Below are 144179 nucleotides of genomic sequence, written 5' to 3' on the forward strand. Positions count from 1 at the left end.
AGAGGGCGGTCAACAGCAAGGCCTCAGCATCAGACAGCGAAATTCCAGCCTGGTTTAGGAATTTCCCGAGTCTGTTACTCCACCGGAACTTGGGTCTTCCTCTTGGACATTTACAGCCACTACTGAAAGGTTCAAAGTCAAACCTGGGCCGGAGTGTCGGCTGGCAGTCGCAAAAGATGTTCGAACCAGCGAAGTGTACGCTGGGCAATCTGGTATGACTAGAGCGAATGGGAATTCATACTTCGTAGGCGGTCATTGCTGACAAAGTTTGTCCATTGGATTCCCTCAATTGGCCGAAGCCACTTAGATTGAAGAGTTTCGGGACCAGTGGCGCAATTTTGTCAAAATCCTGGGGAGGGGGGCAAAGTTTGGGCCAATTTACCCAAATCAAGTGAAAATGACAGTGGAAACTAAAATATTAGTCATATATTACCATCAAGGCAAAAACATTCTACAAAAAAATTGACCTGTTTCTCTGGATACTTTGCAGACTTATCTTAATTTTGGCAATTTTTTTATATAGAAACTAAATTTCAGCTAGTGGAGGGGGGCAGACTGAGGTCCAGGGGGCACACTTGGGTCTAGAGGGAGCAGTTTCCCCTGCCCATAGCAAATTACGCCCCTGGTCGGGGCGGTGCTGGACAGCTACAGTTGCAGGCAAAACTTCAGCTCTGTACAGCATGATCAAACAGAGCAAGGCTCCAGGGATATTCATTTTGGTGGCTCGTTTGATCAATAGCCTATTCCAAATATAGCTCAGTCTACTTAAGACGGCAGAGGCCTTGGCTGCACGGGCAACAACTTCATCGTCGATGCAGCCGTTCGATGATATGATAGAACCAAGGTAAGTAATGTCATCATGTACAAGATGATACAAAACATGTATCTTTTGACAACGGCATGATATCATACAAGGGCGGATCCAGGATTTTTTTTTAGGGGAGGGGGGCGTAAAATAGGTTGATCCGATAAACTTGCATTAGGATCAAGTTTAATTAACGCAATCTTGCATTAATTAATTAAATTACACTACTTTAGACTACGTTAGGGGGGAGGGGGCACGCGCCCTCTCGGCCCCCCTGGATCCGCCACTGGTATCATAATTGATCTGTTCTGTTATCTAAGTACCTCAAATATTGTCATTTGCAAATTCTTAAATAACGTCATATAGAATAAATTATGTGATTTCAAAATTTAAATCATGATATAAAATGTTGCTTTAACGAATGGCTTGAGTAAAAGTGATAGTACTAAAATAAGATACAGTATTTGACAAAAAGTGCATTTTTTTGGAAGTAGAACCAGTATTCACAAAACAGTTCGTTCTTCATTAGATTCTGGCTATTAACAGAAACAAATCTGTGGTACATTAAACATGACCCCCTAATAGTCATTTTTTATAAGATACGCGAGTCGTGTAGATCTGACAGTTTAATGAAACTGACCAAATCAGTGCTTAAACCTTCCAAAACACCAAAACCACTCTGTACCGCTATCAGAATACCCATATAAAACATCGCAAGAAGCTGAACCCTCGACTTCGTGACAATCTTGCGTTGTATCGTGCGGCGTCGCATTAGCTGCATCATACTCAATAGCGAAACAGGTCTGACCTTGTGAAGTGAATTCCTCTCAGTAGTGTCAATTCATAAAAATTTATGGGGGGGAGTATTTTTTTCAAAATCTAAGGGAGGGGATATTTTTTACTGGAAATACCCAAAACAGTCCTTTTTTTTAATAAATATATATGCAAAAAAGATGTTTTTTTTAAATCTAGAGGCGGATCAAATGATCTCCTCCAGATTGAAGCCACTGATTCATATATGTTGGTAAGGTTCAGTGTTATGTCTGATTTCAGATGAAGGAATATGCAACCTGGGAGCGAAATCATTCTATTCTGTACTTTTGCATAATTTTTCTGCTCTTTTGAATCGTCTATGTAAGAATTTTGTACAATGTTCTGTTTCTTAACAATAGAAAATAGAGTTTTATCGTAATCGCCAGATTACGATTTATCGTTATCGCCAGAACATATCATAAGATCGAAATCTTCCTATCCTGCGTATTTGTTTAAACAATTATCAACTACCAAAAAAAAAAAAAAAAAAAAAAAAAAAAAAAAAAAATGATGGAATTTATACAATTACCAACCAAGTCGGGTGTTGAAATGGTCAAAATTACATGAGCCCTTTAGGACAAATAAAAAATGTTCAATTCACAATATTTCGAATACACGATTTCGGTACACGAATATGTGATTCGGTATTTTCAATATTTCAGTATGAGCTAGATTCAAAAACACTGGTCTCACGCACAATGTGGTATAAATATGAGAAGCACAAGAAAAGAAGTGAGGCAGGGAGAAACAAGAAAAAGATTAATTATTTATGGTAGCCTCTTTTTTAGTACGTTTATATACTATGTGCTAACAAATAAATGAAATATTAACTATGATTAGTCGCTGACTAAATTACTAAGGTATCAACTAGACCTGGACTTACTATTAATGATTAAAATATATTACAGTAATATTAATTATTAATGTTATAGTATCATAATTTATAATAATATAATTGTATTATTATAATATTAAAATTTTAATATCATAGTTTAAGCTATAATAATATAACATTATTTTACATTAAAAAAATAATGATGATATTATAATGCAATGTTACAATTTACAATGTTACAATATTCATCATATTCTAAGATAATACTGTTTAATATATTTAATATTAAATTACTGTATATTACGATAATACTATTTATAACGTTGTTATAGAATATCATGATTTAAAATATAGTAATTAATGATATCTTAACCAAATTACAATATTAAATTTTCAAATAGTATTAAACCGTTAATGGTATTATGGAGCGTTCACAAAGGAATGTTCAAAATCTCTGACTGCGTTTTTCTCCGAACTGAGTTTTGGAATCGACAAACAATTTCGTTCTCAAGCCGCAAAAACCTGCATAAACAGCTCAAATTCTTTGTGCTATATCTAACGCATGTGCAGAGACGAAGATTATATCAATTTGTCATACAATTCTATTATAAAAACAAAATTACAAGAGTATATAGAAGAAAAAACGAATGAACAGAAGGGCCTATTTATAAGACTTAAAGCTGCCAACATCACGGAACATCGCTCATTTTTGAATTTGTTTTATCGCCGAAAAGACCTAAAAACATCATAGAGAAATATTTCTTTAATTTCTAATAAACAGATATTACAATAAACAAATAAATTTTTCTTTAAATGTAAATTTTCTAGTAAACAAATAAATTAAGTGTAAGACGTGATACAGTTTTTGGGCTTCACCTTGCCCCCAAACAGACAACAATCAGAATTTGGATCAATTTGTATTTGGGCATAGAACCCAAACATCCTACTTCTGCACGCGGTGTTCAGTGATTGTTTGAATTATATACGCATTATGCCACTATTCCTAATATCTATAATTGAAGACCTCAAAATATAATTTTTTTTTATTTAAGATATTTAGAATATATTCATAGTGAGATACTTAAAAAAAGAAAACATGGAAAAAAAGACTACGGAAAAATGGTAAATTTCCCGAATAACTGCATATTGAGATAGCTAAGAAATTAGACATATAGAGTAAAAACTGCATTCAGAATCAAAATAAAACATTCCTTTGCCTTGCAAATTAACTTAAGCCCCTCCCCCCCCCCCGCCCTAAATGGTCAAATGTATAGCCTGAATTGTACATATGCACCGGATTTTCCATTGTATTGGTAAACCATTAAATTAATTTGAAATTACTGCGACGCAAATGGATATTATATTTGGATTCAGGATGCAATTCTGATACTATAAGTATGTCTATTATTTTTTAGCAATCTCAATAAGCAGTTAATCGAGAAATTTACCAAACAAATGAATTCAAAAAAGAAAATTCGAAAAAGAGGAATCTTTTAGAATACTCATTTCTTCTTATCAAGGTAAGGTTTAGCAAACAATTTCTATTATCCTTCACATTTTTATCTTTATTACACATTAGAAAAACCTACAAGAATATACTATAGAAGTATGCCTACTTATTACATATTTATAACTTATTTATCAGATGTGTATGAAAAGAACGATGAGAACAAAATATCGGTATAGGCTACAAAAACACAAATATAAATCAAATTAAAATTCCTAGTCTAACATAACTGTTTTTTTTTGTTTTGTTTTTTTTTGCTACAAATTAAACTGAAAACAGCTACAAACGACCAATCTAAATACGAACAATAGAACCATATATGAAATAGTATAATAAGTTGATCAAATTCAGCTTGTATCTAAAAGGGGCAACTGTTTGAACACTAAATACGCTAACTAAATATGATACTCAATTAATCCAATTATATGGGTTTAAATAATAATACAAATTTAAAAGCCCCATAATAATAATAAACATCCCATTTAAAAAAAATGGTATTTATACTACAACAAATTTTCAAAGCAGTATTAATAGGTGAATTCCATACAAATCTAGTTAGAACTATTCCCCCCGCCGGCCTTAGATTTCGAAAATACATTTCTTTGGTTATTTTCATTTAAGTTTGAAAGTTTTAAATTCAAGTGAAAAAAAAATATATATATATCGTGTAATAATGGTTAAAATTCAGCTGTTTTGTTCAACTCAATTAAGCTTTAAAAAATGACTTCAATTTATCGAAACAATCCGAGTTTCTTCCCTTTTTTTCATTGCTTTTGTATGTGTTTTTCTCATCTTTTTTATGTTATTTTCTAGTATATGTCAATTGTTTCATCGAGTTTTCTTCCTTTCCATTTTTCCTGTTGATGCGTTGGCTTCCTGCTGTGAAACGAAAATATTCGAAGTTTAAAAATATATATATATATATATATGTATATACAAAACAATTATCAATGTTCACTATCTTAAATTAGGTTTCACCGCGTATTTTACTTTCATTGTATTTTTATTATAAATGAAATTCAGTGTGCTCTAGAAAAAAACGCAATGTTTAAGCTCATCCAATCTCACTATACTGCTAGACGACCTGGCCAAAAATTGCTTTATTAAAATGCCCATGTTTTACAAATTTAAAAATACTGCCTTTTCTGTGAAAAAGCCAGCTTATTGTTTACACGGGTATGATTTTGATAATTTACATGATTATGATTTACACGGGAAAATCATAATCAATTATGATTATGATTCACACGGGTATGATTTTGATACGGGTATGAAAATATTACATCTGTTTATCTAGAACTCAAAGAATTCAAGAAAAGAATTCAAAAACTGCTCCGCACAAACACTGATCCCCTCCCCCATACTATAGAGGAATTATTCATATGCCATTTACATATACTATTTGGGTTTCGTACACAATTACCTGAAGCCGGATATATGGTATACCGGACAAAGGAAGGAACAAAAAAAAATTGAAAACCAAAATTTGTAAACAGTTGGGAAAACTGAGCATTGAAAAATAGACAGGAAAAGATTTTTATTAGTATACCCACACCCCCATAGAACCAGTGGCGGATCCAGGGGGAACCCCCCCCCCCCTAGAATAGTCTAAAGTAGTGCAATTTACTTAATTAACCTAAGTTTGTGTTAATTAAACTTGCTTTTAACGCAAGTTTATCGGATCCACCTATTTGCACCCCCCCCCCCTAAGATTTTTTTTATCAGATCAACCTATTTTGCCCCCCCCCCTAAAAAGAATGGATCCGCCCCTGCTTAAACCATACTGCTTCTTAGCACCTCCTCAATAAATTCCAGGCAAAAATATAGATTCGCTACTCACTATTAAAAGTGTATGAAAGAATTTTGAAAAATCTTGGAAAACTAGAAATCGAAATTTTAAAAAGTCTGTCAAAAAGAAAATTATCCTGATGGAGCCAGTTTCACGTTTTTTAACTAGTTTTAACCTACTTTTAGAACTATTCTGACACTGATAGAATACTTAATATTGTAAGTACACTAAGCAATTTTGAAAAACAGGGAGGTACAAATTTGAAGTACAAAATTCTTCAAAAGTGGTTCGAGAATGAGGTCTTCCTATTGAAGTATAATTTTTTTTACTAGTTTTATAGATGGAGGGGGGGGGGTATGTCACCATTTACCAGTTAGAAACATTCTGGTTATTGTCACCTTCTTAGGAAAATTCAGGCTACCATTAAGATAGGCTATTTAGAACTGGAAGTGCATCAAACAGTTTTGAAAAACAACACAAATCTAACTTATGCTTACAAGATACGTTTTAAAAGTAAAAAAAGACAGCAACTGAATCTTCTATTGTTCTGCAACTAGGTCACTTCCAGAAGAATGTACTTCCCTAGGTTTGGAAGAATAATATTTCAACCAAGGGCATAATTTTTTATTAAAGTTGAGTTTGAATAACCAGTAAATCTTACAATAATTCCATCAAAAGAACATTTCTTATTCCACTTTCAAGTCAGAATCACCAGCTATTCATTTTGAATCACCAGAGTCACCAGAGTCACCGTACTCCACTAACTTCCGTCTTTTAGAGCCATTGACATTACAATTTTCATTCGTTTTTCTTTTTTCAATTTCCACAGGATCTTCTAACTTCAGAACAGCACCAGAAACCATTTTAGGTTCCGTGTCAACTGAATTCATTGGACTAAGGGTTGGCATACTGCCCTCTTCCTCAGATACGTCACTACTAGGTTCTACGCGGGTTATTTTGAAATTCGGATCAGTGGCTACCAGTCTGTCTAATTGTTCATCCTTTATCGCACCCTCTTCACCATTATGCTCATTATTCTCTTTAAAATCTTCTTCAGAGTCAACCTCAACCTCACCACCAATTTCTGCCACTTCTACCTTATGAGGATCGTCCTCTTCTGGCTCCCAAATTTCCTGGTCAGCAACATCCTCTGAGGGGTTAAATCCTTCTTCTGTAGATTCATTTCTCCAAGCTGGTGTAATTACATCAAATGGCTGTGTCTGGGCGCTATCGTCACTATAATATTCCTCCTCGTGATCATCATATTCATCACTTAATTCTTCCTCCTCCTCTTCATCGTAGTATTCTTCATCTAGATGAACAAGCTCTCCGTCGATTGTAGGAAACCTAAAATTGTCAATTATGAATTATAAACTAATATAAGCCTGTTCAGTATTTTCATACGCCTTAATTCATACTTGTCCAGGTTTCCCACACCGTTATCATCAGGGGCGTAATTTGCTATGGAGCAGGGGGAAGGGGGCAACTGCCCCCTCCCGAATTTCAGCTTTGTCCCCTCAGCCAAAACTTAATTTCTTCAAAACTTTTATCAAAATTAAGATAAGCCTGCATAGTTCAAGCATCCACAGAAAGGGGTCAGTTTTCTTTTGTATATCTTTGCCTTTATGGTACTATATGGCTCATTTTCAATTTTCACTGTTATTTTCATTTGGCTTGGGAAAATTGGCTCCAACTTTGCCCCCCCCCCTCCCTTCCCAGGATTTTGACAAAATTACACCACTGGTTATTATTAGTTGCAAGACTTCATTTTTTTTTTTAAATAACTCCATTTGCAGCTTGCATATACTTCATAAGCTTGAAATAATCCGGCTATGGAGTTAAAACTTAATAAGCATAAAATGAAAGAAAATTTTGAATCAAGTAAACCATAAACCATATAGTTTAAACCGTAAACCATACAGTACCAAGGACAGTGAAAATGCAATATAACTGAATTGGCTAAGAGGAAACTCACATTGTCTTATTATATCTTTAAAAATCGGTATTTTAAAAAATCGGGACTTTAAAAATCTCAGATTGAATTTACAGTAAAAAAAAAAACATATACAGTTATGCAATTTTTTATACTGGCCGGAGCAAACTTAAAAAAAAAGAAGAACGCGAGTGAAAAACCACTAACAAATAAATGAAAACATATAATGCTAAATAAGTTAGGAAGGAGAAACTTTCCTTGAGGTTGTAACTGTCTCGGGTAAAATATACAACAAAAAATACCCTAGTTAAAGAATAGAACAAGCCCTCAATTAGTGATAAGAAAAGTGTTAAAGTGAGATAAGCAAAATATTCTGAAAATATTGATAAAGTTACAGGAAATGATATAAGACAGAACGAATAAGTTTATGACAATTTAAAAGTGAAGGCAGATTTATTTTACAAGGAAGAGTTGGAGACAGTATTGAAAGGACTAAAAAATATCAATTCCCCCAGAAATTTGGCCTTTTTAACATTAATTTTTCAGCCAAAATTTGCACTGTAAATCCAGAAAATCGCCGGAAATTCATTCATTTTCTTAACATTTTTATCTAGGCCATTCAAACCATCCGCGAAACTGGTAAGACAGTTTTACCTTACCATCTAATACCCTGTATATTCTTCACAAAAAAGGTAAGCGTGAGAGCTGGGGAGCAAAAGAACCTAACACTCATCGTCAAAACACGTTCAAACTAGCAAATTAAAAGTATATAAATTAGCGGTGAGATGACTAATTGTCATCTCATTACTTTTAAAGGCATTAGTCAGAAATATAGTCGCTGAGATAACATAATGATAAAAATCAGAAATATCGAACGATTTTATCTTATTGCAAAACGACAATTTAAAATTAACTTTATAGTGTAGTAAAAGTAATAAATTGGGGAGAGAAAAAATAGTTTTCTTAAATTTTAATAGATTGGCACTTAAATGAGGTTTTAACCTTACCTACCCGTCTAAACACAGAGGATAAACAGTATCAACAAACAGTATCAAACAACATATAAACAATCAACCAATAAGAAGTATACAAAGACATACGAGAATATAGTTAGTAAGTATAAGCCATCATAAACTAAAATAAAGAGCAAAAATCTATATTATTTGCTAAGATAGCAAATTGACTGAAATATTCCAAATATGCTTTGATCAATTGTCATTTAATCTATTATAAACTGGATTTAGTTTTATTTAATGGCGAAATTGCATTTTTTGTTTATGTCACACAAAACATAAACTTTAATGGCGTTTCGGGTTGGTTTAGATAAAGATGTTCATACTTTCAGATCGTTTAGTAGTAAAAGGCATGGTAGTGTGGTATATGGTCTGACATAGAGTCTGTGGCATATTTTATGTGTGACATATGGTCTGATATTGAGTCTGTGACATTTATATGTGTGGCATTTGGTCTAACATAGAGTCTGTGTTATATTGTATTTGTGTCATATGGTCTGACATAGAGTCTGTGGTGTATTGCATGTGTGGCATATGGTCTGACATAGAGTCTTTGGCATGTTCTATGCGTGGCATATGGTCTGACATTGAGTCTGTGACATGTTGTATTTGTGGTATATGGTCTGACGTATAGCCTCTGGCATATTATATGTGTGGCATTTGGTCTGACATGGTCAGTGGCATATGGTCTGACATACAGTCTGTGGCATGTTATATGTGTGGCATTTGGTCTAACATAGTGTCTGTGGTATATTATATGTGTATCATATAGTCTGACATAGAGTCTGTGGTGTATTGCATGCGTGGCATATGGTCTGACATAGAGTCTGTGGCATGTTCTATGTGTGGCATATGGTCTGACATTGAGTCTGTGACATGTAATATTTGTGGTATATGGTCTGACATAGAGTATGTGGCATATTATATGTGTGCCATTTGGTCTGACATGGTCAGTGGCATATTGTATGTATGGCATATGGTCTGACATAGAGTATGTGGCATATTATATGTGTGCCATTTGGTCTGACAAGGTCAGTGGCATATTGTATGTATGGCATATGGTCTGACAATGAGTCTGTGGCATATTCTATGTGTGGCATATGGTCTGACATGGAGTCGGTGGCATATTCTACGTGTGGCATATGGTATGACATAGTCTGTGGCATTTGGTCTAACAGGGTCTGTGGTATATTGTATTTTCATCTTAGGCTTTTATCAATCACAAGCTAGATTGTAAATTCCTCAAATATCGTTCCTTTGATAACCTAGATTATGAAAATGCTGCTTAACTGACAATCAAGACTATGAAATTACCAATCTTTCTATTTTTTACAATTCTTATCAATTTCTACAATTACAATCGAAAGCTCAAAAATCGGTTCTCTCACTTCTTTGTTTCAGTAGTATTTCTTAATCTTGGTTCAAGAATCGAGTCTTTCCGTGGAAATGCCTCTTTATCTCCTTTCAAAAAAAAATTCATATTCAACACAAAAACGGAGATGAATCATTGGTGGGGAAAATACAATTTCAGCATATCTAGCCTAAACAATTATATTGAATAAAGAGAGAAAACTGTTCCCTTACAGTCGTACATTTTCAAATCTTTAAAAAAGCTTGAAGCTGATATCACGTCGTATATTCTGCTACTAAAAAATCTAAAAGCCAGAATTCCTTTATCTCTGTTTACAACAAACGTTTTCTTCGTTTTTCTTAATTAAAGAACCCTAGTTAATGTTCTGAAGTCAAGCCCAATTATTTGGCTATAAATAGTATTTTTTTAAATAAATGAATATACACAAGTTCCCTCCTCGATAACTAGAGCTTGAAAACCTTCAAATTAATAGAATTCTAATATGACCTCATTTTAGTTGCGACATTAAACCCTTTAGACCTATAACATAAAAATAAATAATTTAAAATATAATGTCTAAATAAAAGTATAATATTGTAACAGAACGATAATATAATATAGAGGAGACATACTTGATATCGGGCAGTGAATCAGAAAGTCCTGGGTTCTGTTCTTCCGTTAAATCATGGATTAGGTTCCCTAGGTCTTCTCGTTTGCGAATAACCACCATGGGATCAAACCAGTTTCTCATACTGGGAATTGGTGTTCTGAAGTCATTGAGGGGATTACTCTGAAAAGTTAACATTATTAAAAAAAATATTTTTCATAATTTTCTAATATTAGAAAATCTAATATTAGGATGCCTAAGAAATTGAGATATTCTAATAATAACGCCCTTTTTATGATTTCTTTATATTTTATTTATTTTTACCTTTTTTTCTAATTGTCAATTATTATTTTTTCATATTATTTATTATTCTTTTCATTTCTGTTATTTTTAAAATTTATTATTGTTATAATTAGGCTATTAAATAAAATTATTAGCTACATTAGTTTTTAGATTAGATAATATTATCTGAGTAGAAATTATTGTTAGTTTTTTATTATTATTATAAAATACACCATCCGCCCAAAAATGACAAAGTAGTTTCTCATACGACGTTTCACAATCAAACCAGTCTCATAGAGGGGTTGCCACCCTTAGTGATTTATCACTATTTCTGGTGATTTTTGTATTGCCTAAAAATATCACTAACAAAAAAAGAACAAACAAAAAATATCACTAAATCAGTACAACTAAAAAATCACTAAATCAGTGCACAAATCATTAGATTATTGAAGTAATCACTTATTTTATGACTAAAAAGTGCAGGGTATCAGTCATAGTAATATATGCCCCTATAGAACCGACGGACGGATATTGTAGTAACTCAAATGACTTTTACCTTGTTACAGGAACAGATAGACAGGGTCCCATGTACATAATAAGGATAGATGGTATCCTAGCCTAGGTGAATTTGGTGAAGGTAAAGAAAAAGTGATGGCTACAGACTACTACAATTTTGTACGTATAACAATTTAGTTATAGGCTAACCAATACAATTTTTTGTATTGGACCCATAATTTAACATGGCATCCAAATGCTGATAAGACAGCTAACCTTATTGATTATGTTATTGTAAACCGAAGACTTGCAGGATCAATACAAGATACTAGGAAATTTAGGAATGCTGTTATTGATGTTAAAAAAGTATAGATCACCATCTGGTGGTGTATTGGGTTGCTTTAAAGCTGAAATTTTGGAAGGGTAACTACTTTCCGGGAAGTTTTGATGTTGGTAGACTCCAAAATGAGAATTTGAGAGGAACTTTGCAGGAACAGTTGAATACTAAACCGGAGAGTTTAAAACTTAACGATGAAGAAGATGGATGGAATAATTTTAGGAAAACACTTGTGAAGTTGCTGATAGTTTCTTAGGGAAGAAAGTTAGGGACGCAGCTAGAAATATTAGTGAATATGCCATATGTTTAATAGACAGGAGTAGAGGCTTGTACAATAATTATCTGAATGATAGATCATTTGAAAACCAGAGGAATACAAAGAAAGTGGAGAAAGCATTAAAATATGAACTATGGAGGTGTGAAGTGGAGACCATGGATAAAATTGCTGAGGATCTGGACGATGCAGCTAGACGGCATAATTGTAAAATAACTGGTATATTAACAAATTGAGAGGGAGTAGTCAATCTAAACTTGTCCCAGTTAAAGATATGAACAAGTGATAAGGAAAGAGTTAAAGAGAGATGGATAAAAAATCTTGAGAATGTGCTAAACCGTGATAGAATTAAAGGAAAATATATTGAGGAAAATGAATAAGTCTGTGGCACCTTGGATGTGAAGGAAGATTTATTAATGAGGAAGAATTAGAGACCATACTAAAATGATTAAGAAACAGTAAGGTCCCAGGTGCTGATATGGTGGTAAATGAGGTCTATAAATATGGTGGATACGAGGTTAGAAATAAGTTACTGAAGATTATAATATTTTTGAAAAAGGTGAAGTACCTAGCGATTTTTGGAAAACCCTAATTAAACCCCTCTATAAGAACTTGATAAGAGTAAGTGTGGACTTTGTCGTAAGGAGCACAAGAAAGCCAACGGGAGAACACGGAATCAAATGGGGAAGAAAAACTTTCCTGGACTTAGATTATGCTGACGATTTAAGCATCCTAGATGAAAGTGTCAGCAAAATATATGACATTTTAGAGGTTTTACGAGTTCAAGGTGTTAAACAGGTTTAAAAATTAATGTTAAGAAGACTAAGTTGCTAAGGCTAGGAATAAATGAAGATATAAAGGTGATACTGGGTAACGAAAAGATAGATGAAGTGAATAGCTTCACTAACCTTGGTAGTATTACTAGTAAGACGTTGGGAGCAATGAAGATGTTAAAAGTAGAAAAGCCAAGCCTCAGGGTGTTTTTTCACAGTTGAAAATTTTTTGGAGGATAAAGAAGAAAAGTCTGCGAACCAAGAATAGAATATTGGAAGCTACAATGATGACAGTGGTCAAATATTGTTCTCACTATCTCTGTCTGTCTGTCTCTGTCTCTCTCTCGCTCTCTCTCTCTCTCTCTCTCTCTCTCTCTCTCTCTCTCTCTCTCTCTCTCTCGCTCTCTCTCTCTCTCTCTCTCTCTCTCTCTCTCTCTCTCTCTCTCTCTCTCTCTCTCTCTCTCTCTCTCTCTCTCTCTCTCACTCTCACTATTAGCATGGGTGCTCCAAAAAACGAGAGAACATTAGCTAAATATTTTCCAGAGAAATTGCCTATGGATTGTTTTGAACACCCGGCTGACTGACCGTCAGCCGGGTTATCCCGCTCTCTAGGGCTATAATGAGAGAAAGGTTGAGATATCTGGGGCACGTTCTGCGGATGAAGGATGACAGATTTCTAAGTATTTTCCTTCTTGATCAACCGTCTAGGAGTAAACGTAAAGCAGGTCGTCCGCGGTCGAGATGCGAGGATGTCATAAAGAAAGATTTAAGAGAAGTGAGAACTTCCTGGGAAGGTGTAAAGTGGGAGGCTTTGAATAGAGTATGATGGAGGAGGAGCGTGCGTAGCTGTGTTGACATCAGGCGGCTTGGTGCTGCGGTGAGTTATTAGTAGTAGTAGTATATACAACACACCTATATATTATCTTCTATCTTGAAACGAGCAATAATGTTATATATTTTTTCTTGAAAACGGCCCGATAATTTTTTCTGAAAATTGACACACCCACATTTTTCGGCCTGAATAAACGAGGTCACATTTTTTGGCCTGAATAAAAGCATAGATAGGTCACAACTTTGCGAAGGTTCGTTTTCTTCCCCAGAGGTTATCATACCATAGCCTATTTACTTATCGTATTTACTTCAAATGCTACGACACTGTTAAATTGAACGTTTTTTTTCTCTTTTTGTTGGTGAATATCATTTTTCTAAACTCTGATCATTTAAATTTTTGAAAAATAAGTTTATTACCTATTTTCCATGTGAATAGTTGCTTCTTACGGTTTGAACCGAATCGCACAAATCAGATTAAATTCAAATTTCTAAAAGGAAAAGCCCAACAGTCGTTTATCGGTACATGTGCAACAGGACAAAATAAAAAATTCTTGTTATATTTCAATACAATAGAATTATCAAATGAAAATAAATAAGTTTTTTTTTTCAAATAATACATTTAAGTTCTCTTTTGCGACAGCAACAACTGAATGGACGTGACATCTTTAGGACTTAGACATACTTAGGCAAACTCACTTAAAATAACCAGCTCTATTAGATCCTATAATATAATATAATGTAATATATATTGAAAACCCGTCGTATACAATAAATGTACAATGACAGAGTATACGAAAATGCGAAAAGAGGAAACAAAACGATAATATACTAAAAAAAAACAAAAAAACATAATAACAACAAAAGCAACAACTTCTTAAATAGTATACAAAATAGTACGAAAAGTGGAAACTGAAAGATAACATACTCAAAGATTACAACATAAACAACAACTTCTTGGAAAATAGCAACAAAGACAACAACTTTTGAAAGGAGAAAAAAAAATTAAAAAAAAAAAATAAAAAGGGAAACAAGAGGGAAAATTAAACAAGTAAACTTGCCCACTCGTGCTTTGGAAGTGCTGGTTTTGTTTTTTGCCGGCTAATAAGTGTTTGAACAGCTAGATTTTGGTCCGCTAGGTCGTAGTGCTGAATCAGAAAAATATTTTTTGTCCAAGGTGACAATTTTAGAGCGGATTTTAGACTTTTCACGGTTTGCTAATAAATTCCAGAAAGGGGTCACATATAATATATGTGGCAGAGTGGTAGCGTTGTAAATACTTGCCAGTAGTGGACGGTTAAATCTCAGAGTGGATTTAACGATCAAAGCACAGGAGCTGGATATTCGCCGTTCAAGATGTGAGATCAGGAGGGAACGGGTATGCTGTAATGAGGAACCTATTGGCAGCCCCAGATATACTATTTTATCAACTGGTTTTACTGAGCAATCACCTAGTGTGATATTAGTAGAAGGGTCATTCTTCCAATTATAAAGCAAGACTTCCGACTTTTGGGAGTTAAATCTCAGACCGACTTTCTCGTAGTTGGACTGCAGACATGAGAATATTTCTGAAAGGCGGTTAAGCGTCTGGCTGAGATTCAGCGTGTCATCAGCATAGCATAATAGGGAGATGTCAATGGAACAGAGAAGGCATGATGAAGGACAGCTGTCTTGAGGCTCAATAATGTAGTTGTTGAAGAAATTGGGGGATAAAACTGCCCCCTGACGGGCACCTTTACGGACTGGTATCAAAGCTGACCGTGGGGCTGGCGGAAGACCTTTATCGGGAGGGAGCTTGAGTCGCACGCGAAGGCGAGAATAAAGATTACGGAAAGCCCGGATGATATTTGAGTTCACTCCTCTTTTAGCTGAGTTTAGCAACTTAAGCGCATGAATTAATGAATCAAACACTCTATGCAGGTCTAAACCCCTGATTGTTGGGCTTTCTCCTGATTTGTGTACATCCAGTAGTGCATATGCAACGACATGGAGCGCTTCCGCACAACCAATGCCGCGTTGGAAACCGAATTGTCTTGGTGGACTACAACACAGTTTTTCAAACTCATCTACGAATAAAATTTCTAATAACTTGCAGAGAGAGGTAGCAACCGTGATTGGACGGATAGAGGAGCATTGCATGGTAACTTTTCCTTTTTTAAGAACTGGCGTAAGATCTCAAATTGAGAAAGTGGTTAGGAAAATACCCTGAATGAGGATAATCTGCATAAGGAGAGTTACATGACTAATGAGAGCGGGCCCACCACTTTTTAGATGGAGTGCACCGATCCCGTCAATCCCAAAAGATTGTTGATCCTATCTGTTTTCCTCTCTTTTCTGGTTCGATATACATTTTGAAGGGTCTGTCTTTTTTCTTTTTTTTTTTGCATTAAATGCTCTTTTATTAGCCCAAAAAAATAGTTGGGAAGCTTGCAAGGCCGTATCCAGGGGGGGGAGAGGGTACCCGGTTTGAACCCCCCCCCCCCGAAATTTTTGACCGAGTCGAAAATTAGTCTAAAAAATACCTGTAAAGAAGGGAAAAAATCGGGTAACCCCCCCCCCCTGAACAAAAATCCTGGATCCACTCTTGGAAGCTTGACTTTCTTTTTTGATTAATTGCAACGGTTTTCGGTTTCCAAGTTTTGACGTCGAAATTTTGGTTTGCTACACCTTGATAAATAGACAACAGATAAATACATTATACAAATTTTCAACAGCTTCTGACTGATTAGTTTGAGCACTTTTGTATTATACATATTGGAAAAGTAAAAATTAGAAATTTTCATTGTAAATATTACATTTCAAGATCTCTTTATTTACACTTGGCTTTTCGACTATCCTTTAACATTCAATTTGCACAAACATGACACCTGGCAAACCTGCCAAATTATAAGCAAAGTATCTAACCAGGCCAGTTTTCTCGCATTTGTTTTACAAAATAAACACTTCTAACCGAACAACTGACCAATTCTAACGTGACAGATTTAGTAGATTGAATACTTACTGGTAACAGTTTGAACTATGAATTATTGATAACATTAAAAAAAATGGCAAAATTAATAGATTAACAAATAGTTAACTTAAATGGATAAGATTGTAATAAATCTATGCATGCGGAATGGATGATTATGAAATAACAATTTAGCGGTATATTTTGAATTTTTGAGTCATGTTTTGATTATTTTTATATTTATTATGTCGTATTTTTGTATTCTATGTTCATTATATTTTGGAATATATTTTAAATTAAATGGTTAATCTTAGCTCTATTAGGCCTAATAATGTTATATTTTTGATTAGATTTTTTATGTTATATTATGAGCTATTAGGTTTATTGCTATTTATTATATTTTTACTATAAAGAGGAAACGATCAAAAATGATTTTTTTTTTAAGGCCAAACGAAAATAGTGAAAAAAAAATATTTAAAAATGACAACCACCTCTCTTCAGAGCGAACAAACGAATATTTAAGAAAAATGTCAAAAATGGGATAAAGAAAAAACACAAAACAAACGCGAAAGAGTCAATGTGAAAAAGCAAACCAACAAAAACCAAAATTAAAAGATGAATAAAATTCAATAAAAACAAAATAAGAAGAACTAAAACCAAATGCCTAACAACCAAAAGAGCGAGTCATTCACCAATATTCACGATTTACACAATATCCAAAAACTTTTGAACTGTCGCCGAGGGATACTAGCGAACGACTGACCAATTGAAGGAAAATCCATTCACTCAAACAAACGAAACAGCAATTAAATAGCTTGGAGAACTAGGACATTTAAGTTCTGATTTTAGTAATTGCATTTCACGCACAAACCCTTTGAGAGCTGTGGTGGATCATTTGAGTTCTGATTTTAGTAATTGCATTTCACGCACAAACCCTTTGAGAGCTGAGTGGCGGATCATTTGAGTTCTGATTTTAGTAATTGCATTTCACGCACAAACCATTTGAGAGGTGAGTGGTGGATCATTTGAGTTCTGATTTCAGTAATTGCATTCCACGCACAAACCCTTTGAGAGCTGAGTGGTGGATCATTTGAGTTCTGATTTTAGTAATTTCATTCCATGCATAAACCCTTTGGGAGCTGAGTGGTGGATCATTTGAATTCTGATTTTATTAATTGCATTTCACGCACAAACCCTTTGAGAGCTAAGTGGTGGATCATTTGAGTTCTGATTTTAGTAATTGCATTTCACGCACAAACCCTTTGAGAGCTGAGTGGTGGATCATTTGAGTTCTGATTTTAGTAATTGCATTTCACGCACAAACCCTTTGAGAGCTGAGTGGTGGATCATTTGAGTTCTGATTTTATTAATTGCATTTCACGTACAAACCCTTTGAGAGCTGAGTGGTGAATCATTTGAGTTCTGATTTTAGTAATTTCAGTCCATGCACAAACCCTTTGGGAGCTGAGTGGTGGATCATTTGAGCTCCATTATGTGAATGCGAAGGAGATTCAATGTTTATTTCAGGAATGACTAAAGAAGTGGCTTCTCTTTTCAGAAAACTGAAACATGATTCATTTAATGTTAAATCCTTGGTATCTCTGTTCAAAGCTAGAACTAAATGTTGGTATTTATAATCTCGACAGCCTTTCTGTAGTGCTGGACAATGGGACAATGAACAATAGTTCACGCGGCAAAGGTATTTCGGAAAGTTTAATGCCTTGCAATGAATTATTTACTTACCTGAAAAAAGTTTTCAGCATACTGAAGGAGGAATAGTCCACAGTCATATTTGTTCGGCTGTTGAGGTACTTCTAGCATAACTCCTTTGACATATTCCTCGAATGGCCGATCTTCTTTTTTCTTCTCTTTAAATTCTACCTTCAAATATTCTCTTAAAGTTGCAACTATCTTTCCTCGACTTGGTCCTTCAAGCGAATCGAAAACAAGGATGCAAGGCCTTGAAAAAGGGAAAAAGAGCTTATTAATCCTTTGATTGACAAAGGCCGTATTTAGGCAAATCGAGAACAACGTTGTAAGACTTCGACTACAAAGGCCGTATTCACGCGAATCGAGAACAACGTTGTAAGACTTAGAAAAAGAAACGAGCGATTATTAATCCTTTGACTGACAAAGGCCGTATTCAGGTAAATCGAAAAAAAAACATTGTACGACTTTGACTACAAAGGCCGTATTCACGCGAATCGAGAACAACGTTGTAAAACTTAGAAAAAGAAACGAGGGATTATTAATCCTTTGACTGACAAAGGCCGTATTTAGGCAAATCGAGAACAACGTTGTAAGACTTAGAAAAAGAAACGAGGGATTATTAATCCTTTGACTGACAAAGGCCGTATTCAGGTAAATCGAAAAAAAACATTCTACGACTTTGAGAAAGAACCAAGGACTTATTGGTCCTTTGACTGACAAAGGTCATATTCCGACGAATCGGTTACGACGTTTTAAGGCCTTGAAAAAGAAACGAGGGCTTATTGGATTCAGTCGAATCGAAGACAACGTCATAAGATATTGAAACAAAAACTTAACCCAATTAATCTTTGGTTGACAAAGACAGTATTTCAGGCGAATAAAAACAATGTTGCAAGGCCTAGATAAAAAAAAAGCTCCTTAATCCTTTGATTGACAAAGGTCGTATTTCAGGAAAAATCTGAAACTACATTGTATAAGGCCTTGAAAAAGAAAGAAGTGCCAATTTTAAAATGACCCTGATACTTCTGGATCCCATTCAAACCCTGACCATGTCCTTCCGCCTGTCTCAAAAGCTTCCTGATATTAAAAATGCCCGCCCTGAATTTACATGAACAGATATTTTGAAAACTATATCTGGAAAAATTTACTGGACTTGGTTTAGGGTGAGGAAAAATTTGCTGGTTGGTCCCACCATAGGCGGGCAGTAATAATAATTAAAATTAAACAAAAAAATAATTAATGAAATTATTAATTAATTAATTAATTTAACAATATTAATTATTAATATAATTATATAATTAACTAAATATTAAATAAATATTTAGAAGTATCCTGAACTTACACGAACAACTATTTTCAAAACTATATCTGGAAAATTTTACTGGACTAAGTTTAGGGTGGGGAAAAATTTGCTGGCTGGTCCCATTATAGGCGGGCAGTAATAATAATTAAAATTAAACAAAAAATAATTAATAAAATTATTATTTAATTAATTAATTTAACAATATTAATTATTAATACAATTAAATAATTAACTAAAATTAAATAATCAATTCAATTGTACAATTTAAACTAATAAAAAAGAATTAAAATTAATTTGATGACAATCAAATTCAATTTTTGGTCTACTTGGTTATTTAAATAATAGGTTTCTTCCAGTAAGTGATAACATTAAAGTACGGTAATCTTAAAAATTTAAGCTAATAAAGGTTGAAATTACGGTAATAAAGGTCAGTAAATGATAAATTAAAGGTGACATTAAAGGTTACATACACACGCATTTATTTTTAAATAATTTTTAATCGACTATCAAATTCTATTGTTCGTAAAATTAAGCTTTATGGAGAGGGATAATCGAAGATTCGTGCTGTTTTTCCCCAGGGGTAATTGTCCCGAACCGATGGTCCAAAAAAACACCGAAAAAGGGCTCATTGGAAAGGAAATGATAAGTTCTAGTACTCTTTCTAAGTGGCAAAAAAGATTGTGCCACAGCAAAGTGGCATTTTTTACCTTTTTAAGACGCTGATTCCCTTGAAGGAGGGCAATAATACAAAAGCCCTTGAATTTTTATGTACGAGCCAAGGCCGTGTCCAGAGGGAGGGGGAGGGGTGGTTATGGGGTTTGAACCCCCCGAAATGTTTGTCCTACTCGTAAAAAGGTGACAAAAATGAATATAAACAAATTTTTGATGCGTTTTTAAAGTTTTTTTTTGTAAACCTCCAATGAAAAAATCATTTTTTAACACCCCCCCTCCCCCCGAAAAAATCCCGGACACGACCCTGATATGAGCCTATTCCACATAATGTCAACCTACTTCGGGATATCCTGTATTTCAATAATTGTATGTTATGTCTCTGCAATATACATTCATTTTTATAAAGAAGCATAGTTTCTTTACAAGGATTTGCGAAACTTGGAAGGATTTGCCTGCAGCTACTTTTACTACCAAAAATATCCAGGTCCTCAAACAAATTTAGTCAACTCAAGATTTTCAAACAGATCGTAATAACGAACTGTAAGAAAGGAGTGACTCGGCACAATAATCGCAGAAACTCTGAAAAAAGATTCTAATTTTTTTTTTTTAGCAATTAATACATCAAAAGACATGCCTTTTTATACTTTTAAATAGAAAAAAAAGTTTTTTTTTACTGGAAGTAAGGAGCGACATTAAAACTTAAAACGAACAGAAATTATTCCGCTTTTTAAAACAATAAAAAACTTTAGCGTAAAGAGCGGGGCGTTAAGGAGGCGACAGCCCCTTTCATATATGGAATAATTTCTGTTCGTTTTAAGTTTAATGTCGCTCCTTACTTTCAGTTAAAAAAGAACTTGTTTTTTTTTATTTAATTTCTGAGCATTTTTGAATTAATACATGTTTTGAAGATTGCTCACCGTACATGAATAATTAAAGCGAAATTTGCAAATTAATTTTACTTTTTTTTTACTAATAATAACCTTTTAATAGCCTAAGTTTGATTTTTGTTCCAGTTATTTGGCACTCCCCCTCTATGGAAAATTCCAGATCTAGTGTTTGATCTTATTGGAATATAAGGCAGAATGAGCTTGAATGCAATTGCAACATCACTGATGAATATAGGCCTACTATTTGTAGGCAACAAGGCAAACATTGTTGCACCAGATAGTGAATAACAGACCAGTAAAACCTACTGGAGTACTAAAGGCCCTTTAACTAGAGTAATAAGATATTTTAAAGTTCTAAAAAAAACTTCAGCGTAAAGAGGGAGGTATTAAGGAGGGCGCGAACCCCCCCCCTCCATATACGAAATAATTTCTGTTCGTTTTAAGTTTAGATGTTGTTCCTTACTTTCAGCTGAAATTTTTTTTTATATATATTTAATTTCTGATCGTTTCCATGCAAAATTCCAAAAATGCAAAATTCCACATTTTAACACATAGGAGCTTGACAACTCCACAGTACGGTTCTCTGGTATGCTGAGTCTGTGGTGTGATTTTCATTAAGATTGCTTGATGTTTTGGGGGTGTTTCTCCCCTTTTTCAAAAATTGGCAAATTTTCTCAGGCTCATAACTTTTGATAGGTGCCATTAAATTTGGTGAATTTTACATATTATGAATAAGCATCAAAATTCAATTCTTTTGATGTATCTATCGTTATCTAAACTCTGTTTCTTAGAGTTTCGGTTACTATTGAGCCACATCACTCCTTACTTATAGTTCGTTAACACGAACTGTTTGATCCCAAATGTAAAAAAAAATATTAAGTTTAATCTTACCCATCAAAAACTACGAGCATGAGAAAATTTGCCTGATTTTCGAAAAGGGAGGGCGGACCCCAAAAAGTTAAGTAATCTTAATGAAAACCACAACATCAGATCCAATATATCACAGACTCCTACTGTAGATGTTTCAAGCCCATATCTACAAAAATGCGTAATTTTGTACTTTCTGCCAGAAGACAGATCATGAAAAACGAGTGCCTAGTTTTTGTTATTTTTTTCCAGAGTTGATCGTATCGAACCAAAGGTCCTAGAATGCTGGAAGAGGACACATTCAAACGGAAATAAAAAGTCCTAGTACCCTTTTTTCAGCGAAAAAAGGTTGCAGGGCAACAAGCCCCCTCCCAAGCCCCTTTTTCTCAAAGACATCCGATCAAAATTATGAGATAGCCATTTAATTCAGCAGTATAGTTGAAACGTCAAATAACTATGCCTCTGAGGATGACACGACCTTCCCAAGACCCCTGTGGAGAGGGTTTTAAGTTACGCAATTTGTAAATTGTTTACGTATAATATTCGCTATTGGGAAACATATGGAAATTTTCAGGGGGGGGGGGTGTTCCACAAGGAGAATTTTCTGTGGTGAGGAAAGTTTCCGGAGGAAATTTTTAGGCGAAATTTTACAGGGGGGAGGGTGGAAGGGAGATTTCCTGGCATGATTAAAAAAAATGTTCAAAAATTAAATTAAAAACTAATTTTTTCAACTGAAAGTAAGGAGCAGCATTAAAACTTAAAACGAATAGAAATGATTCCGTATATAAGGGGGGCTGCCCCTTCCTCATCCATCGCTCTTAACGCTAAAGTTTGACTTTTTGTCCCAATCCATTAAGAACGGCTCCTGAAACACAAGGGCCGTTGAATTAGATTAAGAAATATTTTTAAAGAACTTTAAGAATTTAGCGTAAAGAGTAAGCAACGAGGAAGGGACAGCCATATCATATACGAGTAATTTTCATTCGTTTTAAGTTTTAATTTTGATCCTTACTTTCAGTAGAGAAACTTGTTTTCTTTTACATATTATGAGAAAATATTCAGGGTATTTTATATATATGTATCCTGCGATTTTCTGGCCTAAAAAATCCATCTATATAGATCAAAAGTTTGAGAAAATTTCTTAAAAGCCTTAATTTTGAAAAAAAGATTCATGTGAGTGACGTCACATCGATGAATACATTCGAAAAGTATACATACGTCATATTTGCCTATGTAGTGGTTGTATCGTTTTCAGTGTCTATTATTTACAAATTACATTTTATTACTAAAATTACATTATTATCTATTACAATACAAATTACTATCATTCTATTATTATAAAATTTACACAAGAGACAAATGATGGATAGGAAAAATTATACGATTGACATCATATTTATGAGTACATTTCAAGAGAAGAAATTATATCATCCCCCCCCCCCCCAAAGAGTAAACGTATCGATTATATACCTATGACGCATACGACATTACAAAAGGAACATAGCTAAGTATAAAATACCAAGTGAAATTAGTCTATTTACAAAAGACGTCTTAAGTAGTTTCATAATGCCTAGAGTAAGTAGAGCAAGTAAACAGAGTAATTATAATATTATAAATAATATATAAAAAATATTATTTATAATATTTAGAGGACAAATGATGAACCTAGATAATCAAACGTGACAAGACCAATCGATTTGACCAGATCTGACCAGTCCAAACAGCTAAGGTAAAGAGTATTGAAAAAAAGTCTTAAGTAATGATAAACGAAAATGAAGGAGAAAGAAATATAACGCTAGAATACGTGAGTCAGTGAAAATTACGATTAAAAAAAGGGGACGAACAAAGAAATATCCGATTCAAAGATACTCGGAAGCAAGAACTAACACAAGTAATAACAAATGTGAAGAACAAAGAAAAATGCAATTACAATGCATGCGACAACAAGGAGTAGAACGAATTAGAAATGAAAGTGAGGAACGAAGAAATATTAGCTAAAAGATATACCACAGCGAGAACCAATAAATTTGCGGTTAAAAGAAAAGCGACAGTGAGAATTACAAGCGACAGCGGGAATGTGAGTATGACTGGCCACAAAAACGTTCTAAATAGGTCAGGACTTTAAGGAATAATTCGTATTTTTTTCAGGGTGGTTGTATCGAGCCTGCGGGGACATTTTGACATCAAGAAGAGGCTGGCGTTTGTGGCTAGAAGAAAAGTGACAATAATAATTCACATATTCTAACTTGCTGCGTGCTAGGCGACGAAAATTCTCATACCCAAGAAAAAAGTGCTATTCAGTCTCATTTCAGTCCGTCTCGGCTATTCTGACTGTGTTTACGAACCGAGGTATAGGACCACCAGCACGAAAACTAGTTTAGAAAAAAAAAATCTCATTGCCGTGGCCATAAGTCATATTCAATCTCTTTTCAGTCCCTTTCAGGCACTCTGTACTGCGTGACGGTGTGTATGAGCCTAGGTCTAGGACCACTAATACAGGAAATAGTTTGAGTGTTCATTCACACAGGCACGGTACTTTTTTGCATTTTACGGATAGGATTTCGTGTCGTAATTAATTATTACGTGAATTAGAAATCTCTAGTTCTTTGCACAAAAATTATTAAAAAATGTTTTATTTTTTATATCTTCCTGTTTGTTTTACTTGTATTTTTGTTATAATGTCTACATGTTATTTTTCCAGAATGAGATGATTTGCCAGTTATCAGCATCCAAAAACAGGGTTAAAATAAAAACATTTTGACTTACGAACTACTAAAATTGAAGAAAGATATATTCTTGTTAGTGCTTGAAACACTTGAAAGTTGGATATATTCAAATATTAAAGCTATGCGATCTAGCTTTAATTGCTTCAAAGCAGTGGTTTTTAGCAAGCCATCAACCCGCAACTAAAAAATCCAAAAAAACTGACGTTAATGTATCAGTAGCTATGATAAAATGCCACAAAGATGGTGCCGGTGAAATTGTATACCGTCTGTAAAATGCATGTTATCCTATTACAATATCAGGACTTACTGTTTGACGGGTTCACCGTCGACAATGCTGGCATCTATAGTACTGGCTGTGACTTCAACAGTCTTAGGTTCCTCTGGTTCATCCTTTGTTACTTCCTCTGTTGATGCTGTTGAATTTTGACTTGACTGAACATTAGGCTCAATCTTACTTTCAAGATCTCTCTTCTCTATCAGATTCTGTAATAAATAATAAATCTTAATTCCCATAGATTTATAGATTTATACATCTATACAGATGTATACATTTACTCATATACAATAAAAAAAACAATAAAAATAATCAATCTTAATTCCCATAACTAAAAAAACACAGACAGATATATAGATTTACTCATATACAATAAAAAACAATAAAAATGATAAATCTTAATTCCCATAACTAAAAAACACAGACAGATATATAGATTTACTCATATACAATAAAGAACAATAAAAATAATAAATCTTAATTCCCATAGATTTATACATCTATACAGATATATAGATTTACTCATATACAATAAAAAAACACAATAAAAGCCTATACATCATCATATACCCTTCCCACTAAGGCCCCGGATGTGACCTGTCACGACCTGGTCGTAGCAGAGTGGATTGATGCACTGCTTGGCATTACGGGATCCATGGATTGATCCCGCTTCAGCAAGGTTGGGCGACAGGCTTGCTATTTGACACTGTAAAAGAAGACCCAGCAACCAAATCGTTCATTCAACGCCCTTAGTGGCTCTGGATGATCTTTATCCTTTGTTAACCTGCCACAAATAACAGCCAACTCAAACAATACATCTGCACATAGCTATGATTAAGACGCTTCATAAAGCGCATTCTAACGTGCATAGTAGAGTAAAAAATATCCTGTTAAACATTTGGCCGTAAAAATTATCCAGCATTTTCCGAGTTATCAGGTGTAATGTGTTATGCCCCTTATCCATGGCGCTAAAGGACAGAGAAATGGAGAAACTAATTGTTAAAGGCCTTTCAATTTTTTATGAATCCTTTTTTAATTGCTTAAAATTTTACATATGAGAACCAGTGAGGCGGAACTTACTTTGCTGATTCGCTTAAAATTTCATAAAGGACCAATCAGGTTTCACTGAGGCTGGGTTTCCATCCAACAAAACATTAAACAATTTATTTCCATCAATTTTTTTTTGTCCCAAAATATAAAACCAAACCCAATCCACGTTGGTATTTCCAAAATTTGTAAGAGATACAAAATTTGTAAGTTAACGACACGCTACTTGGCTTCAAAACATACTACCAACTAATGTTTTTCCTGTGTATTTGATGAGAAAAAAAAATTGATTCCGTGTTCATGACCAGCTGATTTCCCAATATAAAATTGCTGATTGCCCAATGCAAAATACGTCATTACCTTGCATTATTATTTATAATCGTTGCATAACCCTTTCCATGAAGATGAACGTCTCTACCTTAAAACCAATTCGCCCAAGTATGTGAAACCTAGTCCCTGAATATGAATCAGCTTTACATTTTTCGCTTTCAACTCATTCTTTGTGATAGAAGAAAAATCCCTGAAGAATAAAACCCTGAAACCTGCTAGCACCTGGGATGTTAAAATTCAACGGTCTGAATTGGGTGGAGTAGGTAGACTACCCTTAAGTCATGGTATCACTTTAAAGGGGTAGGTAGGGCTCAGAATGAATGAAAACTATGAAAATCCATTTCTTATATTCCCTTGGCCCAAAATTTCCAGTCTCGTAACCCTACAAGCGGATTGGAGGTAAAAAAAGAACACAACTCTGAAGGTTATAATCATCATGTCCTATTTGGCCAAGGCACTTACCCCATAAATTTTAAGCCAGTCGATGGAAGACAAGACCTCCCTCCCTTTCTGTTGAAAAATTGATGGAAGGAGGCGGCCTTGGACGGGCCAAGAGCCCATTGTTTACTACAGATAGAAAATTCTTGTATGATTCACTTTGGTCTTCCATTCATACAGATTGAACATCCTTGCTTGATTCGAATCAAAACAAGGTACAACATGCATATCGTTCTACTAAAAAGTTGGCATTCCCAGGAGAGAGGAGAGGGTGTTGAAGCGGCCAAGAGCCCAAATTATCCCTCATTCAATACAGATCGAAAATATTTGTGCGATTCCTTTTCAGATGAGCTCCAACATCTCCACTTTGTAAGCCGTAATATACCTACAGTTCTGCTATAAAGTTCATATTGCAAGGGAGGGGAGTTGAAAGGGTTAAAAGCTCAATTTGGGCCTCCTTCAATTGAAAATCTTGCTTTATACCGTTTCCAACGGAGTGTAACATGTTTACTTTTCTGTTAAAAAGTTTGTAGACTAAAGGAAGAGGATGAATGGGAAAATTACGCCGGGATAAGGAGACGGGGTGTTCCATGGCTATCATTTTGCCTCCAATTAAGCTAATTCCTAAATCATCTATGAATCTAGTCCGAACAATGAGCAACATGCCTAAATTCCTGCAAAAAAGCTAGTAGAGACACGGAGTGTTTTTAAAGGGATATGGGCCTAAAAAAAAAAAAAAAAAAAAAAAAAAAAAAAGAACTAAAATAAGGGACGGAGGACTTAATTTTGGTGGAGGATATAGTTCGGGAATTATTTACCCGCTCCAGAATAGAGGGGATGAAACTTTTTCGAAACCTCTCAGTAACGGTCTCTGGATCGGTGAATACGTTTTTAATAAAAAAAAAAAAAAAAAAAAAAAAAAAAAAAAAAAAGCCTTGTTATACAATCTTTGTAATATTTTTAATAAAATGACTGTCTCAAAATTTTTATTCGATATATTTCGGCAAAATACGACGTCTTGAGGGGGGGGGGATAACTGCCTTCTGATTCCTTTGGTTCTTAAAAGGGGCACTAGAAATTCATATTACCAACCAAATGAGTACACTCCGAAGTATATACAACCACCCTTTCTATAAAAACATAATAACTTACAACCCTTGCCCTGAGAGTGGCGGGGGTGGGGGTGTCTTCCTCAAAGACATAGTTTCTGGACTCTTCAACTACAATGAACAAAAATGCTATCTTCAAATTTTGATTGAATGTCTTTGGGGGAATTATGAGTGTGGGGGGGGGGGCTTGTTGCTCTCAAATAATTTTCAACTCTTAAAAAGGGTACTATAACTTTCAATTTAAAATCAAATGAGCCCCATTTGAAGTTTATGCGGCCACCCATTCCATAAAAACTTTTTACGACCCCAGGCCAGTACTTACAACCCTATCCCCAGGGCCCTGGGGGGCTGTGTTCTTTGGACTTTTTGAGCAAATTTCCTATTTAACCATTTTAATCAGATTCGTTTGGCGAAGAGGGGTAGTCGGTGGGGGATAGCTGCCCTCCATCACGTTTCAAACAGTTCGTGGTAACAAACTGTAAGGAGAGAAAATTAAAAAAAAAAAAAAAAAATCATGTAGATGGAACATCTTTACATGATCCCAGTTCAGACAAGGTGCAACATGTCTATCTTTGGTTTGAAAGTTGGTGATGGGAAGGGAAATACGGCACTTCCCTTCGCTTTCTTTGATTCTCAAATCATACCAACGGAAAATGTTTACGTAGTCTTTAATGGCGAAGGGGTCAAAGCCCCACACTTCGCCTCCAGCTTGTTTCGCAACGTTATGGGCAGTATCTACCCATTTTATTTTTCAGTGTACACCAAAACAAAGAACTTGCAATCAAATATACGTTTCTCAGCTCTTCAAGAAGCATTGAACAAACTTTTGAAAGAATTAATTTTCTTCCAAACTAAAAGTCAATTTTCCAGCCGTCGGCCAACTTTCTAATATCACAACCAAGAAAGAAGCAAGGGGAAACCTCAAATTTTCTAACCAATGAGAGCTGGTAATAAAGCTTGAGAGACAGTAACAGGACATTAGAAATTGGGTCTCAAATTTATCTTAATTTAGCAGAAAAGCTTCTCGGACGACAACTTAAAAAAAAAAAGAAATCCACGACTGTCTAAATCTGAAAAAAATCTGAAACTACAAAGTGGATATTACTCATTTGAAGTCCCGGTTACCTTTACTTTAGTGAGTACATAAACTTCCCCCCAACATAAAATTCGAAGTTCCCGTGCACCCCTCCCTGACAAAACTATACATGAAAGCTCCAATTCGATACCCAAGCCATTGTCCAACCCACTCACTTCCTAGTAATATCCACTACAAAGTAAATATCACATATTCGAAGTGCTAGTAGCACTTAGTCTAGAAGAATTGAAGAATTTAGTTTTATCACCTCCCCTTAACATAGAAATTAAGTCTCCATGCACCCCTACCCGACAAAAAATTACCCAAAAATTTCAATTCGATTCCCCAGCGAAAAGAGGTAACACGGAACTTATAAAAACTACGTAAAAAAATCGTCAAAATTTTAGCGGATCCCACTGTATAATGATACAAATAAAGACTCATTTGGCAAAGAATATCTTTAGGTCTCGTCCAAATGATATTAATTGCTTTTAACATAGCTGGAATAACCATAATAGCGAATATAAGATATATATAGATATATTCAGAGATTTACGTTTATAAAGAGATTTGTGTCTTAAATAGTTCTAAATTAACCCCTTATTTTCTTAATATTTCTTAAATTTACTTCCATATATTTGTAAATATATGGATATTTACATCTTTATATGGATAAAGTATGCTTGGAAACAACACTTGAAAACATACTGTACTAAAATAGTTCAGTTTTAAAAGAAAAACGTGTCACTGAAATTGAAAAAAGAATTCTTCAAGACTGTTAATGTGTCTCCAATATTGTGAAGGCTAAATTTTGAGAATCGTAAGAAAGCATAGAGTAAGATAAAAGGAAGCTTAAGAGGCGAAAAAACAATTTAACATTTAAGGAAGACACACCAGCGTCATCTAGCATTATCTAGACTAATGACATAATACGTAAAGTAAATTACCAGTTACCGGTATCTAAAACATGGTTTTGATTTTAAAACAAGATTAGTAGACTTATAACCTATTAAAATTTAAGAAAGATATGCTATTGCTAAGAGCCATTACTTGGCCAATAAATATTTAACAATTTATATATGGACAATAGCTTCGAATAGATTGGGATTGAGGGGGAGTGTTTTCAGCTCTATTGGCCTGTGACAGCTTGTTACTGCAGTGAGTTGTTAGTAGTAGTAGTACATCAACAACATTACCCCTTCATACTTAATTGCACCCAAGTAAAAAGTCCACTCGTTTGATGCCTTCACAAGATTTGTAAGATAATTTTGGTTTCTGGATATTTTTTTCTGTTTTTTTTTAATCCCCCCCCCCTTGCGGTTCACGTCTCTGGGTCAAGTTGGAACTATGTGTTTTATTGTTTACTGCACTTTATTTCGGTTATCGAGAACATTTTTGGTTGGGAGGGGGAGGTTAATTGTTCAGGAGGAGGGGTAAGGGTTTTATCTGCAATTTGAAGACCAATTTGCGAGTCAAAGAACTACTTCCTTTTTAGGATAAACATATTTTTACCAGCCTTTTAACAACCAATTTACCAGTCAGAGAAAATATATTGCAGAAGGGGATTAAAACCCAGTTCCTGAATACACCCATGAGTATCCAGATACTGGATTCTGAATGCACCCCTGAGTCTTATCATCTTTATCAATCCCGCTGTAGAGCCGATCATAAGAAAGTAATAGGACAAATATGAAGTTTCTTTGCCTCTCACCCTCTTTGACAACCCTGAAAGTTTCAAACCGATTACGAAATATTCAATAAGTCAAAAACTCAGATTTGTCATTATTTTTAGTCTGGACATATCTCATCTGTCGATGTCAAACAACAAAATCAAACATCTTCCAACGACACTTAAATAAAGTCGTTTGTGGAACATATTTGTTTGGCGTCTTTGGGTTTAACCATCAGACGCTGAACAATGTCGAATATGCTGGATTAAAAGAGGCATTCCGTTTTATATTACAAAGTGAAGTTTGAACTGTTAGAACTGTAGACCTAAAACATTGCCAGACTGTACACCTCAAAAGACTGTCCTGGCTGTGCAACTTAGCACCCGGAAGGATGTCCAGCACCTACAGGAAATTAATATAAGGAGAATTCAGAGTGATAAATACATTTCCAAAAAAAGAAAATCTTGTTTTTAAGATAAATTTTGAAAATTTTAACCGCGCAAAGACGATGTTTCAGGTTCATTTATTTTTCAATCATATAAACATAACATACTAAATATACAAATATCTGGCCGAGAGATATGCTCGGTTTGCACTGATTTTTTCAACTATAGCTTAGAAATATTTGTTTTGCCCAAAATAATCAAGAAAATTCAACTGTCGAAAAATAGAATCAGGGCTTTTCACGCACACAAAAACCCAAAAAAAAAAATCTAAAATTACCATTTTAAGAAAAAAAAAAAAAAATGTCGACAACATACCTCATCAGAATTGACAGCTGCCTCTTCTAGTTCACTGTCACTCTCAGCTTCATCTCGGTCAGAATCGTCATTTAAGCTGAGGGCGGCTGCCTTTACTTCCTCACTCATTGGAAGTTTAATGGGAATAATTGTTGTAGAGCCTATTTTGAAGGATTTCATACTAGATGCTTCCGAAACTGAAAAAAAACGAATGATTTAGGGAGTTTCCTATTTTTTATAGTACGCTCTACACACTTTTCTGTGGTAATTTTACGGTGGTATTTTGTCTCTGATATAACGTTTGACAAAAAATAAATTAAAAACAACCGAGGAAACGAGGGTAATATAAGTCAGAGGACAGAAAAGAATTGAAAAAATAAAAGGAGATATTTCAGTAAGAACCTCCACCAGTCTTTTCAAGAAAAACTAAACTTTGGAAGTCAAATCTAACAGCGGAGAAGAAACAGTGTTCGAGAGTTCTTTCTGCTCTGTATGAAGTTTACTTCGTAAATTTAGTTTCTCTTATTCGTTTTTTAACACTGAAGACGGTTACGCGCAGGTTCTTGCCGAAATATCTGCTTTTGTCTTTTCCCTTCTTTTCTATCCTCTGGCTTATATTATCCTCGCTTCCTCGGATACTTTTAAATTATATATACATACTTTTTTGTTATCTAACATCATGTATAACCAGTGTGGTCTTAAAATATATTTTGAATGTATTTTGACTATATATTTTGAGTAAAAATGTAGAAGTACATAAGTAACCGGTAAAACTTTTTATCAAGACAGTGAATCGAATTTTATTCAATGGCTTAATTAAAAACTTCACCCACTGTTGCACACTTCTATATTTTGATTTACGTCTATAAATGAAAAAACAGTGCAGCGTAAGAAATTAATAACAGAGCTAAATGTATTTCAGCTAGAAATGATAGATGGATGCACAGGCAGTTACTCATTCTTGTAACAGAGTACAAGCTCCATCAGCTCCCCTTGGTGCTTTGAAGTTGGCAGACTTTGGCCAATTGAATCCATCTTTAGTCATGACAGTGATAATGTGCAGCTACAAGTCCCATCAAGTGAGCTGCCAGGAGGCTCCAGATAAGCCTTGATCATGGCTGGTAAGATTTTGTTGGCCTTCACGGCTTGGCCCGCTGAAAAAGAAGGAGATGACACTCCAGGGCTTCTTCTAAGAGGGCAATGGCACGCAGCTTAATGATTTTTACAAAACATTCTTTTCCGTTGGCAGACGTACCCAAGCCAGATGAGCCAGTTTTCCTTTCTAATATCCACTGCATCGTATTCTTGACATCGTCACTTTCTGATCTCTTTATTTGAGAGCTTAGCAAGTCGGAGACCCAAGATTTTCCGTGAATATTTTGGGTCAAAGGCCCTAAGCACTTCAATTTTTGTTCTGTATAAGAGTTCTAATCTGACCATTCTTTCAAAAATCCAGATTTTAGTACGGCGATATATATTGAGCAAAATTCTGAGAGGTCAAAAACTAGATTGACTCATTTACATCTTTTCTCCAAGTGTGACTGACCCCTGGTCAACGACTTGCAAAATTGGTATCGGCATTACTTCCAAATTATAATCCTTAATTAAAACTGAAAATTCATCTTTTAACAAATGAACAAACGTCAAATACCGCTATGAGGACGAATTCCTATTAGTCCTGCTTGAAATTCCATAATCATTTTTTGTGACATATTTTTGATCTACCATAGATTTTCTAATCTCTATAACCAGTTACAAATTTTCAAAAGCAAATTTTATGTGTAGAGTAAGCCTTAAAGACTTTGTACCTCCTTGCCAAATCCCCCTCCCCCCGCCCTAGAAAAAGACCTCGTATAAGTGCCTAATACCTACTAGACACAAACAAACTAACCATATATAATTTAAATTTTTCCATAAACACCCCAAATACAGGCCAATTGTAATAAAAATATATTCAAAATAGGAAAACTATTTTATAAAGATATTTTCTTAAGACAATTTACCATTTTTTAACATATTTTCATTACAACTGTAGATGGAAAGGTAGTATTGTCCAAGAAATTATTAAACCAAATACAGGCTATACAAAACACAGAAATAAAAAAGTTCATGACGATTATAAAATTACCATTTTTACCGATTATAACATTATAATCGATTATAATTTTATAACATTTTACTTTTTTTTAACATGTTTTCACTACAACTGTAAATGGAAAGCACTGTATAAAGATAATATAACAGTAAGTTCACCACAGATGATTTCTGGCGCTTCATTCTCGGTGCGTACAAACAGCTCCTCCCACTTACTCTTTCATTAGCGGGTTATATGTATTTATCACTCACTTACAAATGGTGTGAAATTTTATCACTCGTAATTGCGAAAGCAGAAAGAAACTTGGTGAGCCGCCGGGGTTGCTTGCGAATGTCCTATCTCACAGGCATGAATCGATTTATATAGAAAATCCTACTTAATCTATTATTTATATACAGTGGACTTAACTGATTGACCTATGTAGGATTTCTAAAAAGGGGGAGGGGGTTGATGGAATATGTGAAGATAAGGGAGTTTATAAGGCTAACTCTTGATCAATGCTGCAACAGAGAAGGACCCGAAATTTCATAGTGGAAAGGGATCCACAAAGTGGCGGGAGCATTTGAAATTTGTCAAAAAATTGTTTAGCAAAAAAGGGCAACCTAACAGTTTTAGCACAGGAAGGGTGTGTAAAAGCTGAGGATGGCTGACCCCAGTTCCCCATTGCAATCAACCCCATTGGGCCCATAATTAGCACCACCGGTAGGGACTATAAAGCCCAGTGCTGCATACTTTGCTTTTTTTTACCATTTAATTCTTCAAAGAAAAAAGAAAAACTAATTTAAAAAAAAAATAGAAAACTAAATTTTATTCTCTTGTAAAATTACTCAAATATGCCTTTCGCATATTTGAAGTGAAATGATTGTATATTTGAAGTGAATTTATCAACCCGACGGCTTGATAAGACAAATTATCGCCAAAGATTACAATATTTAAAGCAATAAGGATATTGTTAACGCAAATTTGAAGTGAAATGCATATATTTATCTGACCAACAAATAAATGAAGCAAATGAAGGGATAATTAAGGTTAATAACAGGACTATATTGCTATTTTAATTGTTAAGGAGCACCAAAGGCACGGCAACGGACCAATTTGACGAAAAGTGGAACCATTGTAAACCATCTACTTTCAGCACTGGCATCATGAATACGAAGTCATAACAAAAAAAAAATATTTAAGGCTAAAGGTCGTCACATTTATTGCATATGGGTATTTTAACAGCATTAGAACGAATTATTTTTATATTATGGCTCAACTTAAGCGTTTAATTTATGCTGAGCGAGTTAAATTTAATAGTTTGAATAAATGAACTCAAACATTATCAATAACATATTTTATGAAATTAACATATTGAACATTATGAACATTAACATAACATATTTTATGAAAAATAGAGGCTTAAAATCTCCAACTTCATTTGAAATGCCACGAGGTTGATTATCCAAACAACCGTTTTTCTTTTACATTCCACGTTCTGCAAATTTTAAAGTATTTGCTAAGAAAAAAAAGGCATTTGCTGCTTAAAAACCATCTTATCAGTCATTGCTGAACACCGAAAAAGCGCTTCAAAAGAAGTCATCCTTAGACGGCTCTCAGATAAATGGCCTTGTACCAAAAAAGTGTAGAAGCAATCTTACCTGGGGTTTTCCTCCTTCTTTTTGGAGTTGAAGGAAGTTCTATTGGAGTATTGTCTTTAGCCAATACGGGACCTTGCAAATACGGGAAACATATAATTGCTAAAAACCAGTGAGACCTGAAAAAAAGAACCAGAAACTGAACAAGAAACTGAAAAAGAACAAAAGAACAAGAAACTGAAAAAAAAAGAAACTGAGAAATCTTTCTTTTTAATAATCCACGAAAGGAACTCATTTGTTCTTATAAAATAAGCGATTACGTCATTTTGAAAAATTTTACAAAGAAAAAACTAAACCTTATTAACAAAGCTCTTGAAAGAAAACATTTAGACTTCCTAAACCAGAAACGGTTGAACTTTTACGTCACTGAAATCATTTTTTTTTTTTATTTATTTACTATCACTAATAATCGAAAACGGTAGATCATTTCTATTGGTTTTCTAGAATTTTCACATTAAAACAACAAAGTTACTTTTAAATTTCCATTTACTTTATTGCTGATTGATTTCATTTGTAGTAATCAAGTACTCATCCAAATTTGGCTAGGCCTATATCCTTTGTTTCTAGGTTGGCTTTAAGTTAAAACCAAATCCCTATTTAGAACAAAGCATTATTGACTAAACCATTATTATAAACTGTCTCAGAGTTATAGGCTACCATTCTTAAAAAATTTTACATTCGTATTATCAAATTCGATTTCCCAATCCATAATCAGGATTTTACCAAGAGGGAGACAAAATTATGGAAAAAGTAGATTGGCCATATTATAGCCGAATTTGCACGATTTTCGGTAATATTTCACGGAGGGAGTAAGCCAGATAATATCTCCCTGTACTGCAATGTTATCTGCATTGACTTGTAATATATTGCTCCCTCTTTGCGCCCTCCAAAGAATTACTAATTTACCTTAAATCTTTCCTTACGACCTCCTCTCACCCGATTCAGGAAAGACCCACTTTTGTTTACTCCCAGATAGTTGACCGATAAGGACAATCTTAAGGATTATCGATAAGGACCGATAAGGACTTTTTCCTTTTCTTTTGAACAATACAATTCAGGAAAGACCCACTTTTTGTTTACTCCCAGATAGTTGACCGATAAGGACAATCTTAAGGATTATCGATAAGGACCGATAAGGACTTTTTCCTTTTCTTTTGAACAATACAATACAATCCAGGAAAGACCCACTTTTTGTTTACTCCCAGATAGCTGACCGATAAGGACAATCTTAAGGATTATCGATAAGGACCGATAAGGACTTTTTCCTATTCTTTTGAACAATACAATTTTAAGTTCTAAGGCTTTGAACGGCTGTTGATGAATAAAACAATAACGAACTGAATATACTTTCTGTATTCTAAAAGGCTTTCAAGAAAGCCCTATTTAACCTCAGTGAAAAGTGCGAGGCTGAAGAGGACAGTAGCTCTTGGAAATGAAGTAGAGAAAACAGAAACGGGATTGCTGCAAGTACCAACTTTCTTTATTTACCTGGATAAAGTCAAACAATGCCTCTTTATGGTAAAGGGGATTTCTCGTTTGAGCGTTTTCAAATTTTGGCTGACTCTAGGTCATTCGTCGTTAACGTACAAATACATAGTTTTCTGCAGTGAAAGCATTGCAGTGAAATAAGTTTCCATTTACGAGGAATTAAGCGAGAAAAACGGGTTTGATTTAAATGAAGCAGTGACACAGAATAAAAAAAAAACAAAGAGCACATTAATTAATAAAAAAAAAAAAAAAATCTGAATATTTCACTGCTTTATTTAAATTAAACCCGTTTTTCTCGTTTAATTTTTCGTGCAAGTTTTTAAATAATTTCTTACATCACACTGCTTTTTCATTTACGAGAAATTAAACGAGAAAAACGGGCTTAATTTAAATGAAGCAGTGACAACGAATAAAAAAAACAACAAAAAACAGCACATTAATTAGAAAAAAACTGAATATTTCACTGCTTTATTTAAATTAAAACCGTTTCTCTCGTTTAATTTTTCGTGCAAGTTTTTAAATAATTCCTTACATCACACTGCTTTTCCATTTACGAGGAATTGAGCGAGAAAAACGAGTTTAATTTAAATGAAGCAGTGGCAAAGAATAAAAAAAACAGCACATTACATAATAAAAAAAATTTGAATATTTCACTGCTTTATTTAAATTAAAACCGTTTTTCTCGTTTAATTTTTTGTGCAAGTTTTTAAATAAGTTCTTACATCACAATGCTTTTCCATTTACAAGGAATTAAGCAAGAAAAACGGGTTTAATTTAAACGAAGCAGTGACAAGGAATAAAAAAAACAAAACAGTACATTAATTAATAAAAAAAAATCTGAATATTTCACTGCTTTATCTAAATTAAACCCGTTTTCCTCGTTTAATTTTTCGTGCAAGTTTTTAAATAAGTTCTTACATCACAATGCTTTTCCATTTACAAGGAATTAAGCGAGAAAAACGGGTTTAATTTAAAGGAAGCAGTGGCAAAGAATAAAAAAAAAGCAAAAAAAAAACAGCACATTAATTAACAAAAAAATCTGAATATTTCACTGCTTTATTTAAATTAAACCCGTTTTTCTCGTTTAATTTTTTGTGCAAGTTTTTAAATAATTTCTAACATCACACTGCTTTTCCATTTACGAGGAATTAAGCAAGAAAAACGGGTTTAATTTAGATGAAGCAGTAACAAAGAATAAAAAACAAATACAAAAACGTTTAATTTAATAAATTAGAGCATTCCAATATCCGCAAAATGTATCCTAGCCATCTCAACCTTTCTTTCATTAAAGCCCCAGAAAGCGGTATAGAACTATATCTTTCGTACAGCTTACTGTTTGAAATACGGTCAGTCAGACAGGTACCCGGATGAATCCGTAGACATATCCTCCGGATAACATCAAACAAATGTTCCTCCATTTTTAGGAAGGCTCAGGTTACAGAACCGTCCTTGACCACTCTCATCACTGTAGCTTCCAATACTCTAATCTTGGTTCATAGACCTATCTTCCTAGATAAGACCGTAGACCTGTTTTATGAGAAAGAAAGAGAGAAAAAAAAGGAAAGAAAGATAAATCCAACAACAAAACCAACTTACTTTTCACAGATAGGAACTAATAGATAATCTTTCTCAAATATGTCCACATTTTTTGTCCACGATTTTACACGACAATGCCTCTTTTCTTCAGGTGTCAAATTAGGATCATCTTCAAAAGCTGGCCTTCTCTTTGATGTCGGCTTATGTGTAAGCCTTTTGTAAAAGTATGTGCTGAATATGTGTATCTTTTCTCTTTCATCAGCAGTAAGCTTTGTCATTTGAAGATATTTTAAGTAAAAATCAATCATTGAATCGTTTAAAAATTGTTCGTCTTCAAGACACATAAAATCTTCACCAGTAATTGAAATACCTCCCTTTTCTGGTGCTGGGGGATATGTAAATAGGGTTTTGCTGAGGTCGAGAGGTACAAATCTAAATTCTTCTTCAGAGGGTGGCGGCGCTTCGTTATTCTTTTCAATTGCTTCATCATTATTCTTGTCAAGCTAGAATACAGAACAATTATTAATCACAAATTAATGTTTTACACTATAATTAATCAATCACCAAATCACTTAAAAATTGCTCAACTTCAGGTTGCAAAAAAAAACCCACCCTAACGGAGATTTCTCACTTTTCTACTTCTCCCCAAAAAAAAAAAAAAAAAAAAAAAAAAAAAAAAAAAAAAAAAAAAAAAAAAAAGCTTAACCTTTTCAGCTGTAACTGAAGTGCCTCACTTTCTACCTCTTTCTAATTAACAAAATAAAATCAATCAATCATGCTCTAAAGAGAATACGGCACCTTCAAGGTTCAACTTGGTTAAGACATCCGAATAAACTAAAAAAAGCTAAAGATCGACACCAACTTTCCTGGAAAAACCAGAAAACTGGAAAAGCCGGAAAACTGGAAAAACCAGAAAAACCACTTGACTTCTCCTGTTTTGTGCTGGAAATAGATATTCGGTCTTAATGAAATATATATCACCCGAAAGCGTGAATTTTGTTTTTTCGATTAAACACATTAATTTTTAAGTTCAAGAAAGGGTAGTCCAAAGAATGTCTAGCATACCTGCTAGGAAAACGCTAAAAATCAGCTCAAAAGAAACATCATTTCCCAATTTGGGGGCGTTGGGAGTTTTCTGTGGTGGTACCTGCTTTGATTGAACAGCTTGCTTACAAAAAGGCGTGTAAGTGCATTGCATTTTTAATCAAATTTGTAGTGAAAACACAGATTCTCAATAGCTCTCGTTGATAACTAGTCCACAGTGAGAATTTGCAGATGGGTCCTTGTCTTTGTGACGATCAGACGACAAAGAGGCTCAAAAAATGAGCTACCTCTTAACCTTTTTTCTCAAACCTCTCCTGGTCTTTGTGTTTTACATTTTAGTTTTTTCTTATTTAGTTTTTTCTATTATTTGGTATTAGAATAACTTACTCATTTTTTTTTCCATTTCTGTACCTTGTCATTATTCTTGTCAAGCATGAACGTAAAAAAATTACCAATGATTCTATTTAGTTTTTTCAAACTAAAAATTAATCAATCATGTTCACAATCGACCCAGTGGTCCTAAAATATTGCGGGAGAGCTCATTCAAATGGAAATTAAAAGTTCCAGTGCCCTTTTTAAGTGACCAAAAAAATGGAGGGCAACTAGGCCCCCTCCCACGCTCATTTTTTTCCAAAAGTCACCCGATCAAAATTTTGAGAGAGCCTGTTTGTTCAACACGGTCAAAAAATACAATAACTATGTCTTTGAGGATGACTTAATCCCCCACAGTCCACGGGGGAAGGTCCGCAAGTTATGAACTTTCCCCAATGTTTACATATGTTATTGGTTATTGGGAAATATACAGAAGTTTCCAGGGGGGATTGTTTCTGGCAGAGGGGGGGAGGGGGCAGGGGTAAAGCGAGTTACGTGCGAAGATCTTTCCATGGAGGAAGTTTTTATGGGGGAAGGGAAATTGCTATGAAGGGGGCGCCGGATTTCCCAGCATTATTAAAAAAAAAGATCAGAAATTAAATAAACAAAAGAACAAGTTTTTCAACTGAAAGTAAGAAGCAACTTCAAAACTTAAAACGAACAGAAATTATTACGTATTTGATTGGGGTCACGCCCTAGTCATTACCTCACTCTTTACGCTAAAGTTTTTTTGTACTTTCATCAGAGCTATTTATTCTAATTAACGGCCTTAGTGATTAAGGGGTAATTCTTAAAGAATTGGAACAAAATAGGAACTTTAGCGTAAAGAGCGAGGTATTGACTAGGGGGCGAATCCCCTAATATACGTAATAAAAATATACGAATATAGAAGTTCGTTACGTAAGTTAAATCGTAAGTTACGTCAGATTATAATTTCGCGAAAGCCATTTAGCCAAAAATAAGTAAAATCAATATGCAAATTTCGTTTTAATTATTCACGTACGGTGATCCAAAATGAAAACCTGCATTAATTCAAGAACGTTCAGAAATTAAATAAAAAAACAAGTTTTTTTTTACTGAAAGTGAGGAGCGACATTAAAACTTAAAATGAAACAGAAATTATTCCGTATATTAAAGGGGCTGTCCCCTCCTCAACGCTTCGCTCTTTACGCTAAAGTTTGACTCTGTCTCACAACTTTATTTTTTTTAAACAATAAAAAACTTTAGCGTAAACAGCGAGGCGTTGAGGAGGGGACAACCCCTTCAGATACGAAATAATTTCTGTTCGTTTAAGTTTTAATGACGCTCCTTACTTTCAGTTTAAAAAAAACGTTTTTTTTTATTTAATATATATTAGACATCGGTGGGCTCTTGGTGATCTTTATTGTGGTTGAGTTTGCACGGATTCTAACAGCAGTAGCTACCCCCAAAAAATAACATTGGTACACAGTAGTTATGAACATGGGGAGCTTTAATTTTAATTTTCACCAAACTCTACCCAGTTGTGATCAAAACAAAAAGGTTTATCTCCAAAAAAATTTGAAAAATGAATTAGGAATTTGACCATATATGCTTGTCGTCTCTGTATATGATTAAATAAAAAAAACAAGTTTTTTTTAATGAAAGTAAGGAACGACGTTAAAACTTAAAACAAACAGAAATTATTCCGTATATAAAAGGGGCTGTCCCTTTCCCAAAGCCTCGCTCTTTACGCTAAAGTGTTTTTTTTTGTTAAAGAAAAATAGAGTTGTGAGAAAGAGTCAAACTTTAGCGTAAAGAGCGAGGCGTTGAGGAGGGGAAAGCCCCTTCATATACGGAATAATTTCTGTTCGTTTTAAGTTTTAACGTCGTTCCTTACTTTCAGTTAAAAAAACTTGTTTTTTTTATTTAATTTTTGAACGTTTTTGAATTAATGCAGGTTTTGATTTTGGCTCACCGTACATGAATAATTAAAACAAAATTTGCATATTATATTTGGTTAAATGGCTTTCTCGAAACTTGTTTAATTTTATTTACGAACGTTTTTATTATCAATAAATATACTTAAATTATAATTAAATTACTTAACGAAATTATATATTAATCATTTTTTAAAAAGTATATTATTTGGTTCGCCCACTCGTAAATACACTGATCTTTAAAATATAGTTCGAATTTTTTTTTCCATTTCTTTAAAAATGACCTCTAAATCACAATCAGTTGATCAGTTGAAAAACTAGTTTTTTTTTTATTTAATCCCTGATCTTTCTCTTTAATAATGCTGGGAAATCCGGCGCCCCCGGCCTAGCAATGTCCCTTCCCCATGAAAACTTCCTTCATGGAAAGATCCTTCCATATAGCCCCCGACCCTCTCCTTCCCCCACCTACCAGAAAAAATCTCCTCTGAAAAAGTCTGTATACTTCCCAATAAACAATACTATATGTTAACATTGAGTAAAGTTCATAACTTTAAGCCCTCACCCTGGGGACTTTGGGGGATCAATTCATCCTAAAAGACTATTTTATCATATTTTCGACCATGCTGAACATAATGGCTATCTCAAAATTTTGATCGGGTGACTTTGGGAAAAAAATGAGCGTGGGAGTGGGCCTAGGTTTTCTCCAATTTTTTTTGGTCAATTAAAAAGACCACCATACATTTTAATTTACAATATAACGAGTCTTCCAACGATATTCTAGGACAACTGGTTTGATACGTTAACCCCTGAAAAAAAAAAACAAGCAAAAAAAACAAAAAACAAACAAACAAACAAATAAACACGGATCCGTGATCTTTCTTCTGGCAAAAAATGTAAAATTCCACATTTTTGTAGATAGGAGCTTGAAACCTCTACAGTAGGGTTCTCTGATACGCTGAATATGATGGTGTGATTTTCATTAAGGTTCTATAACTTTTAGGGGTCTTTCCCCCTTTTTTCGAAAATCAGCCAAATTTTCTCAGGCGCATAACTTTTGATAGGTATAATTAAACTTGATGAAACTTATATATTTGAAATCAGAATTAAAATCTGATTCTTTTGATGCATCTATTGGTATCAAAATTCCGTTTTTTAGAGTTTCGGTTACCATTGAGCCGGGTCGCTCCTTACTTACAGTTCGTTACCACGAACTGTTTGATACTTCCAGGTGTCTTAAATAGTACATCCCCTCAGTTTATTTGTAGAATAGCAAGGTATATGGAAATTTTGTCAAATAAAACGAGTAAAGCTTAACTTATTTTCAATTTATATCAGGTTTAAAGAAATAAAATGGGAGGTCTAATTCCAGGTTAATTCATACGTGAATGCAATTACGAGCCAAGGTGACGTCATTTCAAGGTGACGTCATATAATTCTTATTTATTTATTTTTTATAAAAAAAGCGGTAGGGATTAATATTTGTAAAGAGTATTGAATGAGGAATTGCATTACACTCCTCTTTTGTTACTAAAGTGTCGAGCTCAAAAGTCTGTTAGTTTAAGTTTTATGGCTGTTCCTTGATTTCAGTTATAAAAAAAACAACTTGTTTTTGAGTTTATGTTTCATTTAAGTGTTTGTTGATGATGGCTGATGCAAGTTCATTATATTTGTGTTTTTTATGATGATCGCCGATGTAACTTTATTATTTTTGTGCTCTTTTTGTGTTCATGGCCGTATTCTTGGCTTTAATACACTGATCTATCTATCTATCTATCTATACGTATCCAATCTAAGGAGATGGGGACACTGCAATGAATAAAGCGAAATTTTCTTTAATGCAAAAAAAAAAAAAACACATAAAAGTCCCTTGCCCATTGTACAGCTTTAATGTACCATTAATCGACGCACAAAACTTTGCAGAGTTGATAAATTTTTTTTCTCTTTCTTTTTACACATTCAAAAGATTTTCGATTTGAGAGGCAATGAGTTCAGAATTTCGGAAAAGTCTTCAAAGTTGAACCTTGCCTTCATTTAGGCGAGTATTTGACTTCGAACGTGCACAAATTTGAAAATTACATCCCTTTTTCGAGTCCTAACTATCCCTGGAAATATATATATATATATATATATATATATATATATATATATATATATATATATATATATATATATATATATATATATATATATATATATATACATATATATATATATATATATATATATATATATATATATATATATATATATATATATATATATATATATATATATATATATATATATATATATATATATATATATATCCCTTTTAATAAAAACAGTACCACCTAAGGCCTAGAAATTACTAAAAAAAGGTAGAAATCCGTCTAAGTCAAAATACTGCGGCTAAAAGAGCAAAATTTTACCTGCGGCTCTCTCCAATTTTAAAAAGTGAACTTCTTCCCTCCCCCCACTTCAAAACCAGTTGAGCATTCTCTCGGTTCAGGGTGATGAGTTTGAGCCTTACGACAAACCTTCCTACTATACCCCGAATGATAATATCTCACTTTTAGGGGATGTTCTCCCACTCCCAACATTAATTTTAATACTTACACCCTAACAAAGTTTCCTCAGAATAAAGCCTTTTTGAAGAAACCTGTTGTTAAAGAGTTTGAAAAAAAAAACGTAATTATTTCCGCGTCCTACTTACGAACGCCGAAAGCTTGAATTTTGAAAACTTAGTTGAGTTAGAAGCAATAGCAAAATTGAACCATACTGATATAATCAGTGACACAAAATCCATACACAAAATCTGATATCTCCCAATCTATTGACACAAAATCCATATCTCCCTAAAATGACTGGTTTTCAGGAGTTTATAAAGCTATGCCCGGTTGACCACCCACTGGGGAAAAAAGGAGGAAAAGTAATGATTTTCGCAAAGGATTGCCTATCTCCTACCCTTATCCATGCCCCAGGACAAGGTGATTGCGATAAAATCATTGGGATATCTACTAGGCCCAAATGCCTACCGCGGCCTTACACTAATATAATGGTTTGCTCATTTTATTATTCACCCAGACAAAATGCTTGTTCTCGTCGTAATTTTTCATGACAGGATACACGCAAGTCTTGACTTTGTGACGACAAAGTATCCAAGTGCCGGCATTTTTATAGCAGGAGATTCAAACGAACTAGGTCTTAATTTTCTGTGCGAAGTTCAGAAGCTTAAGCAAATTGTTGATTTCCCTACTACAAAAGGTGGAACCAGTTTGGATGTTATTTCCACCAACCTTAAAGACTTTTACAATATTCCAATTACCCTTCTGCCCCTCGGTGGTAGCTATCATTTCACACTACATTTGAAACCGCTGCTAATTAAAAAAAAAAATACTTGTTTTTTTAAATGATTACTTTTTTTTTAAAGTAATTAAAAAATTAAAAAAGTTTCTAAATTTTCGAACCGGCCAATAACAAGGTAAGATCTTTTTGATTTTGGATCATGGATTACGCCCGAGAGTTGGGATAATATTTTGTCGTGTGTAAATCTTAATTCAAAGGTTAGTTTGTTTCAAACAAAATTAATGACAAATTACCATAACTATTTCCCAGAGGTTACCAAGAAAGTATGTTCCTCAGATAAATTGTTTAAGCAATTGTTTAAGAAAGGGAAAGAAATAGGGGCTCGCTCCTGCAAGAACCTTGATGTTCTTCTGGATAAACCGCCTGAACAGACAGCCAATGAACTTAATAAACACCTAGCTAGCATTGTGCAAACGTCCCCCCCCCTCTCTCGGAATACCATATAATCCCTTGAACTCCAAAATATGAAATCTCGGAAATTTCTGCGAAGTAAATAATAGCAAAAATACAGGAACTGAAAAAAAACGAGCATTTATCCCATTGATATCCCAATTGATCTAATAAAAGCATTCCCTGATAAACTATCAACACCCCTTGTTAGTATTTTAAATGATATTAGTAATTCAGGATGTTACCAGTCGTACTCCAAGTTAGGCTATAATACTCCAATCCAAAAGAAGGGAGGCCTCGATGATTTTACTGGCACGACCAATCACCTTAACCCCAGTTTTTCTAAATTGTTCGTTTTTTTTTTTAGCTAATTGGGTAAAGGCAGAAATTCTTGAATTTACTGACTTACAACAATTTGGAAACCTGAAGGAGGAGCCATCTACTTCACACAACCTTGTTAGTCTTCTTGACACCAGAGAAGTCTTCTTGAGTTCTTGATATTAAAAGCTCAATTGTGACATTAATTGAAGATGTCACACAGGAGGCTCCTTTGTCGAAGATGAAAGTTAACACTAATAAATCGTCAGTTACGACAGCTACTTTTCTAAAATCATCCCCCTCTTTCACAAACCCCATTCCTCCCAAAATCTCTGTCACATGCATTAAACTACTTGGGATGACAATTACTGCTGACTTGAAGTGGGGCACCCATGTGCAAAACATCGTCAAACAAGCTTCGCCTTCGGTTTACCTTCTAAAACTTTCGATAAAATTTTCTTGTTCCCCTAAGGATCTTCTTCAACTGTATTGTTCTTTTATTCGGCCAATACTCGAGTTTGCTTGTCCAGTGTGGCATTTTGGTCTTTCTTCAGAGCATATTTATAAGATTGAAAGAAACGAGCACTTAGAATCATAAATGGTGAAGGGAAGGTTTCATATCATTATCTTCTAGGTAAGTTCAAGCTCGCCACGTTGGTCGAGAGAAGGAACCTCCTGTGCCCTCGTTTCGGTATCAAGACCCTGTCTGTTCCTCGATTACGTTCCATAGACCCCGAACCCTGCCTTCCCGCCCGCAACAGACCGTCCCGTATAAAATCCCAAAAAGTCTCAAAACTGACTTCCATTCCCGCTAGACATGAAAGATATCGCAAGAGTTTTTTTCCGAGTTTTGTTGAGCTGTGTAATAACCAGAATATATATATATATATATATATATATATATATATATATATATATATATATATATATATATATATATACTAGTGCTATTTTGACGTAAAATTCAAATTCAGCAACCATGATATGATAGAAACTTTAAAAATAAATATATATATAAATTCTATCTAAAATAAAATAAATTCTAGAGACAGAGAGAGAGAGATATATATATATATATATATATATATATATATATATATATATATATATATATATATATATATATATATATATATATATATATATATATATATATATATATATATATATATATATATATATATATATATATATATATATATATATATATACTAGGGCTATTTTGACGTAAAATTCAAATTCAGCAAACCATGATGTGATAGAAATTTTAAAAATAAATATATATAAATTCTATCTAAAATAAAATAAATTCTAGAGAGAGAGAGAGAGAGAGAGAGAGAGAGAGAGAGAGAGAGAGAGAGAGAGAGAGAGAGAGAGAGAGAGAGAGAGAGAGAGAGAGAGAGAGAGAGAGAGAGAGAGAGAGAGAGAGAGAGAGAGAGAGAGAGAGAGAGAGAGAGAGAGAGAGAGAGAGAGAGAGAGAGAGAGAGAGAGAGAGAGAGAGAGAGAGAGAGAGAGAGAGAGAGAGAGAGAGAGAGAGAGAGAGAGAGAGAGAGAGAGAGAGAGAGAGAGAGAGAGAGAGAGAGAGAGAGAGAGAGAGAGAGAGAGAGAGAGAGAGAGAGAGAGAGAGAGAGAGAGAGAGAGAGAGAGAGAGAGAGAGAGAGAGAGAGAGAGAGAGAGAGAGAGAGAGAGAGAGAGAGAGAGAGAGAGAGAGAGAGAGAGAGAGAGAGAGAGAGAGAGAGAGAGAGAGAGAGAGAGAGAGAGAGAGAGAGAGAGAGAGAGAGAGAGAGAGAGAGAGAGAGAGAGAGAGAGAGAGAGAGAGAGAGAGAGAGAGAGAGAGAGAGAGAGAGAGAGAGAGAGAGAGAGAGAGAGAGAGAGAGAGAGAGAGAGAGAGAGAGAGAGAGAGAGAGAGAGAGAGAGAGAGAGAGAGAGAGAGAGAGAGAGAGAGAGAGAGAGAGAGAGAGAGAGAGAGAGAGAGAGAGAGAGAAAGAGAGAGAGAGAGAGAGAGAGAGAGAGAGAGAGAGAGAGAGACAGAGAGAGAGAGAGAGCGAGAGAGAGAGAGAGAGGGTGGGGGAGAGATCAATAAATACCTTTGCATATGAGGCCAGTATAGCCTGGGTATCAACTCCATCAACCAATACATCAGAATAATACTTTACAAGTAGCTGGATACAATCTTCCGTATTTGTCTTTATATGATCTACTATAACCAAGATTCTTTTCAATGCACCAGCTGAAAATATAATTATATGATGAGAAAGAATATGGCCAAACCGAATCGAAATTTGGCCAAACCGAATGGTTGTTTGGCCCAAGAAATTAGGAAATTTACTCCTCGTTCAATAGGCTCATTACAGCTTTTTTTAATATTGGCGTTCAATAGACAATTGTAATTATTGAATTGCATTCAATAGCGCTAATTCAAACCTATTGAATTAGATATGTTTTTACAATGTGTGCGTCACAGCTGCAATTCGTTTTTTCTAGATAGAGACTTTTTGGTGTGTTTATCTATTAGAATAAATTCAAAATCTTTAGGGTAATTCCTTAAAAGGTGCTATTGAGCTGCAAGATTTTTAACTCCAATGGCTCTTTTGAATTTCAAACTTGATTTTTGGTATAATAGGTACAACATAGGTGTAGCCTATAGGGAAGGAATCAGATTACTAGACTTTGACTACTTCCTCCAATTTTTAAATTACTTGCGTAAAATTTGCTGTCCAAACGTCGTTCAACAAAGCATAAATATTGCGCTTATTCAACTAATTAGAACTAACTGCAACTAATTACAATACGCTACATTAAATTCGGGCTTAACAGCTTTTCAAAAGTATTAAACTGATTGGCTTTTGAACTAATTGGCTATCCTAGAATTTTTGCCGCTAGCATTTTAACCCTTTTACAGCCAAGGACTTTTCTGTGCATAAGCCACGGAACTTAGCAAAACTGGACTTAAAAGCCAGAGGGAAGGGACCTCTGGAATTTTACGATTTCCCTCATAATTTTTCCAACTCAAGAAAATTCCAACTCGAGACTTTGAATGAACTCTGTTAGTGAACTCTCTCAGAGAAATCTAGTGAATGAACCGGAAACTATTATTGACCCGAAAGCAATTATTTTGTTCTGTATGAATACATCTGTTTTAATTGTAATACTTCAGATTATCTGCTGATGACAACTACTGTTGTATGTGGTCTAAATATCTAGATTTTTCTGTATTTTTTTTCACTGTCTAATAAAAGGATTTATCCCTACTTTAACTTTTATTTGTTCTTCATAATTTTTACATATTTCTTGAATCCACTATTTTTTTTTGGGGGGGGGGGGTGAAAAACTTGGGACCTCTAACTGAAAATGTCAACTCCATAAAATATATCCTTGCATACTTGCCTGAATGGATTCCTTACAAATTCAATTAAAAGATTAGCACTTAAAAAGCTATATTTCTAAAAGGCTATTCCTTAATAAGGCTATCTCTGAATGGGCTAACTTTTAAATTGCAAAACCTTGCAAAATAACAATTACTAATGGCTCCGGTTATTAGCTTTTTGCATTCATAATGATGTTCCCGAAAAATATGGATTGATGCAAAGAGGAAAAAACCGTTTTTAGCTATTTTTTAAGAAAATTTTTACTAAGGTCAATTAAACCTACTTTAGAAAACGCAGATAATATAAGAAAAATATAAGTATAAAACACAAAAATGTAAAAATATTTTTATGATATAATTACAACTATTTTAATAGTTAACAAAAGAAATCATAACTAATTAAAATAACAGTATAATTTATGAAAAACCATTAAATCGAAAAAAATTTTATCCCCTGAACCGTAATTTCCTAATGCCGTAATAACCTGACCCGTAATTTCCAAAAATTTTACTTTTTGAAAAATTTTACTTATGAAGTTTTTAAGGCAGTATGATATTTTCATTAGTGTTGCCATTAGTCTCAACTATGAAAATTAATAAGCACAACTAATTAGTTGAATCTGACAAAGCTTTTCGTCCGTAAAAATGCAAAAATTAACAATATTTTGATTGCCGAAGTTAACTATTTCTTCTTTTTGGTTAACAAAACATTGACCTTCAATCTGAATATCCACTGAGTAATGAAATCTAGCAAAATCACATTCAGAGATAAATTAGAGTGCACTGCTGGAGTTCGTCTCTCCCTGAAGGTCAAAAGCAGATCGTGTGAAACGATCTTAAACTCTACTACTACTATAATAACCCATTGCAGCACCAAGCCGCCTAAGGCCAACGGCTACGCACGCTCCTCTTCAACCCATTTCTTTTCAAAGCTTCCCTCTTTACACTATCCCAAGTAGTTCCAGTTTCCTTTAAATCTTTCCTTAGGCATCCTCCCACCTCATTCAGGGATAAACTGCTTTTCGTTTGGCCCTACATAGTTGGCCGACAACGACGATCTTTGGCAATGTCTCATTCATTCATTCAAAGAACATGTCTTAGCCATCTCAAGCTTTCTTTCATTATGGTTTTAGAAGGTGAGATTGAACCAGTTAATGGAAAGCGCCCGTCTCCAGAAGATAGATTTCAATGAACAAGTATAATATTCTCTTCCTAGAGGTGCTAACACCAGAATCGTAACATTAATCACACCTAAGGCCGTATCCAGGGGATGAAGGTTTGAATCCCCCTCTGAAATGTTGGTCCAACACGTAAAAACGTAACACGAATGAATATAAATAAATGTATGGTGCGATTTTTAGTCTTTTTTGTACCCTCCCCCCAAAAAAAACAAATCCGTACGAACTTTATCCAAGAAAACCTAAAAAAAACGAGCAGATTTTGGTGTGGCAGCCAATAGGGGGAACAAAATAGATTAAACATAAAGGTTAATAGATTAAACATCATTCATTTTTTTCATTCAAAGAACATGTCTTAGCCATCTCAAGCTTTCTTTCATTATGGTTTTAGAAAGCGAGATTGAACCAAATCTTTCGTATAGCTTACTGTTTGAAATACAGTCAGTGAGACAGGTACCCAAAACAATCAGGAGACAATTTCTCAGGAAAACATCAAACATATAATCCTAAAAAAAAGATTTGTTTTCTGAGTAGCAACAGCTTTGTTTTGCTCCTTGTTTATACTCATTATTGGTCCTATCCTAAAAAGAAGGAGGCTCCATATTTTACCCTTATCGAGCTAGAGGTCACTGGTCCTCATAAAAAATTAAAATAAAAGGAAAAATTCGAGAAGTACGTATCATCGTTTTCCCTTGGAGCATTGTCAAAAATGTCTCTTTTTTCGGGTAGATCCATATGAACCAATGGTTGCAGGATTTATTCTTATAAAGGGTCTGCAGGGCAATGTAGATTTGGAGGGTCGAAGTGTGATTGAACATAGAGTCAGAGTCAAGACACAGTTGTGCTATGTATTAGTCAGTCACATTTGCGCCTTCACTGGAATTGTCTTAACCTATGCTTACAAACAAAATCAGTATTTTTTCACAGCAATTCTTCATTAAAAAAATAAAATAGCCAACAACTCATTAAGAAAAGAGCTAAGGAGAACTGGAACTCATATTCATTGTCCAAAATGCAAGTACTTCATTTATCAGTTCCACAGTAAAACCAACTAAAGCCACTGTACAAAATTGCGTCCAGAAGGCGATAGCATCAAGATGTATTTATTTACATTCGAAACGTACTATAACCGTCAAATACCAAAACAATCTGAAATCTACTATTCAATGATTGAAGGGCTGAAATCAAACAAGAGTTTGAAAATTCACTCCGTTGTTTTTTTGTTTTTTTTCATTTATCTATCGTTATTTCACCATTTCTGTTTACACTGCACGGCACGCTGCCCCCGAAATTTTGCCCCCGCCCCAAATTTAGATTTTGGTGTGGTGCTGATAAACTTTTTGTATTTTGATTTATAGCAATAACTGTACTACTTCTACAACATATCATCTTTTGAATTTTTTTCAACTGTATATTTCATGGGTTGAGTCAAATTAGCTATCAATAGTTGGTTTCAAAAACTTACCACTGCTATTAACATCAAACATTTTGTCAGATATTTTAAGGCGATTTCGTATCCAATTGGCCATAGGAGGTGCGACATATATTGCTAACAGCTTGAATTTCCCTTCCATGTTGTATTCTATTCGAGTGATATGCTCTTTTGGTATCCAAATATTAGTTGCCTCGCCTTAAAGAAGAAATAATCATTCTCTTACAGCATTTTCACAAGAAACAGTATAGTAAAAAATATTAGAAAAAAAAAATCATAATATGATTTTTTTTCTAAAATTTTTGCGCCCGGGGCAATGTACACTCTGTTTCCTCTCTAAAACTAATTGACATGATAATGAGCGTAAGGACTACGGTTCGAAAAGAAATAGATTAGAGAAATAGTTTTGTGATTACAATTAAAGAGCCCTTGGAATTAACTAGGATTAATAGGGATAATTTTTATGACAAGTCTGAAAATTTTCTCTTTATGCACAACCGTTTCACTTTTTCCAGAAGTTAAATAATGTTTGATAGTTTTTTTTTTCATATGTATTTTTTTCGGTTATATTTATTAAGCCTATTTTAAATCAATGCTTTGTTTCGTTAGAAGTTAAGAAATTTCGGAAACAAACTTGGTGGCAATCCAGATCGCCTTTCTATAAAAAAAAAATAAATATATAAATAATATGGTATACCTCTTAAAATTTAGGTACATACTCTGAAAATTTTGCAGTAGAGAAACAGAGTTTACGTGTGAAAAATAATGTGACTCAACATTTGTGACTTACCGAAAATGCTGAAGAGATACAGTTTACTTATGAAAAATGTTGAGACTCAACATTTGAGATTTAACGGAAATGCTGAAAAGAAACAGAGTTTACTTGTGAAAAATGTTGAGACTCAACATTTGCGACTCAAAGAAAATGCGGAAGAGAAACAGTTTACTTGTGAAAAAAGTTGAGACTTAACATTTGAGACTTAACAAAAACTGTAGCAGAGAAACAGAGTTTACTTTTGAAAAATGTTGAAACTCAACATAACTGCAGCAGAGAAAAAGATTTTACTTGTGAAAATGTTGAGACTCAAAGGAAATGCAGCAGAGAAACAGTTTACTCGTGAAAAATGTTGAGACTTAACAAAATGCAGAAGAAAAACAGTTTATTTGTGAAAAATGTTGAGACTCAAAGAAATGCGGAACAGAAACAGTTTACTTGTGAAAAATGTTGAGACTCAACATTTGAGACTTAACAAAAACCTGTAGCAGAGAAACAGAGTTTACTTGTGAAAAATGTTGAGGCTCCACAAAAACTGCAGCAGAGAAATAGAGTTTACTTGTGAAAAAAGTTGAGACTCAACAAAATACAGAAGAAAAACAGAGTCTGAGACTTAAAAGCTTTACGTTCTTTTTACTGGTTTAAAGTTTTTAACAACAAACCCATCAGACATGGCAGTATCCAGGGAATGAGCGGCACCATGTTTGTCACTTCCTCGATTTTTTTGTCCGACTCGTTCAAAATTAGCAAACATACATGTAATGTACGTCCACGGGAAGCTGTTTGCATCCCCCTCCCCTCAAACGAAAATTTTGGGTACGACCCAGCGACTAGGTACAGTCTTATTTATACTGGCTCAAAATCTGACATATAAACGATAAGAAAACATAACAACGGGTAAAAAATGGGGTAATTTGTCTTCCGTTTCTGACATACAAGTTTTTGACGCTTAGAAGATAATGTGACTGGCAAAAAAAAAACGTGAAAATAGATGTCACAAAAACAAAATTTTGAAAATAGCAATAACTGAAATGAAAAATAAAGTTATACCGTCACTGCTTCCCATTACAATATGCAAACATGTAGTGGGGAGGTAAAAAGATAGGAATGGGGGATATTTACTACCTAAAATTTGTCCCTCCTCTCCCCTCCCGCAAGGTATGAAATTATGATAAAACACTTGTCGAAATTTCATATTGCCATTCTGTAAAAAAATCATCTGATACACCTCCCTTTCCCCTAAAATTTTGTTATTTTGAAGCTTGCTTTCGCATAACAAGGTTAAAAAGAACACAATACGGTCAGTGTTTTCCAACACAATATAAAATATGCAGCAGAGAGGTAAAAAGAGTGGAATAGGTGAAATGGTCCATCTGAGATTGCCCCCTCCTCTCCCTTAAGTTATGATATTATGGCAAAAACTTGTTAACATTTCATTTACCCTTCTGAAAAAAAGCTCATTGAATCACTTCCCCCCTCTACCCAGAAATTATCTTTTGAAGCTTTCTCTAGCAAAGAGTGGTTAAGAAACGTGTTTCCGTCAGTGCTTTCTACCGTAATATGAGAACATGTAGTAGAACGGTTAATACAGGGTCACGGCAGATCTCTCACATAAGATTAGCTCCTCCCCTCTTAAAGTTATCAGATTATGGTCCAAAAATTGTTGGAATTTCAGATTGCCCTTCTAAAAAAAACCATCAGACTGCCCCTCCCCCCTCCTCGCCTAAAATGTGCTTCGTTGAAGCTTACTCTTGCATAGAAAGGTTGAAAAAAGCACAATAATGTCAGCGCTTTCCAATACAATATGAAACCATGTAGTAGACAAGTAATTGAAGAGGGACAGAGGAAATATCTCACCGAAAATTGGGTTCTCCTCCCTCCCTCCCTCTAAAGCCATTATATTGTGGCCAAACCTGTTGCTGTTTCCGATTGACTAAAAAAAAATTATCTGATACACCCCCCACCCATCGTAAAATTTTGCTATTTTGAGGCTTACTTTAGCATAGAAACGTAAAAACTCGCAATTGCGTCAGCACTTTCCAAAATTTATGTTTCTTTTCATCTCTCTATTGTATCTATTTATACTCTAGCACTAGCCACGGGGAAAGTCTTTACAATTCTAGCTGATTAGAGTACAGCTTAAGGGATTATTTAGTTAGAAGAGTGCATTTCATTCCGTTATTAACATTGGTCCTTCTTTACTGTCAAATTTGTTTATCCTCCCCCTCCCACCGTAGTAATGAGATTCTGACAAAACTTGTAGCCATTTCAAATTGCCAAAAAATTACTTGATACCCAACCCCCCCCCCTCCCCAAAAATTTTGCTATTTAAAGCTTACTCTAGCATAGAAAGGTAAAATAAAAAAAATACAATACCGTCAGGGCTTTCCACCGTAATATGGAAGCCACTTTCAACAATAAAGATATTTTGCAACTTCTCGCTCACTTTGGAATTGACCAGGCCGATTTTAACGACTTGCATACACCCAGCCCAAAATTCAACTAACGTTTCCCCTTCATTAAGTTTACTGACATCAAATTCTGGAACTTCAAAATTATCTTCAACAGTTGGTTTGGGCGGTGGTTGATTCTTTTCCCCTTCGTCGTCGCTTGACAGGGTTAGACATTCTGGCTCTTCGTGAACTTTTCGCTTTTTTACTGATGATCGTGCCAGGTCTTTCCGAACAGGTCCAATGATTGACGTTGTTGGTATTGAAGGCATTTCCCCGGACGATGTTGTAACAATCTTGAAAAAAAGAGAATTAAATTCAGCAATGTAAAGGATTATCAAAAAGATATTATACAATTATTTTTATTATAGAATAAAACACTGTTTATTCTAATTTTTAAATTAACGTTCATTATAATTTTGATTGGGAACGAACAATTCTCTTAACTTTCATTTAAATATTCGTTTTGAATGTAAAAGCATTTCCTCAGATTAAGTAGTGATAACGTTTAAAAGGAAGAAGTAGAAGGTAGCAACAGGAAAGAAACTCGACAGGTTGATGACAGCAGCAACATTTTAAGAAATTTAAAATAAATTTTCTTGTGAAATATGTACCGAACCAAAGTTGTACCGAACCAATCCTGCTCAAATCACCCTCAGGGCTATACTGTGGTGTTTCTCTTCCCCATAGTATAGTGCAGACGGTTTGATATCATTGTATTATCCCTTCTTGTTTTAGTTTAAAGCTTTTTCCAATAGGCAATGATTAGAAGTACTCCCAAAAAAAAGTCCCCCCAGATCCCACCCCAAATACCAGTGAAACTGATACCCATTTTGGCTGGTCAAGCTCATTATCTCAAAGTTCAAATGATAGCTCCAATTCTGAGAATAGGACAATGATCAGTGTAGGGGCTAATGTCAATATAAATGATGATAATGAGTTACAAGAGGTCCTTTCTAGAAACTCTAAAAAAAGGAAAACAATCTCCCCAACCAAAAGTATGTCCCACTTCCCTACCCAAGATCCTCCCTCCCAAAACTTAGAACCTTATCTGAGAATTTCTCCTTCTAACCCCTTTGAAATAAAAAAGATTACTGCAATAAGAGTTGCAATTTTCAAATTGATAAAATAAATGTTCTATCTCAATATTAAACGTGATGGATCTCTGCTAATAGCTGTCCAAGATCAGAAATCAGCAGAAACAATAATTAACCTAAAATCCCTTCTGAATACCCCAATTAATGCATCTAAATGGAACCCAAAACAATCCCCAACAGAAAAAGTACTTTACAATGTTCCCCCAGAAATAACCATTCGGGAGTTAAAAGAAGGGCTCTCAGATAGGACTGGCAGCACAATTCTAATTTAAGATGTTACCCAATTTGGCAAACCTAACTCTAATGGTTTAAAAACAAGTAGATCCTTCTTATTTACACTGAAGGAAAAAATTAATATCCCAGAAAAGTTATTCCTATTTGGGCAAATCAAACCACACAAGGAATACAAACCTAAGCCTATCCAGTGTCAGAAGTGTCTCAAACTGGGACACACAACAAACAAATGCAATGAAATTCTCCTAGAGTGCAGCAATTGTAAAGCATACCATCCTAAAGAGTTGACAACTTGCAACAAAACTCAGCCTACATGCATCAATTGCAAAGGCCCACATGAATCTACAAATAAATCACTATGCCCTGCATATAAGAAAAGAGCTCTAACACTCCAAATAGCAACAGAGAAGGCCATCATATACCCCTTTGCAGCAATGGAAGCATATGCTGCCCAACAATACCAAATAAAGCCCATAATGAAACCAAACAAAACCCCCAAGTCAAACGCCCCCAATGCATCAAGTACCTCGGATAAAACGCCATCCTCTAAGCCCCCTCTCTCACATCCCTATCCGAAGGAATCACCAATACACCGAGCGTCGCTCTCTAGTTAGATGAGGTCAGCCTGCCCCCCCCCCTCCCAAGAAGAAACAAACCAGAAACACTACTAGAAATTATTTCCTCAATTGACAAACAGGATCCACAACCAAGCATGCAATTCCCAAATATATGCTTATTCATTCTAAACTGTAATGCAGTTCAGGCCATGAACATACATCAACTACATAAAACAAAAATCATTGCAGAATTGGCAAAAATCTACATCCCTGATGATATGCTCATTCAAGCAAAAGAAGATCTTGCTTTACTTTTTACAAAGCTGAACATTGATACACAGTCATATGAAAAATAAATCAACAACACAACACATATCAATACTCCAGTGGAACATAAGATCACTCACAGAAAATAAGCTAAACGAACTAATATCTTTTATGAATAATAATTCCATTAATATTGCTTGCCTCCAGGAAACTCATTTAACCCAAAATCAACAACTTAAGTATCTGGGATATACTATCCTGAAAAAGGATAGATCATCAGAGAGAAAAGGAGGTGGAGTAGCTCTATTAGTAAAAATAATATAAAATTCTGTGGCATCAATTTTCCAGATTTTGCTAATGATGTTGATGCAATTGGTATCAGTGTTTGGCTGAATAATATAAAAAGCTACATAATAAGCTTTTATAACCCTAATGGCCAAACTACAGATGCCATGGATTTCTTTAATTATATAAATAATTCTAATATGTTAAAAAAATATCATTATTTGTGGAGATTTCAATGCCCACAGCCTTTTGTGGGGGAATAAACCAGCAAATAAAGCTGGTAAGTTGATTGAGTATATGACTTCAAATAATAATGAATTAGCTGTTGCTACCCCTCCAAACCAGAATACTTATTTTAACCCCAAAAGTGGCAGTTTCTCTACAATTGACCTACGAATTATGTCATTAAATATTTTGAATAAAATTTATATAAATAAAATTGATAGTCTATGTACTGACCACTTTTCTAAAGTTTGCTCCCTAAATAAACCTGCTGAAACTCTAACATATACCTTCAAATATATTAATACTAAAGCAAATTGGTCTATTTTCGAAAATAAGCTAAATGAAGAAATTAAAAGTTCCACCCAAAATTCATGCATTTCAAACACAACAGTTGACACACATGCTGAAGTATTGACATCTTTACTAATAAATACAGCTAATCATGCTATCCTCAAGACAACACCTAAGAAAACCTTCCCTAAACACATTCCTAAAGCTTGGTGGACAAATGAGTGCCAAAATAAATGGAGAATAAAAAAGGCAGCTAGGAAAGAACTCATAAGAATATAGTAGTTTATAATGTTCCCCCAGAAATATCCATTCAGGAGTTAAAAGAAGGGCTCTCAGATAGGGCTGGCAACACAATCCCAGTTGAAGATGTTACCCAACTTGGCAAACCTAACTCTAATGGCCTAAAAACAAGTAAGATCCTTCTTATTTACACTGAAGGAAAAAATTAATATCCCAGAAAAGTTATTCCTATTTGGGCAAATCAAACCACACAAGGAATACAAACATAAGCCTATCCAGTGTCAGAAGTGTCTCAAACTGGGACACACAACAAACAAATGCAATGAAATTCTCCTAGAGTGCAGCAATTGTAAGGCATACCATCCTAAAGAGTTGACAACTTGCAACAACACTCAGCCTACATGCATCAATTGCAAAGGCCCACATGAATCTACAAATAAATCACTATGCCCTGCATATAGGAAAAGAGCTCTAACACTCCAAATAGCAACAGAGAAGGCCATCATATACCCCTTTGCAGCAATGGAAGCAAATGCTACCCAACAATACCAAATAAAGCCCATAATGAAACCAAACAAAACCCCCAAGTCAAACGCCCCCAATGTATCAAGGACCTCGTATAAAACACCATCTTCTAAGCCCCCTAGCTCACATCCCTATCAGAAGGAATCACCAAGTCAACAAGCCTCCTTGTCCGGTGAGATGAGGTCAGCCTGGCCCCCCCTCCCAAGAAGAAACAAACCAGAAACACTACCAGGAATTAATCCCTTAACTGACAAACAGGATGCACAACCAAACATGCAATCCCCAAATATATGCTTATTCATTCTAAACTGTAATGCAGTTCAGGCCATGAACATACATCAACTACAGAAAACAAAAATCATTGCAGAATTGGAAAAAATCTATATACCCGATTATATGCTCATTCAAGCAAAAAAAAAGATCTTTCTTTACTTTTAACAAAGCTAAACATTGATAATCAGTCATATGAAAAATATATCATCTACACATAACATATCAATACTCCAGTGGAACATAAGATCACTCACAGAAAATAAGCTAAATGAACTAATATCTTTTATGAATAATAATTCCATTAATATTGCTTGCCTCCAGGAAACTCATTTAACCCAAAATAAACAAATTAAGTATCTGGGATATACTATCCTGAAAAAGGATAGATCATCAGAGAGAAAAGGAGGTGGAGTAGCTCTATTAGTAAAAATAATATAAAATTCTGTGGCATCAATTTTCCAGATTTTGCTAATGATGTTGATGCAATTGGTATCAGTGTTTGGCTGAATAATACAAAAAGCTACATAATTAGCTTTTATAACCCTAATGGCCAAACTACAGATGCCATGGATTTCTTTAATTATATAAATAATTCTAATGTGTTAAAAAAATATCATTATTTGTGGAGATTTCAATGCCCACAGCCATTTGTGGGGGAATAAACCAGCAAATAAAGCTGGTAAATTGATTGAGAATATGACTTCAAATAATAATGAATTAGCTGTTGCTACCCCTCCAAACCAGAATAATTATTTCAACCCCAAAAGTGGCAGATTCTCCACAATTGACCTACAAATTGTGTCATTAAATATTTTGAATATAATTTATATAAATAAAATTGATAGTCTATGTACTGACCACTTTTCTATAGTTTGCTCCCTAAATGAACCTGCTGAAACTCTATCTCATACCTCCAAATATATCAATACTAAAGCAAATTGGTCTATTTTCGAAAATAAGCTAAATGAAGAAATTAAAAGTTCCACCCAAAATTCATGCATTTCAAACACAACAGTTGACACACATGCTGAAGTATTGACATCTTTACTAATAAATACAGCTAATCTTGCTATCCCCAGGACAACACCTAAGAAAACCTTCCCTAAACACATTCCTAAAGCATGGTGGACAAATGAGTGCCAAAATAAATGGAGAATAAAAAAGACAGCTAGGAAAGAACTCATAAAAAAAAACCATCACCTACTAAATATTAAAAAATTACAAGCAGAATCTAATCTAAAAAGGACTATAATAGATGCTAAATATAAATACTGGAATAATTTTGCAAATAATCTATCCAGAGAAACACATGAGCAAATTATACATAAAGTCATAAGCCAAATCTGTGGAAAAAAGACTTCACCCAACCCACTCCTGTATGAGCTTATACATAATAATACCCATTATGACAATTATAATGAAAAAGCTAAGCTATTTGCAACTCTTTGTTAATAAGCTAACATCAAATAATCGAAGCAAAATGTCCCCAATTCCTATGAACCCAAGTTACCAACAACGCCCAGGATCCGAGTATATAACTAGTCCATTTTCAATCCAGGAAATGAATAATGCAAAACATCATATTAGGACAAAAACTAGTGGCAGCTATGACAATATACACCCTACATGGATAAAGACTCTCACCTCTTCATGGAAGCAGGAACTGCTAAATTGTTATAATCACGCTTGGGCATCTTCTATGTTCCCCAATATATGGAAATGTTCGTCCCTCCTACCAATCCTAAAGAAAAATAAACCCAAAGTTAACCCTGAGTCCTATAGGCCCATAATGATTACTCCTGTGATGGAGAAAATGATCTATCACAGACTCTTCTGGTTTGTTGAAAAAAATAATATGATCCCTCACACTCAAACTGGATTCAGGAAACACCACTCCTCAACAGATACTTTCATTTTGCTGACAAATGCAATAAATGAATCATTCTCAAAAAATAATGTCCTAGTTGCAGCTTTCTTAGATTTTGAAGGGGCATATGACAATGTGAACCACCAAATCCTTCTAAACAAACTTGCAAACCTTGGACTATCCCCCAAGCTAGTATCTTTTTTAAAATCCTTCATAGAAGTAAGAAGTTTCATTGTTTGTGTTGGTTCAGCATCTTCTTCCCAAAAGACATTAACCAAAGGCCTACCCCAGGGAGTCGTAATTAGTTGGCTCCTCATTGCCCTATATCTCTGGGACATGAACCTACCCCACACGAATCTACAATATGCTGACGATCTGGTGCTATGGTCATCTGGCAACATTCAGATTTACCCATTGCACCTACGAAGTCAAAAATAATCCAATTTCATCAAAAGCAAAACCATGCTTATGCAAAACTAACTATAAATAAAACAAATATTCCACAAGATGATCACGTAAAATACCTAGGTCTCATGCTCGACCAAAATCTTAATTTCCACCTCCACATTTCAAACTGAATAAAAAAATGCTAGAGAAAAACAATTAAACGTAAAAAGCTTCTTTCCACACCCAGGGGTTGTAAGGAGAAAAACTTACTCCAGTTTTATAAATCACATATACGACCCCATATTGACTATGGGCTCATTGTCTATGGTGCATGTGCAAAGACCCAGATGCAAAAAATTGAAACAACATAAAATGATATAATACGTCTCATATTCGGTCTTAGGAAACCCACAAGCACCAAGTTTCTGCTTATGGAGAGTGGATTAAAAACAATAAGGGAGAGACGTAGCTTTCTCTTGACAAAACATCTAACAAAAATTGAATCAAATAGCTCACACACCCTACATAATTGGTTAAAAAATCCAGCCATGTATTGAGGCATTGCAGTTGAGTATGCCAATATTCAGAAGAAGTTTCCCGTACCACCAAATTCTATTGCACCCACTTTCCCCTAATCCTTTCCATGGAATTGGGCAAGTCCTATAATAAATACTGATCTCTCAAAGTGGAATAAAGATTTAACCCCTATTGCTTTTGTCAAGAATACAATTGCTGAACTTAATACAATTACATATAAAAATCACTTCCAAATATTGGTTGATGGGTAAAAAATGAATGAGAAGGTAGCAAGTGGTGCTTTCCTTCCTCACCTGAAAATTGCGATGGGCGAGAGATTATATAATAATTTATCTACAATGTCTGCTGAGTTAAATGTCATAATCATGGCATTAGAACACCTTAAGGAAACCGCACCTTTGATTGCAAATTCAAATAATATTATTGTATATTCTGACTCTTTATCAAGCCTTGAGTTGCTGGCTTCAGCTCCTCAGTATAAGTTGGACATTGACACTTATCATCGTCTCAGTATCATAGATAATCTTGCTTCAAGTGGCATAAGAACTTATTTTCAGTATATTCCTAGCCACTCTGGCATAAGTGGTAATCATCAGGTTGATGAAATAGCAAAAAATGCTATAAATATTGACCAGCCAAGTGGCAGCCCAATCCCGATTAGAGATATTTACCGATGGAGGCTATCAGATATTAATTTTGATAAGATTAATCCTATCCTTTCCCCCTTTCCCAATAAGTATTTTTCTAAAATTTATCATAGAATTCGTTCTGGAACAAATGGACTAAATTTTCTTGCATTCTCGTATAAGTTTTCTAATTCAAGAGGTTAAATTCCCCTGTCCCCTCTTTGCAGGCATTGTAATATGAATAATGAAACAATTGACCATTGCCTATTTGAATGTAATATGCTGACGTCTGCACAACATACCTTGCTTTGTAAACTGTTATAATGCTTTAAACACCACAAAATCTCACTATCAGCCAAGAGCCTAGCCAACTATACCTGCACACAGAGCATAGAAATTGATATCTATCAACTCATAATTGAGCTCCTAGAGTCGAAAGATCTACTGAAAGATATTTGAAATTATCTAACAATCATGAGACAATCAAGCCAGTAGCTCTGTAGCCCCCAGAGTGACGCAAAAGGAAAAGGGCTAAATAGTATCACTGAAAAGCCCGCCTGCTGTTAAATAGAAGAAGAAGAAGAAGACAGGGGAGTAATTAATTTTTAATGGGGAATTAAAACCAATCTAATTTTTATTTCTGAAATTCTTCTTTCTGAATTTCTGGAATTCTCAAACATTTTTTATTTATACTTTTGATTAGATGCTGCAGAAAACCATAAACAAGAAACTATTCATATGGCCCAGGATATGCACTTTGTCAGCCTGGTCAAGGGAAGTTTCTTACAAAAGATTGACGGAAAAATTGTGGAAAAAACGGAGAAATACAACAACCAAGAAATACTTTAGTAATAATGACAAATAAAAATAATGATAATGACCAATAATTATAATATAACAATAAGCAATAAAATAACATGAAATAACAAATAGAACTATAATAATATAATAATAGTACAACAATGACAAGTCATATTTAAACAAAATAATAATAATAATGAATGATTAGTTTATAACAGTGACTGGTGATAATAAGTGATGGCCGAGCCGAATGGTTGTTATCCGTCCTAGTTAAGTGGCTAGCACGCTAGACTTGAAATCATTAGTGCTTGAAGACAGGGAGTCCTCTTATCGCTGGTTAATCGGTTAGGAACAGGAGTCGGTGGCGTGACTCTGTTACATCAGCCCGAGTTGATCCAGCTCTAAATGAGTACCTGGGGGAATCTGGGGAAGTTGAAAAGGAAGGGTGTGTGAGAGTAAAGTATGGGTGGCCATCCTTAAAGGATGGCTAAAAGACTATGAAACGGAAATCAGCAGCGCCAGTAGGGACTGTAAAGTCCAGTGATTCTTTACTTTTTTTTTACCTTTATGTGAAGAACGATGCTAGCACAATGTATTATTTATCTTTTAGACCAGGGCACTTCGTATCAAACGAGTTGTCGTAGAAACTTCGAAAAGGATTCATTCGATTGGAAATTGGAAGGGCTTGTGCCCTTTTTAATAGTCAAAAGTGATTGGAGGAAAAGTAACAAAATTCTGAGATAGCCATTTTGTTCGACGTAGTTGAAAGGTCGGAAAATCATGTCTTTGAGGATGACACCCCCCAGAGCCCTCAGGGCAACGCTTGTAAGTTATGCCCTGGGGACATATAAGGTTTTTATAGAAAGCATTGTCGTAGAAACTTCAAAATGGCTCATTCGATTGGAAATTGAAAGGGCTAGTGCCCTTTTTAATAGTCAAAAGTAATTGGAGGGCAACTAACTCCCCTCTCACGCCCACCTTTTCCCCAAACACATTCAATCAAAATTTTGAGATAGCCATTTTGTTCAACGTAGTTGAAAGTTCTGGAAATTCGGTCTTTGAGGATAATAAACCCCACACAGCCCTTAGGGCAAAGGTTGTAATTTATACTCTGGATGCATATAGTTTTTATAGAAAGTGTTGTCATTAAAACTTAAAAAAGGGCTCATTCGATTGGGAATGAGTGGGCTAGTGCCTTTAATAGTAGTCAAAAGCGATCAGAGGGCGAATGCCCTCCCTCCCCACACCTATCATTTCCCCAAACACTTCCGATCACCATTTTTGTAAGAAAAGAAAACGATCAAAAATGGGATTTTTAAGGCCAAACGAGAATACTGAATAAACAAACAAAGTGAATATTTCGAGAGGACAACCACCTCTCTTCTTCAGCACGAAACAAAATAATATATTCAAGGTAAGTGCCGAAGAAAAAACCAACAAAACACACGCGGAAAGTCAATATGAAAAAAAAAATGAAAAAAAACAAAAATTAAACGATGAATAAAAATCAATAAAAACCAAAAATTATAAGAATTAAAACCAAATAAATAACAACTATAAAGCAAGTCATTCGCCGATATCCGCGATAAAAGTTCTTTTAAGTGTTTTCATTTTTATAACTTTAAGAAATCAAAAATTAATTAAGATTTTAAGGAATAAATATCGGCATACGTATATTAAACTGACGATGCACTTTTTTTCAGTGAATTCATTTGTTGTTTTATTTTTTTCAGTGAAGTACAAATTATATTCTGGCTTTTAGAAAGAATAGGGTTTAGAAGCCCACCCAGATTAATTTCTGCTCGTTTTGAGTTTGACTTATTTTAATTTCAGTTTGTTTTGGGTTCCATTTATTTATTTATACTGATTTGTGGTAGTTGTATGCTTGGTAGATTGTTTGATTCTATTTTTGGTTTTATGGAGTTCTTTACTTTCTTTTGAAAAACTTATTTTGTGGAAAGTTTTTTTAATTAATAATGAGTAATAAGGACTAATAGTGATAATAATAATAATTAGTATTAAAATAATAGTAATATAATAATAATTATTCATAATAACAATAATGCCTAATAATATTAACAATAGTGAATAATAATAACCAGTTTTTAAGAAAGTACCTTTTTAATAATGACTGGAAGTGGAGCGTTTCGAGATTGTACTAAAATTGGCCTCGATTCCAAAGATCTGATTTCTTTTGGTCTTACATCATCAACCAGCCGTACATCAGTCGGTAAATCTTTTCCACAAGGGTGACATCTTGTAATATCCTTCGAGCCTCCACCACAGTTGAGACAAAGAGCCAGTTTGCCCGGTAAAAATTTGGGACAATGAGGAGCTTTAACTCTAGGAGGAGACTCTCCTAGAACTGGTTGAGCAGCAGACACTGTGGGCTGTGGTGTTCCAAAAACTACAGGCGATGAATTGACAGACTCATTATCAGAATTACTGGCATCTTTGGGAGATTGTCTAAAACAACAAATTACAAATTCAAAAACATAAATTTGTGCCCACAAAGGAATAGATATGAAACCTCCCTAAAAATAGTCAAACTTTTGGCCTACAAATACACTTTTTCCTGCTTTCAATCCCCCTCCCCCTCCTGCTGACTCGACATTTATCCATTATCAGTGCAGATATCTTTAGGTACCTGTCTTAAAATAATACTTAACATTTAAGCACATAGATATACCTATATATAGGAAGTGCAAGGGGAAATCTCAACGGGAAGAGCAGTCTGGAATAGCGGTCTACAAATGTACCTTTTCCTGTTTTCGACCATTCACCCAGTTCTGGTTCAAAAGCTACCCATTATCAGTACAGATTTTACATCAGTGCACACAGATTTGCATGCACATACATGGAGATTGGACCCTCCCCGTGAATAGCTCAACTTTTTGGTTTACTAATTTCAAAAACCAATGAAGTTCAGTAATTGTCTCTCGCCCAACTTTATTTGTTAATATGGTTTTTTAATTCATAATGAGTAATAAAGACTAATAGTGATAATAATATAATAATAATAATTAGTATTAAAATAATAATAATAGTTATTACTCGCTCAACTATATATGTCAATGATCTTAATAAGTCTATGAGTCTAATTTAGCTTATTTTAAAACGGTGTATTTTTATGTAATTTTTACCATTACGATAAATGATATCAAAGATTGTAAAACTTCGAATAGAGATATAATCAAATTTGATAAGAATTAAATTTTAAGGAAAAACAGACGATGATATGAGAAATGAGGGGAAAAGGAAATGAAATAGAAGAATCTAGGCGAAGTGGACCTCCTCCATCATTCCTCTTGTGTAAGAGGATCCTTTGAAACATGGTACCGATGTAAGAAGGCATATTGTGAAAACACTGAGAACGAACTGAATTAAAAAAAAAAAAAAAAAAAAAAAAAAAAAAAAAAAAAAGGAAAATTCTTGAGATTCTAGAAAATTAATAAATTCTGGATTTTAATGAACATGAGTAATTAATATACTACAATCGAAAAGTTTATACCGGATTAAGCACATGGTCACAACCTGAGAATTCTAATACGAAAGTGTGTGTTAGTATAGGGAGAGGGAGCAATTATATCAGAGCAAATCAGCTTTGAACAGGTCACGGCTTCCCTACCGTATCCTTGAATAAGCAGGATTAATAGTAAATATCTACAAGAAGAAAATGTGCGAAAAGCACATATTAATCACCAAGCGCACACTTCCTTCAAGGATAAAGAAACGACAGGGCTCGTGCTTTACTGTGCATTACTGCACATTAGTTGTGCTTGTATTTGCAGTAGGACTACCAATTTTTTGTGCCTTACCTGGCATCTGAATTCAGATGTTTCAGGGAAATTTGCTTAACCCTAAACTTACCAGATTCACGGCAGCTGAGCTTGCAGAATCACACCAATGACCCCCCCCCCGCAAACAAAAGGATGAGGGACACCAGGATTCGAGCTTCCATCGGAAAGGCCATGGAATTTGCAAGTCCAGTGTGCCATCCACTATCCTAGGGAATCTTGAATGAATAATGCACATGTCATGGCGTGATTATATTAAAACTATTTGATTCATTTTTTTCATTAAAAAAAAACTATAGGCATTTCACTTGAAAATCATCAATTTTTTATAAATTAAAAATCCTTTTGCAAATTAAAACAACTATCAACCTTCTTTTTCCCTTTTGACCTTCTCGTGCTATTTACTTTTGTTCCCTCCCACAAAACCAAGATGTTAACACAATCAAAAATTGGCTTCATATAGGATCGAACAGGACACATTTAAAGTAGACGTGATAACCACTACGCAGTAGAACAATGTAAATTAATGATCCAATTGCAACCGAAATTATGATTCAAGCGCAAGAATGCTGAAATTCGCCCTCCTGCCTTTGCAAAAGTTGGTCCCACCCCCCTCTGAGCCTCTGCTGCATACGAAAATAATATTCTTGTTAGTTGAGGATAATAGTCACAAGCAACTTTCCCTATCCTACACACATGCCTTTTTCAGCCTTTCCTGTAAGAAGGGGTCACCTGTGCTACATGCACTTTGAACGGATTGCACCATATTACTATGTCCCCCTTCCCTTACCCAGCAAACAAAAATTCTATTAGTCTTCTACAAAGCGCGAGTCCAGTTTTGTTGCCGCCCAATCGGTGCGGTTGTTTAGGAAGGCACAGCAAAGAAACAGACAAGTCAAGTCGTTCACGTACAAATGTAGATAATGCTTCCATAACAACTACTACTACTAAAAACTCACTGCAGCACCGAGTCAAAGCTGCAAACGCTCCTTCTTTATACTATTCTAGTCAACGCCTCCCTCTTAACACCCTCCCAAGAAGTTCCAATATTCCTTAAATCCTTCCTTACGACCTCTTTTCACCCTATTCGGAGACAACCTGCCTTTTGGTAGCCGAAAGGTTGGCCGAAAAAGCCGATCTTTCGTAGTCTGACCTCTTTCCTCTGCAGAACGCGGTCCAGCCATCTCAACCTTCCCCTCATTATAGCTCTAGAAAGCTGGATTGAATAGTCAAAGATAATAGGTAATCTGAGTTGATCATAAACTAAGATAATATAATAAGACTACAATTTTATTAGACGATCTGCATAGATGATAATTAGATAATCTGATTACAAATAATAATAACAAGAAGATGACAACCTCAGCATAAAAATAGTTTAGATGGTCTTTTTAAAAATATTAACTTACGGCGAATTGCTGTCATCCAAATGAGCCTTCTTCTTCTTCCCTTTACCGCCGCCAGTTTGACAAGCAGTGCCGGTAGTCATGACAATATACTGCTGATGATACTCGGCTAACTTATGTTCAGCTGATGCTGCAGTTCTCGCAACTTCTACAGGCTGGCTAGTTGCATATATCTTACCATTTGACTGTTGCCACTGATTCTGCAAGAAAAGAAGATTCAACTTTGACTAAATTATAGATTATGGACGAAACTGTGACTTTGGGATGATTCTTATTTCACGAAATTTCTATCACAAGCTCCGAAGGGTGGAATTCAAATTTTTGGGGTCAAAAATGAACAAACAGGAAAAAACATCAAACAAAACGGATCAGAAGATTAAAACAGAAAAAGAAATACAAATCTTATAAAAGGGATAAAAAAGGAAAACGGGTGAATATACACAAAACATAGGCAACGCATGTACAAGTAATAAAAAGAAACAGAGAAACTATCGGGATGTTTTTTTAATTTGTTCCTTAATGTAGGGGCAAAAGTTTTTCATATCTCTAGAAAAAGCAGCAAAGAGGCTTAGAAGATAGGAAGAGGCTCCAGGGCAAGCAGAATCTGGGAGGGATAATTACCTCAAAGATAATTACCTCATTATCTTAGACTATTCAATCCAGCTTTCTAGAGCTATAATGAGAGGAAGGTTGAGATAGCTGGGACGCGTTCTGCAGAGGAAAGAGGACAGACTACGAAAGATCGGCTTTTTTGGCTAGCAGAATAGGAAGCAGAATCTGCGAGGGGGTGTCGTTAGAACTACATATATAAGATTGAAATGCCAACCCGAAGGCAATCTTTTTTCATAGTTGAAAAAAGTTCGGAAGAATAGGAAGAACGGTCAGCGAACTAAGATTAGGATATTTGAAGCTATAGTGATAACAGTGGTCAAGTATGGTTTTGAAGCAAGGGTGCTCCGAAAAACGGAGGAGGATTTGCTAGATGTTTTCCAGAAAAATTGCCTGCGGATTGTTATGGGAATCTGACCGACTGACTGTATAAGAAACAGTAAGCTGCGCGGAAAAAGTGGTTCAATCCAGCTTTCTGGGGCTACAATACAAGAAAGGATGAGATGGCTAGGAAACGCTCTACAAATGACAGGTTGCCAAAGATTGTCCTTGTTGGCCAACCGTCAAGGGCCATACGAAAAGCAGGTCGTCTTCGAATGGGATGGAGAATATCGTAAGGAAAGATTTAAAGGAAATGGAAACTTCTTTGGAGCTTGTAAAGAGAGAAGCTTTGAGTAGATTAGGGTGGAAGAGGAGCGTGTGTATCTGTGTTGGCCACAGGTAGCTTGGTGTTACAGTGAGTTAGTAGTAGTAATTAAAATTTTTTTTCATTTTAATTTTGAAAATTTTCAAATTAGAATTAGAAAATTTCTATAAGAAACTTAATTTTTCCAAAATAGACAGTATATTTTGTTTTCAAATTCTTTTTCTAGATAAAAAATAACCAATTAGATGCGAAATATTAAAAGAAAACATTAATTTAAATTTTTTCCCAGATATAGATAGTGTACCAATTTGGCAAAACTAGCTCATTTATCCTAAGCCAAACATAAATATGAAATTAAATAAATAACAAGAACATTCTTGCTTATGTTTTATAATAGACTTGGTTTTAGTAGGTTGGTTATCTAGATGGCACTGGCTCTCTACACCCAGGGATGAGCTGGTTTCCTTTCTTTTAATTTTTTTTACTTTTTAAACCAACGAGTTCATATTATAATAATCTCGTAAATATAAGTTTTTTAGTCTCTTTTTATTATTATATAATCATTACATCAAATATTACAATAATTATTGTCATGATGTATTATAATTAATATAATAATTTCACAATTTAATAATTAGAGAGCCAATAATAATTATTATAATTTAATTATATCATTACAAAACTATTATCATAACCATAATTACTCAATCCAGTAGTTTCAAAATTTTATCTAAAAATGTGTCTCCTCCGGAGGAGTCATGCTAATAAAGAAAGAAATAGGGCAATGCTATTTTTTAAGCAGCAGAATATAAAAAAAATTCTGAAGATTTTAATTTTATGCTTGATAATTGCCATTAGCCAACTACATCATAAGATAAAGGAATGTAATATATTTGATAATGTAATAATGTCGGAACTTTACAATTCAATATATGTCAGAATCAAATCATATATTAAATTAATATAATCATATTATATATAATTATAGTCAAATATATGAAGGAACTTTATAATGTCAACATAAAATTTGTTGATGTCGGAACTTTAAAAAATCAAAGGTTTAATTCATTAATCCCAGAATCTACCCAAGCATTACAAGAAACAAGAAACGGTCTGAATTAGTTGTCGGATCAGTTACACCTGCTAACCCCAGAAAATACAGGATAAGTGACGTCGCATGTAAACAAAACAAAAATGAAACTTTTCAAAAATGGAAAAAAAAACAACATGATGTGCATAGTACAAAAAGGAAGAGTAATTGATAAATATAGCACATCTTCTGGGATTGAATACACGTGATTAATATGGTATATTCGGGTAGACCAAGATGTGATCCCACCACCCCAATGAATAAACCATTTCCTTGCTTTAACCTCCTTTTGGGGGGAGGTTAAAGCTTTTTCATGCTTTAACCTCCCCCCTTAAATTTTTTTTAAGGCTATAACAAAGGTAGACAAAACGATTCAGGATGCAACTTTCGGTCTGCTGAGAAGAAGGATGGATCAAGATTTGACCTCCACCCTTAAAAAGAGGGCTTACTTAAGAGTGCAAAATTGTGTCACATTATAATGCTTCCGGAGAACGGTTTATTGAATAACAAAAAAAAATATGTAGCATTGGGAAAAAATATACAGCATTTTGAAGGTTAGCTTTCCCCTCCCCTTGGATGGAACTTTTTAAAGGCTATCAAAAAACGTAAAGAAAACAACCGAGGAAACGGATTTGGGATGTAGCTTTAAGGGTAGAGCTGACAATTTCTTTTTTCTGCATTTGTAGTAAATTACTGTCCAACTACTAAAAGATAGAACTTACTCTCAATCCAGGATTGGTAACGATGATCTGTGGAGACTGGAGGCTATTGGCGAGGTTTTGTGAGATTGAAGCAGTGGCTCCATTTAAGACAATACTAGTCACGACACCTCCTGGATTTAGACTACCAATAGACCCATGCTGGATCTTGCCGCTGGTATACTGCAAAGCTGCGGGACGATAATTAGAAGTACTCACAATGGGACAAATTCTTAGGTCATTGTGTACGCTAGTATTGGGCTCAACGATAGTTTTTGAAGTTATATTAGCTGTGTGGACATTTTGAACTGATGAATCATTCATAATTTTATGTTGCACACTCACTTCCTCTGATATGCTTCTAGTGACAGGTATTAATTCAGAGACTGGCTGAGAAAAAGATTCCGGACTGTTCATTATGCCTGTTGTACCAATTGTGACAGGAGCTGAGACTCGGCGGACCAATCCTTGTTTATGGTATAATATCTCATTTTGAAAATTTGCTAGAACAGATTTTGGAGAACCAAAATTCATTCTTAGTTGGGCGTTTGTTCCAGAAGGTGCAGTTACATTAGCATAATGGATGAGTGGCAATTTCTGTCCCCTCGGTCCAGCTATCCGTGGTCCTGGTGGTGACAATGTGGAGAAAGAAATTGCATTATACAAATCTTCTTTTCTTCCATGATCCATATTGACCGCTTGAAGGACAGGGGGTAGTTTTTGTCCCCTTGATCCAGTAATTAGTGGTCTTGGTGATGATGATGGAGAGAAAGAAGATGGATTATCAAAATCTTCTTTTCTCCCATACTCCACGTTGAGTGTAGGAGGCAATTTCTGTCCTCTCGGTCCAACTGGCCGTGGTCCTGGTGATGACGATGGAGCGATAGAAGTTGCAATATCCAGTTCTCCCTTTCTTTCCATGTCCGACAGAAGTGCTTTAAGTTCCTCTTTAGTTGGCTTTTTTGGCTTAGCTGCGCCCTTTCCACTGCCTTTTTTTGGCCTTCCAGGGGAAGATTGGGTCATGCTAACATTGTCTCGCAGGGAATCCAGTCTGCCTCGACCAGTAATTGACTGTTGAAGATGAGGTGTAGCAGAAACCTTATCAGCTGGCAAGGATATCATAAACTCAGCAACCATCATTTCTTCGTAGTTTCTGTTGGTAGCTTGAGCAACCATTCGCCTATAATAAAACAAAATGTAAGATTTTCGAAAGAAATACAAAATAAAGGCACAAACAAATTTTAGTTATGTTATGTTAACAATATCTTTTGGATGAAAGGATGGACTCTCTGAAATTGCGCATTAATTTGAAATTCCTGTCACGTAGGGTTGAGACTTTTAGGGAGAAAAAGCATTTTTGTTAATCGTACATCAGCAGAAAATTGGTACAGTACAATCTTGTTGCCATGTTTAGTATAAAGGCGTGTGACAATAAAAGTCAATTTAAATATAAAATTTAAATAAACTTTTTATTAATATAACTGGTTTTCATATTAAATGAGACATCTATTGCGGCGAAAGACATATAAAGATATTATCTGCTAATGTGTTATTTCTTTGTGCACATTGATTTTTTTTTTATAAACCGGTTTTCATACAAATTTCAATAAAAAAGTTTTTTTTTTTATTAATATAAAAACCGTTTTTAGTTTTAAGAACACTATTAAAGGCAAAGACATTATAAACATACAGACAGCTAACATTATAAACATACACAGCTAATGTACCATTTTTTGTACAAATAGCACCTTTTCTCTTCTTAATGCCAGGAATATCAAGTCAAATGGTACAAAAATGCGCACCCCATCAATATTTCATACATTCGCTTGAACATGAAAATACACATTTTATTACCAAAGAAACTTGTTCTTGAATTTGAGTATAAAACTGGGATTTGACCAAATCCTAAATTGAAACCAACGATTTAGGCATGGCTCTATTAAACTATTCAGGGTATCAGGTTGGTTATATTGCAAAGAGAGGCAATGTGGACTTGTGTACACACAGTTCAGACATCTATCCATAAGGCATCTTTTTTAAAACACCAAACTGTCATTGCCTTTACACTATTTCCCAAGCGATTTTTTTGTTTTAGGTAAATACTTTTTTTTGGCTCGAGAAAATGATCATTCAGTAGGATAATGAACCACATAACTGTACAAATATAATACCTTTAACGTCATGAAAAGTCAATTATTTTAGTTCACACGTCGTAAGGGAATGGGGTCCAAAGAACTATAGTTCATTGTGATTTTTATCCTGATTAATACACAGAATGACTCTAGCCTCTTTTTGCTTTGCACGGCTGGCTCTCTAAATATGGTTATATTTATTATTTTAGGATCTGAGTTAAGCACTCAAGACAAATTTCATTAGAAAATTACACAAATTTAACAAATGAGAAGGAGGGAGACTCCCTTCCCAGATTTGTCTAAAGACTCCTACCTTGAAAAAGTCAAACTGCAGTGGGCCAATATGCAGGATCCTCCCACCCCCCCCCTCATCCAAGTAACAGACCAAATTACAGAAGGTCGAGTAGTTGTACTTCTCTTTCTTTCAAAAAGTCACATATTTAAATATAAACATGTGGAAATACGAAATATTAAAAATATGAAAATTTAACCACATTATTTAGCCAAAATTATAAGAATTATAAGAAACTGTTACACGTTTTAGACGAAGTATTTGAAAAAGATGTGAACCTGCTAACTTGTTTCTGTTCTAGCTTTTTGTTTCATTAAAATATAATAAATTACCCAGGGTCCATACATTGACTCATAGAGCTTAAAACAGCAAGGTAGTTGATACTTAACGTTATCGAGGGACGAGAAAATAGTCACCATATTCCTTTGTAAAATGCAATAAATTAAAATCAAACTGCAGTGGGCAAATATGCAGGATCCTCCCTCCCCCCTCCCCATCCAAGTAACAGACCAAAGTCCATGCGTACACGCTGGCAAAATCATTTCTGTACAGTTCTGAATAGCTATTATTCATTGGAAGCTCAAATTTGTCAAGTAGCTGTTCTCTTCTTTCTGTCAAAAAGTCACACATATATATATATATATATATAAAAAAAAACGAAAAAAAAACAAAAAAAAAAAACATGGAAATACAAAATATTAAAAATATGAACCACATTATTTAACCTAAATTATTTATATTGCTAAAAGACCACAAAAAAGGAACTTACGTTTCAATGTTGATTCTGTCATCTGTGGAAGCAGGATTTGTACTGTAGCAAGGTGTATGATTGTCATTCATACATTCCTCCTGTCTCAATATTTCTTTTGCCTTCTCAGCACAATCCGGCTTCAAAATAAGTTCACCTGCTTCGTCTAATGTAATATAGCCATATTCCTTTGTAAAATGCAATAAATTAGAATTAAAATAAGCTCAAAAATATAAATTGTTTCCATATTAGTGAATTCTTTTTAGCTGAAAAATTTCAAACAAGAGTGCATTTTAACAGTGTATCGTATCAATAACGTATATAAGGAGGAGAGTCGTTGGGTCTTCGCGAACAGCTCAACCTTCCTGATATTTTTTCTACATAATTCATGCAATTTGTCAACTTTTTTCCCTTTTCTTCAAAAATAAATCCATGAGCAGGTGACTGGCCTTAACTCTTTAAACAGCAATGTGAAGTCACCAATTTCTTGTTTATAATGCAACATTCTAATATGTTCTCGGCATAAAATGCATCTCTGGCTTCAAACGCTTCGTATCTGATTAGATCACACCATTCTCAGTTTTATAATACCCTAAGTTCCTCACCGACTCGCTTTTGCTGGTAAATTCTGGTAAGAGGAAGCAAGTCTACCAACTTTTGTTTAAAATTGTCAAAGTATGTGATGGAAATACAAATATGGATAGGTAAATCCTTTCTGCAGAGAAAGTATTGACTGGTAAATCCAGCTGGAGTTATTGTGAGGTGTGTTCATGATTTTCTACTGAATGCCAGGAGCCATCTCATCTTTGGTCATTTCTATTTGTCCCATGTTCTTAGTCATCGAAGTATGTTTTTCTCTCTGTTGCTTATTTTTGTTTTTATTGTTTTCTTTGTGATAGATTATAAATAGAATGATGACAAAAGATTTTTGCATCTCCATGACTCGAAAACTTTTCTTGAACCTTATTTATGCTACAGGTCTATTTCTAAAACTTGCATTTTAATAATAAAATGTTCATCAAAGTTTTCAGAGGAGGAAAGGGTGAAGGTAGATACCGGTTATTGAAAAGACATTCCAAGGAGACAATTTAGACTGTATCCCTTCTGAAGAGTTTTAGTCACCTAAAGTATTTTCCCTTTTTGTAACAAAATAAATTTTTGTGAATTAAAGAGCTTCACCTCACAACAGGTTCTTTACAGTCATGAGCAATCATAAAAAAGGAAGACTTAGAGAAACCTAGAGCTGTGCCGAATATGCACACATTGACGAATATGCACAGGCATAAAAGTTTAATGTTACCATATTCATAACAAAATAAATGATTGTGACATCAAGAGATTTAGAGACATCAAGAGCTATACAACTGACACATTGATGAATATGCAGAGGCATAACAGTTTCATGTTACCATTTTTCTTATGTATAAATAATAAAATATTGTGAATTAAGACCTTTGCCTCTCAATAGCTCCTTTACAGTCATTAGTGATCATAAAAAAGAAAGAAATAAATAAACTTAGAGAAATACAGCCATTAAACTGACACATTGATGAATAAACAAAGCTATAAAAAATTTGAAGTCATCATTTTACTTACTTATAACAAAATAAAATATTGTGAATTGCCACTCAATAGCCTTATTATAATCATAAATGATCACAGATTATTCAGGATAATATTTATGAGTATCGTAAAACTTTTCATGCATAATATATGAATCCCATCATGAATGTATAATATATGAAATCCACACCCAAATTCAGACAGCTTCGTTTTCAAATCAAAACTAATGTAAACATTACTCAAAAAAATTTTTTTTTTTCTTTTTGTCTCCTGTAGGTGATACATATCTAGTAGTTAATAAAAGCAATTGTAAAGAATTTATAATAAAACTAAATTTACTACTTATGTGTAAATACAGACGGAATACAGACGGTAAATACAGACGGAATTTAATTTCGCATGTTTTAATATTCAAAGAGCACCGTAAAATACAATAGTAAAGTAGTACTAATAAATATAAATTCATATTTTTACTTCCATACTGTTTGTCAACCGCAAAGCAGAAGCATTAGCAACATTTTAACATAGATGGCAAGAGTAGAAGCTCTAGAGGTGCCACATCCATATAAAATCAAAAATCTTTATACAATAGAACAACAAAGTAATATACAGGAATTTCAGCTTTTAGAGAATGCTTCACCAAAAAACTAAAATAAAAAAATTGCCAATCCAAAAAACATAAGCAATGGGAATTTGGGCTTGCATCTGGGTTTATATCATAGTAGCATTAATATAGTATCAGATTCTGAAATTAAACAGTAGACAAAGGGATATGCTCTATCTTTTTGCAAAAACTACATTTCAATATTCTATCACTGTACTATCCTGGGCGTTCTTAGTATTAGAACGGCTCATTCCAGCTCAATTCTGAAGCATTATTGAGTGCAATAAATGTCATTGACTCCTCAACAGAATTTCTGGTAATTTTTAGGTTTCATCTATTCAATATATCAACTATTTTTCTGTTTAATGTAATTATTCATCTTACTTTCTGTAAGTTTTGATTTCATGTGTTCATTAATAGTAATTTCTGTTCCTTTTAACTTCGAATTACTGTTACCTGATGAATTTGCTACCCGATTCAGGGATGGTAACTACTATCTCATTTAGTCTCAACTATAAAATTCTATTTTGAAAACAAACTTGTATGAATTTCAAAAAATACCCTGAAAGCTGTCAAAAATGATGTGGGATTCAAACAAAAAGTAGAACATTGGAATCACTATGGACTAAAACCCTATAGAGGAAACTTACAGTCAAGGAAAGCGCTGATATGCTCTCATTTCTTCCCCTTTCTTTTCCTCCACTGATGATAAGGCGCTAGAACATTGTAAAGAGCTGTTTAAGGGTTCATTTAGAAAAAAATTGTGATATCTACAGGGTTTTAATACAACATAACCTAATATTTAAAGTATAATGCGATTTTCGACAAAAAAAATGCATCTTCATTTACAAGACAATGTAACACTTGTATCTTTTAATAAGTGAAGTTATAACCCATATGCCCTTTTAAAATTACTTTTCTGAGATATACTGTCATATTTGTGTGATTCTGCTGCTCAGCTCCCTTTAGTTTGTTCATTGCTAGGAAGAATTTCTAAGCAAAACTAACTTTTCATGTATTTCTTCTTCCCTCCTTGCAAACTATGAGATTTTTTGTGTTTGAATTTTCTTACAAATACAGTAAAAAAAGGATGCTTGAAATTAATGAGCACTCAAAAGACTTAACAATAGATAGGATTACTTGTAAACAATAAGTAAAAGACAAACTAAACTATTTTCTGTTAACATATTTGTAATTTGGAATGTTTTTTGTTTCTTTACAAGGAACAATTTTTTTTTTATGAGTAATCCAAAAAGCTAAAGAGAATAATTGAGTGTACCTTCAATTTTGCAATTGACTGGGTGGGAATTTCCCAATCCTTGTACTCACTGCTATCTTCTGAAGATGAACCTTCCATGAGCAATGCCTATAAAAAAAAAGTGAAAAAAAGGATTTAAACATTCTCAAGTATTTTCTAGTCATGCAAACTCTTCTCTTTCATTGGATTCACATGCACATAAGAAAACTACTACTTTAAGCTTTTTAACTTTGAAAAACTCAGCCTTGCATCTCTGATTGGTCAATTGTAGAAATTGTACTTGATAGTTGAAGATAACCCAGCTCAAGCAATTATGCACTAAAGTCATGCAAATTTTGTTTTATCGAAAATTTTGACTGCAGTTTGGCTTGAATATAATTTGGGAAAGGGTTGTAGTCAGACGTAGTCCAAGGAATTTAATCAATCTTTCAGGAGTGTAACTATTAGTTCATCCAGAGGAGACTCACATAGCCCTTTTTGACACCTTTTAATACTAGATAACAGTTTAGCCTACAAAATAGCAAATAAAAACATGGGGTTATTTTTGCTTTATTGAAGACAAAATGGAAAGCTTAAGTTGTTGAAAAAGGGACAATTTCCATTTTTTCATCTTTTTTTTTTATAAAATCAATATTTCAATATTTTTTTATTGTACTATCCCATACCATGTTACTGTGAAAACAGCCCATTGTTTCTGAGCATGAAAAACCTCATTGGTTGTTAAACAGAATTTTTGCTCTCTTTTGGGTTCCATCTATTCACCCATAGGCCTAGTATGGGTAGTATCTGTTATTTGAACATTTGATGTAATTATGCAGTTTAGCTTATGTTCATTTTAATTTTCATTGGAGTCCTCTATAGTAATTCCTGCTTAAGTTTCAATTTTTGTACTTTTTGAATACTGTTCCTCCTAACTTCAACTCTTATTATTTTTTAGTATGTTTAAAGTATTTTTTTATGACATCATTATGGGTTAACTGAATTAATTTTTGTAATTAATCTTTCACTTTTTGCTTAGGATCATAATACTAGACTATAAAACATATCCTAGAAAAAATTTTAAAATTCAAATTTGAAGTAAAAAAGAAGAGTCAAAATGTTCAATCAGCTGAAATTTTGTGAAGCAACATTCAACAGCATGTTTACTATAAATTTTGGGACAATTCAAGGAGAATTTTTAATTATTATATTCAAAATCTGCATAATTTGTGGCTTTTTGTAACAGTAAGGCCTATCCTACAGACACTCTTAATAGACAAATACTTTAATACACATTTTATCAAAAGATAATTTTCGTGTTATCTCTTCTCCAAACTGTTAGTCCATTTAAATAAATGCATGTCAAGGTCTTCTAAAAAATGGTTCTGTCTTGTTGTCTTGAGAAAAAAATGATCAGACATGAAAATCCATTCAAGCACTGCTTTTCTTTTTCTTTTTTTTTGTATCTTCATTAAAGTTCCTCTGGCCCTGCTTACATGGCCTGTAATTTTCAAATGGATCAACAACAAAAAACTGATGTTTTATTGCACAAATGGATGCTGCCAAATTTTTTCTGTTAGATTCTGTTATATTCATTGAGGTCACCGCGGTCTAGTCCACTTACATGAAAATTTTTAACCTAATTAGAGAAAAACAACATTCAGTTCACTCTGAGGTGTCTGGAATTAATAAAACTTAGAATTAGCTTCTTTAAATGTTTCAATGATATTTCTAGCTATTATAGAGTGGTGCTGCCTATGATATTGCTTATATGCCTTTTTGAAAACCTGCATGTATACAGTTTTTTAATTTAATGGGTAACACCCCCTAAACCCTTCCTAGAAGTTTCACCTTGATACTCTAAGCGTCATTAGTTACAGTAACTGTAGTGTAGTTGTAGTACTAAAAGTATACACATAGTGCTTTCTGGCTTGTTCAAAATACCCCACAACTTACTCTTAAAGATCTAACTTAATAATATAAATCAGTCTTGGGATATTGCTTTGTCACTTTTTGAAAGTTCACATGTTAATACTTTGTTTTGATTTAGTTCAACGTCTGCCTAAATATTTCTTATATTTGATTACTGAAGATATTGTCATATTCTCTTTGGATTATTGGCTACAAAATGGCTGTCTCACAATTTCGATCAAATGTGTTGGGGAAAAGAGGATATCAGGGAGAGGAGGGGCTATTTTCGCTCCATCACGCTTGACTCTTAAAATAAAACTAGAAGTATGCATTTCCAATCAAATGAGCCTCCTCTAAACTTCACATGACAACATCTTCATAAAAACCTTACATCCCCCTTTGACATTACTTAAAACCATAATCCCCACACTTTGAGGTGGTGTGTCAACCCCAAAGGCCGTGTTATGAGATCTTTGGACTATTTTTGAACAAATGGCCATCTTAGAATTTCTATCGGATGCATTGGGGGAAAATATGACTTGGGGGGGGGGATATAGCTGCCCTCCAATAAATTTGATTCTTAAAAGTGGCTCTTCAACTTCCGATTTCTAATCCAATGAGCCCTCTCCGAAGTGTCCCGTCTCCATAAGAACCTTAAATGCCCTCGGAGCATACCTTACAACCCTTGGCCTGTGGACCATGAGGGGGTTCTCATCCTCAAAGACATAATTTCTGGACTTTTAAACTACGTCAAACAAAATAACTATATCCAAATTTTGACTAGGAGTGTTTTGGGGAATTATGGGCGTGTAAGGGGGGGGTTACCCTCCAATCACTTTCGACTATTAAAGCAGGCACTAGCCCTTTCAATTACCAACCAACTGAGCCCTGTTCGAATTTTCTACGACAACAAAAGGCTATCTAAAAATTTCACATGCGTTTCTGGAAATTACGACGTGTGTGTGGGGGGGGGATCTATTTGCCATCTGATCACTTTGACTCTTAAAAAGAGTACTATAACTTCTGATTACCAATCCAATGAGCCCTCTTTGAAGTTTATACAACCACCAGTTCTATAAAAACCTGATATGCCCCCAGGGCATAACTTAAAACCCTTGACCCGAGGGCTGTATGGGGGGGGGGGGATTTATCCTCAAAGACATAATTTCTGGACCTGTCAACTACACTGGAAAAAATGGCCATCTCAAAAATTCTTATTGAATGTGTTTGGGGGAATGATTGGTGTATGGGGAGGGGGCTGGAAGACCTCCAATCACTTTTGGCTGTTAAAAAGGCCAGTAGAACTTCTGATTACTGATCAAATGAGCCCCCTTCTTATAAAATAAAACCTTATATCCCCACATTGCATAACTTACAACCCTTGCTCTGAGATTTGTGGGGGGGGGGGGTCATTCTCAAAGTCATAATTTCCGGACCTTGAAACTACACTCACCAAAATGTCCATCTCAAAATTTGGATTCGATATGTTTGGGGAAACGATTGACGTGGGGGAGGGGGATCTGGCTGCCCCCCCATGAGCTCTTTTGAAGGTCCTATGACATTTTTTTTCTATAAGAAGTGCCCTGGTCTAAAAAAAAAAATCAATATATTGTACCCACATTGCTCTTTACTTAGGCAGCACTACTGCACTGCCAACGATATTTTGTCTTGAGGTTTCAATTATACAGCACTGGAAGTGCTGATTAGACCAGGTAAGCCCCCCCCCCTAAAGTTCAGTCTATGGGCGCCCATGTCTGCATCCTATCCCAATGTAAAATTTTGAACTCCACTTGACCCCAAACTCCCTCTGAAAATTTTAACTTGGCCCTCTGATGGATTAATAAGATATTGTAAATGCACTATGGAGACAACAAACCCCGTCCCCCTTACTCCACATTGAAATTTGAGATCCATCTGCCCCCTCCCCCCAAATACGACTCGCTAAAGGCTTTAACTTGATGCCCCAAGCCAGTCCCAAAATATTGCAGAAGCTCAGTAAATCAGAAATTAACAGTTTTAGAGCCTATTTGAAAGTCAAAAGTGATTGAAGGACAGACATCCTAAACATTCAATGAAGGACAGATATCCTAAACATCTAATCAAAATTTTGAGATACCAGTTTTACTCAAAGAAGCCAAAAATCCAATAAAGATGCCTCTAAGGATGACAGGACTTCACAACCCCTAGGACAAGGATTTTAAAAAAAAAAAAAATGCAAATTTTGAATTGTTTATAAATACAAATAGTGTGATAAGAGGGACATATTTGATCTTGGGTGTTTGATTGACTCAGAATTTTACAGTTTAGTTCAACGGACCAAAAGGATCACAAATTTTGTTGGGGAGGATGATAGGAATTAGGGGACCTGGAAATGATTCAATCTTTTCAGACCAGATCCTTTTGAAACTTACAAACAGGAGTTCTTAGGCTAAGAGGAACCTAACACAAAAATTGTTTAAGGTATGCCCCCATCCATAAATGGGCCAGAAAAGTTGTTTCCAATTGGGTTGAAACTTTTAGCCTTAGGTTTTCAGGCTAAAGAAATATAAATACAGAAGGAAATATAGAAAAAAATTGGTCCTCTTAAAACAGGGAGAATTTTTTCTTATTAAAAGCTTTAAACTTAAAACCCAAGTCACAGGACCAAGTTTTACCTCATTTACAAAACATAATTTAGTTTGGGGCATGGGTCCACTAAAATGCAGCTCCAAAAAGAACTAGATTTTTTTATTGACCTGAAACTTATAGCCTTAATTTCTTGAGTATGAGGACCTCAATTCACAAAAAAAGAAATACAAGAAACTTTTTTCCACATAAAACACCCAAAGGTTTTTAATTAGGGCCCAAAAAATTGCCAAATATGAGGCCAAAACATGTCCTTTTTTTCCTGGTTGGCTTGGAGTTTCAAGAATTTTTTCCTAGGTCCAAATGCTAAAAATATTGTTGGCAGAAAGAAGAGCCTTCAAGAACCCTAAATTAGGCCCAAGAGCTGTTGTCACTGATCACTTTGAAATTTCAAGCCATAAGTCCCAAAACCAAAGGAAAACCAGTGCAAAAAAAAAAAAATTAGCGGTATGGTCCAGCCTAACAATGGGGTTCAAAAGATCCAAGCATTTCATTATTATTGGTTCAAAGCTTATATCCTTAAATCCTTAAGTCAAGAGCACTCCAATCTGTTTTCTTCAAATGACTCAAAACTTACAACTAAAATTTCCTGACACAAGGAAACCCTCACAGCCACAAAAATCCAGGGCCAGCCTGAAAATGGGGTTCAAAGACCAATCATTTCCCTTTCATTGGTTCATAATTTACATCCTTAAATCCTTAGATTAAGAGCACTCCAGAGCACAATAAAAAACTAGAGCAAGAAAATATTGATTCCTTCCAAAAAAAAAGGTTTTCTTAGAGTGACTTGAACTTAAACACATACATTCCTGACACACAGAAACACTCAAAACAACACAATTTATAATGGAGACATGCAGAGGTTGACCTCAGGAGGCTTTACAACGCAGTGAGTTTTTAGTAGTAGTAGCAGTGGTTTTCCATATGATTTAGCTTTGTACATACCACAAGCTCATGAGCATTACAATAAGTCAGTATTACAGGTTGGTATGGATTTTGTTGTGCTCTTTTAAACAGGCTCTATCTTAGAATGATCTATCTGGCTTAATGGTTAGCAAATAGAGTAATAATACTTAAAGATTAGACAAAGTAAGTCCTTCTTTAGCAGTAAAAATTACTACTACTACTACTAACAACTCATTGCAGCACCAAGCCGCCTGAGGCCAACACAGCTACGCACGCTCCTCCTCCACCCCAATCTATCCAAAGCCTCCCTTTTTAGACCCGCCCACGAAGTTCCCATTTCCTTTAAATCTTTCTTTATGACGTCCTCCCACCCCAGACGGGGACGACCTGCCTTCCGTTTAGCCCTAGATGGTTGGCCAAAAAGAACAATCTTCGGCAATCTGTCATCCTTCATCCGCAAAATATGCCCTATCCACCTCAACCTTTCTTTCATTATAGACCTAGAGAGCGCTATTGAACCACCTTTTTCGTATAGCTTCTTGTCTGAAATACGGTCAGTCAGCCGGGTACCCAGACCACTCCTTACGCAATTTCTCTGGAAAACATCTAGTAAATCTTCATCCGCTTTTCGGAGCGTCCATGCTTCACAGCCATATTTTACCACTGTCATCACTGTAGCCTCTAATATTCTAATCTTGGTTTTTAGACTTATCTTCCTATTCTTCCAGACTTTTTTAACTGTGAAAAAACACCCTGAGCCTTGGCTATTCTACTTTTAACATCTCCACTGCTACCACCACCTTTACTAATAATACTACGAAGGTAAATGAAGCTGCCCTCTTGATCAATCTTTCCATTACCCTAAGTCACCTTTTCAGCCTCACTTATTCCTAGCCTTAGTGACTTAATCTTCTTAACATTAATTTTCAAACCAATACTTGCACCCTGAACCCGAAAAACCTCTAAAACTTCATTCATTTTACTCACACTTTCATCTAGGATGCGTAAATCGTCAGCATAATCTAAGTTCAGGAGATGTTTTCCTCCTCATTGAATTCCGAGGTCTTCCATTGCCTTTCCTGAGCTCCTTTAAACAAAGTCCTGCAAAATGATCCATACAAATGGGGATAGAGCATAACCCTGCTGAACTTCTTATTTAACACAAAATCAGCTGTTAACCTCATCTCCAAACTTAACCTCAGCAGTGTTATTCTTGTACATAGAACTAATCATTTTGATGTATTTGTCTGGTAAACCATACCTGGATAAAACCTTTGCTAAATCTCCTCTATCAACAGAATCGAATGCTTGCTCATAATCTATAAAACTGAGGATCAAAGGTGTTTGAAAACTTAGGCACTTCTCACTTATTAACCTAAGAGTGAAAATTTGGTCAACACATCCTCTACCTTTTCTAAAACCGCACTGCTCTTCTCTTAAAACTCTGTCAACGGCACCTCTCAGTCTAAAAAGCATCATATTACTAAGCAATTTGCTACCTACAGAAACCAGACTAATGCCTTGATAATTAACACACTCACTTTTATCACCTTTCTTATAAAGTGGCTTAATTAAGGTTTTCCTAAAATCGTTAGGTACTTCCCCTTTTTCAAAAATCATATTCATAATCTTCAATAACTTATTTCTAACCTCCACAGGTTCAAGTGGTGAAAAATAGGGACTTAGGGACCTCTTTTTAGTTGAAAAAGGGACCTCTCTAGGGACCATTCTGGACCACAAGAATCAGTTTTCAGAAAGCTCTTGAAAGAAAAAGCAGTGACATAACCACAAATGACACTTGACTAAGAAAAAAAAGGGAATGATCATTTGCACAGATCTCTCTATGATCAGAGGCCAAGTGACAACTAAGAAACCAACCACCTGAGAATCATCATGTCATGGGAGGAGCTTTTTCCTTTTTTTCTGAATACTTTACTTTCAAATGCAAAAAAAAAAAAATCAGATTCAAAAATATGAGGAAAGAGATAAGGGTATGGTAACTAGAACCCACAACCTATTTGTTTCCATTTTTTTGCACTGCCTTCTACTGGAACAAAGATTTGATCAGGAACTGTTTCTTGACTCTAACTGCAGCTGGTTCTTTCAGTCTCATCTATCATAGCCTGCACTAGCTGCACCTTGACCATGTCCTTCTTTTCAGTCCCTTTTTTGGGCTGGTTATGACAGTGGCAGATCCAGGGGGAGGGCAAGGGGGCGCGCGCCCTCCTAACGTAGTCTAAAGTAGTGTAATTTGCTTAACTAATTAAAGTTTGCATTAAATAAACTTCCTCCTAATGCATGTTTATCAGATCAACCTATTTTGCCCCCCCCCCCAAAAAAAAATCCTGGATCCGCCCCTTGGGTTATGAGCTTCCTTCAGTAACTTGTCTGCAGCCTGTTCCCTGGAACCAAACTCTTCTTTTTTTCTTTGAGAGATATTTGGAGTCTCTATTGTCTGTCTTTTCAAAAAGGTTTTATCAAGCTGCTGCTCTCACGGCTATTCTATTGCTTCCAAATCCTGCCACTCTTTATCAGTTTTTTCTTTCAAGCTTTTACTGTAGTAGGTACAAATAATAGCTCTTTCTAGCAGATTTGGCCAGTTTTATCAAGTCTTCAGTGACAGCAACATTTTTTGCATGTCCTCCAAATCTGCCCCTCCTATCTATCACAAACAGTTTTGCATTCAAAGTTTGCTCATTCATCAAAGCTATTTCTTTGCTGAGAACTTGCCCAAAGAGGGAGAAACCCCACTCAATGCTAGTAGACCCATGCAAAATTGTCAAAGCATTTTTTATGACTTCAGACAAGTTTGGATATTTTCCTCCCTGGATCACATTGTTCCACTTGCTGTCAATCCTTCCTGGTTCCAATGGAAGTCCAGATAACCTGACTAGCTTAAACTTGTCAACTAACATGTCTTTTTGTGTCACATTGGGTAACTTCCTGGCAAAATGTTTTAAACTGTAAGCAGAAATTGGCTTTGAAACTTCATTTGGATACAGAAAAGTTAACACTTTCAGCAACTGCTTTCTGTCAACATCATCAAGGGTTTATCTTCTGGAAATAGGGTCCAAGAGCTTCATTTAAAAAATAAGCAAACTTTGTTTGCTCAAAGAAAAAGTTTTTGATCACTGTATCATGGAACATTTTATATACATCTAATATTCTGTCTGCAGATTTCCCAGAATATTCAGACTCAATCATCTTCAGAGCCCATGTAATTTCTGCAACTGTTGTTTCATCCCACACTACATAAGCACCTAGGTACATGGGCAGTTTTGCTGGTTTGCTGCTCTCCATGGAAGATGCTGCTGAGAGATGAAGTTGATTTGGCATTAGCTTTATGGTAACATTCTTCTTATGTTCAGCAGTTCTGGCATTCTGCAGTACAGCATAGGAGCCTTTATGGCAGACAAGCAATATATTGCATATAGAACAGTAGAAAGAGAACAGATCTCCTGGAACAGCTCTATGGCTACACCACTGTTTCATTTGGTGTCCTGTTGCATCTTTCTCTTCCAGCCAAGTCTCTCAGAATTTGCACTTTCCCAATCTAATTCAAACTAGAACTTCAAACCCTAAACTTAAAAAAAAAAAGTTAGTAAAAAAATATATATAAACTACTACCAGAAATGTATTCAAATAAAAAAAAGGGTACTAGTAAGCAGTCTAATAGTTCAGGAAATGTGTGTAAGCTCACAATTGTGCAAGAAACCTGATTTTAACACTGCCTCCTTTGTATTTTGCACTTTGAGCCATTCTTTTTTTTTTCCTCTGTGTGCAAAAGTCAACACCCAGAAAAAGCTTTTCTAAGTAATTAACAAAGCCAATCAAACCTTGCCACCTCCTAGCCTATTGACTCCAGAGGCAAAGGGGATCACTCCTTTTTGTGACTAGTCTGTTGGCTCTATCCAGACAGTAACAGTGTAGCCTATGCAACAACAAGTTTTATCTTTCTTAGTCAAGCCAAATCCTTAAAATTTCTTAGGTTCCAAGAATCTCAATCAAAATGAAAATGAGGAAAACTGTTTACTTGCAGGTATTGGTAGCCTTCATGATATAGATCTTTAAACCAAAGCAAGAAAGGGGACTTTAGGAACCTTTATCAATTAAAGGGACAAACAGGGAACTTTACCAAACAACAATTATAATGTGGAAACACATAGGCAAAATTATATATTTCCCATATGTTTTCTGTTTCTTGATGTTGTCAACATTTGATTCAATTTATAGGTGGAAACTTTGCTTCTTGAGTGAGTTTTATATAATAGACAACTACCTGTGGAAACAAGAGTGACAGATGACAAAATGCATTGGAAATATATAATTTTGGCTATATATTTGCACATTAGGTAGGAAGGTTAAGGGAGAAAGAATAGTGGAAGCATATTCAAAATGTGTTAGCTATAGATTTTCTGCATATTATGAAGTAAAAATTGTTTTCTGAACATGCTTCTTTTTAAAAAGCTCTTATTCTAGGCTTCTATCTATTACTTTAACAACCAAATCATTGTTAAAATCTCTATCCTATACCACCAAGAAAGGGGATTGTTTTACCACTAAATTTGTCAAAATCTTCTTAATAAGTTGGCTTAGTGATTAGCTTGAATATTTAAACTATTTATTACAACCACAATTTCAAATGTGCTGATAGAAAATATTGCAGCCTGATCTAGTATTACACTTAAGGCTAATCTTGGAAAATACTATCTAATCTTGAGTACAAGATCTTAAAGTATGAACCAACAAATCCAAATAACCAAGAGAATCAATATTGGAGAGATCAATCTCAGGTAAGTACTGTGAAAGTGCTTAATTATATTTAAATAAGCTAGGTTGTAGGGGTTACTTTATTGAAGTTGGTCAATCCTTACTATCATAACTTAAAATCTGCTAAATAAGTAGGCTAAGAGATTAGCTTGAATATTTAAACTATTTATAACACTCAAAATTTCAAATATACTGATAGAAAACAGTGCAGCCTGATCTAGTATTAAACTTAAGACTTGAGGCTAATCTTGGAAAATACTATCTAGCCTAATCTTGAACACAGGATTCTAAAGATGGTAAAATTCTACTTTAGCTACTTTTGGCTACCTTGGAAAGGGGTTAAGTTAGGAAATGAAACTTTCAGGGACAGGTCTATAGTCTAAAGTATGTCATGGGAAGGTATTTTGAAGTACCTACCTCTACTCCTTCTCTCTCTAGAGGGTCCTGACCTTTGATTACCTTTAAGAATCTGTGTGTTATAAAAGTGAAACCTTGCAAAACAGATCTTCTGCTTAAATGAAATGCAATAAAATTGTTTTCAGCTTCACAACTTTGCTCAATCCCAATTTATAAGGTTTTAAAGATATGCAAATACATTTCTAAAATTTTGAAAAAAAAAACATTAATATGGCTTAAAGGTCTACTCAAATAACAGGAATCACATTTTCAGAACTAAAGCCAGAGAAAAAGAAACTGATAACTAAAAATTAAGGTAAAATGTTGTTTGGTCAAAATTTCAATTGGTATAGACCTGTCATGTAGGCAGACTTCATGACCCTCTAGAGGGAGAAGGAGTGGGGGTAGGTATTTCAAAATACCTTCCTGGGACATACTTTAGCCTTTAGACCCATCCCTGAAAGTTTCATTTTCCTAACCTAACCCCTTTCCACAATAGCCAAAAGTAGCTTAAGTAAATTTTACCCTCAAGGCTACTTATTTAGTACCAAGTAAACAAGTAAGGAGAACTGCAATGAAATCTCAAAGATGCTAGGCTATATGAAAAACAGGTTTTTGGTGCCTAGTGAGGTATTGCTCACTCCATGACAAATATTTAAACTTTAGTTTTTTTGGGGATGAAGGGCCAAAAAAAGGTACTTAGGTTAGGTTGCATATTTAATATATGCCATACTTTACCCCCCCCCCCTAATATGCAAATATAAAGCTCAAATTTGTTTCTAAGCTATTATATTTCCATACTGTTTTGTTTTATTTCATTAGTATTAATGTATTGTGTATTTACTGGTTACTAAAGAAGTATCTTTTAAAGTTTGAACCATAAATCTAAATAACCAAGAGATTCAATCTTAGACAAGCACTGTAAAAGTGCATAATTATATTTAAATAGGCTAGGTTGTAGGGGGTCACTATCTAAACCTATATAATGTTTAAGATTAGAAATCCTAGCCTATGTACAGGAAAGATGGATTGTTGTCTATGCACAGGAAAGATAGGCTATGTTTTAATCAGGATAGGCTATCTGTCTGAGTTTAGGCACTGGACAAGTAATACAGGCCCTGCCCTGCCTCAATAATAAGTGAATCAATAAATCTAACAGAAAGAGCAATGCTACTGAAAAATTGCCTGAGTGTAGCCTAAATGATCTGGGCTAGCCTAAATTAGCACACTAGGGAGATGGGAAGTTTAATGGTTACCATTTACAAATGACAGGCCATAGGACTGGCCAAAGTAAGGGTTTAAGGATGTTTTGAAATATTTTCTAGAATTTCTTTCTGTAGAGTGATAATGTTTAACAGATAGCCAAGCTAATCATTGAGTTCCTATATCCATTCACCTAACAACTCATTTGAAGGATAGACAAAAGCGCCTCGACGCTGATTTCATTAAAAACTCAGTTAACGTCAATTGGATTTTTAACAGACACTAACCTTTTCCTTCAGCTGTTTTTCTAATAAAACAAAAGCAACATGTTAACAAAACTACAAAAAACCTAATGCGGATTATTAATCTTCTATTTCTTCCAAAAAAAGAAAAACTATGATAATATAGGTGTCTTCCTTCCGCTAAAAAAAAGTTAAGTAGCCACTGGTCAGAGACAAAGGATTGAAGAATGAAGACCAGGTTTATTCTTTTGTAATTATGGTCAGATTACATATAGTAAAAGCAAATCCATAACGAATTATTTTTCAGGGTCAAATTGAAATTCTAATTGTTAGTTTTAGGACAGAGAGACTTTAGTGATGCGCAAAGCGGTCTAATTGGTTGTCAAACAAGAAAATAATATTTAATAAGAAACATTAAAACTAGAAATGATATTGTTTAAATTAAAGAAATTCATATTATCTTTGATTCTTGAAAGACTCCGAAGATACCGAGTTCTTATCAAATTGCTTTTCTTTGGCAGTGCGAATTTTCACTGTATTGAAAAATTCAAACTTTAATATTAAGAGTGGCGGTTAGGGGGGGGGCAGCATCACCCTCATAAATGAGATTAATTTTTAATGTGGCTTTCATTTGAAAAATCGTTTCCGATTGAATTTTCGTCTCTTTTTACACCATATTTAGGGTGATGCTAAAAATAAGGCTGAATACTATTTCTCCAAACTCGCTCTTTGTTCTAAAATTCAATTTCATTACAATAATGTTTTGAGAATGTATGTCAATTTGCGTGTCTTTGCATTACAAATTAGAATATAATTTTTCTAGACATAAAATGATTTTCCCCCATAAAGATAGAAATAAGATATGTAGCCAAAATTTTCGCTAGTTTCTGCTGTATATTCCATTATGAAATTTGGCATGACTAAGGGTTCACGATCAAATCTAATTGCAAAAAGGTCAGAATATGTTTTTTCGCTGGGTATATTGCTGTAAAAAAAGTGTTTTTTTTAGCCAATTATAAAACGGTAACCTGGTTTTAATAAGAAAAATGAAACAGACTGTCACTTCCCTATTACCAAAATTGTACACTTAATTCAAACATTTCCGTCCAAACCAACAAAAGCAGAGAGTTAACCCTCTCCCCAGTATCTGAAGCCAAGTTTTCGCATCTCTAACCTACCCACCTGGAAAATCTGGGGGATACTCTATGATCTTGTTTTTTCCAGATCTTCTGCCTCGATGAGGGGCCACTTGAGGTAAGCATAGACAGAAACCAACACGGCTTGATGGAGAGGTTCAGATGGGTTTACCCAATTTCTATTTTTTTTTTTTTTCGTAAGTGATTCAGAATGAACAAAACAAGGATGATTCAAATTTTTGCTTTCTTTTTGCCTTTTAGATAAGAGGGCTGTAATATGGGTCAGATTTTATACTAGTCCGGTTTTGTAACAGGTGAAGCTAATCACTGTTTTAGGGGATATTCAAGTCCCTGGTCATGCCTCTCTTGATCTTCGAGTGTATTAAGGGTGGTAGCTCTAAGCATTTGTATTGTGTCGTCTCTTTCGTAATTAAGGTCTATGAAACCTAAACAGGGAACGTATATGGAAGTGGAAGAAAGAGGTAGGGATATTATTTTCATTATACATTTCCTTGGATAGGGAAATGCCAAAAGATTATAAAGGGATAGATCTGAAGATTTTGAATACGAATAAAGGGGATCTTGTTTGTAGGGAAACTATATTCGTCTTTAACAACTTTAAAAAGAGGTAATAAATTAAACTGAATATTTGATATATAATGATATTAATTGCTGAAAGCTCATCAGTTCAAAATGTTGCTATAATTTTAATGTTTATTTTCAACATTAAGTACAAAAGAAATTATTTGTCATAAAATTGGTTTTCAGTAAAGCGCCAATGACGCAGTAGGTTTTAGCCCTTTTTAAGGATCAAAAGTAATCGGAGGGCAACTGCCCCCCCAAGCCTTTTTTCCCCAAATTTATCTGATAAAAAATTTAAGGTAGCCATTTTGTTCAAAATAGATCAAAGATCATATAACAAAACTCGTTTACATATGGTCATTTCGTTAAAAATAATTCAAAGATCAGATAAGAAAAACTCCTGTGTCGATACCCCCCCCCCCCAGGGCCGGGGCAGGCGTTGTAAATATTGCTCTGGGGGCATACATTGTTCTATTGGGAGGTATGCTCGTTTAACTTCAGAGAGGGTTCATTTGAACGGAAATTAAAAGTTGTAGTTCATTTTCTCAGAGTGAAAAAAGATCAGAGGGCAACTAGCCCCTCCTGCCCTCCACACCTATGGGTGTATTGGATGGATAAACCCATCCGATAAAAATTTCAGGTTACCATTTTTTTAAAAATGGTTCAACCATGAGAAGATACAACCCCACAGGGCCCAGGGATAGGCGTTGTAAGTTATACTCTGGGGACATATATTGTTCTTATAGAAGGGATACTCGTATAAACTTCAGAGAGAGATTATTTGATTGAAAATAGAAAGTTCTAGTTAAAGAGTCAAGTATAGGTCTAGTTAAAGAGTCAAAAAAGACCGAAGCTTAATTTAGCCCCCCCCCCACGCCCTTTTTTCCCATACCCATCCAAAAAAATTTTGAGATAGCAATTTTGTTAAAAATAGTTCAAGCATCAGATAATAAAAACTCCGATGTTGACACGAACCCATTTTTTCACTTTGATATTGTTACTTTAATATCAGTTTTGTTACTTTCATAAATACTTGATTTTTTTTTAAGTTTGATTTTGAAATAAGGAATTTTTAAGAAGCTTGAATTTTTTGCAATAAAAAACGAACGAAAATTAATTAAAAAAATTTCCGAAAAATATTTTTTTCAAAGAAAAGTAAAGAAAATTTTAAACTTAAGCTCAGTAGTTACAAATTACATTTTAAAATTCAAACTCAAAACGACCAGAAATTACTATTAAAGAATAAATGAAACCCAAAACGAATAGAAATTAAATAAACAATCATGGCAAAAACATATAACATGTAATAATATAAATGAATAAACAGATCTTAAAGCGAGTAATGTGTAAATTGAATATGAATATCAAGCTTAAAACGAAAAACAATATTTTTGCTATTGAAGCATAAATGAAAATTAAAAGTTGCCATGGAAGCACTCGAACTAATTGAGTGCTTCCATTTCTACTCTATTTTAGAGTAGACCACTTTATTTTGAAAGTTGAGATGACTTCTGAAGATCCTAAGTGGGCAACCCCCTTTGCTCCATGGCAAATGACGTCCCTGACCTCTATCTTAGTATTCCTTTTATTCTCTTTTGAGTAAAAGGTTAAGCACGAAAGAACAAGTCACCATAAATAGAAAAATGCTTATGTTTTTACAGCGTATTATAATTTGCTAATTATGTTCATCAAGAGTAGGATAAACATATTGCAATGTACTTTCAAAAATATTGGTAACCATGCAGAGCATGAAAGAAATTTTTTCTGATAGAAACATAAATAGTTTGTCTCTGCATGGTGACTTGTGGTCCACCCTGTTGAAATAAGCTAAAGTTTATTTTCCATGAAAAAACTAAGTCTATAATGTATAGTATTTTGGCCATTTACTTGGTAGGCAGGCTAAAGAGGAAAAGCTCCCACATAAGAACAAAAAAATAAGGCAAAGTAGAGAAAGATATATCTGCCAACATTTGACTGAGAGCTGAGGAGATTTCTTCTATTTTATTTTAAATTCGATTTAAATTTTAGCTATTTCAGGCTCCTAAGGTATTCTGAAGTTTTACCAGAACATGATCTGCTCTCATCTGAATTCAGGCTTTTTCCTGCTATAGATGTTATACCAAATGGCCAAAAAGTTGGGGGGTGGTGCAACCCGCACCGCCTACGGTTGCCAACTTTCTAGTCCACGAATGTGTTCCTGAGCATCCAAAAATGTGTCCCTGAGCATCCAAAAATGTGTTTTTTTTTGGCAAAAATGTGTCATTCTTGAAAGGAGGTTATTTTTTTTGCTACTTGCATTGCTGAACAAAAGACGCATTACAAACCTCTTTCAAAGCGGTCAGTTAATATCAAATATTATGGAACAAAAAAAATTAACCAGCCTTTCTTTTTCAGTTGAAGAAAAATAGTTCTGTAAGAATGGAGGATGAGTTTTAAAATGTCAGTGACAGTGATACTGATGATAAAAAAGAAAGAAAATATAGGCCAGTGAAGAAACCTGGAAGTTTTTCTAAGACTGTTTAAAAGATGTATGAACAAAAGTACAAAGTGATGTGGGAAACGGAGGCTCAGTTTTTGGAATGGCTTGGTAAAGGGACTAATTGGTGTGGTGCACCATCAGACTCTATTGCAGAATGCAAGTACTGTACACCTACAATAAATATTAGTAGCCAAGGAAAAGGTGCTTTGATTCAGCACACGAAGGACAAGAAACACAAAGAAATGGAGGGAGAATTTTCGAAATCAAGAAAATTGAAGCCTATTGGAAAATTTTTTGATAATTCCCTAGAGGACAAGGTGCTGGAAACAGAGGAAAAAATAGAAGAGTTCCTTGTTGCCAACAATTTGCCTTTCTTGCTGTCAGACAAACCTATCCATCTCCTCAAGTCCTTATCTGGGAAGGATGTTCTAAACCGTGTGACGGCAGGAAAGCAGAAAGTCACAAGTATTGTTCGACAGGGATTGTAAACCCACTATCGGCAAGAGCTGGTAAATGACCTCAAAGTCTCCACGTTCTCGATTATTATCGATGAAACAACGGACAATACTGCTTGCAAACAGCTAGCTATTTGTGTGAGTTTTGTAGACGAGAAACTAGAGACAAATGTAGATTTCCTAGACATTGTCACCTGTCCCAATGGGACTGCTGAAGGCGTGTTCCAGAGTTTTGATAGTTGTCTGGCATCGCTAAAGGACGTTGGTGTTGATCTTAGGAACTGGGTAGGCTTTTGTGCCTGGGTAGGCCGTTCTTATAGAAGGGATACTCGTATAAACTTCAGAGAGAGAGATCATTTGATTGAAAATAGAAAGTTCTAATTCACTTTTAAAGAGTCAAAATAGACCGACGCTTAATTTAGTCTCCCCCCCCCCCCACGCCATTTTTTTACACACCCATCCGAAAAATTTTTAAGATAGTAATATTGTTAAAAATATTTCAAACATCAGATAATAAAAACTCCGAGGTTGACACAAACCCATTTTTTCACTTTGATATTGTTCTTTGATATCAATTTGGATACTTTGATGAATATTTGATTTTTTTTTTAAGTTTGATTTTGAAATAAGGAATTTTTAAAAACTTGAAATTTTTTGCAATAAAAAACTAAAAAAAATTAATTCAAAAATTTTCCAAAAAATAATTTTTTCAAATAAAATGAAAGTCCATTTTAAACTTAAGCTCACAATATACAAATACCTTTAAACTTAAAACTCAAAACGACCAGGAATTACTATTTAAGAATAAATGAAACCCAAAACGAATAGAAATTAAATAAAAAATCATGGTAAAAACATACAACAAGTAATAATATAAATGAATAAATAGATTTTAAAGCGAGTAATGCGTAAATTGAATATGAATATCAATCTTAAAACGAAAAACAATATTTGTTGCTATAAATATCTTTTAACGCTGAAAAATTGAAATAGAACTTTCAATTTCCAATCGAATGAACCCTCTCTAAAGTTTATACGAGCATTCCTTCCATAAGAACCATATATGCCCCCAGGGCATAACTTATAACCCTCACCCTCAAGACCTTGGGGGGGGGGAGTGTGTCATGCTCAAAGATATAATTTCCAGATTGTTTAACGACGTTGAACAAAATGGCTATCTAAAAATTTTGATTGGATGTGTTTGGGGAAATGGTAGGCATGGGAGGGGTGTTAGTTGCCTTCTAATCACTTTCGACTATTAAAAAGGTCACTAGTCATTTTAATTTCAATCGAAAGAGCCCTTCTACGACAACGCTTTCGATAAAAAGCTTACATGCCCCCAGGGCATAACTTACAACCCTTGCCCTGAGGGCTGTGGGGGAGTGTCCTCCTCGAAAACATAATTTCTATCTGGAAATAAACCACGTGGAACAAAATGGCTATCTCAAAATTTTGATTGGGTGTGTTTTGGGAAATAATTGGCGTGGAAGGGGTGTTCGTTGCCCTCCAATTACTTTTGACCCTTAAGAGGAGTAGTATCGCCACTCTGCTTTTAAAGACATGCCCTCCCTTTTTCCATAGGATTTCAAGGACATGCCCTCCCTTTTTCCATAGGATTTCTAGGACATGCCCTCTGACGTCACGCAACACACCTATACAATACGGTCACCTGTTTCTAGGCGACATTCTCGTCCTTGGCGAGAGTTCAATGGTTTGATCAGATGTTTGTTCTATGACACATCCCCTTTGTTTTGTATGACACACCCTCACTGCTTCTGTGAGAGCCCTCCCCAGGCTTCTATGAGAGCCCTCTCCCTTTTCCCGTGATGTGCTCGCTGATGTCATGTGACACACCTGTACAATGCGGTCAACTTTTTCTAGGTGACGGCTGGCAAGATTTAAAGGATTTCAGTTTTATATTATATGATTACTTGGAATGTGGTCCGTATAATTCACAAGTTTTAATGATAAGCTACTAGCCCCTCAGCCCTGTTTCTAGCGCATGCCCTATGACATTACAGTGCACACCTCCGTTTCAAGCGCATGTTACACCACGCGACACACCCTTGCCTCTATATAAATAGTATTAGTACTAGTGGTAGCAGTACCAGTAGTAAAAGTAGTAGCAGTAGTAATAGTATTAGTAGCAGTAGTATTAGTAGCAGTAAAAGTAGTATTAGTAGTAGTATCAGTAGTATTAGTAGCAGTAGTAGTAGTACTACTAGTAGTAGTAGCAGTAGTAATAGTAGTAGTAGTAGCAATAATAGTAAGAGTAGTAGTAGTAGAAGTAGCACTAGTAGCAGCAGTGGCAGTGGTAGCAGTAATTGCAGTTAAAGTAAAGTGAAAGTAAAGTTAAAAGAGAAAATAAAGAGCAAGTGGTTTTAAGGTACAGACATATCACTGTTGCATGCTTACTGGTGCGTTTTTTCTGACGAGTCAAAAAAACGTGAGAACCCCATTTTTCACCCCAGCCAAACCCATTTTTCTGTGAGAAAAATTAGAAAATTATAGGAAAATAAAAAAATCATGAGATTCCCAGGAGGGGGATCGGGTCCGGCGCCCCCCCCCCCCGGCGTGCGTCCCTGGGCCCTCCTCCTCCCGGAAAAATACTCCGGGGAAATTTCATTAACAGAATGTGAGCACCCGATTTTTCAACCTATTCAAACCCATTTTTCTGTGAGAAAATTTAGAAAATTATGGAAAGTAATAACAAGTATTTTCATAACAGTAACAAATGTTTTTTAATAACTCCAAGTCTCCAACTTATCCGTCAGAGATAACAAATTTTATCTTAAAAGTAACAATTTTTCGTCACTGATAACACGATTTCTGCTAGAACAAGCAAGTTGTTCAGCAAAGATAACAAATTTTTCTTAGAAGTAACAATTTTTTCGCTTATTATAACATCTTTTCTGTGATAAGTAGGAAGTTTTTCTTAATAATAACAAATTTTTTCATCGAAATAACAACATTTTCCCTCAATACTAACAAACGTTTACTTAATACTATCATATTATCCTAGAAGTAACAGGTTTTTTTAACCGTAACAAATTTTCTAATAGCCCCAACTTTTCCACCAAAGATAACAAATTTCTCATAGAAGTAACAATTTTTCGTCAGCGATAACAAGTTATCTGTTAGAAGTAAAAAGTTTTCTGTCATACATACAAAATTTTTCGTAGAAGTAACAATTTTTGTGCTTATGATAACAAGTCTTCTGTCAGAAGTAGCAAGTTTTTCTTAACATTAACAAATTTCCTCTTCGAAGTAACAACATTTTCCCTAAATACTAACGAACTTTTAATTAACACGCTCAAATTTTCTTATAGAAGAAACAACATTTCTTCTAATAGCACCAAGTTTACCGTCAAAGGTAGCAACTTTCTCATAGAAGTAAAAAAAATTTATCAGTGATAACAAGTTATCTGTTAGATGTAACAAGTTATCTGTCATACTTACCAAATTTTTGTTAGGAGTAACAATTTTTGCTTATGATAACAAGTTATGTGTCAGAAATAGTAAGTTTTTTCTTAACACTAACAAATTTTCTTAAATACTAACAAAATTTTACTTAACACTATCAAATTATCCAAGAAGTAACAGGTTTTTTTTTAACAGTAACAAATTTTCTAATAGCCCCAACTTTTCCATGAAATATAACAAATTTCTCATAGAAGTAACAATTTTTCGTCAGTGATAACAAGCTATCTGTTAGAAGTAACAAGTTTTTCTGTCAAACATACCAAATTTTTCTTAGAAGTAGCACTTTTTTGCTTATGATAACAAGTCTTCTGTCAGAAGTAGCAAGTTGTTTCTTAACAGTAACAAATTTTCTCTTCGAAGTAGCAACATTTTCCATTAATACTAACAAACTTTTACTTAACACACTCAAATTTTCTTATAGAAGTAACAACATTTCTTCTAATAGCGCCAAGTTTACCGTCAAAGGTAGCAACTTTCTCGTAGAAGTAAAAAAATTTTATCAGTGATAACAAGTTATCTGTTAGATGTAACAAGCTATCTGTCATACATACCAAATTTTTCTTAGGAGTAGCAATTTTTTTGCTTATGATAACAAGTCTTGTGTCAGAAATAGTGAGTTTTTCTTAACACTAACAAATTTTCTTAAATACTAACAAAATTTTACTTAACACTATCAAATTTCTCTTAGAAGTAACAGGTTTTTAGCAAGTTTTCTGTCAAAGTACTCGAACTAATTGAGTGCTTCCATTTCTACTCTATTTTAGAGTAGACCACTTTATTTTGAAAGTTGAGATGACTTCTGAAGATCCTAAGTGGGCAACCCCCTTTGCTCCATGGCAAATGACGTCCCTGACCTCTATCTTAGTATTCCTTTTATTCTCTTTTGAGTAAAAGGTTAAGCACGAAAGAACAAGTCACCATAAATAGAAAAATGCTTATGTTTTTACAGCGTATTATAATTTGCTAATTATGTTCATCAAGAGTAGGATAAACATATTGCAATGTACTTTCAAAAATATTGGTAACCATGCAGAGCATGAAAGAAATTTTTCTGATAGAAACATAAATAGTTTGTCTCTGCATGGTGACTTGTGGTCCACCCTGTTGAAATAAGCTAAAGTTTATTTTCCATGAAAAAACTAAGTCTATAATGTATAGTATTTTGGCCATTTACTTGGTAGGCAGGCTAAAGAGGAAAAGCTCCCACATAAGAACAAAAAAATAAGGCAAAGTAGAGAAAGATATATCTGCCAACATTTGACTGAGAGCTGAGGAGATTTCTTCTATTTTATTTTAAATTCGATTTAAATTTTAGCTATTTCAGGCTCCTAAGGTATTCTGAAGTTTTACCAGAACATGATCTGCTCTCATCTGAATTCAGGCTTTTTCCTGCTATAGATGTTATACCAAATGGCCAAAAAGTTGGGGGGTGGTGCAACCCGCACCGCCTACGGTTGCCAACTTTCTAGTCCACGAATGTGTTCCTGAGCATCCAAAAATGTGTCCCTGAGCATCCAAAAATGTGTTTTTTTTTGGCAAAAATGTGTCATTCTTGAAAGGAGGTTATTTTTTTGCTACTTGCATTGCTGAACAAAAGACGCATTACAAACCTCTTTCAAAGCGGTCAGTTAATATCAAATATTATGGAACAAAAAAATTAACCAGCCTTTCTTTTTCAGTTGAAGAAAAATAGTTCTGTAAGAATGGAGGATGAGTTTTAAAATGTCAGTGACAGTGATACTGATGATAAAAAGAAAGAAAATATAGGCCGGTGAAGAAACCTGGAAGTTTTTCTAAGACTGTTTAAAAGATGTATGAACAAAAGTACAAAGTGATGTGGGAAACGGAGGCTCAGTTTTTGGAATGGCTTGGTAAAGGGACTAATTGGTGTGGTGCACCATCAGACTCTATTGCAGAATGCAAGTACTGTACACCTACAATAAATATTGGAAGCCAAGGAAAAGGTGCTTTGATTCAGCACATGAAGGGCAAGAAACACAAAGAAATGGAGGGAGAATTTTTGAAATCAAGAAAATTGAAGCCAATTGGAACATTTTTTGATAAGTCCCTAGAGGACAAGGTTCTGGAAACAGAGGCAAAAATAGGAGAGTTCCTTGTTGCCAACATTTTGCCTTTCTCGCTGTCAGACAAACTTATCCATCCCCTCAAGTCCTTATCTGGGAAGGATGTTCTAAACCGTGTGACGGCAGGAAAGCAGAAAGTCACAAGTATTGTTCGACAGGGATTGTAAACCCACTATCGGCAAGAGCTGGTAAATGACCTCAAAGTCTCCACGTTCTCGATTATTATCGATGAAACAACAGACCATACTGCTTGCAAACAGCTAGCTATTTGTGTGAGTTTTGTAGACGAGAAACTAGAGACAAATGTAGATGTCCTAGACAGTGTCACCTGTCCCAATGGGACTGCTGAAGGCGTGTTCCAGAGTTTTGATAGTTGTCTGGCATCGCTAAAGGACGTTGGTGTTGATCTTAGGAACTGGGTAGGCTTTTGTGCCTGGGTAGGCCGTTCTTATAGAAGGGATACTCGTATAAACTTCAGAGAGAGAGATCATTTGATTGAAAATAGAAAGTTCTAATTCAATTTTAAAGAGTCAAAATAGACCGAAGCTTCATTTAGTCTCCCCCCCCCCCACGCCATTTTTTTACAAACCCATCCGAAAAAATTTTAAGATAGTAATATTGTTAAAAATAGTTCAAACATCAGATAACAAAAACTCCGAGGTTGACACAAACCCATTTTCTCACTTTGATAATGTTACTTTGATATCAATGTTGATATTTTGATTAATATTTGATTTTTTTTTTTAAGTTTGGTTTTTAAATAAGGAATTTTTAAAAACCAAGAATTTCTAACAATCAAAAACGACAAAAAATTAATTAAAAAAATTTCTAAAAAATATTTTTTTGAAAGAAAATCAAATTCATTTATAGAATTATGCTAACAATATACAAATAACTGTTAAAATTCAAACTCAAAATGACCAGACATTACTATTTAAGAATAAATGAAACCCAAAACGAATAGAAATTAAATAAAAAATCATGGTAAAAACATACAACAAGTAATAATATAAATGAATAAATAGATTTTAAAGCGAGTAATGCGTAAATTGAATATGAATATCAATCTTAAAACGAAAAACAATATTTGTTGCTATTGAAGTATAAATGAAACTTAAAAGTCGCCATGGAAGCACTCGAACTAATTGTGTGCTTCCATTTCTACTCTATTTTAGAGTAGACTACTTTATTTTGAAAGTTGAGATGGCCTCTGAAGATTTTAAGTGGGCAACCCCCTTTCCTCCATGGCAAATGACGTCCCTGACCTCTATCTTAGTATTCCTTTTATTCTCTTTTGAGTAAAAGGTTAAGCATGAAAGAAGAAGTCACCATAAACAGAAAAAATGCTTATGTTTTTACAGCGTATTATAATTTGCTAATTTATGCTCATCAAGAGTAGGATAAACATATTGCAATGTACTTTCAAAAATATTGGTAACCATGCAGAGCACGAAAGAAATTTTTTCTGATAGAAACATAAATAGTTTGTCTCTGTATGGTGACTTGTGGCCTACCCTGTTGAAATAAGCTAAAGTTTATTTTCCATGAAAAAACTAAGTCTATAATGTATAGTATTTTGGCCATTCACTTGGTAGGCAGGCTAAAGAGGAGAAGCTTCCACATAAGAACAAAGGAATAAGGCAAAGTAGAGAAAAATATATGTGCCAACATTTGACTGAGAGCTGAGGAGATTTCTTCTATTTTATTTTAAATTCGATTTAAATTTTAGCTGTTTCAGGCTCCTAAGGTATTCTGAAGTTTTACCAGAACATGATCTGCTCTCATCTCAATTCAGGCTTTTTCCTGCTATAGATGTTATACCGAATGGCCAAAAAGTTAGGGGGGGGGGTGCAACCCCCACCGCCCACGGTTGCCAACTTTCTAGTCCACGAATGTGTTCCTGAGCATCCGAAAATGTGTTCCTGAGAATCCAAAAATGTGTCTTTTTTGGCAAAACTGTGTCATTCTTGAAAGGAGGTTAATTTTTTTGCCACTTGCATTGCTGAACAAAAGACGCATTGCAAACCTCTTTCAAAGCGGTCAGTTAATATCAAATATTATGGAAAAAAAAATTAACCAGCCTTTCCTTTTCAGGTGAAGAAAAATAGTTCTGTAAGAGTGGAGGATGAGTTTTACAAAGTCAGTGACAGTGATACTGATGATGAAAAAGAAAGAAAATCTAGGCCCGTGAAGAAACCTGGAAGTTTTTCTAAGACTGTTTAAAAGATGTATGAACAAAAGTACAAAGTGACGTGGGAAGTGGAGGCTCAGTTTTTGGAATGGCTTGGTAAAGGGACTAATTGGTCTGGTGCACCATCAGACTCTATTGCAGAATGCAAGTACTGTACACCTACTATAAATATTGGAAGCCAAAGAAAATGTGCTTTGATTCAGCACATGAAGGGCAAGAAACACAAAGAAATGGAGGGAGAATTTTCGAAATCAGGAAAATTGAAGCCTATTGGAACATTTTTTGATAAGTGCCTAGATGACAAGGTTCTGGAGACAGAGGCAAAAATAGAAGAGTTCCTTGTTGCCAACAATTTGCCTTTCTCACTGTCAGATAAACTTATCCATCTCCTCAAGTCCTTACCTGGGAAGCATGTCCTAAACCGTGTGACGGCGGGAAAGCAGAAAGTCACAAATATTGTTCGACAGGGATTGTACCCCCACTATCGGCAAGAGCTGGTAAATGACTTCAAAGCCTCAACGTTCTTGATTATTATCGACGAAACAACGGACAATACTGTTTGCAAGCTAGCTATTTGTGTGAGTTTTGTAGACGAAAAACTAGAGACAAATTTAGATGTCCTAGACATGGTTACCTGTCCCGATGGGACTGCTGAAGGCGTGTTCCAGAGTGTTGACAGTTGTCTGGCATCGCTAAAGGATGTTGGTGTTTATATTAGGAACTGGGTAGGCTTTTGTTCCGATACAACAAATACAATAATGGGCATCAACAACAGTGTGGCAACAAAAATAAAAGCGAAGTATGACTGGGTCATCGTTATCAAATGCTCATGCCATTTGTGTCATCTCTGAGCTCAGTAGGCTTCAAAGATGTTACCAAAAAGTTTGGAGGACCTTTGCCGGACCGTGACAAGTCATTTCCGAACAAGAACAAAAAGAATGGACAAGTTCCAAGAGCTCAGAAGGACCGCTGAATAGCAAAAGATGAAGTTTTCAGCCCTAGCTCCCACTAGATGGCTTGCCATGCAAGAAACTGTGAGGAGCATACTGAAAGCATGGGATGCTCTAGAAATTTATTGGCAAGAACTGGCTGAACAAGACCCGACTCACGGCAACTACCAGACACTTTTGACACTGAAGAATCCATACCAAAGGATTCTTTTCGAATTTGTTGACTATGCTTTGGGCGTATTCAATGACTTTAATACTCTATGCCAGGCAGATGCACCATGATTTTACTTGCTTAAAAAAGAAGTACTAGAAGTTGTGAAGAGCCTTTGTAACAATTTCATGGTGAAAGACTATGTGAAACAAATTGAGTCTGTTCAGTCTGTGAACCTTAAAAAATAATATTTCTTCCTACCCGCCTTTAAGGTTTACCTGGGACTAGAAGCGATCGCCCATCTGATTTCCTTACAAGGAAAAGATACAAAATTGAAGGAGAAATGCAAGAGCATCAAGTAGATTGCACAGAAATTATATATTGAAGCTGTGTCCCAGCTAGTTGACGGATTTCCATTTGATCACGACATTTACAAATTTGTAGAGATTGTGGACCCAAAAGTCGCGTTGGAGGGTGATATTCCATCATTGCGGCTTTTTTGCCAAAAGTTCGGGCACCCCTCTTGGGATTTTGGGCTGGTTGAAAAAGAGTGGCTGGTGTTGATGCTGCTTAGTCCAGACGACAGTTTGCTCAGTGGCAGAAACCCCATTGATATTTGGAACTGGGTGGCGTCCATCAAGACCCCAAGTGAAGTGCTAAAGTTCACTAGCGTTCCTCATGTCATTCAGTTTATTTTTTGACTTCCCTGCTCAAATGTTGTTGTGGAAAGACTTCTCAGCGTTCTGAAAACAGTAAAAAATGAAAAGAGGATTGAACTCATAAACGTAACTTTGGCTGTGACGATTTCTGTCAAGTATGGGATGAAGCGTAAAGGCCCCTCTACGTTCACCGAGAGTTTAAAGAAAGAAAATGAAATTCATGAAATCCGATGCGACTCCGTCTGAATGTGCCAGTTTTTTAGGCATTGGAAAAGACAATGGGGATGGCGATGACAACAATGACTCGGGGCATTGATCTTAGCACTCAGTGTTTTCTCTTAAATCTTATTATTTGGTAATTTTCATTAATTTTTTCTGAATACAGCTCAAAGTGCGTCTACATTCGGCATTTTCTGGAAAACTGGGAGGCAGGTAGCTGTCTACACTAGTTAAAATCGAATAATTTAAAAGATACAAATACAGGCGCTGTCCTTAAATCAAGGTTTATGTGATCATTTTTGCTACTATACTCTGCTTCAAATTACCAAATCAATATAAAAAAAGGTAAAAAAAAATAATGCGTGAAAAAGCGACCGGTTGGATATCATTCATGTCAATCCTTCGTACCAATTCAAATAAAAACGAGGGTGTTGCTAAATTAGTAATACAGAAGGAAAAATAATGGCAAAGACAAACAAATAAATAAAATATATTCAAATGGTCCAGAATCTGACATCTGGACTCGGAATCTATAAATCAAAACCGAACTTAACTAGTCGATAAATACAAAGCATTGTTTTAAAAGTCAAAAGAATATATTTTGGTGTAAGTAAAAGGTCTTGAGTTGCAAAATAAGTTGTCTTGGACAAATGCTATTAAAAGTCAGCCTAATAAGGCTTTACTTGTAACTTGGAAAGAAGTCAGAAAATGGGAAAACTCTTAGGATTTTGGTATTGAAAATAGGGATTTCTAGGGATTTTCCACCAGCCTTTTAGGGACTGAAAAAATTTGAAGTGGAAACACTTTTGAAGAGAAACAATTTTGTTAACACTCCTGTTCAAATAGTAAGCACAACAGCATACTTACTTTCGGATTGTGTCCTACTTTATTCTACTCTTTTTTTGCACTTAAATACTTTATTTCCAGATTAGTGGAATGGAAGCACTGCATTATACATCAAATATTCAATTTGATGTTGTTTTTACTTTCCAAGACTGTTCAAGACGCATACAGTTTTCAGTAAAGCGTCAATGACGAAGTAGGTTTTAGATTTTTACAGAGAGAAGAAGGCGATACACAAACTCTTGTTAGTAGTGATTTTTTTCGTTTCAAGCTTGATTTGCATATTCAATTTAAGTTTCACTCGTTTTAAGATTTATTCATTAATTTAAATTAATATCTATTATATGTTTGTTTGCATTGATTTTATTTCATTTCTATTCGTTTTAAGTTTCATTTATGCTTCTATAGCAAAATATTTTTTTTCGTTTTAAGCTTGATTTTCATATTCAATCTAAGCATTACTCGCCTTAAGATCTATTTATTCATTTATAGGTACTTACGCATTATATGGGCAATTCTAAAAAGTCAAGTTTATTTAATGCTAATGAAATAAAATAAAATAGGATGAATATATAATAGTTTATACAAAAATTTGGGCAATGTATTTGCACATTAGGGGGTGGGGGTAAAGAATAGCATATATTAAACACGTAGCCTAACCTCGGTCCTTCCCCCCCCCCCTAAACCCCAAAAAATAACAGGTTAAATATCGTAAACACAATAAAAACCACGCTTTGCATTGCATTACTCTTTAGCGGTCTCTTGAATTAACCTGTCTGACGGGGTTTTTCGTGACTGGTTTCCTTGTAAAGGCCCATATAATGCGTAAGTACCCATTTATATTATTACTTGTTGTATTTTTTTCCAATGACTGTTTATTTAATTTCTGTTCGTTTTGGGTTTCTTTTATTCTTTAATAGTAATTTCTGGTCGTTTTGTGTTTGAATTTTAACAAGTATTTGTATCTGCTGAGCTTAAGTTAAAATGGCCTTTACTTTTCTTTGGAAAACTTATTTTCCGGAGTTTTTTTTTCTAATTGATTTTGTTCATTTTTGATTGCAAAAGTTTCAAGTTTTTAAAAATTCCTTATTTCAAAATCAAACTTTGAAGAAAAATCAGATCTTCATCAAAGTATCAAAACTGGTATCAAAGTGAAAAAAGTTTCTCCCCTTTAAAATGAGCCCCCTTTGAAGTTTATACGACGACTCCATCTATATGAAGTGTTTCTGGAAAAAAATAAATGGAGTGTGGGGGGAGGCTAGCTGCCCTCCGACCGTTTTTACTCTTAAACAGTGAATTCCAACTTTCAATTTCGAATCAAATGAGCGCTCTATAAAGTTTATACGAGCATTCCTTCCATAACAAACATATATGCCCCAAGGGCATAACTTACAACTTCTACCCTCGGGCCCTGGAGGCCTGTGTCGACACCGGAGTTTTTGTTATCTGAACTTTGAACAATTTTTAACAACATGTTTACCTCAACATTTTTATCTGATGCATTTAGGGCGTGGACGGGGGGGGGGCGAGGTGCCCTCCAATCTCTTTTGACTCTTAAAAAGTGAACGAGAACTTTCAATTTCCAATTAGATGGACCCTTTCCGAAGTTTATACAATCATCCCTTCCATAAAAACGATATATGCCCCAAGAGCATTACTTACAACGCCTGCCTCCGGGCCATGGAGGGTTGCGTCGAAACAGGAGTTTTTCTTATCTGACCTTTGAATTATTTTTAATGAAATGGCTACTTTAAAAAGTTTATCGGATAGGCTTGGGGATAATGTGTGTCTGGGGGGAGCGGGGCTAGTCGCCCCCCGATATCTTTTGACTCTTAAAAAGTGAACTAGAACTTTCAATTTCCAAACATATGAGCCCTCTCTGAAGTTTATACGAGCATACCTTTCATAAGAACCATTCACGCCCACTGGACAAAACTTACAACACCTACCCCCTGGGCCCTGGGAGGTTGTGTTGGCACCGGAGTTTTTGTTATCTAATTTGTGTACGATTTTTAAAAAACTGGCTATCTGAAAATTTGTAGCGGATGGGTCTGGGGAAAGAAGGGCATGGGAGGGAGGGGGCTAGTGTCCCTTAAATCTCTTGACTCTTAAAAAGTGAACTAGAGCTTTCAATATCCAATCAAATGAACCATCTCTGAATTTTATACGAGTATCTCTTTCATAAGAACCATATATGCCCTAGGGCATAATTTACAACGCCTGCTCCTGGGCCCTGGGGGGTTGTGTCGACACCTGAGTTTTTTTTAACAGACTTTTGAACAATTTTTAACTTAATGGGTATCTTAAATTTTTATCGGATTCATTCGGGAATAAGGGGCGTGGGGGGGGTGGTTGCCCACCAATCTGTTTTGACTCTCAAAACATGAACTAGAACTTTCAATTTCCGATCAAATTAGCCCTCTCTGAAGTTTTTACGAGCATCCCTTTCATGAGAACCATATATTCCCCCAGGGCATAACTTACAACGCCCGTTTGCAGGCCCTGGAGGGATGTGTCGACCCCGGAGTTTTCGTTATATGGTCTTTGAAATATTTTTAAAAAATGGTTAACTCAAAGTTCTTATCAGATGGGTTTGAGAAAAAAGGCGAGGAGGGGGGTGGGGGGGCTAGGTGCCCTCCAATCTCTTTTGACTCTTAAAAAGTGAACTAGAACTTTCAATTTCCAATCAAATGAGCCCTCTTTGAAGTTTATACGAGCATCACTTCCATAACAACCATATAAGCTCCCAGGGCATTTTAACATTGTTATCTGATGCATTTGGGAAAAAAGGGCGTGGAGGGGCTGGCTACCCTCCAATATCTTTTAACGCTGAAAAATTGAAATAGAACTTTCAATTTCCAATCGAATGAACCCTCTCTAAAGTTTATACGAGCATTCCTTCCATAAGAACCATATATGCCCCCAGGGCATAACTTATAACCCTCACCCTAAAGACCTTGGGGGGGGGGGGAGTGTGTCATGCTCAAAGATATAATTTCCAGATTGTTTAACTACGTTGAACAAAATGGCTATCTAAAAATTTTGATTGGATGTGTTTGGGGAAATGGTAGGCATGGGAGGGGTGTTAGTTGCCTTCTAATCACTTTCGACTATTAAAAAGGTCACTAGTCATTTTAATTTCAATCGAAAGAGCCCTTCTACGACAACGCTTTCTATAAAAAGCTTACATGCCCCCAGGGCATAACTTACAACCCTTGCCCTGAGGGCTGTGGGGGAGTGTCCTCCTCGAAAACATAATTTCTATCTGGAAATAAACCACGTGGAACAAAATGGCTATCTCAAAATTTTGATTGGGTGTGTTTTGGGAAATAATTGGCGTGGAAGGGGTGTTCGTTGCCCTCCAATTACTTTTGACCCTTAAGAGGAGTAGTATCGCCACTCTGCTTTTAAAGACATGCCCTCCCTTTTTCCATAGGATTTCAAGGACATGCCCTCCCTTTTTCCATAGGATTTCTAGGACATGCCCTCTGACGTCACGCAACACACCTATACAATACGGTCACCTGTTTCTAGGCGACATTCTCGTCCTTGGCGAGAGTTCAATGGTTTGATCAGATGTTTGTTCTATGACACATCCCCTTTGTTTTGTATGACACACCCTCACTGCTTCTGTGAGAGCCCTCCCCAGGCTTCTATGAGAGCCCTCTCCCTTTTCCCGTGATGTGCTCGCTGATGTCATGTGACACACCTGTACAATGCGGTCAACTGTTTCTAGGTGACGGCTGGCCAGATTTAAAGGATTTCAGTTTTATATTATATGATTACTTGGAATGTGGTCCGTATAATACACAAGTTTTGATAATAAGCTCCTAACCCCTCACCCCTGTTTCTAGCGCATGCCCTCTGACATAAAAGTGCACACCCCCATTCCAAGTGCATGTTATACCACGCGACACACCCTTGCCTCTATATAAATAGTATTAGTACTAGTGGTAGCAGTACCAGTAGTAAAAGTAGTAGCAGTAGTAATAGTATTAGTAGCAGTAGTATTAGTAGCAGTAAAAGTAGTATTAGTAGTAGTATCAGTAGTATTAGTAGTAGTAGTAGTACTAGTAGTAGTAGTAGCAGTAGTAATAGTAGTAGTAGTAGCAATAATAGTAAGAGTAGTAGTAGTAGAAGTAGCACTAGTAGCAGCAGTGGCAGTGGTAGCAGTAATTGCAGTTAAAGTAAAGTGAAAGTAAAGTTAAAAGTGAAAATAAAGAGAAAGTGGTTTTCAAGTACATACAGATCACGGTTGCATGTTTACTGGTGCGTGTCTTCCGACGAGTCGAACGAACGTGAGCACCCCATTTTTCACCCCAGCCAAACCCATTTTTCTGTGAGAAAAATTAGAAAATTATAGGAAAATAAAAAAATTATGAGATTCCCAGGAGGGGGATCGGGTCCGGAGCCCCCCCCCCCCTGCGTACGTCCATGGTCCCTCCTCCTCACGGAAAAATACTCCGTGGAAATTTCATTAACAGAATGTGAGCACCCGATTTTTCAACCTATTCAAACCCATTTTTCTGTGAGAAAATTTAGAAAATTATGGAAAGTAATAACAAGTATTTTCATAACAGTAACAAATGTTTTTTAATAACTCCAAGTCTCCAACTTATCCGTCAGAGATAACAAATTTTATCTTAAAAGTAACAATTGTTCGTCACTGATAACACGATTTCTGCTAGAACAAGCAAGTTGGTCAGCAAAGATAGCAAATTTTTCATAGAAGTAACAATTTTTTCGTTTGTGATAACATCTTTTCTGCCAGAAGTAGCAAGTTTTCCTTAACACTAAAAAATTTTCTCATTGAAGTAACAACATTTTTCCTTAATACTAACAAACGTTTACTTAACACTATCATATTATCCTAGAAGTAACAGGTTTTTTTAACCGTAACAAATTTTCTAATAGCCCCAACTTTTCCACCAAAGATAACAAATTTCTCATAGAAGTAACAATTTTTCGTCAGCGATAACAAGTTATCTGTTAGAAGTAAAAAGTTTTCTGTCATACATACAAAATTTTTCGTAGAAGTAACAATTTTTGTGCTTATGATAACAAGTCTTCTGTCAGAAGTAGCAAGTTTTTCTTAACATTAACAAATTTCCTCTTCGAAGTAACAACATTTTCCCTAAATACTAACGAACTTTTAATTAACACGCTCAAATTTTCTTATAGAAGAAACAACATTTCTTCTAATAGCACCAAGTTTACCGTCAAAGGTAGCAACTTTCTCATAGAAGTAAAAAAATTTATCAGTGATAACAAGTTATCTGTTAGATGTAACAAGTTATCTGTCATACTTACCAAATTTTTGTTAGGAGTAACAATTTTTGCTTATGATAACAAGTTATGTGTCAGAAATAGTAAGTTTTTTCTTAACACTAACAAATTTTCTTAAATACTAACAAAATTTTACTTAACACTATCAAATTATCCAAGAAGTAACAGGTTTTTTTTTAACAGTAACAAATTTTCTAATAGCCCCAACTTTTCCATCAAAGATAACAAATTTCTCATAGAAATAACAATTTTTCGTCAGCGATAACAAGTTATCTGTTAGATGTAACAAGTTTTCTGTGATACATACCAAACTTTTCTTAGAAGTAACATTTTTATGCTTATGATAGCAAGTCTTTTTTAAGAAGTAGCAAGGTTTTTCTGGACACTAAAATATTTTTTATTCGAAGTAACAACATTTTCCCTTAACACTAGCAAAATGTTAATTAACACACTTAAATTTCTCATAAAAGCAACAACATTTCTTTTAGTAGTACCAAGTTTTCCGTCAAAGGTAGCAAATTTCTCATAGAAGTAAAAAAATTTTATCAGTGATAACAAGTTATCTGTTAGATGTAACAAGCTATCTGTCATACATACCAAATTTTTCTTAGGAGTAGCAATTTTTTTGCTTATGATAACAAGTCTTGTGTCAGAAATAGTGAGTTTTTCTTAACACTAACAAATTTTCTTAAATACTAACAAAATTTTACTTAACACTATCAAATTTCTCTTAGAAGTAACAGGTTTTTAGCAAGTTTTCTGTCAAAGTGATTTTTTCTCATTGTGAAACTTATTTTTTTATGGAACATTTTGTGTCCAAAAAAAGGCCTTTAAGGACAAAAATATTCCCCGTAAGAGAACATGGTTATCATCTAGGGTTTATGGGATGAACGAACAACTGATGAAGCCGGTGTTCAAAGAAAACTATTACTACTACCCCAATCATAAATTAAACGAAAATGTTTTTACATCGAAAATTAAAAACATCTTAAGACCATAAAAATTTTTATCGTAAAAATGACTTGTAAGAGATCCAAAATGTATCACAAAAGATAGTATCAATAAAGACACCTACCGAATCTTTCTAGCTTCGAAGAAGACTAGATATCAAATATGATATCCGCTGCACCAAGGGTACCACCACCTGGGTCACCAATAATATCTCTAGCTATCTCTTTGGAGGGTAAACAGACCCAACTTGTCGATATGATAGTGACGTTATTTCTCGCGCTTTTTTCCTACCCTGCTTGGGTTCGAGGAAAAATAATCTACACGGTTATAGAAAATAGCTCACATGTATTCATCTAAAGGTGACTTGACAAACACATCTATAAACTCCGAAACTAAAACTCGACTCAGACTCTGAAAATGGAATAAAATAAAATAACCACTTCTGTACATAGAACTTTTTGTAGGCGTGGACCCTGGCCAATCCTATAAATGAAAGCTACAAAGTCAAAGGCATTTTGAATATCATTAACTATCAATGGCCAAGTCTGGGAAGACAAAAATAGAATTTAGCTTGAAAGTTTACTTATTGCAAAACTACTAGGTTAGCAACGGGACTTTAACTTATCATTGAAAATTATGTTATAGGCAAATCTAAGGAAAAAAAAGAATTAGAGGTGGAACCCCAACACTTGTAGTTTCTAAACGTGAAGCGTTTTTTTTTTATGTGCTATTAACTATCCAAAAATTGTTGGAAGACAGTCATAAGATGAAAAACTGTGGCGTACGCTCTTTTGGGAACATTGGAGAATAACTGTTCTCCCCCCCCCCAAAAAAAAAAAATTCAAAGGGCTTAATGCCACCAGGGCTTTATGTGGAGTTTTATAATCTGATCTTTGAACTTATTTTAACAGAATGGATATCTAAAAAATTTGATCGGATGGATTTGCGGTGTAAATTTTTAGATTGCCAATTTGTTTGAAATAGTCTAACGATAAGAAAAAAAAATTCGGGTCAACATACTATTATTGTGTGTCACTGACCCTCTTATTTTCTTCTTCATAACATAATACGGTGAGGCTTTCCGCAACTGAAAAAATACATAATTTATGGTAAATCAACAGTCGCAGCTGGTGCTTCTGGTGCTTTTTTCTGGGGGGATGGTGCCATCCCCCCAGAAAAAAAAACAGCTAGTTTTCCAAAATTTCTGGGCACTTCTTATTCAAATCATCATATAAATTTGTTTTTCTATTATTGCCCCCCACCCCCCAAAAAAAATCCTATGTACCTATGTACAAAAAAATCCTAAAAAAAATTCACCAGAAATTTTCTATCCAAAATAAAACAGCTTATTGAGAACTGACGCAACATAAACACGTAATCTAATATAGTAAGTTTCACTAAGCACTATTGAACTCAATTCAATAATTACAATAGCCTGTTGAACGCCCAAAATTACAAAAAAAAACCATAAAATTGCAACAAAAATTTAGAAGAAAGCATTAAAAATTCAACTTCTTCACTGATTGTGTTGTTCCTCAGTGGAACTCACTTGGCAAATCTACCATGTCAGCCAGATAAGTTGACAGATTCAAGATTGGTGTTAACCATGATTGGAGCAGCAAGTCATGGAATACACCGTGGGATGAACCAGTATCATTCAGCAAGGTGGACAATGTGGAGAAAGAAATTGCATTATACAAATCTTCTTTTTTTCCATGATCCATATTGACCGCTTGAAGGACAGGGGGTAGTTTTGTCCCCTTGATCCAGTAATTAGTGGTCTTGGTGATGATGATGGAGAGAAAGAAGATGGATTATCAAAATCTTCTTTTCTCCCATACTCCACGTTGAGTGTATGAGGCAATTTCTGTCCTCTCGGTCCAACTGGCCGTGGTCCTGGTGATGACGATGGAGCGATAGAAGTTGCAATATCCAGTTCTCCCTTTCTTTCCATGTCCGACAGAAGTGCTTTAAGTTCCTCTTTAGTTGGCTTTTTTGGCTTAGCTGCGCCCTTTCCACTGCCTTTTTTTGGCCTTCCAGGGGAAGATTGGGTCATGCTAACATTGTCTCGCAGGGAATCCAGTCTGCCTCGACCAGTAATTGACTGTTGAAGATGAGGTGTAGCAGAAACCTTATCAGCTGGCAAGGATATCATAAACTCAGCAACCATCATTTCGTCGTAGTTTCTGCTGGTAGCTTGAGCAACCATTCGCCTATAATAAAACAAAATGTAAGATTTTCGAAAGAAATACAAAATAAAGGCACAAACAAATTTTAGTTATGTTATGTTAACAATATCTTTTGGATGAAAGGATGGACACTCTGAAATTGCGCATTAATTTGAAATTCCTGTCACGTAGGGTTGAGACTTTTAGGGAGAAAAAGCATTTTTGTTAATCGTACATCAGCAGAACATTGGTACAGTACAATCTTGTTGCCATGTTTAGTATGAAGGCGTGTGACAATAAAAGTCAATTTAAATATAAAATTTAAATAAACTTTTTATTAATATAACTGGTTTTCATATTAAATGAGACATCTATTGCGGCGAAAGACATATAAAGATATTATCTGCTAATGTGTTATTTCTTTGTGCACATTGTTTTTTTTTATAAACCGGTTTTCATACAAATTTCAATAAAAAAGTTTTTTTTTTATTAATATAAAAACCGTTTTTAGTTTTAAGAACACTATTAAAGGCAAAGACATTATAAGCATACAGACAGCTAAAATTATAAACATACACAGCTAATGTACCATTTTTTGTACAAATAGCACCTTTTCTCTTCTTAATGCCAGGAATATCAAGTCAAATGGTACAAAACATGCGTACCCCATCAATATTTCATACATTCGCTTGAACATGAAAATACACATTTTATTACCAAAGAAACTTGTTCTTGAATTTAAGTATAAAACTGGGATTTGACCAAATCCTAAATTGAAACCAACCATTTAGGCATGGCTCTATTAAACTATTCAGGTTATCAGGTTGGTTATATTGCAAAGAAGAGGCAATGTGGACTTGTGTACACACAGTTCAGACATCTATCCATAAGGCATCTTTTTTAAAACACCAAAATGTCATTGCCTTTACACTATTTCCCAAGCGATTTTTTTCTTTTAGGTAAATACTTTTTTTTGGCTCGAGAAAATGATCATTCAGTAGGATAATGAACAACATAACTGTACAAATAAAATACCTTTAACGTCATGAAAAGTCAATTATTTTAGTTCACACGTCGTAAGGGAATGGGGTCCAAAGAACTATAGTTCATTGTGATTTTTATCCTGATTAATACACAGAATGACTCTAGCCTCTTTTTGCTTTGCACGGCTGGCTCTCTAAATATGCTTATATTTATTATTTTAGGATCTGAGTTAAGCACTCAAGACAAATTTCATTAGAAAATTACACAAATTTAACAAATGAGAAGGAGGGAGACTCCCTTCCCAGATTTGTCTAAAGACTCCTACCTTGAAAAAGTCAAACTGCAGTGGGCAAATATGCAGGATCCTCCCTCCCCCCTCATCCAAGTAACAGACCAAATTCCAGAAGGTCGAGTAGTTGTACTCCTCTTTCTTTCAAAAAGTCACATATTTAAATATAAACATGTGGAAATACGAAATATTAAAAATATGAAAATTTAACCACATTATTTAGCCAAAATTATAAGAAACTGTTACACGTTTTAGACAAAGTATTTGAAAAAGATGTGAACCTGCTAACTTGTTTCTGTTCTAGGTTTTTGTTTCATTAAAATATAATAAATTACCCAGGGTCCATACATTGACTCATAGAGCTTAAAACAGCAAGGTAGTTGATACTTAACGTTATCGAGGGACGAGAAAATAGTCACCATATTCCTTTGTAAAATGCAATAAACTAAAATCAAACTGCAGTGGGCAAATATGCAGGATCCTCCCTCCCCCCTCCCTATCCAAGTAACAGACCAAAGTCCATGCGTACACGCTGGCAAAATCATTTCTGTACAGTTCTGAATAGCTATTATTCATTGGAAGCTCAAATTTGTCAAGTAGCTGTTCTCTTCTTTCTGTCAAAAAGTCACACATATAAAAAAAAAAAAAAAAAAAAAACATGGAAATACAAAATATTAAAAATATAAACCACATAATTTAACCAAAATTATTTAAATTGCTAAAAGACCACAAAAAAGGAACTTACGTTTCAATGTTGATTCTGTCGAGTTATTGTCGAGTTATTGTGAGGTGTGTTCATGATTTTCTACTGAATGCCAGGAGCCTTCTCATCTTTGGTCATTTCTATTTGTCCCATGTTCGTAGTCATCGAAGTATGTTTTTCTCTCTGTTGCTTATTTTTGTTTTTATTGTTTTCTTTGTGATAGATTATAAATAGAATGATGACGAAAGACCTTTGCATCTCAATGACTCGAAAACTTTTCTTGAACCTTATTTATGCTACAGGTCTATTTCTAAAACTTGCATTTTAATAATAAAATGTTCATCAAAGTTTTCAGAGGAGGAAAGGGTGAAGGTAGATACCGGTTATTGAAAAGACATTCCAAGGAGACAATTTAGACTGTATCCCTTCTGAAGAGTTTTAGTCACCTAAAGTATTTTCCCTTTTTGTAACAAAATAAATTTTTGTGAATTAAAGAGCTTCACCTCACAACAGGTTCTTTACAGTCATGAGCAATCATAAAAAAGGGAAGAGACATCCACAATAAATGAGACATCTATTGTGGAGAAAGTTCTTTGTCAGAGTTCAACCTGTCAACACCTCTCTAAGTTCAAAGCTACAGTGATTGTGACCTTTGTCCAAATGGCAAAACAAAAACAATACTGTCCAGAATGCAGACTACGAGTTACTTCGAACACAATCAAATGTGCAAATTGTGACTCTTGGTTCCACGCAGGGGCCGAAAAGTGTGCCAGGATAGACATTACTAATTGGAGTAACTCCTGGATGTGCCTTGACTGCTCCACTAAATCCAAGGTAAACCTTACTTCTTCTCCGGGTCTTTCTGTACCCAGTTCTGGCTTCCCCCGAACGCCTCGTACCCCAGTTGAAAGAAAAAGAATTCTTAGCATCCTAAGTGACCTAAGCAGTCCTACTCCTTATCCTGACCCTCCACACAGCCAGCTTTCTGTTTCAACAGAAAAATCAAACAAGCCCCAGGAGGCTAGTTCAGTTGGTCCAACAATTTTACTTGCCCCACCCCAGTGCCAAGTTCTTGAAGTCCTTCCCGAAGGTCCAACGCATGTATCATGCCAAACCACTGAATGCAGCATGGATAAATATGTTCAAACGGACAGCGTCACGACATCCCCCCCCATCACAAGCAGATTTTACAAAAATTTTGACTTTAAAAGAAAAGCTAACGGATGTGTTAATGCTAATTAGAGATTTTTTGTCATTTTATGAAAATGATTCAAGAAGTGAACTTTCAAATTATTCCATCACAAACAAGGTAAATAACACCTTAGATTTTCATCATCAAAACAGTGCATTGTCCCCAAGCTCAATGAATATTAATGAAGGAAGCAGAGGATTAAGTTCATCAACTTTAGCATTGTCCCCAAGCTCAATGAATATTAATGAAGGAAGCAGAGGATTAAGTTCATCAACTTTAGCATTGTCCCCAAGCTCAAAGAATATTAATGAAGGAAGCAGAGGATTAAGTTCATCAGTGATTCTGAAGTGATTCTGACTAATAATAAGAACTTATCTGCAAATAAGAGCAAATGTGCTAATATAATTTTAGCACGTATTTGCAAATTAGGTAATAAATGTCATTTTGAACATTATCGTGCTCCGAGCAAGCTGCAGGAAAAAAGTATTCCTGATAATAGTGTTATAAAAAATTGTAAGTTTTTTAAGCAAGGCAATTGTAAATTAGGTTCAAAGTGCCCCTATAATCATGGATATATTACCCGTAACTTCAAAAAACAAAATGAAGCCAGTCCAAGAGTTTGTTCTCAATTTTTATATAACAAGTGCGACCAAAAGAAGTGCTCGTTATTGCACTTATGTCGTTTTTACCTCACTGGCAAGTGTATTAAAACAAAGTGTAATTTTGACCACGTTCCTTTATGTAAGTTAGCATCAAGTGGGCGTTGTTTTGGGTGTGATAGCCTGCATATTTATGTCCCCCCTTCCTTTTTACGAAATAAATCGAGCTGCAAACAAAAAACAAGTGCACAAACTTGGGCAGTCCCAGCTGTTACCAGTCAAGGTAACAAGGTAACCCAACGTTTTTTAGGGCGACGCCGAAAGTATTCACGACCCCCCCCTCCCCTAGTTCGTCTTCCATTCGACTTTCAGTCTTATCCCCCTGCATACCCGATACAGCGCAGTATACCTCAGGAACCCATCCCTCGAAACAATCCTCTGCCCCATGTACTTACGCCTGCCCTGTCAGTCCAACCCCCACAATCACTTTACTCAATTCGGACCATCCCCAAACCCCCCTTACTCATTTTCCTCTCAAAAATCCCCTTCCTTTCGACTCCGTTCTTCTCCGTGCGTCCAAGAAGTTACCGACCGGTTCTGGACTCCATCCGTTATTTGCCGAAACAAACCCACCCCCTCCCCGCTCAGACACCCCCCACCTTACTTCCCTCCCTCAGCATCATCTTGCCCCCCCCCCCCCAACCCCCATATAAAGAACACTCCCAATTTGACTTATTCTCAGATCACCAGGAAACCTTTCTCCCTTCCCTTGCACTTTATCCCCCCCTGGCTACCCTACCAGTATGACTCTGGTTTAAGAGTAAGCAGGCAGAATGATCCACAGGTAACACATCCATGCAGAGTTTCTAAAACTTCAAATAGTAAGACGAATTCCACCGTAGTTCCATCCCAACTTAATAATATTCCCATAATTTGTCTGCTGTCCTCCTTTTCTCTCGAGCCCAGTCCAGTCCTGTCTTTTAATAATGCCTCAAAACCACACCCTTACCCACAGCACCCTTCTCATAAACTTCAACCCCAAATAACTCCATCCCGAATTGAAAAAAAATTCCAATACCCAAATCGGTTTAAATTTCCAACTTTCCTACTTACCAATGCTGAGAGCCTGAATTTTGACAAAATTACCGAACTCGAGGGTATCTCTGAAATTCATAAAATTAATATTATTGCTGAGACAGAGGTTCAGTTCCAGAACCCAGATTTCCTAAAAATCAGCAATTATACTCAGTTTATAAGACTTCGCCCTCCCGATCACCCTCTCAGGAAAAAAGGGGTGGTATATTATTTTTTGTCCGAGATAACCTCCAACCTAAACTCATCCCCACCCCCAACTTATCAGATTATGATGAAATTCTATGGCTGAGCCTTCAACCAAAAGTACTTCCCCGCCCTTTCAATTGAATTGTATCCGCCGTCTTTTATCATTCCCCTAACCAAAGTATTGACCAGAAACGCAAATTTATCCAACAATTTCTTATAAGTGCTGACTTTGTGTTATCAAAGTATCCGAACGCTGGAATTTGCTTACTTGGCGATGCGAATGACCTGAGGATAGACTCTATCTGCACCTCTCTTAATATTAAACAACTGGTTAAAATATCTACAACAAAAGGTAACACCTCTCTGGATGTTATTTGTTCAATTATGAGTAAGTATTATAACTCCCCGCAAGCACTGCCACCACTAGGAGGCAGTTGCCACCATTGTCTTCTTTTTTCTCCCTCCTCAGCCATTGAACATTTCTTTATTACCTCCATTGGGGTTTGCCATCCCCTCAGTGACACAGGACTTTTTTCTTTTGGATCATGGCTGACCAGTGAAAGTTAGTCAGACCTTTATAATTCTAATAACCTTGATGACAAAATTTTGATTTTTCACAAAAAAACTAATTGATTCCTACTCATTACTTTTCCCAGAAAGAAAAATCAGAAAGTGCTCCAGTGATAACCCTTACATAAATAGTCACACAAAAATTTTAATCCGCAAGAACATAAGCTTATTTAAGAGGGGTAATTTAGCAGAAGCAACTAAGTTAAGAAAGGAATTAAAAAGTCAAATTATAAAAGCTGCCCGATCCTATTATAAAAATAAAATAAAATAGTTTTGCCATGATAAACCAAAGAATTTGTACTCTGAAATTAAAAACTTTCCGGCAAGAGTCAAGAACAACTAAATTCTAATATAAATGAACCTCCAAAGACCACAGCTAATGACCTCAATAAGTTTCCGGCTTCTATTGTCCAAAGTCTCCCACCACTATCTTACGAATTTCCAGATGTTCCTGTTCCTTTTTCACTCCCACATATTTCTCCACTTGAAATTGAAAAACTAAAACGATCAAGCATTTGCCCTTTAGACATTCCTGTTCCTCTGATTAAAGCTTTCAGTGATTACCTCTCAAAACCCCTATCCACCCTGTTCAATGAAATTACCGAATCTGGACAGTTCCCTCAATATTGGAAACAAGGCTTTATTACCCCAATCAAAAAGCAAAATGGGAAGCCTGGCTTTGATGGCATTCGTCCTATTACCCTCACCTCGATTTTTTCAAAATTGTATGAAAGTTTTCTCGCAGACTGGCTTAAGATGAAAGTCCTCCCCCTCATTGATCTTAGACAGTTTGGTAATCGCAAATCCACGTCAACCTCTCATTACCTGATCCATCTTGTTGATACCATGGGTAAATTACTTGAAAAACCTAACACTTGGCTTAATCTAATTTCTATTGATCTTCAAAAAGCTTTTGATTTGATGAACCACAATTTACTCATAGATAAACTTATAAATGAATTTCACATTGAAACTTTCCTTGTTAAGCTCGTTGCCTCTTTTCTTTCTAATAGATCTCAAGCAGGTAAATATCTAAATTATTTCTCAGGCCATCTCCCCATATTCAATGGACGTCCTCGAGTAACTATTCTAGGCCTTCTCCTTTTTTCTCTTAGGAGTAACCGCCTTTCAGCCCTTTATGACAATAGATGTAAATTTGTCAACGACTGGACAGTTTTAGAGATGTTTCATAAAAACATCTTTAGCAACCCATTGGGCATACTCCAAGATATTGCCTGTGAGGCCTCTTCCCTTGACATGACAGTTAACCCTTCTAAATCCGCAATAGTCTCAGTAAGTTTCCTTAAATCCCCTCCCCTTTTTCTTGCTCCTATACCTCCTGAAACCTGTCACATCTCTTAAACTCCTTGGTGTTACAATTTCTTCTAATTTGAAATGGGATGCCCATATAGATAATATCCTACAACAAGCAAACTCCTCGCTTTCCCTCCTTAAACTTTTAAATAAATTCAGTTGCCCCCAATCACATTTACTACAAGTATACATTTCTTTTGTGCGTCCCATATTAGAGTACGCTTATCCTGTGTGGCACCCTGGCCTCTCTAATGAAGCAACACGAAAAATTGAAAATGTCCAAAAGAGAGCTCTAAGAATTATTTTTAAAGAGGGCAAGATACCGTATTTGTATTTGTTAAATATTTCAAACCTAGAGACCCTCGAGAGACGAAGAATTAATTTGTGCCTCCGTTTTGGTAAGTTGGCACTTTGAACCCCCGTACCGCGAACCTTTTCCCTGAATATCATGTAGCCTACCTGACAGAAATCGTCCTCCACGAACTGTGTCCCAGCCTATCCCCACCTTATCTCCCATTCTTTGTACTACCTTGCGGTATAAGAAGTCTTTTATCCCTTTTTTTACCGATTTAATAAATAGTGGTTAATTTGTACATAAATTTTGTCTTTTCTCTTATATAATAAAAGAAAAAGCTCGGTTTCCTCTATACTCTTTTGTTTTGTTCCCTATCCCCTTTTTATGTTGTTTTTTAAACATTTGTTAATGTGTATATTATTTATTTTTTTTTCAGTTTTATCAGTTTTTATCTTATTAACTAGTTGTCATTTTGAAGTTTTTAATATAAGTGACAAAGGAATCATATAGCATTCCGATATTTGATTATTTTTTTTAATTTTTTTTTCATTGGTTGCCAATCTTTAAGTTGTTGTGCTTTTGTTATGATTTGCTTGTTTGTTTGTTTTTTATGGACTTCGAAATTCGAATTCGGCCCTTCAGGGCTTGTGATAGCAATTTCTAGAAATAAATATCTTATCTTATCTAAGCATACAGACAGCTAACATTATAAACATACACAGCTAATGTACCATTTTTTGTACAAATAGCGCCTTTTCTCTTCTTAATGCCAGGAATATCAAGTCAAATGGTACAAAACATGCGTACCCCATCAATATTTCATACATTCGCTTGAACATGAAAATACACATTTTATTACCAAAGAAACTTGTTCTTGAATTTGAGTATAAAACTGGGATTTGACCAAATCCTAAATTGAAACCAACGATTTAGGCATGGCTCTATTAAACTATTCAGGTTATCAGGTTGGTTATATTGCAAAGGAGAGGCAATGTGGACTTGTGTACACACAGTTCAGACATCTATCCATAAGGCATCTTTTTTAAAACACCAAACTGTCATTGCCTTTACACTATTTCCCAAGCGATTTTTTTCTTTTAGGTAAATACATTTTTTTGGCTAGAGAAAATCATCATTCAGTAGGATAATGAACAACATAACTGTACAAATAAAATACCTTTAACGTCATGAAAAGTCAATTATTTTAGTTCACACGTCGTAAGGGAATGGGGTCCAAAGAACTATAGTTCATTGTGATTTTTATCCTGATTAATACACAGAATGACTCTAGCCTCTTTTTGCTTTGCACGGCTGGCTCTCTAAATATGGTTATATTTATTATTTTAGGATCTGAGTTAAGCACTCAAGACAAATTTCATTAGAAAATTACACAAATTTAACAAATGAGAAGGAGGGAGACTCCCTTCCCAGATTTGTCTAAAGACTCCTACCTTGAAAAAATCAAACTGCAGTGGGCAAATATGCAGGATACTCCCTCCCCCCCCCCCTCATCCAAGTAACAGACCAAATTCCAGAAGGTCGAGTAGTTGTACTTCTCTTTCTTTCAAAAAGTCACATATTTAAATATAAACATGTGGAAATACGAAATATTAAAAATATGAAAATTTAACCACATTATTTAGCCAAAATTATAAGAATTATAAGAAACTGTTACACGTTTTAGACGAAGTATTTGAAAAAGATGTGAACCTGCTAACTTGTTTCTGTTCTAGCTTTTTGTTTCATTAAAATATAATAAATTACCCAGGGTCCATACATTGACTCATAGAGCTTAAAACAGCAAGGTAGTTGATACTTAACGTTATCGAGGGACGAGAAAATAGTCACCATATTCCTTTGTAAAATGCAATAAACTAAAATCAAACTGCAGTGGGCAAATATGCAGGATCCTCCCTCCCCCCTCCCCATCCAAGTAACAGACCAAAGTCCATGCGTACACGCTGGCAAAATCATTTCTGTACAGTTCTGAATAGCTATTATTCATTGGAAGCTCAAATTTGTCAAGTAGCTGTTCTCTTCTTTCCGTCAAAAAGTCAAACACAAAAAAAAAAAAAAAAAAAAACAAAAAAACCCAAACAAAAAAATAAAACAAAAAAACATGGAAATACAAAATATTAAAAATATGAACCACATTATTTAACCAAAATTATTTAAATTGCTAAAAGACCACAAAAAAGGAACTTACGTTTCAATGTTGATTCTGTCATCTGTGGAAGCAGGATTTGTACTGTAGCAAGGTGTATGATTGTCATTCATACATTCCTCCTGTCTCAATATTTCTTTTGCCTTCTCAGCACAATCCGGCTTCAAAATAAGTTCACCTGCTTCGTCTAATGTAATATAGCCATATTCCTTTGTAAAATGCAATAAATTAGAATTAAAATAAGCTCAAAAATATAAATTGTTTCCATATTAGTGAATTCTTTTTAGCTGATAAATTTCAAACAAGAGTGCTTTTTTAACAGTGTATCGTATCAATAACGTATATAAGGAGGAGAGTCGTTGGGTCTTCGCGAACAGCTCAACCTTCCTGATATTTTTTCTACATAATTCATGCAATTTGTAAACTTTTTTACCTTTTCTTCAAAAATAAATCCATGAGCAGGTGACTGGCCTTAACTCTTTAAACAGCAATGTGAAGTCACCAATTTCTTGTTTATAATGCAACATTCTAATATGTTCTCGGCATAAAATGCATCTCTGGCTTCAAACGCTTCGTATCTGATTAGATCACACCATTCTCAGTTTTATAATACCCAAAGTTCCTCACCGACTCGCTTTTGCTGGTAAATTCTGGTAAGAGGAAGCAAGTCTACCAACTTTTGTTTAAAATTGTCAAAGTATGTGATGGAAATACAAATATGGATAGGTAAATCCTTTCTGCGGAGAAAGTATTGACTGGTAAATCCAGCTGGAGTTATTGTGAGGTGTGTTCATGATTTTCTACTGAATGCCAGGAGCCTTCTCATCTTTGGTCATTTCTATTTGTCCCATGTTCGTAGTCATCGAACTATGTTTTTCTTTCTGTTGCTTATTTTTGTTTTTATTGTTTTCTTTGTGATAGATTATAAATAGAATGATGACGAAAGACCTTTGCATCTCAATGACTCGAAAACTTTTCTTGAACCTTATTTATGCTACAGGTCTATTTCTAAAACTTGCATTTTAATAATAAAATGTTCATCAAAGTTTTCAGAGGAGGAAAGGGCGAAGGTAGATACCGGTTATTGAAAAGACATTCCAAGGAGACAATTTAGACTGTATCCCTTCTGAAGAGTTTTAGTCACCTAATGTATTTTCCCTTTCTGTAACAAAATAAATTTTTGTGAATTAAAGAGCTTCACCTCACAACAGCTTCTTTACAGTCATGAGCAATCATAAAAAAAGGAAGACAGGAAGAGGCTTAGAGTGTGTGCCGAATATGCACACATTGTGTGCCGAATATGTGCCGAATGTGTGCCGAATATGCACACATTGACAAATATGCACAGGCATAAAAGTTTAATGTTACCATATTCATAACAAAATAAATGATTGTGAATTAAAGACATTTGCCACTCAATAGCTTCTTTACAGTCATTAATGATCATAAAAAAGAAAGAATAAATAAACTTAGAGAAATACAGCCATTAAACTGACACATTGATGAATAAACAGAGATATAAAAATTTGAAGTCACCATTTTACTTACTTATAACAAAATAAAATATTGTGAATTGCCACTCAATAGCCTTATTATAATCATAAATGATCACAGATTATTCAGGATAATATTTATGAGTATCGTAAAACTTTTCATGCATAATATATGAATCCCATCATGAATGTATAATATATGAAATCCACACCCAAATTCAGACAGCTTCGTTTTCAAATCAAAACTAATGTAAACATTACTCAGAAATTTTTTTTTTCTTTTTGTCTCCTGTAGGTGATACATATCTAGTAGTTAATAAAAGCAATTGTAAAGAATTTATAATAAAACTAAATTTACTACTTATGTGTAAATACAGACGGAATATTTTCAGCATACTTTTAATTGCATGAAAAACTAACCAAGAATTTAATTTCGCATGTTTTAATATTCAAAGAGCACCATAAAACACAATAGTAAAGTAGTACTAATAAATATAAATTCATATTTTTACTTCCATACTGTTTGTCAACCGCAAAGCAGAAGCATTAGCAACATTTTAACATAGATGGCAAGAGTAGAAGCTCTAGAGCTGCCACATCCATATAAAATCAAAAATCTTTATACAATAGAACAACAAAGTAATATACAGGAATTTCAGCTTTTAGAGAATGCTTCACCTAAACTAAAACTAAAATAAAAAAATTGCCAATCCAAAAAACATAAGCAATGGGAATTTGGGCTTGCATCTGGGTTTACATCATAGTAGCATTAATATAGTATCAGATTCTGAAATTAAACAGTAGACAAAGGGATATGCTCTATCTTTTTGCAAAAACTACATTTCAATATTCTATCACTGTACTATCCTGGGCGTTCTTAGTATTAGAACGGCTCATTCCAGCTCAATTCTGAAGCATTATTGAGTGCAATAAATGTCATTGACTCCTCAACAGAATTTCTGGTAATTTTTAGGTTTCATCTATTCAATATATCAACTATTTTTCTGTTTAATGTAATTATTCATCTTACTTTCTGTAAGTTTTGATTTCATGTGTTCATTAATAGTAATTTCTGTTCCTTTTAACTTCGAATTACTGTTACCTGATGAATTTGCTAATAATTGAGTGTACCTTCAATTTTGCAATTGACTGGGTGGGAATTTCCCAATCCTTGTACTCAATGCTATCTTCTGAAGATGAATCTTCCATGAGCAATGCTTATAAAAAAAAAGTGAAAAAAAGGATTTAAACATTCTCAAGTATTTTCTAGTCATGCAAACTCTTCTCTTTCATTGGATTTGCATGCACATAAGAAAACTACTACTTTAAGCTTTTTAACTTTGAAAAACTCAGCCTTGCATCTCCGATTTGTTAGTTGTAGAAATTGTGCTTGAAAGTTGAAGATAACCCAGCTCAACCAATTATGCACTAAAGTCATGCAAATTTTGTTTTATCGAAAATTTTGACTACAGGTTGGCTTGAATATAATTTGGGAAAGGGTTGTAGTCAGACGTAGTTCAAGGAATTTAATCAATCTTTCAGGAATGTAACGATTAGTTCATCCAGAGGAGACTCACATAGCCCTTTTTGACACCTTTTAATACTAGATAACAGCTTAGCCTACAAAATAGCAAATAAAAACCTGGGGTTATTTTTGCTTTATTGAAGACAAAATGGAAAGCTTAAGTTGTTGAAGAAGGGACACTTTCCATTTTTTTATAAAATCAATATTTCAATATTCTTTTATTGCACTATCCCATGCCATGTTACTGTTAAAACAGCCCATTCTGCAGTGTTTCTGAGCATGAAAAACCTCATTGGTTGTTGAACAGAATTTTTGCTCACTTTTGGGTTCCATCTATTCACCCAAAGGCCTAGTATGGATAGTATCTGTTCTTTGAACATTTGATGTAATTATGCAGTTTAGCTTATGTTCATTTTAATTTTCATTGGAGTCCTCTATAGTAATTCCTGCTTAAGTTTCAATTTTTGTACTTTTTGAATACTGTTCCTCCTAACTTCAACTTTTATTTTTTTTTTAGTATGTATAAAGTATTTTTTTATGACATCATTATGGGTTAACTGAAGGAATTTTTGTAATTAATCTTTCACTTTTTGCTTAGGATCATAATACTAGACTATAATACATATCCTAGAAAAAATTTTAAAATTCAAATTTGAAGTAAAAAAGAATAGTCAAAATGTTCAATCAGCTGAAATTTTGTGAAGCAACATTCAACAACATGTTTGCTATAAATTTTGGGACAATTCAAGGAGAATTTTTAATTATTATATTGAAAATCTGCATAATTTGAGGCTTTCTGTAACAGTAAGGCCTATCCTACAGACACTCTTAATAGACACATTTTATCAAAAGATAATTTTCGTGTTATCTCTTCTCCAAACTGTTAGTCCGTTAAAATAAATGCATGTCAAGGTCCTAAAAAATGGTTCTGTCTTGTTGTCTTGAGAAAAAAATGATCAGACATGACAATCCATTCAAGCACTGCTTTTCTTTTTCTTTTTTTTTGTCTTCATTAAAGTTCCTCTGGCCCTGCTTACATGGCCTGTAATTTTCAAATGGATCAACAACAAAAAACTGATGTTTTATTGCACAAATGGATGCTGCCAAATTTTTTCTTGATGATTATGTTATATTCATTGAGGTCACCTTGGTCTAGTCCACTTACATGAAAATTTTTAACCGAATTAGAGAAAAACAACATTCAGTTCACTCTGAGGTGTCTGGAATTAATAAAACTTGGAATTAGCTTCTTTAAATGTTTCAATGATATTTCTAGCTATTATAGAGTGGTGCTGCCTAAAATATTGCTTATATGCCTTTTTGAAAACCTGCATGTATACATTTTTTTAATTTAATTGGAACACCCCCTAAACCCTTCCTAGAAGTTTCACCTTAATACTCTAAGCATCATTAGTTACAGTAACTGTAGTGTAGTTGTAGTACTAAAAGTATACACATAGTGCTTTCTGGCTTGTTCAAAATACCCCACAACTTACTCTTAAAGATCTAACTTAATAATATAAATCAGTCTTGGGATATTGCTTTGTCACTTTTTGAAAGTTCACATGTTAATACTTTGTTTTGATTTAGTTCAACGTCTGCCTAAATATTTCTTATATTTGATTACTGAAGATATTGTTATATTCTCTTTGGATTATTGGCTACAAAATGTCTGTCTCACAATTTTGATCGAATATGTTGGGGAAAAGAGGATATCAGGGAGAGGAGGAACTATTTTTGCTCCATCATGCTTGACTCTTAAAATAAAACTAGAAGTATGCATTTCCAATCAAATGAGCCTCCTCTAAACTTCACATGACAACATCTTCATAAAAACCTTACATCCCCCTGGGACATAACTCAAAACCATAATCCCCACACTTTGAGGGGTTGTGTCAACCCCAAAGGCCGTGTTATGAGATCTTTGGACTATTTTTGAACAAATGGCCATCTTAGAATTTCTATCGGATGCATTGGGGGAAAATATGACTTGGGGGGGATATAGCTGCCCTCCAATAAATTTGATTCTTAAAAGTGGCTCTTCAACTTCCCATTTCTAATCCAATGAGCCCTCTCCAAAGTGTCCCGTCTCCATAAGAACCTTAAATGCCCTCGGAGCATACCTTACAACCCTTGCCCTGAGGACCATGAGGGGGTTCTCATCCTCAAAGACATAATTTCTGGACTTTTAAACTACGTCAAACAAAATAACTATTTCGAGATTTTGACTGGAAGTATTTGGAGAAATAATGGGCGTTAGGGGGTGGTTGCTCTCCAATCACTTTTGACTATTAAAGAAGGTACTAGCCCTTTCAATTACCAGCCAACTGAGCCCTTTTCGAACTTTCTACAACAACAAATGGAAATCTAAAAAATTTCTATCAGATGCATTTCTGGAAAATATGACGTGTGTGTGGGGGGGGAGGGGATCTATTTGCCATCTGATCACTTTGACTCTTAAAAAGAGTACTATAACTTCTGATTACCAATCCAATGAGCCCTCTTTGAAGTTTATACAACCACCAGGTCTATAAAAACCTTATATGCCCCCAGGGTGTAACTTAAAACCCTTGACCTGAGGGCTGTATGGGAGGGGGGGGGGGCTTTATCCTCAAAGGCATAATTTCTTGACCTGTCAACTACACTGAACAAAATGGCCATCTCAAAAATTCTTATTGAATGTGTTTTGGGGAATGATTGGTGTATGGGGAGGGGGCTGGAAGACCTCCAATCACTTTTGGCTGTTAAAAAGGCCAGTAGAACTTCTGATTACTGATCAAGTGAGCCCCCTTCTTAGAAAGTAAAAGCTTATATCCCCACATTGCATAACTTACAACCCTTGCTCTGAGGTTTGTGGGGGGGGGGGGTCATTCTCAAAGTCATAATTTCCGGACCTTGAAACTACACTCAGCAAAATGTCCATCTCAAAATTTTGATTGGATATGTTTGGGGAAACGATTGACGTGGGGGAGGGGGAGCTGGCTGCCCCCACGAGCTCTTTTGAAGGTCCTATGACATTTTTTTTCTATAAGAAGTGCCCTGGTAAAAAAAAAAATCAATATATTGTGCCCACATTACTCTTTACTTAGGCAGCGCTATTGCACTGCCCACAATATTTTGTCTTGAGATTTCAATTATACAGCACTGGAAGTGCTGATTAGACCAGGTAAGCCCCCCCCCCTAAAGTTCAGTCTATGGGCGCCCATGTCTGCATCCTATTCCAATGTAAAATTTTGAACTCCACTTTTGGACTTCACCCCAAACTCCCTCTGAAAATTTTAACTTGGCCCTCTGATGGATTAATAAGATATTATAAATGCACTATGGAGACAACAAATCCCCGTCCCCCTTCCTCCACATTGAAATTTGAGATCCATCTGCCCCCGCCCCCCCAATAAGACTCGCTAAAGGCTTTAACTTGATGCCCCAAGCCAGTCCCAAAATATTGCAGAAGCTCAGTAAATCAGAAATTAACAGTTTTAGAGCCTATTTGAAAGTCAAAAGTGATTTATAGATAGCGTTTAGCACGTGTGTCAAAAAACGTGTTTAAAGAAAAAGTAGTGGTATATAGAGATTATAGAAATTGTGAATTCTGTTATAAATCATGCCATTAACAAAAAATTTATGTGTTTTTTGACATTGCTAATGACATCAAGATTTCATTAATGTGAAATTCATTAAAAAAAAACTCATTAAAAAAAAATATTTCACCACTGCTATTAATATTTTGTATTTACGCCACTGCTATTCGCCCTTGGCCCTTCAAAATTCCATGCATCTTTTGTAACCTAACCTACCCAAACCTAACATAACCACTGCTATTAATATTTTGTATTTACGCCACTGCTATTCGCCCTTCGCCACTGCTATTAATATTTTGTATTTACGCCACTGCTATTTACCCTTTGCCACTGCTATTCGCCCTTTGCCACTGCTCTTTAAAAAAAAAAAAAATAATAAAAAGACCGGCATGAATGCTATCTATAAAAGAACTTATAGGCAGCAATTTAAAGCGGCAATTTAAAAAGACTTAAGCATTGAATTAAAAACATGGTGATATTAGGAAACTTTTTCTCTTTTGAAGATTTTTAGAGGAAAGACTTGATGATGAAGGTTCTCCCCTTGGATAATATAAGAACTAAGATCATTATACATATTTTAAAGTAAGAATTGTTTTCTTAACATGTCTCCTTATGAGGTGTACCAAGGCTAAACAAATACCGGTATTTCAAAATACCTTCCTGGGACATACTTTAGCCTTTAGACCCATCCCTGAAAGTTTCATTTTCCTAACCTAACCCCTTTCCACAATAGCCAAAAGTAGCTTAAGTAAATTTTACCCTCAAGGCTACTTATTTAGTACCAAGTAAACAAGTAAGGAGAACTGCAATGAAATCTCAAAGATGCTAGGCTATATGAAAAACAGGTTTTTGGTGCCTAGTGAGGTATTGCTCACTCCATGACAAATATTTAAACTTTAGTTTTTTTGGGGATGAAGGGCCAAAAAAAGGTACTTAGGTCAGGTTGCATATTTAATATATACTATACTTTACCCCCCCTAATATGCAAATATATAGCTCAAATTTGTTTCTAAGCTATTATATTTTCATACTGTTTTGTTTTATTTCATTAGTATTAATGTATTGTCTGTTTACTGGTTACTAAAGAAGTATCTTTTAAAGTTTGAACCATAAATCTAAATAACCAAGAGATTCAATCTTAGACAAGCACTGTAAAAGTGCATAATTATATTTAAATAGGCTAGGTTGTAGGGGGTCACTATCTAAACCTATATAACCTACATAATGTTTAAGATTAGAAATCCTAGCCTATGTACAGGAAAGATGGATTGTTTTATATGTACAGGAAAGATAGGCTATGTTTTAATCAGGATATCTGTCTGAGTTTAGGCACTGGACAAGTAATACAGGCCCTGCCCTGCCTCAATAATAAGTGAATCAATAAATCTAACAGAAAGAGCAATGCTACTGAAAAATTGCCTGAGTGTAGCCTAAATGATCTGGGCTAGCCTAAATTAGCACACTAGGAAGATGGGAAGTTTAATGGTTACCATTTGCAAATGACAGGCCATAGGACTGGCCAAAGTAAGGGTTTAAGGATGTTTTGAAATATTTTCTAGAATTTCTTTCTGTAGAGTGATAATGTTTAACAGATACTAATCATTGAGTTCCTATATCCATTATCCATTCACCTAACTCAACTCATTTGAAGGATAGACAAAAGCGCCTCGACGCTGATTTCATTAAAAACTCAGTCAATTGGATTTTTAACAGACACTAACCTTTTCCTTCCGCTGTTTTTCTAATAAAACAAAAGCGACATATTAACAAAAGTACAAAAATTCTTCTTCTATTTAACAGCAGGCGGGCTTTTCAGTAAAACTATTTAGCCCTTTTCCTTTTGCTTCACTCTGTGGGCTACAGAGCTACTGGCTTGATTGCCTCATATTTATTAGATATATTCAGATATCTTTCAGCAGATCTTTTGACTCTAGGAGTTCAAATATAAGATGATAGATGTCGATTTCTATGCTCTGTATGCAGGTATAGTTGGCTAGGCTCTTGGCTGATAGTGGGATTTTGTGGTGTTTGAAGTATTTTAACAGTTTAGAAAGCAAGGTATGTTGTGCAGACATCAGCATATTACATTCGAATAGGCAATGGTCAATTGTTTCATTATTCATATCACAATGCCTGCAAAGAGGGGACAGGGGAATTGAACCACTTGAATTAGAAAGCTTATATGAAAATGCAAGGAAACTTAGTCCATTTGTTCCAGAACGAATTCTATGATAAATTTTAGAAAGATACTTATTGTGATAGGGGGAAAGGATATGATTAATCGTATTTAAATTAATATCTGATATCCTCCATAGGTAAATATATCTAATTTATATTGGTCTCCCACTTGTCTTGTCAATATTTATAGCATATTTTTCTATTTCATCAACCTGATTATTACCACTTATGCCAGAGTGTCTAGGAGTGTACTGAAAGTAAGTTTTTATGCCACTTGAAGCAAGATTATCAATAATACTGAGACAATGATAAGTGTCAATGTCCAACTTATATTGAGAAGCTGAGGCCAGCAACTCAAGGCTTGATAAAGAGTCAGAATAAATGATAATATTATTCGAATTTTCAATCAAAGATTGGTTTTGCTTAAGTTGTTCTAATGCCATGATTATGGCATTTAACTCAGCAGACATTATAGATAAATTATTAAATAATCTCTCACCCATTGCAATTTTCAGGTGAGGAAGGAAAACACCACTTGCAACCTTCTCATTCGTTTTTGACCCATCAACAAATATTTGGAAGTGATTATTATAGGTAATTGTATTAAGTTCTGCAAATTTTTTCTGGACAAAAGCAATGGGGGTTAAATCTTTATTCCATTTTGAAAATTCAGTATTTATTATGGGAAATGACAAATTCCATGGAGGGGATTGGGGGAAAGTAGGTGCAATAGACTTTGCTGGTACAGGGAACTTCTTTTGAATATTGGCATACTCATCTGCAATACCTCGATACATGGCTGGATTTCTTAACCAATTATGCAATGTGTGTGAGCTATTTGATTCAATTTTTGTAAGATGTTTTATCAAGAGAAAGCTACATCTCTCCCTTATTGTTGTTAATCCACTCTCCATGAGCAGAAACTTGGTGCTTGTGGGTTTCCTAAGACCAAATATGAGACATATTATATCATTTTGTTTTGTTTCAATTTTTTGCATCTGGGTCTTTGCACATGCACCATAGACAATGAGCCCATAGTCAATATGGGGTCTTATATGTGATTTATAAAACTTGAGTAAGGTTTTCTCCTTACAACACCAGGGTGTGGAAAGAATTCTGTTTAGTATATTTGCTTTTCTATAACATTTTTTTATTTTGTTTGAAATGAGTAGGTTTAAATTAATTTTTTGGTCAAGCTTGAGACCTAGGTAATTAATATTATTATCTTCTGGAATGGTTGTTTTATTTAGAGTTAGTCTTGCATTAACATGATTTTGCTTCCTGTGAAATTGGATTATTTTTGACTTGGTGGGTGCAATGGGTAAATCTGAATGTTGAGAGAATTTTTCAAACTGGAAAAGTGACTTTTGCAGATTTGACTGTGCTATCTGAAAGGTGTTGCCAGATGACCATAGCACCAGATCATCAGCATATTGTAGATTCGTGTGGGGTAGGTTCATGTCCCAGAGATATGGGGCAAATAGGAGGCAACTGAGGACTGCTCCCTGAGGTAGGACTTTGGATATTGTCTTTTGGGGTGAAGAGGCTGAACCAACACAAACAATGAAACTTCGCACTTCTATGAAGGATTTAATAAAGGATACTAGCTTTGGAGGTACTCCAAGATTTGCAAGTTTATTTAAAAGGATTTGGTGGTTCACATTGTCATATACTCCTTCAAAATCTAGGAAAGCTGCCACTAGGATATTAATTTTTGAGAGAAATTCATTTATTGCATTTGTTAGCAAAATGAAAGCATCTGTTGAGGAGTGGTATTTCCTGAATCCAGTTTGAGTGTGTGGAATCATGTTATTTTTCTCAACAAACCAGAGGAGTCTGTGATAAATAATTTTCTCCATTATTTTCCCCATCACAGGTGTAATCATTATGGGCCTATAAGACTCAGGGTTATCTTTTGGTTTATTTTTCTTTATTTATTTTTTTGATGTTAGCTTATTAACAAAAAGAGTTGCAAATAGGTTAGCCTTTTCAATATCATTGTCATAATGGGTATTATTATGTATAAGGTCATACAGGAGTGGGTTGGGAGAAGTCTTTTTCCCACATATGTGGCTTATGACTTTATGTATAATTGGCTCATGCGTTTCTCTGGAGAGATTATTTGCAAAATTATTCCAGTATTTATATTTAGCATCTATTATAGTCCTTTTTAGATTAGATTCTGCTTGTAATTTTTTTAAATATGTAGTAGGTGTTGGTTTCTTTATGAATTCTGTCCTAGCTGCCTTTTTTATCCTCCATTTATTTAGGCACTCATTTGTCCACCATGCTTTAGGAATTTGTTTAGGAAATGTTTTCTTAGGTGTTGTCCTGGGGATAGCATGATTAGCTGTATTTATTAGTAAAGATGTCAAGGCTTCAGCATGTGTGTCAACTGTTGTTAGAAATGCATGAACTTTGGGTGAAACTTGTAATTTCATCATTTAGCTTATTTTGGAAAATAGACCAATTTGCTTTAGTGTTGATATAATTGGAGGTATGAGATGAAGTTTCAGCAGGTTCATTTAGGGAGCAAACTATAGCAAAGTGGTCTGTACATAGAATATCAATTTTATTTATGTAAATTTTGTTCAAAAAATTTAAAGACACAATTTGTAGGTCAATTGTGGAGAATTTGCCACTTTTGGGGTTAAAATATGTATTCAGGTTTGGAGGGGTAGCAACAGCTAATTCATTATTATTTGAAGATTCATTATACAAAAAACCTAAGGCGGATTATTAATCTTCTATTTCTTCCAAAAAAGAAAAACTATGATAATATAGGTGTCTTCTTTCCGCTAAAAAAAAAGTTAAGTAGCCACTGGTCAGAGACAAAGGATTGAAGAATGAAGACCAGGTTTATTCTTTTGTAATTATGGTCAGATTCCATATAGTAAAAGCAAATCCATAACGAATTATTTTTCAGGGTCAAATTGAAATTCTAATTGTTAGTTTTAGGACAGAGAGACTTTAGTGATGCGCAAAGCGGTCTAAAAGGTTGTCAAACAAGAAAATAATATTTAATAAGAAACGTTAAAACTAGAAATGATATTGTTTAAATTAAAGAAATTCATATTATCTTTGATTCTTGAAAGACTCCGAAGATACCGAGTTCTTATCAAATTGCTTTTCTTTGGCAGTGCGAATTTTCACTATATTGAAAAATTCAAACTTTAATATTAAGAGTGGCGGTTAGGGGGAGGGGACAGCATCGCCCTCATAAATGAGATTAATTTTTAATGTGGCTTTCATTTGAAAAATCGTTTCCGATTGAATTTTCGTCTCTTTTTACACCATATTTAGGGTGATGCTAAAAATAAGGCTGAATACTATTTCTCCAAACTCGCACTTTATTCTAAAATTCAATTTCATTACAATAATGTTTTGAGAATAGATGTCAATTTGCGTGTCTTTGCATTACAAATTAGAATATAATTTTTCTAGACATAAAATGATTTTCCCCCATAAAGATAGAAAAAAGATATGTAGCCAAAATTTTCGCTAGTTTCTGCTGTATATTCCATTATGAAATTTGGCATGACTAAAGGTTGACGATCAAATCTAACTGCAAAAAGGTCAGAATATGTTTTTTCGCTGGGTATATTGCTGTAAAAAAAGTGTTTTTTTTTAGCCAATTATAAAACGGTAACCTGGTTTTAATAAGAAAAATGAAACAGACTGTCACTTCCCTATTACCAAAATTGTACACTTAATTCAAACATTTCCGTCGAAACCAACAAAAGCAAAGAGTTAACCCTCTCCCCAGTATCTGAAGCCAAGCTTTCGCATCTCTAACCTACCCACCTGGAAAAGCTGGGGGATATTCTATGATCTTGTTTTTTCCAGATCTTCTGCCTCGATGAGGGGCCACTTGAGGTAAGCATAGACAGAAACCAACACGGCTTGATGGAGAGGTTCAGATGGGTTTACCCAATTTCTATTTTTTTTTTTTTTAGTAAGTGATTCAGAATGAACAAAACAAGGATGATTCAAATTTTTGCTTTCTTTTTGCCTTTTAGATAAGAGGGCTGTAATATGGGTCAGATGTTATACTAGTCCGGTTTTGTAACAGGTGAAGCTAATCACTGTTTTAGGGGATATTCAAGTCCCTGGTCATGCCTCTCTTGATCTTCGAGTGTATTAAGGGTGGTAGCTCTAAGCATTCGTATTGTGTCGTCTCTTTCGTAATCAAGGTCTATGAAACCTAAACAGGGAACGTATATGGAAGTGGAAGAAAGAGGTAGGGATATTATTTTCATTATACATTTCCTTGGATAGGGAAATGCCAAAAGATTATAAAGGGATAGATCTGAAGATTTTGAATACGAATAAAGGGGATCTTGTTTATAGGGAAACTATATTCGTCTTTAACAACTTTAAAAAGAGCTAATAAATTAAACTGAATATTTGATGTATAATGATTTTAATTGCTGAAAGCTCATCAGTTCAAAATGTTGCTATAATTTTAATGTTTATTTTCAACATTAAGTACAAAAGAAATTATTTGTCATAAAATTGGTTTTCAGTAAAGCGCCAATGACGCAGTAGGTTTTAGCCCTTTTTAAGGATCAAAAGTAATCGGAGGGCAACTGCCCCCCCCCAAGCCCTTTTTCCCCAAATACATCTGATAAAAATTTGAGGTAGCCAATTTGTTCAAAATAGTTCAAAGATAATATAAAAAAAACTCCTTTACGTATGGTCATTTCGTTAAAAATAGTTCAAAGATCAGATAAGAAAAAATCCTGTGTCGATACCCCCCCCCCCCAGGGCCGGGGCAGGCGTTGTAAGCATTGCTCTGGGGGCATACATTGTTCTAATGGGAGGTATGCTCGTTTAACTTCAGAGAGGGTTCATTTGAACGGAAATTAAAAGTTGTAGTTCATTTTCTAAGAGTGAAAAAAGATCAGAGGGCAACTAGCCCCTCCTGCCCTCCACACCTTTGGGTGTATTGGATGGATAAACCCATCCGATAAAAATTTCAGGTTACGATTTTTTTTTAAATAGTTCAACCATGAGAAGATACAACCCCACAGGGCCCAGGGATAGGCGTTGTAAGTTATACTCTGGGGACATATATTGTTCTTATAGAAGGGATGCTCGTATAAACTTCAGAGAGAGATTATTTGATTGAAAATAGAAAGTTCTAGTTCACTTTTAAAGAGTCAAAAAAGACCGAAGCTTAATTTAGCCCCCCCCCCCCACGCCCTTTTTCCCATACCCATCTAAAAAAATTTTGAGATAGCAATTTTTTTAAAAATAGTTCAACCATCAGATAATAAAAACTCCGATGTTGACACAAACCCATTTTTTCACTTTGATATTGTTACTTTAATATCAGTTTTGTTACTTTCATAAATACTTGATTTTTTTTTTAAGTTTGATTTTGAAATAAGGAATTTTTAAAAAACTTGAATTTTTTTCAATCAAAAACGAACGAAAATTAATTAAAAAAATTTCCGAAAAATAGGTTTTTCAAAGAAAAGTAAAGAAAATTTTAAACTTAAGCTCAGCAGGTACAAATTACCTTTTAAAATTCAAACTCAAAACGACCAGAAATTACTATTAAAGAATAAATGAAACCCAAAACGAATAGAAATTAAATAAACAATCATGGCAAAAACATATAACATGTAATAATATAAATGAATAAATAGATCTTAAAGCGAGTAATGTGTAAATTTAATATGAATATCAAGCTTAAAACGAAAAACAATATTTTTGCTATTGAAGCATAAAAGAAAATTAAAAGTTGCCATGGAAGCACTCGAACTAATTGAGTGCTTCCATTTCTACTCTATTTTAGAGTATACTACTTTATTTTGAAAGTTGAGATGGTTTCTGAAGATCCTAAATGGGCAACCCCCTTTGCTCCATGGCAAATGACGTCCCTGACCTCTATCTTAGTATTCCTTTTATTCTCTTTTGAGTAAAAAGTTAAGCACGAAAGAACAAGTCACCATAAATAGAAAAAATGCTTATGTTTTTACAGCGTATTATAATTTGCTAATTTATGTTCATCAAGAGTAGGATAAACATATTGCAATGTACTTTCAAAAATATTGGTAACCATGCAGAGCATGAAAGAAATTTTCTCTGATAGAAACTTAAATAGTTTGTCTCTGTATGGTGACTTGTGGTCCACCCTGTTGAACAAAGCTAAAGTTTATTTTCCATGAAAAAACTAAGTCTATAATGTATAGTATTTTGGCCATTTACTTGGTAGGCAGGCTAAAGAGGAAAAGCTCCCACATAAGAACAAACAAATAAGGCAAAGTAGAGAAAAATATATCTGCCAACATTTGACTGAGAGCTGAGGAGATTTCTTCTATTTTATTTTAAATTCGATTTAAATTTTAGCTGTTTCAGGCTCCTAAGGTATTCTGAAGTTTTACCAGAACATGATCTGCTCTCATCTCAATTCAGGCTTTTTCCTGCTATGGATGTTATACCGAATGGCCAAAAAGTTAGGGGGGAGGCTGCAACCCCGACCGCCCACGGTTGCCAACTTTCTAGTCCATGAATGTGTTCCTGAGCATCCAAAAATGTGTCCCTGAGAATCCAAAAATGTGTTTTTTTGGCAAAAATGTGTCATTCTTGAAATGAGGTTAATTTTTTTGTCACTTGCATTTCTGAACAAAAGACACATTGCAAACCTCTTTCAAAGCGGTCAGTTAATATCAAATGTTATGGAAAAAAAAAATTAACCAGCCTTTCTTTTTCAGTTGAAGAAAAATAGTTCTGTAAGAGTGGAGGATGAGTTTTACAAAGTCAGTGACAGTGATGCTGATGATGAAAAAGAAAGAAAATCTAGGCCCGTGAAGAAACCTGGAAGTTTTTCTAAAACTGTTTAGAAGATGTATGAACAAAAGTACAAAGTGACGTGGGAAGTGGAGGCTCAGTTTTTGGAATGGCTTGGTAAAGGGACTAATTGGTCTGGTGCACCATCAGACTCTATTGCAGAATGCAAGTACTGTACACCTAATATAAATATTGGAAGCCAAGGAAAATGTGCTTTGATTCAGCACATGAAGGGCAAGAAACACAAAGAAATGAAGGGAGAATTTTCTAAATCAGGAAAATTGAAGCCTATTGGAACATTTTTTGATAAGTTCCTAGAGGACAAGATTCTGGAAACAGGGGCAAAAATAGGAGAGTTCCTTGTTGCCAACAATTTGCCTTTCTCGCTGTCAGACAAACTTATCCATCTCCTCAAGTCCTTACCTGGGAAGCATGTCCTAAACCGTGTGACGGCAGGAAAGCAGAAAGTCACAAATATTGTTCGACAGGGATTGTACCCCCACTATCGGCAAGAGCTGGTAAATGACCTCAAAGTCTCTACGTTCTCGATTATTATCGATGAAACAACGGACAATACTGTTTGCAAACAGCTAGCTATTTGTGTGAGTTTTGTAGACGAAAAACTAGAGACAAATGTAGATGTCCTAGACATGGTTACCTGTCCCGATGGGACTGCTGAAGGTTTGTTCCAGAGTGTTGACAGTTGTCTGGCATCGCTAAAGGATGTTGGTGTTGATTTTAGGAACTGGGTAGGCTTTTGTGTCGATACAACAAATACAATATTGGGTATCAACAACAGTGTGGCAACAAAAATAAAAGCGAAGTATGACTGGGTCATCGTTATCAAATGGTCATGCCATTTGTGTCATCTTTGAGCTCAGTATGCTTCAAAGATGCTACCAAAAACTTTGGAGGACCTTTGCTGCACCGTGACAAGTCATTTCTGAACAAGACCAAAAAGAATGGACAAGTTCGAAGAGCTCAGAAGGACCACTGAATAGCAAGAGATGAAGTTTTCAGCCCTAGCTCCCACTAGATGGCTTGCCATGCAAGAAACTGTGAGGAGCATACTGAAAGCATGGGATACTCTAGAAGTTTATCGGCAAGAACTGGCTGAACAAGACCCGACTCATGGCAACGACCAGACAGTTTTGACACTGAAGAATACATACCAAAGGATTCTTTTGGAATTTGTTGACTATGCTTTGTGTGTATTCAATGAATTTAATACTCTGTGCCAGGAAGATGCACCATGATTTTACTTGCTTAAAAAAGAAGTACTAGAAGTTGTGAAGAGCCTTTGTAACAATTTCATGGTGAAAGACTATGTGAAACAAATTGAGTCTGTTCAGTCTGTGAACCTTAAAAAAGAAGATTTCTTCCTACCCGCCTCTAAGGTTTACCTGGGACCAGAAGCGACCGCCCATCTGTTTTTCTTACAAGGAAAAGATACAAAGTTCACGGAGAAATGCAAGAGCATCAAGTAGACTGCCCAGAAATTTTATACTGAAGCTGTGTCCCAGCTAGTCAACCGGTTTCCATTTGATCACGACATTTACAACTTTGTAGAGATTGTAGACCCAAAAGTCGCGTTGGATGGTGATATTCCATCGTTGCGGCTTTTTTGCCAAAAGTTCAGGCACCCCTCTTGGGATTTTGGGCTGGTTGAAAAAGAGTGGCTGGTGTTGATGCTGCTTAGTCCAGACGACAGTTTGCTCAGTGACGGAAACCCCATTGATTTTTGGAACTGGGTGGCGTCCATCAAGACGCTAAGTGCAGTGCTAAAGTTCATTAGCGTTCTTCATGTCATTCCCTTTATTTTTGGACTTCCCTGCTCGAATGCTGTTGTGGAAAGAGTTCTCAGCGTTCTGAAAACAGTAAAAAATGGAAAGAGGAATGGGCTCAAAAACGTAAGTTTGGCTGTGACGATTTCTGTCAAGTATGGGATGAAGCGTAAAGGCCCCCCTACGTTTACCGAAAGTTTAAAGAAAACAATGAAGTCCATGAAATCCGATGCGACTGCGTCTGAATGTGTCACTTTTTTAGGCATTGGGAAAGACGATGGGGATGGCGATGACAACAATGACTCGGGGCATTAATTTTAGTATTTGGTGTTTTCTCTTAAATCTTATCATTTGGTAATTGTCATTAGTTTTTTCTGAATACAGTTTAAAGTGCGTCTACATTTGGCATTTCCTGGAAAACTGGAAGGCAGGTAGCAGTTTACACTAGTTAAAATCGAATAATTTCAAAGATCCAAATGCAGGCGCTGTCCTTAAATGAAGCTTTATGTGATCATTTCTGCTACTATACTATGATTCAAATTAACAATTCAATATAAAAAAGAGGTAAAAAAAAATAATGCGTTAAAAAGCGACCGGTTGGATATCATTCATGCCAATCCTTCGTACCAATTCAAATAAAAACGAGGGTGTTGCTAAATTAGTAATAGAGAACGAAAAATAATGGCAAAGACAAACAAATAAATAAAATATATTCAAATGGTCCAGAATCTGACATCTGGACTCGGAATCTATAAATCAAAACCGAACTTAACTAGTTGATAAATACAAAGCATTGTTTTAAAAGTCAAAAGAATATATTTTGGTGTACGTAAAAGGTCTTGAGTTGCAAAATAAGTCGTCTTGAACAAATACTATTAACAGTCAGCCTAACAAGGCTTTATTTGTAACATGGAAAGAAGTAAGAAAATAGGGAAACTCTTAGGATTTTGGTATTGAAAATAGGGATTTCTAGAGATTTTCCACCAGCCTTTTAGGGATTGAAAAAATTTGAAGTGGAAACACTTTTGAAGAGAAACAATTTGAAGAGAAACAATTTTGTTAACATTCCTGTTCAAATAGTAAGCACAATAGCATACTTACTTTCGGATTGTGTCCTACTTTATTCTACTCTTTTTTTGCACTTAACTACTTTATTTCCAGATTAGTGGAATGGAAGCACTGACTTATACATCAAATATTCAATTTGATGTCGTTTATACTTTCCAAGACTGTTCAAGACGCATATAGTTTTCAGTAAAGCGTCAATGACGAAGTAGGTTTTAGATTTTTTACAGAGAGAGAAGAAGGTGATACACAAACTCTTGTTAGTAGTGATTTTTTTTGTTTCAAGCTTGATTTGCATATTCGATTTAAGTTTCACTCGTTTTAAGATTTATTTATTAATTTAAATTAATATCTATTATATGTTTGTTTGCATTGATTTTATTTAATTTCTATTCGTTTTAAGTTTCATTTATGCTTCTATAGCAAAATCTTTTTTTCGTTTCAAGCTTGATTTTCATATTCAATCTAAGCATTACTCGCCTTAAGATCTATTTATTCATTTATAGGTACTTACGCATTATATAGGCAATTCTAAAAAGTCAAGTTTATTTAATGCTAATGAAATAAAATAAAATAGGATAAATATATAATAGTTTATACAAAAATTTGGGCAATGTATTTGCACATTAGGGGGTGGGGGTAAAGAATAGCATATATTAAACACGTAGCCTAACCTAACCTAGGTACTCCCCCCCCTAAACCCCAAAAACCAACAGTTTAAATATCGTAAACATAATACAAATCACGCTTTGCATTGCATTACTCTTTAGCGGTCTCTTGAATTAACCCGTCTGACGGGGTTTTTCGTGAATGGTTTCCTTGTAAAGGCCCATATAATGCGTAAGTACCCATTTATATTATTTCTTGTTGTATTTTTTTCGAATGATTGTTTATTTAATTTCTGTTCGTTTTGGGTTTATTTTATTCTTTAATAGTAATTTCTGGTCGTTTTGAGTTTGAATTTTAACAAGTATTTTTATCTGCTGAGTTTAAGTTAAAATGGCCTTTACTTTTCTTTGGAAAACTTATTTTCCGGAGTTTTTTTTTCTAATTGATTTTGTTCATTTTTGATTGCAAAAGTTTCAAGTTTTTAAAAATTCCTTATTTCAAAATCAAACTTTGAAGAAAAATCAGATCTTCATCAAAGTATCAAAACTAGTATCAAAGTGAAAAAAGTTTGTCCCCTTTGAAATGAGCCCCATTTGAAGTTTATACGACGACTCCATCTATATGAAGTGTTTCTGGAAAAAAAATGGAGAGTGGGGGGAGGCTAGCTGCCCTCCGACCGTTTTTGCTCTTAAACAGTGAATTCCAACTTTCAATTTAAAATCAAATTAGCGCTCTATAAAGTTTATACGAGCATCCCTTCAATAATAAACACATATGCCCCAAGGGCATAACTTACAGCTTCTACCCTTGGGCCCTGTGGGCCTGTGTCGACACCGGAGTTTTTGTTATCTGAACTTTGAACAATTTTTAACAACATGTTTACCTCAAAATTTTTATCTGATGCATTAAGGGCGTGGACGGGGGGGGGGAGGGGCTAGTTGCCCACCAATCTCTTTTGACTCTTAAAAAGTGAACGAGAACTTTCAATTTCCAATTAAATGGACCCTTTCCGAAGTTTGTACAATCATCCTTTCCATAAAAATGACATATGCCCCAAGAGCATTACTTACAACGCCTGCCTCCGGGCCATGATGGAGGGTTGCTTTGACACAGGAGTTTTTCTTATCTGACCTTTGAATTATTTTTAATGAAATGGCTATTTAAAAATTTTATCGAATAGGCTTGGGGATAATGTGTTTCTTGGGGGAGCGGGGCTAGTCGCCCCCCGATATCTTTTGACTCTTAAAAAGTGAACTAGAACTTTCAATTTCCAAACAAATGAGCCCTCTCTGAAGTTTATACGAGCATACCTTTCATAAGAACCATTCACGCCCACTGGACAAAACTTACAACACCTACCCCCTGGGCCCTGGGAGGTTGTGTTGGCACCGGAGTTTTTGTTATCTAATTTGTGTACGATTTTTAAAAAACTGGCTATCTGAAAATTTGTAGCGGATGGGTCTGGGGAAAGAAGGGCATGGGGGGGAGTGGGCTAGTTGCCCTTAAATCTCTTGACTCTTAAAAAGTGAACTAGAACTTTCAATATCCAATCAAATGAACCTTCTCTGAATTTTATACGAGTATCTCTTTCATAAGAACCATATATGCCCTAGGGCATAATTTACAACGCCTGCTCGTGGGCCCTGGGGGGTTGTGTCGACACCTGAGTTTTTTTTATCAGACTTTTGAACAGTTTTTAAATTAATGGGTATCTCAAATTTTTATCGGATGCATTCGGGAAAAAGGGGCGTGGGGGGGGGCTGGTTGCCCACCAATCTGTTTTGACTCTCAAAACATGAACTAGAACTTTCAGATTTCCGATCAAATTAGCCCTCTCTGAAGTTTTTACGAGCATCCCTTCCATGAGAACCATATATTTCCCCAAGGCATAACCTACAACGCCCGTTTGCAGGCCCTGGGGGGCTGTATCGACCCCGGAGTTTTCGTTATATGGTCTTTGAACTATTTTAAAAAAATGGTTAACTCAAAGTTCTTATCAGATGGGTTTGAGAAAAAAGGCGAGGAGGGGTGGGGGGGGGGGCTAGGTGCTCTCCAATCTCTTTTGACTCTTAAAAAATGAACTAGAACTTTCAATTTCCAATCAAATGAGCCCTCTTTGAAATTTATATGAGCATCACTTCCATAACAACCATATAAGCTCCCAGGGCATTTTAACATTATTATCTGATGCATTTGGGAAAAAAGGGCGTAGAAGGGGGGCTGGCTACCCTCCAATATCTTTTAACGCTGAAAAAGTGAAATAGAACTT

The 144179-nt window shown here is 35.0% G+C and overlaps 2 protein-coding genes across 2 annotated transcripts; both read right to left on the minus strand.

Annotated features, from left to right (window-relative positions):
- Window positions 1–6351: 6351 nt before the first annotated feature.
- On the minus strand, window positions 6352–89681 carry velo (sentrin-specific protease 6 veloren). The gene is made up of 16 exons (XM_089104240.1): window positions 89661–89681; window positions 77839–77925; window positions 74414–74580; window positions 71245–72400; window positions 68181–68377; window positions 65092–65440; window positions 54689–55058; window positions 51571–51735; window positions 47648–47790; window positions 38254–38696; window positions 35173–35288; window positions 31459–31634; window positions 25062–25237; window positions 18333–18549; window positions 10679–10836; window positions 6352–7096 (listed from the first exon to the last, which is right to left on the minus strand). The coding sequence occupies exons 1-16, from the start codon at window positions 89661–89663 to the stop codon at window positions 6469–6471; spliced, it is 4551 nt and encodes a 1516-aa protein (XP_088960366.1). The 5' UTR covers window positions 89664–89681; the 3' UTR covers window positions 6352–6468.
- Window positions 89682–111643: 21962 nt separating this feature from the next.
- On the minus strand, window positions 111644–125615 carry LOC148955780 (uncharacterized). The gene is made up of 3 exons (XM_089104232.1): window positions 125502–125615; window positions 122920–123086; window positions 111644–113531 (listed from the first exon to the last, which is right to left on the minus strand). Exons 1-3 carry the CDS (start codon window positions 125577–125579, stop codon window positions 112976–112978), a joined length of 801 nt encoding a protein of 266 aa, XP_088960358.1. The 5' UTR covers window positions 125580–125615; the 3' UTR covers window positions 111644–112975.
- Between the last annotated feature and the right edge of the window lie 18564 nt (window positions 125616–144179).

This window comes from Artemia sp. Qi Xiang Cuo, chromosome 2 (genome assembly GCF_049724085.1).
Source record: "Artemia sp. Qi Xiang Cuo chromosome 2, ASM4972408v1, whole genome shotgun sequence".
In the NCBI taxonomy this organism is placed as follows: Eukaryota; Metazoa; Arthropoda; class Branchiopoda; order Anostraca; family Artemiidae; genus Artemia; species Artemia sp. Qi Xiang Cuo.

Coding starts and splice junctions, on each gene's coding strand:
- velo (XM_089104240.1), bottom strand. Junction 10,837..18,332: donor ATGCTGAAAACTTTTTTCAG/GTAAGTAAATAA, acceptor TTAACTTTTCAG/AGTAATCCCCTCAATGACTT. Junction 7,097..10,678: donor GATTCACTGCCCGATATCAA/GTATGTCTCCTC, acceptor TGACAATTTTAG/GTTTCCTACAATCGACGGAG.
- LOC148955780 (XM_089104232.1), bottom strand. CDS start 125,579: ATGGAAGATTCATCTTCAGAAGATAGCATTGAGTACAAGGATTGGGAA. Junction 123,087..125,501: donor AGTCAATTGCAAAATTGAAG/GTACACTCAATT, acceptor CATTTTACAAAG/GAATATGGCTATATTACATT. Junction 113,532..122,919: donor GACAGAATCAACATTGAAAC/GTAAGTTCCTTT, acceptor GTTTTATTATAG/GCGAATGGTTGCTCAAGCTA.